The sequence below is a fragment of the Diospyros lotus genome, chromosome 15 (assembly GCF_014633365.1).
Source record: "Diospyros lotus cultivar Yz01 chromosome 15, ASM1463336v1, whole genome shotgun sequence".
Classification (NCBI taxonomy): Eukaryota; Viridiplantae; Streptophyta; class Magnoliopsida; order Ericales; family Ebenaceae; genus Diospyros; species Diospyros lotus.
In genome coordinates, this window is record NC_068352.1 from 7,150,839 (window position 1) to 7,295,017 (window position 144,179).

The following is a 144,179-nucleotide window of genomic DNA, read 5'->3' on the forward strand; positions in this document are numbered from 1 at the left end:
TACAATATTGCTTTGGTAGTTCGGATCAAAATTGAACCACAAAATTTACAAATCATAAACTGCATGGTTTGAAGTTTTCATAAACCATGCAAAATCACTCACCCAAAAAAACTGCGTGGTGCGATGTGATTCGGCTGATTTTCACGGTGAGCTGATTTTTTTAAACACCCCTACTCTAATAAGACAAAGCTGAGACCCGATAAGTGGCAGAAACGGTCGACAACATGGGGAACTCAATCGACTATTTTGAGGCGGTTAACTTTTCTTATGCACCAATTTACAAAAGGCAATGGGTTGACAGCTTGCGAACACCGATCGACCGTTCAACCTCTCTATGTACCTGTCGATTGATTCTATCTGCCAAGTTCCAACTTTTTCCAAATGCCACTAAGGCCCTGCTATCTGATAGCAGCCTCCCATAACCATAGATCCACGAGTCCCAGACATGCAAGCAACCAATATCACTAACTAATAACAACAAAGAAATTGCTAACAACAATGGATCACTAATCTGCTATATTACTCGATATGCATGTGACTTTCTATGCATACAACCATGTAGCAATCAAGACACGTCAACTCATTGACTTCGGTCGATCCCCATCAACCTACTAAGAAGATCTCTCAAAATCCCCTGAGCAACCTAAAAGATCCTGAGTATCCTCTAGCCAAGACTCAAGACGATCCTAATGGCAATGAAGTCAAACTTCATATGCACCTATTAAGGCTCCTTGATTACCATACAATATAGTCATTCCACTTAATAACATCCCGACCAAGTGAGAGTCATGGACTAATTAAACTCACAGGACTCAGTAATTATGACAGATCTAGCACGATGTGTGATATAGGTAGCATGTTAGATCTAATCTGACATTAGAACTCTTTCCAATCTCATGCTCACCCTGGCTAGGGGATTTCCAATCACAATCACCTACTTGGATTACATAGGATGTTCGCCCCCAACAAACGGAGATCAATGGATCCCATCGATGAATTTCTGCCTCCATACACCACTGCATAGAGAGTAATTCCACCTCTTACACCGGATGATTCAGCTCAACGACAAATCACTGACACTAGTGCATAAGACACTATGTCACCTCTAATTTAATGATTATATGCACAATTGAGAGCTAACGTCAGTTCATTAATCATCAAGCCATGTGATCTGTCGCAAACGTCATATTCAGTGGATGTTCTTCCAACACCCACCCACATGTCTACTATATGCATCTCATGCAATGTGGTGTGTGACTCACCAACCCATCTCATTAGCATCTCCATGCTAAATAATGGTAATAACCCATGTGGCAATCCACTAATCGACTAATCATAGTCTCCTTCTGATAAGTCTAAGGACTGAGAATACCTTTAAGAAATCTTGGACTAGAAATCCAAGTCACACAATCTCAACAACTTAAGAGTAGGAAGTTTACTAGGAAGTCTAGGGACTCATTCATAAAGTTGAGAGGGAGAGATATAGATGAAGATATGACCTTTTATTAATATCAAGAATAATCAATAGTGTCATTCACATACATCCCATGTAATGTAAATTTGACATCTAGGGCACTATCACTAATACTAGCACGACTTCGGTGAAGGGTTCTAAGGTGTCTTAGGTGTGGACCGAGTAGGTCCTCCACACTTGAGAAGGCAGGCTAGTCACTTGAAGTTATAGGTTTGTGGTAGCAGTTTTGATAGTGAAAAAAGATGAGGGTTTTAGATAACTAGCACCGAAATCCATTCGAGGATGTATATTGCTAATCCCTCTATTAGTGTAGATGCTTTAGACCCAATCAGATTGGACATGTTATACACTGACAATTGCAATCGTATTTATTATTGAATAGTGAGTTATTCAATTTTACAAGAAGTCATTCTATTAGTTTCTTGTTATTATTGTAATGACTGGATGAAATTAGATAGAAGTCTATATGATGTATACTGTGATTAATCTATAAAGATATGAGATGATGCATCATAGTTTGTAGACATCATTAAATGTCCCAAGTCGTAGCAATGTTAAGAATGGACATTGACAATTGCGGTAAGACTTGTATGTGCTATGTTTTTGCTATCTGATAGCATTAGGAGTCTCACACCCATAAGCATGGGGATGTCTAAACAAGTACATAGGTGACCAATGTTGGAGAACGTGTCACTGGACATGACTCGCCATGAGAATCTATTTTGCTTATATATTGATGGAATTCTCATATGAAATGGGTGTAACTAATAGGTTGTCACGGTCATCTCATAAGAAGACCGGTATACTTTAACATCGTTATGATGGGCTTAGAAAAAGGCTGCACATGGGCAATCGTTGGGCATACTGTGAGGCTTATGGAGATGAGTGCATAACCAAGATGGGACTCATTTATCTCTTAAAAAAGGATGACGTATCTAAGGTGTCTTCGATGGATATTCACTTTAAATCCATGGCTATGGTGAAAGAGATCAATAAGGAGATATTGATTCACTTTTTTTGAGTGAGGATATTCGAAGGACCAAAGAAAACTCATGTAATCATAATCAAGCAACACATCGTCAGACTTAAGATCAAATAAGATACATTGACGAGAGGATCGAATTACACAGTAATCATTCTCGTGAAAGGTTGTTTATAGATTATGAATCCTTCTGAATAATTGGGTAGGCATGATACCTTGTTAGAGGCCAATCTTGTCTTACGTGTTAGTATTGATACATTGCCAACATATTCGGAAGCCTAATGAGTCATACCTAAAAGGTACGGTCCCTGCTTAAACCAGAAAGGCGGATGTATGGTTAAGTGGGACACTTCAGCAAGAAGTTGTGTCGTCGTAGGTTCTCACAGGAAAAAAAAAAAATAGACGTAATAATGTCGATATGATAAGGGGTCGTCATAAAAGAAAGAGTTTCCTAAAATGACAAGTGATTAAATTAGGATAGAATTTCTAATTTAATAATTTCCTATATTTGTTAGAGTGACAAATAGAAAATAAAATAATATATATATATATATATTTAGGCTAAATAAAGTATTTGGGGTAAATATTAAATTAAATATTATATTTGGGCTAAATCGGATTTGGACAAAATATTTTATTTAAACTTATAATTGGATTTGGGTCATTTAATTAAGTTCCTAGTTGGACTAAGATAAATGGGCTAGCCCATATCCATTAGGGTTTAAAAAACCCTAAGAGGCCTTGGTTCTCTATAAATACCCTTTTAAGGGTTACCCAAATTAACAAATGTTTTTATGGTTTTTTAAGATTTGAAAAATTATCATTCACTCTCTCTCGTTTCCTTTCCGCATCAATTCGAAACGAAAAGGTTCTTTTGTCTATACACAAACCACGAAAAGGAGAGGGAACTAGCACTCCATTTCGTTCTCCCTGCCAATGGACACGTGTCACATATCACGAGTTAGAGGCCGAACACTTAGACAACTCAGATCCACAAACAACTCAAAAATCTAAAGGTTAAATTTATTTTATTATGTATGTGATTGTTTTGATTTCGACGTTGATCCAATCGCCAGGATAGGGGTAAGGTTCAAAATTTTTGAACTACGTTACCCCATAGCAATCTTGATTTACTTTCACCCCTTATGCTTGGTTTTCTACTTTATGCATATGGATGATTAATACCGTGTCTTACAAGGGTTGTTTTTGTTTCAATTGTGTATTGTGTGCTTTCGCTATTTAAATTTTGTTTTGAAAAATGCTTTGAAAATCTGAGAACCCTTGTATTAATTCATCAAGAATTGGTATTTTGGCCTCAGGTCCCCATCACCTTTCAAAGTATACTTGCAAAAACAAGTTATCTATAAGTTTTTGGTGCCCAAACCACTTTAGGTTCACCATTGTTAGCTTAGAAAGTTTCCTTTGGACCATGTTTGTTTATATCTTGTGGGATAATTTCTTATAAAGCATTTATTTATAGAATGCCCACATTGTCCACAATAATGACAAATGATTTTAGAATGTGATGTAAAAAATTATTTTCTTCTCACAAATCTATTTTGTCATTTTCTTCTTTTATGAAAATCTTTTCTTGGACTCTCATGAGCATTTTTTCAATTCTTCTTTTTCTTTTTTGACTCTTTCAAGAGATAATTTTAAACATTGATTCTTCTCTTGACGTTCATCATTTTGATCTTTCAAAATATTCTTCTCATTTTTGAAAGAATTTGCATCATTTTCTAAAGACAAAATTTTCTTTTTCAACAAATTATTTTCCAAACTTAATTTCTTAAAATCTTGTGCTAATTCATTAAAATCATTTTGTAATTCTTCAAAAGAGAAATCATCATTTAAACTATTTGAAAATTGAGATGTTACCTCATGATCTTCATGTTATGCCATCAAGCATAGGTTGTCATCACTTGATTCATTGCTTGATGTGGATTGATCTTCATCACCCTAAGTTGCAAGGGCCTTCTTCTCACTTTTCATGAATAATGGACATTCTAATTTGATATGTCCAAAATTTTTACGTCCAAAACATTTCATTTCTCTTATATGTTTCTCCCCCTCAAACTTATCCTTATTTTCCTTTAGGTTTCTTCTTTCTTCCAATTCTTCCTTTAACTTTTTCCCTCTAATAATGCTCTTGAACTTCCTACTGAGTATTACTAAATCATCATCATCATCCTCACTTTCTTCTTCATCACTTGAAGAATGTGAAATCTTGAAAAGAAGAGACTTATCTCTTTTCTCCCCATTTGAGTAAGTTTTTCCTAAAGTCTCTAAACTTGTGATAATATCATTAAACCTAGTAAACATATCCTTAATAAGCTCCCAAGATTTCATTGAAAAAAGTTCATACTCATGAATTAGTATATTTACCTTTGTTTCCCTAACTTGACTTGTACCTTCATGAGTAATCTTTAATTTATCCCAAATCTCCTTGGTTGTTTTGCATGTTGATACTATATTGAACTTTTCCAGCCCAAGTGCACAAAAAAGGATGTTTTAGCTTTGGCATTTATCTCCACAATCCATGTTTCTTCTCTTGTCCATTCTCTCATCTTCTCCATTAGGGGTAGAGTGGCCCCATACATGATGGTCTCATAAAATGTTGAGGTCTTGCATCACATAGAAAGAGATCATCTTCTTCGAATATGCGTAATTAGATCCATCAAAGTAGGATGGCTTTACAGTGCTTTAACCTCCAATGGTTTGTGCCATCTTTGGGATCCTCCTTAGGTGATTAAACTTGAAAAACAGAAATAAGAAGACCAAGCTCTGGTACCAATTGTTAGGTTTGCTAAAGTATGGCACCACACACCAAAAAAAGGGGGGTGAACTGGGTATTTTAAAAATTACTTAAAATTTAAAAAATTTTGCTTGAAAATAGGTTTTACTGAGTTAAAATATAAAATATGAAATGTCAAATGCAATGCTTGAAAAATATAAATTAAGAATGATAAATGACACAAGAGATTTGTAGTGGTTTGACTAAATCCAGCCTACTCCACTACCTTAGCACCCTACTAAGGATTTTCAATTTCATTAAAACCTCCTACTTAACCAAATAGGTCGTCTAGTATAAACCGCCAAGAATACAAACCTTCTATCAAACTCGGTAGGCCCTCTAACACACAAGCTATGAATTATAAGATAGAATTCAATCAAGAAGATCTGAGAGATAGCACTCTCAATTACAATATATCTCAAACAAAATACACAAAGACTAAAATAAGATAATACAATTTATATATGCAGCCTTTTTGAGAGAGAAAATGAAAGCCTAAGCACTAATGAGAAAAATTAATACAATGGTAAGCTCTCAACACTTTATTTTCATTCATTAGCCTTCTCTAGTGCTTCCTTAGGTTGTATTTATAGGCTTCTTTGAAGCTTGAAGAAAAACTAATTGTTATTAGCCATTAAAAGCCTACAAAAACTATCCATTAAAGAAATCTGCAATGAAAACTGTGGATAGGCTCATAGAAACGGTCGATAGGGATAAAAACAGTTGACAGTTTGACCTTCAAATTTAAAAACATGGCTTTGATGTTCACGGCTATATGGCTAAGCTTGATGGATCAAATAAAACCATTTTTTTTGATAATAAAAACTTAGTTTTCCAAATGCCATCAAGGATAATGAAAACTCATTTTGGCATTGGATAATTTTCAGTATAGTGCTTAATTATAAAGGTTAAAATAATTTAGTTGCACATACAGAAAATCATTTTATAAAAGATGGATGTATAATATTTGATTAATCAAATGAAGTTTTTCATCATCAAAATAGAATCAAAGAGCAAAACAACGACTTAAAAGTCAAAGCAAAGAGTGAGGTGCTATTGTTATGCCATAGATGTCAAGCATCCACCTTGGCGTACTTTTTTGAAAATTTTTCCACTAGAGTTGCAAGCTATAAAAATTATTTTGGGATAGCCCTAAGAGACCCCGTGCAAGGTAGGACACATGGGGTATCCTAGGAGCACTTGTGCAAGGCAAGCCACACAGTGTAACATGGGAACCCCCGCAGATGCACGACAACACACACATACCTAGAGGATGTGCAGCCGTGTGTGGGGCCTTGGGATCGTGCTACCACACATGTGGAGCCCCTGAGATGTACAGCACGACAACACACACATACCTAGAGGATGTGCAGCCGTGTGTGGGGCCTTGGGATCGTGCTACCACACATGTGGAGCCCCTGAGATGTACAGTCGTACGTGCCTTTCCTTAACCCCTAGGGTTCCTAATAACTGTCGAAGTTCCCGTTGACTCCCAAGATTCGCATTTCGCCACAAAATGACATATTTTCTCCAAAGACACTCAAATTAACCCAGAATTTCACCTGGATAAGTTGTGTAAAGGCTAAGAACTTGCTCCCGCAACTTGCCACAAGGCTCATCATCTCTTGGAGATCCCCTAGGTCACAAAGATCTCTAGGGGGGATTTCTACTAAACCTATTTGACTCATCAAGGGACAAGTGTCACCCTAGTCAATTGACATGTGTCTTCCCAATTACTATGATACCAACACTTATAAATACCTCTCATGCATTGGGAGAGGGACCCTTATGGGGCACCTCTATACCCAAACAATATTCACTACAATTTTTACTCTCTTTGGACTAACTTGACTGTAGGGGCATGCGTGGGTGAGGAATCCCCGCGTGCCTTCTAACTTGGTCTTTGGGTATAGATTTACTCAAAGAATAGGTTACATAGATCCTTCATAGTTCTAGCTCAAGATCCCCTGTGGTTCCAAGGAGTGGAACCCCTCAGTTCCAAGCCTAAAGAATCCCGTGCTATTCTAAGCCTTGTGAATCTCTTATAGTTCAAAGCCTTATGGATCCCCCGTAGCACCAAACTTGCGGGTGCAATTCCAAGCTTGTGGATTCTTCAAAGTTCTATCTCTACTACTGGCCTTCCCTCAGGCAACCACATCCGACTCAGATTACATCCTCCTAGATCGCCAAGACATCATTTTGAACTACCCTCGTCGGACAATCCGATGTCACCCACTACTTATTTCCATGAGCAAACACCTACTAGTTGTTCATCTTGCTTTGTTGTGATTGAATCGTTTCTGCACTATAAATTCAACACTAATGAATCTCTTGTGGTACTCACTTAATGTAAGCTCATCTTTCAATAGGCAAGTTACCAAACCATTATAAATATTGGTGCCATTTTCATTTGTTTTCTTCATTCCCTTTCATCTTCATTATACACTTTAATCTTGCAAAATTTGTGAAGCTTATTTCACCTCTTTCTTAAGTATGAATTTTTTTTATTGTTTATACTTAATATTATTACTTCTGTATTTTACTCACTATTTGAAATAAAAATAAATATTTTCGAAAACCCAATTTGATCATCTCTTGGGTTGCCTCATTACTTGGGCCAACAAAAAGAAATCATAGTACTAATCCAAAAGAAAATACCAATTGACTTAGTGTTTGTTCAAGATCTACCCGACAAACTAAAGTAACAAGAAAATAATTTATTGATTTGGAATTCTATGGTAGCTATACCTAGATCTAAGAAGGAATTTTATACGCCCCCAAGACATAGGTCAAGTGGTTGAGTCACGATAAGCTAGGATTCATACCAGTAGATTGTGAGTTCGATTTCTTGCCCTGCGTAGTGAAGCAAAGTCTTCACCTATGATTTACCTCATCTACCAGAATCGAGAGCACGAGAAGCCGGGGACCGCACAAGGGCAGTAATCCCAAGAAAGAATTTTATACATAACGCTGATGATGATGATTGTGATGATGAAGATGACAATGATAGTGAATGTGGTTATTGAAGAGAGATTGAGAGCTAGGCAAAGAGAGAAGAGATTGAAAGTAAGAATGGTTAGTTAATATATGGGTAAAATGTGCTATGCCATCACAACTTGCAAATTATTGGGGTTTTACCCCAAACCCACACATATACTTGTCTGCACATTTAAAGAGTTTAAATGGGTGTTTCATGCCCAAACACTACCCATTTGCTATCCCTACCTTTACCTTGTTTTACTTAAAGAAAAATTGTAAGTTTCACTTTAACCAAAGTCTTTTTCTCCTTAACCAAGTCTCTTTTTCCTTCTCATTCTCTCCCATCTAGTATTTTTCCTTCTCTTTCCTTCTCTTTTGTTCTCATACAAGGTCTTATGTTGATCTCAAGTTTAAGGATCACTGACACCATCATTATAAGAAATGTTCCATAGACACACAAGCTATGTTCCATATGAAAATTCGCTTAAGGGTCATCCAATGAACTTGTTTCTTAACAAGCATCCATATATTTGTCCAAATATCTCTACACTTTAACTTTTGAATACAGTTACTTCCTTTCATAAGAAAGGAACATAGCATGTACTAGTTTTTTCACACTATCATTGCCTTGTTTGATAGTACTATGACTAGAGATCTTTGGGAACATTGCTTTGTATAATAGAAAACTCACTATCATAAACACTTTTGATTTCTTCTATACTGCATTAGCTTTAGGGACTTTATCAAACAAGCATACAATTATGTATTAAAGAATACTCATTGATAAATAAAAGTCATATTAAAATTAAAATTACATAAACAAAATAGTATTTTACATATATTCCTTCGTGGCTCTAGGGCACACACACTAATATCTCTATTATATATTATGGGATGGGCAAAAGTGCACACGCTTGTAGTTTAGTCAAAAAATAACTTAAAAATTCATTTACTTATTTATTTTGGTCGTCTTACCTCAATTAAATTTTAATAACATTGTAGTTGGAGTTTACATGACAAAAATAATATTTTATTTATTATTTCACCAATTGTGCTCCTTTTTATTTAGTTTTGAAAATTTTAAATGACCACAAATTCATCAATCTTTACTAGGTGAGATAGTTTCTCTCTTTTATAACATGTTATTTACATAGTCCATGTTATGTGATATCAAATCTGAATAACACATATCAAAACTAAGCATCTAATCCACAAACAAAATAGATAAATTGTTAGCACATTTAGTTTGTGAATGGGACATTTATGTACGAAATAAGATGAAAAACATTTTGTTTTTGAAATTTTAAAAGGCAAAATAAATAAATGTACACTAAAACAAAGGAAGCTTGCGTTTATCAGAAGCAAACTGAACTCATTTGCTTTTAGCCGGCGTCAACGTCAACAGTCACTGAACTGTACCCAATAGTATGGGATGATAACCAGCCACTGGGCCGTGAGAAGAAAAAAGAATTAACACCTTTAAATATAAGAAGAGCTACTAAATCATCACCTGTCCTTCTGTTTACTCCTCTCTCTCTCTCTCTCTCTCTCTCTCTGTAGACAAACCCAAAATCCAAATGTTGAGGGCAAGGAATGGAATGTGAAGGACTCTCAATCTGAGCGGAGTGTACCGATCGCTGCGTCCTCAACACGGCCGGCGGCGGTAATCCTTACACTCCATCTTCGTGCTTTTATATATTTTAATTCTACTACAGTATGTGCACATATATATATATATCTTTCTTTCCCCTTTTTTTGGATGATTTTTATGTTTTTGTTTACAAATGCATATATATAGATGTGTGTGTGTGTGTTTGGGTTGAATCGATAAATGGTTCCTTCTTTGTAGTTGTTTGAGTTGTGATCATATCTATCAGATGGATGGATCGTCTTTATTTGTTTCACTTTTCTATTTTTTAATCTTCTTACCCAGTTTATTTGTAAGTTGGGTAGAACGGGAAAGGTGAAATGAAGTCCTACAATCGGTGGGAGGGTGGGTCCCACACAACGATGTGAAAATACAAATATGGGTAACATTTAGGGTTTATTATTTCTCATTGATCATGATTCAGGCTTTAATTTTAAACTAATATAGAAATTTACAAACTCTAATATTGCTAAAGTGTTGCTTAAAATAAAATTTATTTATTTATTTTTTTTTGGGGGGGTGGGGGATAAAATCGACTGATGGAGTTGAGAAGTCAATTGACTTACACAGGAAGTAATCAAAAGTATGAGAGTGGGGCCCACCGTTATTGAGCTAATTTAGGATCGATCCCACGTTTGGAATATAAAACAGAAGACTTCGAACTTGACGCATCGTACAGTTTTCTAATACCCTGTTTGGGAGGAAAAAGTTAGGAATGAAAATTAAAACTAGTACTGAGGGAAAATGAATATAATAATTATAGAACGCTAGAAGGAGGGCTTGAACCTCCGACCTTGTGGTTAACAGCCACACGCTCTAGCCAACTGAGCTATTCCAGCTTCTTACTGCTGAGGTGTCACTGGCTTTCTTTTCATACAATATTTTCTTAACAAATTTTGAGTGATCAAAACCTCGGGCACTGACTGGCATGCACTAACACTTTTAGCTAGCTATAGGTAATGGTTGGGCTTGATGAGCGACACTGGTATAACATACCCCCTATAGAATCATGACCACTAGTCTCCTAAGCCTCAACCCCAAGTGTAACCATGCTCTACTGGACTGATGACCTTCCATGACACTTTTTTTTTTTTTGATCAAAGGTAAATATGTATATTGATCAAAGGGAACAATACAAATACACTGGGCATACCCAAGCAAATAGAATCAACAAGCCAAACTATTGATCCATAACTAGATTCGAAAATTGGGATAAAACATCACGATACAAAGAAAAAATAACTCTGTATACATGAGTTTTAACCCTTTTAACAATACAATCTCTAGAAAAACTTTGATCATAAAAAATAAGACGATTTCTTGCTGTCCAAATGAAGTAAACAGCACAAGCAAATGCAATCTTTTTGGCTTTAGGCTGCCACGATGAACCATGAGCCTCCTTCTTAAGCCACTTGAGAGCACTAGAAATCGAATACATGGATCTCCTAATGCCAATCCACCCTTTAATATGACCCCAAATTCCTGAACTTACTGGACATTGAAAGAATAAGTGCTGCGTAGATTCCTCACAGGAACCACAGACTGCAAGTTCTGTCCAGAACCTTCTATGACACTTTATAGGCTTGAACTCCTCCTTTCTTGTAGTTCTTGCACCATCATAAGGAACCTCTAGATGCTGGGTCTTTGAGGATATTATGGATTATCCCAGCGATTGGTTTCTATTTCTCTAAGGCTTAACCGTCCTGGTTGCATATATATCTTAATCCCTATGACATTTTCATTTCAATATACACCAATTCTGAGACATATAATTTGTGGTATCTCTGATATGAAGCCTTCATTCTCCATTTTTAACTCTCACTAATTCTTGGTTATGTGATCGGCTTGCTAATGAAACACGAACTTGCTCCCATCTAGTCTGTGTTGCTTGGTCATTCAGGACTCATTGCTTCTATTAGCAAGAATCTATAATCATGGGGTATTTTGTGGCGTGTACACCATTGGATTTGATTTTTTGTCTCACGGCTTGTTTTGTAGAGATCTCATTGTCATCACTACATCTCCACTATGTAAAACTTCTCTTTCCCTCCTCCTCAAAGGTTCTCCTTTCTGGTTCGAGGTTAGCACCTCCTCAACATTAAAGTACTTTTGATTTTTCCAAAAAAGATCCACCAAGGTTGGTTCTCCTTTCTGGTTCGAGGTTAGCACCTCCTCAACATTAAAGTACTTTTGATTTTTCCAAAAAAGATCCACCAAGGTTAATGGGGGATTCTTCGAGAGCAACAAGTAGAATTCTTGATGTCTTACCTCATCGATGGTTGCACACCCACAACCATGCCATCGTCAAGCTAGTTGATCATAGCCATCTTCGATTGAAATTTGGTGGTATACTATCTTTGGGTTTCATCCATTTTTGCTTAACCTTGAACGAGCTGGTGCATGAATGGGTCAACTTGCGGTTGCTAATAAATTGTGTCAAGAACTAGTTGAAGTGTCAAGAACCAATTCCTGACTCCCTTTTTGAGGGTGAGGGGGAAGCCTTAGCACAACATCGCATCAATGGCTTCTTAAACTCCATGGTGTTCTTGTAATAGTTTAGGTGATCAAGATCTTGTAATCCATCATATTGATCTAGTTGTGATAACGTGAATTTGGAGGACACTGGCTCCTTTATGATCTCAAATGCAAGCAATGGCTTTATTGAGTAATTGACCTCACAGGAGTCATCCTTCCCTTCAACTTCAGCCTCCTTTTGCTTGACTTGGGCTTGCACATTTTCTTGTATCTTTTCATTTCTTTGAAGTCTGTTGAGTGTTTTGAGCTCATGTAAAGAGGGATTTCCACCTTGAATCGTTGCCAACAAGGGTTCATAATGCTCATCATCATAATTGTGTGTTCCTAGGTGAAGGAGCACAATCTCTTTGTTTGTCGCTGTTAAGAATCTAATGGCTCCATGGGGATTATTGTCATTGCCATAGTTACTCAGTCGGTGGGAGGCTCCTCATCTTCCTGACCACCTGTCTACTAGGGTCGTCACTCGTCAGTCTAGCTGCTAACAATTAGAACCATTTGGTGCATCTCATCCTGCTGCTGTCTAGTGGCATCTATCTCTTGTGTCCTTAACTGGACATCCCTCTCTAGCTGTTCATTCTTCTAGCAGGAAACGTCATTTGAGCAGAAGTGTGACCTCTTCTGATCCAGAAGTAAGAGTTTGTGATGTTTGCTCTTGATTCTTTGAACTCCCACTGGTAGCTCCTGAACCAAGACTGAAGACACTTCCATGAGTGCTTCTATCATCCAAACAACCTGCCCAATCACTATCAAAGTAACCAATTTAGCTTAACTTCAGCCACTTTAGAATACCAGATTCCGTAATGCTTAGTTCCTCCACTGTACTGTAGAATCCTTTTTGCTGCTCCAAGATGATGCTTTGTAGGTTTATGCACAAATCTGGAAACAACTCCAACTGAGTATGCGCCAAATAGATCAAGCCACCAGATAACCTTCTAAAGCAACTATCATAAGCCTCATCAGTTCCGTTCTCTAAACTCAACTTATCATTTACATTCATGGGGAGTAGCAACCACTTTGCAATTAAGCTTGTTAAACCCTTTATGTGGGTCTGTCGCATATTTCTTCTGAGAAATAAAAATTTCATTTACTTCTTGCTTACTTCTTGCTTCACTTCTAAACCAAGAAAATAATACTACACACCTAATTCTAACATCTCAAAAGTCTTTGTCACACAAATTTGAAAATTGGCTGGCAATGACTTAGATGACCTAAGTAAACCATCTTTACTTTGTTGCTGCAAGTAAAGAGGTCGGTTCATTCCTACTTTCAAAACCATTTTCTTGAAGATGTGAATCAATTTTGTTCTATCATGTCTATGGACATTGTTTTAGTCCGTAGAGTGCCTTTCTTACTTGTACACCTTATTTTCCTTGTCATTAATTGTAAAACCTTCAGGCTGAGTTACATAAACTTCTTCTTCCAAATCCCCATTTAGGAATGCAGACATAATATCAATTTGATAAACACACCAATTTAATTGAGCAGCTAAGGATAATATGGCTCTGATCATTTCAAAACGAGCTATTGGAGAAAATGTCTCTTCGAAGTCAAGTCCTTGTTCATGTGCATTCGCTACCAATTGAGCCTTGTGCTTTTGTATTCTTCCATTAACATGGTATTTTGTTTTGAACACCCATTTGAGCTCAATAGCATTTTCCCTCCAGGCAAGTTCACCAGTTCCTAAGTTTCATTCCTCTCGATTGCCATCAGTGTTTCTCTCATTGTAGTCTACTGCTCCTGCTTTATTGTTGATTCCTCAAAACTTTTTGAATCTAAAGCTAACGGGGCAAAATTACAAGATTCATGAGCTCCCTCATGGATCTGAAGTTTCATTTAGGACTTTCATCTGAAGAATATGAACTACTGATGCTACTTGATGGTGATACAATGGGAGAATCTGTTGGATTTGAAGTTGGTGTTGGTGCTGAGGCTTGAGTACAAGACCTTATACACATGTTGCTGTAATTTGTATTGCTTCTATCTTTATCTTGTTTCCAAACAACCTTCATCTTTATCAAATATTACATTTCGGCTAATAATCACTTTGCGACTAACAGGGTATTATGAGATACGCTTTGGATTGAGAGCAATAACCAATGAAAATACATTTTATAGATTTTTCATCAAATTTGTGAAGATTTTTTGAATTTATTAAAGAACATGCAATACAACAAAAACTTCTTAAGTGGCTTACCAAAGGTCTCATGCCTTTCCAAGCTTCATATGGAGTTCGATTCAAGATAGCCTTTGTAGATATATTTGGCAAGTTGATTGCTGCAGCTTCTGCCCAAAATTGATTTGGAATATCCTTGGCTTTTAGTAAGCACCTATCCATTTCATAACTGCCATGTTCTTTCATTTTGCTATGCCATTTTGCTCCGATGTGTATGGTGCTGTTAGTTCCTTGCAAGTACCATTTTCTTCCCAAAAAATGTTGAAATCATTTGACCCAAATTCTCCTCCCTTGTCTGTTGATGAAGAGCTTTAGTATATTGCCACTTTGCTTTTCTACCACTAGTTTGAACTTCTTGAAATTTTCTAGAATTTCCGACTTCAATTCTAAGAAATAAACCCAGCTGATATGACTTAAATCATTTATGAAGAGCAAACGGTATTTCCTTCCACCAATGGATTCAATGCACATAGGCCTGCACAAGTTAGCATGTATTAATTCAAGACATTCAGTTGCCCTCCAATCCTTATCAACAGGAAACGGCTTTCTAATTTCCTCCCCACATACACTTGCCTCATAACCGTATTTCAGACAGCCCCATAACCATTTTTTTTTTTTTTTTTTGCTTAAAAAGATCAAGCCACTGAGATTTAAATTCCCGTACCTCCATAAGCTAGACTCATCCTTTTTCTTAGCAACCCTAAACCCATACCCCCCAATGCCATAAGCTAGGCTCATCCTTTTGCTTAGTAACAGATTAATGCCTGGTTTTGAATGCATGAAACATCAAGAGGAAACATTTTGTTTCCTGTCCTGCTAACATTAGCAATTGTCTAGCTTATTTAATGTCTTCTATGACACAAGAATTATCAACAAACAAAATTGCTTGTCCACTTTTCATTACTTTCCCCACACTTAACAAATTGTGTTGTGTTAGGAACAAAAAAGACATTGTGTAGAAGTTTTACCTCATCATTGTTGGTTTTTAACTGTCACTATACATTTCCCATCCAACTGGCATCTGCTTAACATTTCCATGTCTTAAGTTTTTGTTCTTTGTAATTGTACTAATTATATATATGTTTTGATCTGTTGCCAGACATATGATTAGTACAATCACTATCTATAAATCAAGCAGTACTCTAAGACATCAAGAAAATAGGCTATAGATAACTTTCTTTTCTCTTGCTTTTCTTCTACATAATGTGCTCGTCTTTCCTTTTGCCAGCAATCTCCTTCTACATGACCATACTTGTTACAGTAGCAACATTGTACTTCATTTTTGAATGAATGCTTGTAACCATTTTGACAAGTGAATGGTCCTCCACCTAAACCACTGCCATGTCCTTTATCTGTTGGCTTGTCCTCCCTCTTCACTTCAAATGCCTTCTCCCCATTCTTTCCATTTGATTGGTTCATCCTAGCTTCATGAATTTGCAAAGAGCCTATTAGTTCATAAAATGAAAATATAGATAAATTGTTGGATTCCTTGACGGCAGCAACTACATGATCAAATTTGGAGTTAAAACTCCTCAAACCTTCTCAACTACAGTTTGATTGTTTAGTTGCTCAGCATAAGATCTCATTTGACGTGCAGTGACATTTACTCTATTGAGAAAATCTAGTACGGATTAACAGTAATTTGAAGATTCATAGTAATTAACTTTGATGTACCTTGAAATTCATCTTTTAGTATCAACTATACTTCTTTGCAAGTAGTTGCACCCTTGATTCTGGAGAAAATAGTTTCATGGACTGCTTGTTGAGTGAAGAACAGTCCCTTAGTATCCTTTTTTATTTTCTCTCAACCATAAATCCTGAGACTTGAATAGGGTCTTATTTTGATGCTTACAACTATCCTTTAAAAACTGGAATTAGGGACTGAGAAATGCTCACAGAATTTCCATTTGCAGCCATGACTTTTTTCTATGATTCACAAACTTGCTCAAAGTCTCAGCGTGATTTGAGCTTTCTCTGATGCCAAAAGTGTATCGAAAGTGGCTGCATTTCAATGTAGAAACAGTAGACAAACAGAAATTTGACAGAAAAGATGAGAAAAATAAAAATGGCTCTTTTATTATATAGTAGCTGAACTAAGCTTGCTCTGCAACAATATTAGTTTGAAGCAAACAAAATGCCTGTTTGCAGGCTTGGAACTCAGCTACCTAACAAAAATAATTTAACAAATTAAGAGAAAAATGTGCTACAACTCATCAGCAACTCTTAGAATTAACAAATCACTAGGAGCAGAAAATTCTTGGCGTGGTCAAAGATGAATGATCAAACTGTAAACAGTTTTGAATCATTCTCCAACAGTAACAAGGTTTTACTGCAGTCAAGGTGTGATGGTCTCACAAATCGCAATAATGTTCCATGGGGTTATTAGAACCACCTGAACATCCTTCCGGCTTGAAAAGGAAGAAGATATTTGGACCATTAATCTAATCTGAAATTCTGAATTGAACCTTCCATGCCTAAGAAGATTTTGACGATGATTCTACTGAGATTTTGATTTGTTTGTTTCTCCTTAAGCTCCTTGGCTATTAGGCTGCAAGTCTTGGATCTCAACTCCCTGTATTTCAATACTATTCATGCTTTCTTTTGATGATCCACGCTCTCTCTCTCAATATATATATAACATTTACCATTGCATTTGTTTTTTGAATATGTTTTATGCTTTCAGGTATCACAAGAATATAGAGGTATTAACATTATATATATATATATATTATAATCTACGTATAATCAATCTGTTTATTTTTGCAGTTTCTCAGAAGGTGTTGATTGAGAAGAAGAAATACGAAGGGTTGGTCAATGGGGCAAGTTCTTTCCATCGTCTTGAGATTTCTATCTGGTGGTAAAGTAGGGAATGGGTCAGCAGAAACACCAGGCGGAACATCAGAGCCTCTTATCTCTGCAACTGCCGGCTTATCCTCAACAATAGAAGAAGATCCACCACCCCCCACTGCAGCAGCTTTGCCCCACAAGCTTCTGACCACTCCGCATTTCTGCAGCATAGACGTAGAGCAGTACTACTGCTCTTACACAGGAGATGACACATCTCATCATCAGCTGCAAGAAGATATACTGGGGTCAGCAGAAACACCAGGCGGAACATCAGAGCCTCTTATCTCTGCAACTGCTGGCTTATCCTCAACAATAGAAGAAGATCCACCACCCCCAACTGCAGCAGCTTTGCCCCAAAAGCTTCTGACCACTCCGCATTTCTGCAGCATAGACGTAGAGCAGTACTACTGCTCTTACACAGGAGATGACACATCTCATCATCAGCTGCAAGAAGATATACTGGGGTCAGCAGAAACACCAGGCGGAACATCAGAGCCTCTTATCTCTGCAACTGCTGGCTTATCCTCAACAATAGAAGAAGATCCACCACCCACAACTGCAGCAGCTTTGCCCCAAAAGCTTCTCATCACGCCGCATTTCTGCAGCGTAGACGTAGAGCAGTACTACTGCTCTTACACAGGGGATGACACATCTCATCATCAGCTGCAAGAAGATATACTGGGGTCAGCAGAAACACCAGGCAGAACTTCAGAGCCTCTTATCTCTGCAACTGCTGGCTTATCCTCAACAATAGAAGAAGATCCACCACCCACAACTTCAGCAGCTTTGCCCCAAAAGCTTCTCTTCACTCCGCATTTCTGCAGCATAGACGTAGAGCAGTACTACTGCCCTTACACAGGAGATGACACATCTCGTCATCAGCTGCAAGAAGATATACTTGCTCTGTCGAGCTTAGAGTCATCACTAAGCGATGAAGACGACTCAATCTCATCAAAAACCGATGAAGTTGACCAAGACACGAGACTAGTTGAAGTTCTGTGTCAAGTTGTGAAGGATTTTGAATCAGAACCAGAGTTGTGGATGAAGCAGTACAGCAGCAAGCAAAAGATTCTACTAGTGGGTGAAGGAGACTTCTCGTTTTCTGCTTGTTTGGCGGCCGCTTTTGGTTCTGCTACTAACATTGTCTCCACTTCTCTCGATTCGGAAGGTACTAAGAAGCATATATATGCTAATTCTGTATGGTAAGCTTCTTTACTGTCGATGTTAATTATTTACGTAGTAATTTCTAATATATACATCAATCAACAGGATTCTTGACGAGAAACTATAGAAGTGCAATGGCCAACCTTGGTTGTTTAAGGGGAAGAGGAGCGAAGGTGTTTCACGGCGTGGATGCTACAGAAATGGCCAAAAATTTCATTTTCCAAGGCATTAAATTTGATCGGGTGGTTTATAACTTCCCACTTGCTGGATTTTTTCTTGATGAATCACGAGAATCTCAATTGCGGTAAGTAGAGTTCTGCCATGATCTACTCAATCCATGCATGGGATGAGAGAGTTGTTGATGAAATTCCATTTCCATAATATTAACTAAAAATGCTATGGATTGCATAAACTTCGTAATACTATCTATCATCATTATATTTTTAAGCATACAGTTGTCCTATCAGATGATATGATAATATCTTTATGGTTTGTTTGGTTAGAGTCGTTGGATCCTCTCATTTGGGTACCATGGATTTCCACACCCAAAAAAAAAAAAAAAAAAAACACAGAAAGATTTGGGAGTTGAAACCTACCTTTTCCAATGCTTTTCTCTTGCAGGAGAAACACAAATCTTATACGCCTGTTCTTGAGGAATGCCAAGAAGATGATTGTGGAAGCAAAGGGAGAAATACATATTACCCACAAATCAAATGGCTTCTTTGCAGAATGGAACCTGCAGCAGCTGGCATCAAGTGAAGGCCTTCAACTTAAGCAAGAGGTGCATTTCAATTTCAAAGACTATCCAGGCTACCGAACCAAATATGGGTTTGGTGGGGACAAAAATTTCAATTGCAACCCTAGTAAATCTTATATTTTTGGACTGATTAAGATCAATGCTTGATGGAGTTGTATTGTACAGTTTTCAAGGGCAATTTCTGTTTCTGGGCTAGCTAAAAGAATTTTAACACGGGGTTAGACCGACCCTTTCAGGGCCAAGCATGCCTAAAGAACCCCCGACAGAAACTAGTACGCTGGGTCTTGATTACTACCATGAATGGATGAAGGTTGAATTAAACATATGGAAAGTGGTTATGTTTGACATATTATGTATTATTGTCATCCTATTAACACCTGAGATTTTTAGATTCAAATGTGAAATAATACTCAAGAATTTTTTTTAGATTCAAATACTTTCAAAGGATGATGAAAGTCTTGTGATAAAAGCTTAATTTTGAATCAAGAGCAAATTCGTAAATATTAAAGTTGGGGCAAGGTGGTATTCTTGAAATTGTATAACCAAACCATTGGGGTAATGAACTAAATCAATTAAACCATTTGAGAGTCATGATTGTCGATCTCAAATAATAATTCATTTTAGTTTTAGATTTCAAATCTTATTAAATATAATTTTGGATTTAAAATGGATTTCAAATATAAATTTTGATCATTTTAAAGTCTAAGTCCAAGTCTTTTGCTTAGCCTTCAAGATTACTTACCCTACAAGGTTAAAATATGTGGCAAGCATTTTATTAGCCACACATGAAAAGAAATAATGAGATCTCATGATAATGGGACAAATGACGCAATTTAGTTGGATGCACATGGATAATAATAATGACACACAAGAATTAAGGCAACATGTGGCACAATGTGATTAGCCAAAGGAAAAGTTATGATGAAGCCTCATAAATGGCCCCATTGTGAAAAGAAACTATTGGCCGAACATGAGTAGAAATGATTATATGGGACACATGGCACCATTGGATAAGAACACATGGATACAAATGATTATATAGGACACATGACACCACTTGGATGGGAACACATGAAAATCATGATGAGTCCCAAATAATTAAGGTGACACATGGCAGCTTATGATTTGTCGGGTAATTCTATAAATAAGACATTTGGGTTGAGTTTTGGGCATTTTAAATCATTCAAAACCAAGTTTATGTCATATTGAGAGGTGTGAAGGTGAAGAATGTGTTCTTGAAAGAGAGACAGAGAGATTCTGCAAGAAAAACGAGGGAATCGATGAAGGAACGAAGGAGACCCGAGCCTCGCCTGAGAATAGAATGTCGTTGAAATTTAGGCTTGAATCACCAGAAAATAGTGAGATAAGTCCATTTTTTTTATATTCCTGTAGAGGGACGAAAAAAGAGCATGTAGGAAAAAATGGCGATCAAATCGGAGTTAAAACGCGGGAGATATGGCCGAAAAACCAAAAGGGTGCAAAGCTGTTACGAAAATTAAGGGCGGCGTGTGCAGTTCACGTGCCGGGAGGGGCATGAAGGAGCATGAGCCACCTTCCGTCGGCGCGTGAAGGAGCATGCGCCAGGGCCTTTTTCCCCCTTAAATTTCAAGGGTTTGGTTCGTGAAAATATGTATTTTATGCAGAAAAGCAGACTTGGTAAGGTGTGAAGCCTTAAACATTTAGATTTCATCCAACCAAGTTGAGGTAAGTACACTATGAACTATCTACGATGTTTAAGCATGCTCATGAATCATGTTTATGTGGTCCCTCATGTTATGTTTGAAGCAAGTTTCACGTTCTCAAGCAAGTTACGAGACTGGGATTTAGTAGCGTTACGCACGGAGGCTCTTACTCCTGCAAGTTGGTAGAACCTATCGTGTCCCCTTATGTTATACGTTCATATTTCAAGTTCATGTCATGACATGTTTAAATACGCCTGATGGTTCTGTTGTACTTACTGAGATTTGCGAAATCTCACCCCTTATTTCCCCCTCCCCTAGGTGATCATGAATGAGGAGATCGGGACATGGACGTGGAGTGTGGTGGCTCTTTAAAAAGAATTTTCAATAATTGAAATCTAGTTCCTCTCTTTTTGTTTTAGAAAAATTTTCAATATTAAACTCTTATGATATATGTACACTATTGCTACATCGTATGTCCTTAAAGCTTACATAAGTTCATGAAAAGGCCAAATCTCAATTTAAGTTTGAGTTTCTCGATATGGATGTTATTGTTACAGAGCATATTTGCTAAGTCTTTCTTTCTTCTATTGAAACCATGTTTTCAATATCAAACTTTATATTTACATGAAACATGTTCTAAATTTTATTATGTTTGAAACTTCACTCTTAGGTTTACAGAAGTTTTGTTTCTCAAGTTTTTTTGTCTACGCTAAACCTTGAAGTTCATATGAATATTATTATTATTAAGCATATTTTTAAGTTACGGGTGTCACATCCTATCTCTAGGTACGGCTAAGGTTGAATTACACACACATATAACTGCTTGCAGTTGAAGGTATTTTTATGGACATCCCTTGCTTAAATTTGGCATGATAAATTTTTAAGGTTTATTTGTTTTTTTTATCAACACCTTTTAGGATGAGTTATTTAGATAGTGTATTTATTTCAAATTATTTGTGTCGACATTTATATTAGATGTGTATATCATTTTAGAAAGTCCACAAAGGATAAACCTAAAAATTAAAAATAAAGTATAAGAGTTAAAGCTGCACAAAGGGGCCCAAGAGACCCTGTTGTCAAACTCCCACAAAGGGAGGACCAAGAGCCTTTGGTAGAGTCCACAAGGTCTATCAAAGACCCTCTTGTGGTGCATTCTCATGACAGATGTTCAAATAGTTATTTCTAAAATCTTCTCCAACAATTGTGTTTACATTCAAATTGTTATCTCCAAATTTTTTTCCAAAGCAATCATAATCTTGAGATACTAGGGATTGTTACCACTTTTCACCAATTTCATTTATAAATAAAGGAGGATTTATCCTCCTAAGTGAGTCAATTTTTACTTATTCAAGAGCTCAACAACTGTCTCTAATTTCGACGAATTTAACATAAGCATTGAAATGTTTGTAAAAGGAATGCCCTTATGCCATCTAACGATTTTCTTCCTTCAAAACATTGGAAGCTTTGAGACGGTTCTTCCCTAGCAAATAAATTAAATTGTTGTCTTTTGGCACCATCAACGAAAAAATTGATCAAAAAGTCAAATGTAGAAAATCATCTCAAAGCTTGACCTAGGGACACTCTTTGGAGGACCTCCAAAAGTCTCAAAAATTATTTCGCCTTCAATCAAAAATAACTTTATCAAACGTATAATGCTCAATATATTTTTTATGTATAGTCTAGTACTACAAAAACCTATTCGAGTAGATTAATCAAGTATAGTGTTTAAATAATTGAGTGTCTTTATTACTATTGAAATTTGAGCATCTTTTTTAATCAAGTATTGTTCCATGTATTTCTCAAAATAGTTGAATATATGCTTTAGTAAAATCTTTTTTCAATCGCGTAACACCCCAAAATAAAAGAAAATAATTTCATAATTTTTAAGAATTTTCCAAGTGAAAAGTCAGTGTAATAAGCCAAATTTACTGAAGGGAGTATCCGAGAACTCAGATATTTAGAAGAATGACATGATATTAACGAACGTCTTGAGATGAGATTTATAACTTTGAAAGAAATTAAAACGGAGATAGTTTTCGGTATAGCTAAAATACGGCCTGAAAAATCGAATAATCGTAAGAAACTTTTAGAAAGTTAACGGAACCTTGAGGGGCCTACGATTTTATGTAAGGAACAACTCTGAGCTGGTTTCGGGATGAAACAAAGGTCCTGTGAGGGCTCAGGGACGAAATCAACCTTATCGAGTAACCTTAGATTATTAATTTTGGATTTTTGATAGTTTAATCCAAATAAAATTTATATTTGAGGGTGTAATTGCAAAGTAGAAAGGTTAAAGTGAGATTAAGAATATAATTTATGAATTTATATGTAATTTTCGTAATTCCAATTATATAATAAATTATATATAAGTGCAAATATATATATATATACATATATATACATAAGTCTGTGGGCCTAAGCTATGGGTGAAAGATGGGAGCACATAGGAAGAATTAAATAATATATATATATATAGCTTGGTGCCCAAGCATTTGGTGTATATATAAGAGGTGCATCGTGGAATTAAAGAAGCAGGGAGGAGGAAGAGAAATGAAGAGAGAGAGTAGTGGCCAAATTCGGCCCTAGTAGCAGAAGCAAAGTTATTGTGCGACAGCCATGGCAACTGTTAGCGAATAGGGGGTCAGTGGTCGAGCTACGGTGGAACGTAGAGAAGACTGGTAATAAGTGAAAGTAAAGCAAGATCGTTACGAGGAAAATAGTGTAGTTCAAAAAATTTTGAATTTACCTCGATCCCGGTGATTGGATCAACGTCGAAATCAAATCATTCACATACAAATAAAATAAATCTAACCTTTATATTTTCAAGTCGTTCGCGGATTCGAGCCGCCTAAGCATCCGACCTCTAACTCGTGATACTTGGCACTCGTTCGTTGGCAAGGAGAGCGAAATAGGAGTGCTAACTTCTTCTCCTTTTCACGACTTGTGTATGGATGGAAAAAAACGCCCACGTTTCAAATCGATGCCAAAAAGAAATAGGGAAGAGTGAATGACAATATGTTTTTTAACTCTTGAAAAACCACACCAAAAACTCACTACCATTTTGGGCAACCCATAAAGGGATATTTATAGAGAAATATCCTAGGGTTTCTCAAACCCTAATGGATTAGGCTGGCCTATTAATTCTAATTCAATTAGAATCTTAAGTGGGTTTATCCTAGTCCAACTAGAAATATAATTAAGTGGCCCAAATCTAATTCAAGCCTAAATATATTTTATTTAATATTTGGCCCAAATCTAATTTGGTTCAAATATAATATTTAATATTTGGCCCAAATCCAATTTAGTCCAAATATAATATTTATTTTAATATTTGGCCTAAATCCAATTTAGTCCAAATATAATATTTAATTTAATATTTGGCCTAAATTCAATTTAGTCCAAATATTAACTTAAGCCCAAATATATTTTATTTCCTATTTGCCACTCCAACAAATAGAAAATTATTAAATTAGAAACTTTTTCCTAATTTAATCAATTGTCATTTTAGGAAACTCTTTCCATTATGACGATTTCTCGTCATATCGACGTCATTACGTCTATTTGTTCTTTTTCCGTGAGAACCTATGACGGCACAACTTCTCTTCGAAGTGTCTCACTTAACCATACGTCCACTCTCCTGGTTTAAGACAAGGACCGTGCATATTGCGTATGACTCATTAGGCTTCCGAATATATTGGCAATGTTTCGGTATGAACACATAAGACAAGATTGGCCTCTAGCAACGCGTCATGCCTACCCAATTATTCAGAAGGATTCATAATCTACAAATAACCTTTCATGAGCATGGTTACCATGTAATTCGATCCTCTCGTCAATGTATCCTATGTGATCTCAGGTATGGCGATGTGTTGCTTGATAATGATCACATGAGTTTTCTTCGGTCTTTCGGATATCTTCACTTAATAGAAAGTGAATCAATAACTCCTTATTGATCTCTTTCACCATGGCCATGGATTTAAAGTGAATATCCACCGAAGGCGCCTTAGATACATCATCCTCTATCAAGGGATAGACGAGTCCCATCTTGGTTATACACCCATCTCCATAAGCCTTACGATATGTCCAACGATCGCCCACGTGCAGCCTTTATCTAGGCCCATCGAAACGATGTCAAAGTATACCAGTCTTCTTATGAGATGACCGTGACAACCTCAGGTCCAAGGATTAGTTACACCTACCTCGTATGAGAATACCATCAACATATAACCAAAATGGATTCTCATGGCGAGTCATGTCTAGTGACACGTTCTCCAACATTGGTCACCTATGTACTTGTCTAGACATCCCCATGCTTATGGGTGTGAGACCCCCATTGCTATCACATAGCAAAAACATAGCACATACAAGTCTTACCGCAATTGTCAATGTCCATTCTTGACATTGCTATGACTTGGGACGTTTAATGATGTTTAGATACTGTGATGCATCATCTCACATCTTTATAGATTAATCACAATATATATCATATGGACTTCTATCTAGTTTCATTTGGTTATTACAATAATATCGAGAAACTAATAGAATGACTTCTTGTGAATTTAAACAACTCCTTATTCAAATAATAAACATGATTACAATTGTCAGTGTGCAATATGCCCAATCTGATTTGGTCTAGGGCACTTACACTAACAATAAGTGCCAAATGGTTGGCAGCTAGCCATGGCTTTGGGCGTGGCTGCTGGTGTGCAAGGTGGAAGGAGGAAGAAGAAGAAATAAAGGAAAAGGAAAAAAAGAAAAAGAAAATTTGGGAAATGAGAAGAAGTGGGAGAAAAATGAAGGGATTTTGAAGATATTCAGTGTTTAAAATATCCAGGTAAGTGGGTAAAATTCGTAGAAGGATTGTATGTCATATGTGCGGTTAGATTTAATTAATTTAAGCTACGACTTTATTAATCGCTGCAAAACGTTTTATTTTGCAGCAGGAGTGCGAGAAAGATAAGAAACAGTTGTTTGAAGGCAAATTCCCAACCATCTCCTTATGTTTTTTAGTCCCTATGCAAGTTTTCATGGTTTCTCATATTTTATACCCTCCCTTACCGTGACTTGATTTCAGGCATTAATAATGTAAATTCATGTGGCCTTGTGGCTCATATAAATCTCATGATCCCTTTATTTCAGTTATACTTGTTGGGCCCTATGGCTCATATTTGCTTGCATCATTCCAGGTTAAGGAAGGGAAAGTTCGAGATCAAGTTTAGTGGTATCAGATCCTTGTCGATATCGATATGTACGGGGATCTCCCAACTGAAAAGATCTTGAGGGTGTGTTAGAGATAGGGGTGCTGGTTTCATGTTTTATTATGGTTGTCGATATGTTTTAGTATAGTGCTACTCTGAGATATGTATTAACGGTTATTTGCACTTCCGTTGTTGTGAAAGAAGAGTGGTATCAAAATATTGTCTAGGAATAAAATAATTTATTTGGTATGGAAATTTTTTATCATTACAAATCAACTATTAAGATTTATTACTTGAGTAAGTTTTACAAGCTCTCTATATTTTCAAAATCAGTCTAGTAAGGAATGTTTTTAATTGAGCATTTTTCTAATATCAAAACTCTAAGTATCTTCTTAGTCGAGTATATCTTTCTCTAAATCAACTAATGTATTTTTATAATCGATTATCTATATGTTTTAATTGAGTAAAGATTGGATAGAATATAGCTAAGTCTCTGAGTTTATTTTAATCAAGTATCAATTATCTGTACTCGAGTATATACTTTCATTAGTTAAATGAGCCTAGCCAAGTAGTCGAGTGCTTAATGCAAAGTCTCTGTGGCTTGTAAGTCGGTCGAGTGATGACTTTGTTATACTCGAGTGAGGTTTCAATATAATCGATTACATAAATTATCCAATAGAGTGTGTTCCTCATTAGTCGAGTATGTCTAGGACTTAGTCGAGTAACTGGCGGTAGCTGAATTCAAATTTTATAAATGTTACTCAGTAAGTTAAAAGGGAACAATTTTGACTATTAGAACTTTATTTGTTTATTCCAAGGTGTCTAATTGTATTCTCTTATATATAAAAGAATGTTAGAATATATTTATACAAGTGTGCTTAATGCTTCCCATATATATTATGCATATGATTGTAACTAATTTAACCATTAATGGTCAAATCAAAGAAGCTATGAGTTGTGTAGGTTTCATTGTTAAATGCCACCATCAAGCTTCTATAAAAGACCAAGATGTGCGATCAATCAAGCTGTTGTTGAGCCATAGAAGAAAGCTTATGCTGTCAACATAGCCATGGTCACTGATGTTCGAACAACATAGAGCAAATCTAATCTCAACAAGCCTAATTTCTTTTCAGGCCATTCTTTTATGCTTGAGTGTGTGCTTATCTAGTTCATCTTCCATCACTCTTAAGCAATTATCTAGTGAGATTAATTGTATATCTTTTCCAAACTAGATTGTATAAGAGAGTTAAGTGCTTCATTCATTCATTCTTTCAAACGCTCTTTTGTCCAAGAGAAGAGTGATCTTATTGTATCATTTTATAATTTTCTCTTGAGCGATCCTTACACATGTCTTGCGTAAACTTGTAAAAGGTTATGTTTGCACCTTGAAAAGTAATGTCTGGTTATGGCTGAGCCTTTTATGAAAAAGCCTCATGTCAGGGTTCCTACTTAGCTCGTTAAAAGTAGAGGTTACTGCTTAGTTTGTGAAAAATAAAGGTTCCTACTTAGTGTATTAAAAATGGAGGTAACAGTTGCTCCTGTAAATGCTGGGGTTCCTACTTAGCGCATAAAGTGGAGGTGATATTTGAACCTGTAAAAACTACTATCCTTAGGGGATGTCTTCAAAATCCTTAATAAGGAGCTAAGGTAGTGGACTAAGCAATTGGTTGAACCACTCAAAAATGTTGTGTTCATTGTGCTTGCCTTTTATATCTATATCCTTAACAACATTATTCTCTATTCACCATTTGTTCATTCTTCATACATATTTTCAATTGTTTGCATAGCTATTCTAACTGTCATTAAAACGTTTGTATGGTTGGAATCATCTTAAAAACAATATTTTTATTATATCTTGAAAATTATTTTACAACCTATTCATTTATCTATAGTCTATCATAAAACTCTCTTTAAATGATTCCTTCATGCTTTTAGTTTTTCATAAAATGTTTTTTATTAGACTATACACTATATTCATATAACATTTCTTAACCAAGTATTTTTATCTCAACATTCATAGTATACATAGAATGCTATTCAAATATTAGTTTTTATAAAAACATATAAAATTCTTTTCTTATACTATTCATGATGCATACATCTATTCTATATCTTTAAACTTAAGTTTTCATACAAAACATTTCTCATATCATTTCTCTAGCTGCATATATTTTCATGAGTTTCATGTTCTATCTCACTTGTTTTTAGTTTATGAAAAGTGTTTTTATCAAATAACTTTACTCAATCATAAATTTCTAAAGATATTTTCAGTATTTGTAAAATTATTCAAAACACCCAATTCACCCCCCTTCTTGGGTAATCTTTCATTAACAAACCTAAAGGATTACTTGTCAAAGGGTGTGAAATGAGAATAAGTGGGACTTAGACTGAGCAAGGGGCACCACGCACTAGCTCCCTAGTGCGGCTCAAACTCGGTCCTTGGTTTATTTTCTCTGCAAATTTGCATTCTTGTGAGTAGAACATGAAAGCAAGAGTTAGCAGTAAGCATCGTGCATACACACGTCAATGCCCACTGTAATTTTTAGTGCATATGTTTTTGTTTATGCAGTTCGATGTATTTCACTTACGTTTGAGATCAGAATACTAATATTTTATTAAGGCAGTTTAGCACCATACTTACATCCACAACTAGAATACCAATATTTTTTTAGTGGTTCGATAGAATCCCTACGTTCGCAACTCCCTGAATGAATATTTTTGTTTTAGCGGTTCAGCAAAATGCCTACATCCATAGCTTGAAGATGGTGTGAGACATACTCTTCTTAAGGGACACATTTGCTCTTTTGTTGTGTCTTCGAAGGACCTACCAACCATGGGGGTTAGTATAAAAAATATGAGTGCCCTCGGGCACATGTTACCTCAAGTTGGCGAGAAAGTAGACACTAGCTCCCCAGTTTCGAGTATGTGGGGATGCCAGAATATGTATGCCAAAAGGCCAGAATATAAAGATGTTGAAGAATTGAGGCGTTTTTCTTAGAAAATCCACAAGATGGAATCCAACTCCCCAAGTGTCTCTATGAGTTATAGTAGTTCTCCGATGTGTATGATGACCTTGCTTTCTTACCATGGAGGTTGACTTTTTCTTTGTTTCCCACAGATGGCGCCAAATTATTGTTGCCTAACTATAATAATTAAATTTATTTTTCTTGGGATCAAATAGAATAGAGTCCTTCACCACGACAGAGGGTCCAAGATGCCACAGGAGAGGCTAAACAGATTTAGAATGGGTTGGAGCTGGAACTCGACGAGGCAGAAACTCAGATGGGTCATTGAGGGCTTCCGGATGTGCTACTCAGATGGGCCTTCAGCGAGTAAAGAGAAAGGGATCCCAATAATTCTTCGGGAGGTAGAGATTCAAATCCTTTGGGTGAGCTAAGCTTGGACTTAGCCTGCGGTCACAAATAAAAATCAGAAAGGCATGTGGGAGACTCCCCCACTCGAGCCCTCCGATGCTAAAGTCAGATAGTAGTCCGAAGTATGTCCAAAGTTTGATGTATGATGCACGTGTATGTCTATTCTATGTCTCGAAAGGATGTTTGTGTTCCTAGATGGGTTTTAGAGAGAGATTTGAGTTTCGGGACAGAGGTATGAAATGAGTCTAGGGGATTAGTGTAGCCAAAAGATAAAAAAGAATATGTTTTCCTTTGAAGAGGTGAGTATTTATAGACGAAGTGGTGGGACCCACAGTTAAGCTGGAAGACTATTTCAAGGAGTATTTTAGGGAGGCCGAAGGGCTTGGAGAAGTCTCCGGGTGGCCCCGAGGAGGGCTTCAAGCCACCAGATGGCTTAGGTCCGAGAGACCCTAAAGGGTGTCCTTGGACTGGGACAAAAATAATGCATGCTAGGGCAATCCCGAGGATTATGGGCACACTTCCCAAGGACTTATCTAGGGAAAACTATACCGGAGGCTAGGCTACAATACTCTCCAAGCTATGATAGAGACCATGTTACCTTTGGGCCTCTTGGTCCTATTGCTTTCTCTCCTTTCACTAGCCCTCGATCTCTTTCTGTGTGCGTTGATAGAAAGCCTAGCTTTGGGCATTGGTGACGACCATCCTTTACACACCTAAATAAAATCCAAAAGAGAAAATGTTAGGAAAAGGGAATACCTACCAAAAAAAGATGGTAAAAAGAAGAACATTTATGAACTCTTTACCCTAATGATCTTGTGCTTGAGCTTGTCCAACACCTAGGGGAAATTTCCAAAAACTCTATGCTCATCCTGTGGAAGGATGGTTGAATGGAGCACTAATTCTCGGGTCTTCCATAGAGTCTAGATCAATCATCTCAAGATAGACTTGAAGTGATCCCCTCTAGTTTTTGTCTATCAAAGAGTGTAATCGGGCGAGAGATAGGAAGATTAACCTTAGGGAGGATAAAAGCAATATGAAGATGACTTTCCTCCCCTTTTTATGGTAGGGAGATCAATGATTGTGACACTCGTAACTTACTTACATGCTTAATGATAATAATATTCATATAAAAATATCCGAAGCTTAAAACCAAAATCATACTTCCTTTAAATTAAATAAAATTCCAAGACATGCTTTATGGCATACATATAGGAAAAGATCAGAGTTCAACCCTAAAAACATTGCTTCAAAAGGAAACTTGTGACAACCCGCTCCCACTTACGGGGGCCACCGGTAAATAATCGACCGAATTACTCACCCGACAAACCACAACTGAAGGGTTGGACTATGTTTCAACAGGAAACGCCCTAGGTGGGAACTAGACTTTATCCTTCCCTTCGCTCCACTCAGGAATCGGTCCCAACTCAAACAAGAAAAATCCAGCGGACCAAGACCCGAAACCCGAGTGAGCTTCACCTCTCTTCAGCTCGCCCCTTAGCAAGCCAGAGGTGACCCAGGCACAAAGCTAGCATACAAACACTTCGCTGAGTATTGGGGATTTGTGAGAACATACCTTGCTGATCTTAACTCGGTCCGAAACTTGGCTTTACCGACTATGCCACATTCAACAAGCAATCTCACAATCATCTATCACACTATAATTATTACAACAATTAAATACATATAGTGCTCAATTTTGATTACATTTAATTACATGAATATATATAAAAATTACAAGAGATTAAACAACAACACATCTCAGGCAACAAGCTAATTGCCACAACAGCCTCCCAGTACCATCCCTGCTTGCATTAGGACTTGCATCATCTACACATGAGGTAAAACCTCATGAGTCATAAAGACTCAGTAAGGGTGAAATGCATGTAAATATGAATATAATCATGTTTATGTATGTCAACTGCATGCAAATGAGGCTAGGTCCACTCATCTTCACAACCCGCTAAGGTTTGAGGCATCAACCTATCAGCCCCCACCACACTAGTCCTCCATATGGCCATAGGTCCACTAGGTCTTGCATCACACAAGATATAATCACTACATGCGAATGCAACATAAATATATTATCAAACACATTTACATACTTGCAAGGCCACCTCCACATGGGGCCGTCCCTTACTTGGCTCGAAGCCTACTTTCTGCCTCGGCGAGAATGCCAGCCCGAACTCTAAGCTCTTCTAGAATTACCGCCTTCCCGGTCGAACCTAGAGGCAAACACACAAAAACCCAATTTCATTAACATCCGGCATTAACCCAATGCCCTCAATTTCGCCACACATCGCAAAATCACCATCAACACTATCTCCAAACAACCAACCACGGCATAAACCAGACATCAACAACTTTCCAAACAACCCCGACATAGGGTTTAATCCAACAATTAACTATTCTACATTAACTCGCTTAATGTAAAAAATTTGGGAAGGAAATATTAATTTACCTCGACTCATTTGGAGAGAAATTCGAAAATGCCCATACCGGCGTTGCCTCACGAGCTGCCATTTGTGCCCAAAATCCCATTTTCAAGCTTCCGACTCGCTCCTCAAGCCCCAATTTAATTTCCAGAACTTTCCCCCATTTTCTGGATTTTTTCGGATTTTTTTTTCCCATTTTCCAGATTTTTCCATTATTTTCTTTTTTTTTTCTTTTTCTTTTTCTCTTATTTTTCTCTTCTCCTCCGCACCTCCCCTGCGCGCGCACTGTTCATCATCTTCTCCATTTCTCCTCTCTGCGACTGCTTCTTCCCCGTGCACATACAAGGCCGCGCCAGCTGCTGCGCACGGCTGCCCACCAGCCACCGCCGCTGGCCTTCGCTGCCATTACCTCCGGCCAATGGCTGGCCGCCTCTGACCGCCGCATCGCTCACTACCAGCGTCCTTCTCCCCTGCGCGTTGCAGCCATGGCCGATCGACGAAGCTTCTGGCCGCCTAGCGGCGGTCACCCGCTGGTTCTCCGGTCACCTTCGCCCACCCCATTGCTTAGCCATCGCTGCCTCCAACCTTGCCTCGAGCTCCAGCAACAGCGGCCATGGCCACGGTTTCTTCAAGCCGCCGCTGCTCGGATCGTTAGAATGGCCAGCCCAGGCCGACCACCATCTCTCCCGATCTCTCTCTCTCTCGAAATCTCTCGACCCAACTCCCTCTCTTTCTCGGTAAAGCTCTCTCCCGAGCTCTCACAATCTCTCAATCTCCTCTATTCTCTATGCTCTCTCGGCCATTTTACAGAGACAACACGTGAGGAAGCTTCAAGGAAGCTTTCTCCTCACACACGGTCCTACATATATAAATATATATATTACATATTAGCCCTCATTAATCACATAAATTCCACTTAGGAATTTTAATTACACTTGAGGGTTTTTATAAATAGCACTTGAACCCTCGAATGCTTTATTTAATTATCATCAAAGCCACACAATAACTTGATTTCTCAAAAATTAATTGTCGACATTTACTCGGGAATACCGATTTCATCCCTGCGCCTACATGAGACATTTATTCGATCCGAAAACACCTAAGGGTTGCCTTACTCAGGAAACTGAACCACTTCTAGGGTCCCCTCAGCTTCCAGGAGGTCCCCTCCGTCTATTCGGTATTGGCACCCACTCGAATTTATATAGAATTTATTCAGAAAATTATTCCCAGTCGGACCGCTTCCAGCGTCATTATCCTCATCTCGAGACGCTCACCAATCTCTTGCCCAAGACCCTGGACATCTAAGTCCCGGGGCACTCCCTGCCGCTAATTAGGCCAATTTCATTAATTACTTTCCTGAAACCGACTCTTGGGCTTCCCGGACCACCCGAGATCCTTTCAAAATAATCAAAATTTATTTATTTCAATACCATGTAATACTGAGTATTACAAAACTAAACTTAAATTCTTGAAAATCCTTTTTAAACAAGCCACCACGCTCCACGTCCATGTCCCGATCTCCTCATTCATACTCACCTGGGGGGGGGAAACATAAGAGGGGTGAGATTATGCAAATCTCAGTAAGTACAAGAGAACCATCATATGTATTTAAACAAGTCATGACATAACATAACATATCATATACAGACACGAGAGGTTCCACCAACTTGCAGGGGTAAGAACCCTCGTACGTAGTGCTACCGAGCTCCGGTCTTGGAACTTGCGTGAACATAACATAACATGAGGGACCACATAACATAGTTCATGGTTATGCTTAAACATCATAAATAGTTCATAATGTACTTACCTTAAGTTGGTTTGATGAGATTTGAATGTTGAAGGCTTCACCTTTACAAAAAGCTCGAAGCACTCCCGTCTATCATGAATTTATCCCAACTTAGAATGAGGAAACCCTTGGCCATGAGCCCTATTTATAGGCTTGGAAACTTGGCCACCAAGTAAGTCACAATCATTTCAAATCTTTTCTAAATCTTTCAAGATATTCCAATCATTTCAAATCTTCTAAAATATTCTCTAATCATTCCAAATCTTCTAAGATATTTTCTAATCATTCCAAATCTTCTTAGATTTTTTGCAATCATTCTTATCTGAATCAAATCTTATCTAAATAAGATCTTATCAAATCTTATCCAAATCAAGTCAAATCTTATCCTTTAAGTCATCATGAGGCTTAATCTTTATCTCTAAAGTCATCATGAACCTTTATCTTATCTCTAAAGTCATCATGAGCCTTCATCTTATTTCTAACGTCATCATGAAGCTTCATCCTTATCTCTAAAATCATTTATGAGGCTTTTCTTGAATCTCCCAAATGCCCTTAGTAAAAAGGTTTCAAGAATTACACTTTGGCCCAAACTCTTCCGGTAATTGCACTTAGACTCTTTCCAACTTAGTCCCTAGGCCAATTTTTAATTGCATTTTAGTCCTCGAAGAAATGACTAATTATGCTAATACCCCTAGTTTTTAGGTAAATTATACTTTTACCCGAACCTCAATATTTACGATTTTGCCACTGGCTCAAAAACTGAACCTTTGTCTCAAGACTTCTATAATCCCTTGAAAGGACATATTTCCTCAAGTATTAGAAGCTAAAAATTTCAAGTATTACATTATATTTCAGTTTAAAAATCTTGGGCGTTACAATCTACCCTCCTAAAAACATTTTCGTCCTCGAAAATTTACCTTACTTCTCGTCATCAAACAACTGGGATATTTGGATCGCATATCGTCCTCGCGCTCCCATGTTGCTTCTTCAACTGAATGATGTTGCCATAACACCTTGACCAACGGTATACCTTTATTGCGAAGCCTTCGTACCTCCCGAGTAACAATGCTTATTGGTGCCTCCTCATATTTCAGGTCTTGTTATATCTCTAATGGTTGATGCTTTAATACATGGGTTGGGTCGGGGACATACTTTCTGAGCATTGATATGTGGAAAACGTCATGTACTACTGAGAGATCTGGTGGTAAGGCTAGCTGATAAGCAACGTTCCCAACTCGCTTTAAGATCTCAAACGGGCCTATAAATCGAGGTCTAAGCTTTCCTTTCTTCCCAAACTGTAAAACTCCTTTTATGGGTGTAACTTTTAAGAATACCTTATCACCAATGGAAAACTCCAAATCCCTTCTTCTTTTATCTACATAGTTTTTCTGTCTATCTTGGGCCTTCTTCACACTATCTTGGATCTTTTCAATGGCTTGTACAGTTTGTTCCACAATCTCTGGACCCAAAATCTTCCGCTCGCCAACTTCATTCCAATGAACAGGTGATCTGCATTTCCTTCCATATAGCGCCTCATAGGGTGCCATGCCAATAGATGCATGGTGACTATTGTTGTATGCGAATTCAATTAATGGTAGATGTTTCTCCCAATGTCCACCAAATTCTAGGGTACAAATACGAAGCATATCCTCTAAAGTTTGTATTGTCCTTTCAGATTGTCCATCTGTCTGAGGATGAAAAGCTGTACTAAAACTCAATTTGGTTCCCATGGCTCTGTGTAAGCTCTTCCAAAAGTTGGATGTGAACCTCGGGTCCCTATCCGATACAATGGAAACTGGAACACTATGTAGTCCTACTATTTCCTTAACATATAGTTGTGCAAGCTGATCCATTGTAAATGTCATCCGAACAGGTAAGAAGTGAGCTGATTTGGTAAGTCAATCCACGATCACCCAAATAACCTTATGTCCTGCTATTGATTTTGGAAATCCTACAACAAAGTCCATCGTCACATGTTCCCATTTCCACTCTGGAACCTCTAATGGTTGCAGTAACCCTGTTGGTCGTTAGTGCTCAGCTTTCACCTGCTAACATATCAAACACTTCTCGACAAATTTAGCTATGTCTTCTTTCATATTCCTCCACCAAAACACTACCTTTAGGTCACGATACATCTTTGTACTTCTAGGATGTACAGAATAAGGAGTGGAGTGGGCTTCTTCTAGAATTTCTTGCCTTAGTTCCTCAAAGTTTGGCACACACAGTCTCCCTTGGTAGTAGAGTGTGTCATCACTAGCTAGTGTGAAGTCCTTCCGCTTCTCAGTGTTAACCTTAGCTTTGATGTATTTAAAGAATTGGTCTCCCTTCTGATGGCTCTTAATCCGATCACGGTGAGTCGATCGAATAGAGAGCGCTGGCATACAAGCATTAGAATTAGATGGCCTAGCAACAAACTCGAGGCTTAACCTCTCAAACTCCCTACACAAAGGCTTTTGTGCTGTCAAAGCTGCTACTTAGCTCATTTTCTTTCTACTCAAGGCGTCAGCCACCACGTTTGCTTTGCCGGGGTGGTAGTGGATTTCACAATCATAATCCTTTGCCTCATATTTAACTCTTTTTGTGTGAAGATGTACTTAAGACTCTTATGATCGGTATAGATATCGCATTTACCTCCGTATAAATAGTGTCTCCAGATTTTCAAGGCATGCACTACTACAGCAAGTTCTGGGTCATGTGTAGGATAGTTTTGCTCATAAGGCTTCAACTGCCTTGATGCATACGCAACTACCTTACCTTTTTGCATCAATACGCATCCAATTCCTTGTTTGGACGCATCACTATAAATAACAAAACCTTCTGACCCTTCAGGAATAATTAATACTGGCGAGTTGACTAGCCTCTTCTTTAATTCTTTAAAACTAGTTTCACATTTCTCTGTCCATTCAAACTTAGCACCTTTGCGAGTTAGCTACGTCAAAGGCCCTGCCAATTTGGAGAACCCTTCGAAGAACCTCCTGTAGTATCCAGCTAAACCCAAAAAGCTGCGAACCTCATTTACATTGGTTGGTCTTAACTAATTTAATATCGCTTCTACCTTGCTGGGGTCCATTTCTATTCCTTGAGCTGTGACAACATGTCCAAGGAATACCACCCGCTCCAACCAAAACTAGCACTTCTTGAACTTTGCAAATAGCTTATTTTCCTTCAAGATCCCTAAAACAACCCTCAAATGTTTTTCATGCTCTTCTTCACTCCGAGAATACACCAATATATCATTAATAAAGACAATGACAAATTTATCCAAGTACTCATAAAAAACTCGATTCATTAGGTTCATAAAAACTCCAGGCGCATTCGTTAAGCCAAATGGCATGACTAAAAACTCATAATGACCATACCGAGTTCTGAAAGTTGTCTTCGAGATGTCACTAGATTTGATCCTCAAATGGTGATATCCTGACCTTAGATCAATCTTTGAGAATACTCGTGCACCTTGTAACTGATAAAACAAGTCCTCGATCCTGGGAAGAGGATACTTGTTCTTAATAGTAATCTTATTCAATTCCCGATAATCGATGCACATCCTCATTGATCCGTCTTTCTTCTTCACGAATAATACCGGTGCTCCCTAGGGGGATACACTTGGTTGAATAAATCCTTTCCCCAAAAGTTTCTCTAATTGGGTTTTCAACTCGTGTAGCTCCTTTGGTGCCATCCTATAAGGAGCTTTAGAAATAGGTGCGGAATCGGGCACTAGATCAATAGTGAACTCTACTTCCCGTTCTGGTGGCATTTCAGTCAAGTCATCAGGGAAAATCTCCGAAAAGTCCTTTACTACTTTAACGTCATTCACTGTTAATTCTTTTCCTCCCTTAACCATCACTGACATTAAGAATCCAATACATCATTTCGACTGTAATAGTTTCTTGGCTTTTAATGCTGAAATGACACGGGGAAGGTATTTTGTCTCAGCCACTAAAAGGCAAAGTTCTATCCCTTCAGGATACTTACAAACTATTTCCTTTTCGAAGCATAGAATGGTCGCATGGTGCTTGGAAAGCCAGTCCATTCCCAAAATCACATCGAATTCTTGCATATCTAAGACATATAAGGTTGTTTCTAAAAACATTCCCTCGTCCTCCACCTTAGCTGCTCTTACTACATGATTCGTGCTTATTATATCTCCTGAGGGTATTGCTACTCCTAAGGGAGTACTTACATGTTCCACATGTGCATTGCATTTGCTTGCAAACTTAGGGGATATAAAAGAATGGGTGGAACTAGAATTAAACAAAGTATAAGCAGGTATTCTAGAGATGAGGATGTTACCTGCCAACACATTACGGTCCTGATCCTCCTCCTGTCCTATGAGTGCATACACCCTAGCTTGCCCCTTAGGGGGATTTCCTGGCTTCTGTTGATATGGTTGTTGCTGCTGTTTCTTTACCTGACCCTTGGGACAGAATTCGGTAACATGACCCATTTCACCACAATTGTAACAGGCGCCGGTTCCCATGAGACAGTCCAGTATGACGCTTCTGACATTTGCCACACACTGGGTTCAGTTGATAATACCCTGATGTTGGACCGCCTTCTTTATTCTTCTTCGAATAATCCTACTTTCTTTTACCTTTATCCTCCTACTTACATTTTTCTAGTGGTCCAGACTGCGATAGCTTGCTATGGCTGCTGGAGCTTTCTCTAAAGTTCGCCAGTTGGGCCTTAGCTAGCACCTCATGATAAGTGCCTAACTCAAAAGTTACGACTGTCTGCCGTAAATCATCTCTCAACCCTTGTTCAAAGCGCCTTGCCCGCTTTTGTTCTGTATCCACTAAGGCTGGGGCAAAACGTGATAGCTCATCAAACTTCCTTTTGTATTCAATCAAGGTCAAGCTACTTTGTTTTAACATGAGGAAGTCTGCTTCCTTCTGGTTACGGATGTTAGCGGGGTAGTACTTCTTAAGAAAAAGTTCCTTGAACTGATCCCAGGTCCACACATGTCCTTGGGGTCAGGATCTGGCAGTAGAATCCCACCAATGCCTTGCTCCATGTTGTAACATATATGTAGTGCAAGTTACCTTCCTAGGGTCTGGACAATCTATGAGGTTAAAGATCCGTTCAATTGCTGCTATCCAATCTCCAGCTACTAGAGGGTCCAACCCACCCTCAAAAGTTGGAGGTTGAAGCTTCCAAAACTGCTCAACCAGGGTAGCATTGTTTCTTAGGTTTTCTTGGGGAGGTACAACTGGTGGTGTGGCAAGTGGCGTCATGTTGCGAATGGCATCAATGAACTGCATGAACTGCCCGTTGAGGTTGTTGGTTTCGCTAGCCTCATTTTGCGGCTGCCTGCCCCTACTATTGGCACTTCTTGCACAGGTTTCCATAACCTTATGTGAAAAAGAATAATTAATTCCTGAATGTAGGGTCCTTAAGGATAAAGAGTACTATTGTGGAACTTCGTATTAACTATGATTTGTTAATCCATCATTTCATATACCAATATGTATAACACGCAACAAAGGAGCTTCCAGGTAAGGAGGGGGGGTCATGTGGACCACTTAAGTCCCAAGCTCGCCTTAAACAGTTTAGGTCTTTGTGACAAAGCCCTTAGCGCGGTCACACATATCAATAAACTCAACAATAGATCCGTGTTTAATTACGATTCATTTCGTAAGCTCTTCTTGATGGACTTGATTCCTAATTGCTTTCATTCTAATAAGCCCTTAGTAAACAAGTATTTCCGCTATAATCATGCACTCTTGAGTTTGGAACAATATCACTAGCGAAAAATGAATACTAATTAATGACAAATAAGAATCATATCTCTCACATACTTATTCCAACATGAGTTTCATACATGTGCATACATATAACAACATATGCTCATAAATATAGCTTGAGAGAATAACTGCATAGTTAAGGGGGATATGGCTTGCATGAGCATAGTATCCGTAAAGAATAAGCATAGCAATTCTTATAACTTACCCGGAGATCAGAAGCTTGAACGGGACGTGGTGGATTTTCATGTTTCCTTAAAAGCATTTCCTTAAAAATTTTACTAAAAGCAAAAAAAAAATAAAATTTTCTTTAAAAACAATTTGAGTCTATAGGAAAGTAAACTTTACTCTGATACCACTATGTGACACCCGTAACTTACTTACATGCTTAATGATAATAATATTCATATAAAAATATCTGGAGCTTAAAACCAAAATCATACTTCCTTTAAATCAAATAAAATTCCAAGACATGCTTTATGGCATACATATAGGAAAAGATCAGAGTTCAACCCTAAAAACATTGCTTCAAAAGGAAACTAAACTTAAATTCTTGAAAATCCTTTTTAAACAAGCCACCACGCTCCACATCCATGTCCTGATCTCCTCATTCATACTCACCTGGGGGGGGGGGAAACATAAGGGGGGTGAGATTATGCAAATCTCAGTAAGTACAAGAAAACCATCATATGTATTTAAACAAGTCATGACATAACATAACATATCATATGGAGACACGAGAGGTTCCACCAACTTGCAGGGGTAAGAACCCTCGTGCGTAGTGCTACCGAGCTCCGGTCCCGGAACTTGCGTGAACATAACATAACATGAGGGACCACATAACATAGTTCATGGTCATGCTTAAACATCATAAATAGTTCATAATGTACTTACCTTAAGTTGGTTTGATGAGATTTGAATGTTAAAGGCTTCACCTTTACAAAAAGCTCGAAGCACTCCCGTCTAGCACGAATTTATCCCAACTTAGAATGAGGAAACCCTTGGTCATGAGCCCTATTTATAGGCTTGGAAACTTGACCACCAAGTAAGTCACAATCATTTCAAATCTTTTCTAAATCTTTCAAGATATTCCAATTATTTCAAATCTTCTAAAATATTCTCTAATCATTCCAAATCTTCTAAGATATTTTCTAATCATTCCAAATCTTCTTAGATTTTTTGCAATTATTCTTATCTGAATCAAATCTTATCTAAATAAGATCTTATCAAATCTTATCCAAATCAAATCAAATCTTATCCTTTAAGTCATCATGAGGCTTAATCTTTATCTCTAAAGTCATCATGAACCTTTATCTTATCTCTAAAGTCATCATGAGCCTTCATCTTATTTCTAACGTCATCATGAAGCTTCATCCTTATCTCTAAAATCATTTATGAGGCTTTTCTTGAATCTCCCAAATGCCCTTAGTAAAAAGGTTTCAAGAATTACACTTTGGCCTAAACTCTTTCGGTAATTGCACTTAGACCCTTTCCAACTTAGTCCCTAGGCCAATTTTTAATTGCATTTTAGTCCCCGAAGAAATGACTAATTACGCTAATACCGCTGGTTTTTAGGTAAATTACACTTTTACCCGAACCTCAATATTTACGATTTTGCCATTGACTCAAAAACTGAACCTTTGTTTCAAGGCTTCTATAATCCCTTGAAATGACATATTTCCTCAAGTATTAGAAGCTAAAAATCCCAAGTATTACATTATATTTCAGTTTAAAAATCTTGGGCGTTACAATGATGGTTGTATTCCACCCGACTATGCTAGTAATGCTCCTCCAAATCAAGGACAAATTGTTGGGAATAGTTGTGTATCAACATGCATAAAACACTAAGGAAAAATAGAAATTTAAAACAACTATTCCCATTCATAGGATCATCATCGTTATATTCATTATGTAATTAAAACAACTAAGAACTCGAATAATGAAGTTACCTCTTTTGTAATTTTCGTAGATCTCATATCTCATTAAATCGAACTACACAAATGCCTAACCTCTAACGGTGATCCACACAAAAACCAATAGTAGATCTCCAAGCTTGAACTATTCAATCTTCGAGTAGATCTTTAATCTCAAAGAATTCTAGTTCTTCGTTTGAGATTAAAAGCCTAGGAATTTATTTTAGTATTCACCACTTTAATCTAATATTTATTTTTCACAAATGTGGGAAGATTTTCAGTCTTTATTAAGGTCTCACTTAGTACATGCATTAAGTTTTCACTATGTATCTCATACATCATAAAACATAATGCATGTATAAATAAATGGATGATCATGGACTTTTAGCTATTAATTAAACCTGAGCCTCAGGATTTAATTAAGGAAGCTATCAGAGACATTCAACCATACATCAAATGTTGGAAATAAAATTTCGGTTGACTTGCTCCCTCGAGTCACCAACTCTTGATGCCTCGTGCTCTATCTCATCAACTCTTGACTCTCCTTCTTCATTTTAAAAGAACTATTTGTACATTACAACTAATTCTAAAATGAACTATTTTAAGAGTTAATGGTGGGCCTAGATGCAATTTTTGAGAACTTAGAAAAAAGGACCATAACCGGTCGACTGACCTTGGAGGTTGTTGATCGGATCAAGGCCAAATCAATCGATCAGTTGAGAACCAGTTGACTGGTCTGTGCTAAACAGTCAACAGTTCTTTTAGAATGGTTGACTGTTCTGTCATAAAGGGTTGCAATTCGACATGATCTTTTGTTATTTCTACAACAGCTTTTGGGGGCACGTGGAAGAGGAGGACAGTGTGCGTCTAGCATGCCTCTCATTTGTCCCATTTTAGGACGTTTAGGGTTTGTGAAGTATGATATATAAGGGAATGAAATGAAAATCAACTAGAGAGCTTTTGCCTTAAGAAAATATTGCATTCTTTTATATTGTTTTCTTTATTCCCAAAGCCCAAAAACTCTACTTCTATTGCTCCCATTTTGCTCCATGATTTTGATTGCTATTGAAGCAACCCATTCCAACAAAGAGTCTATTGGATTTGGGGATTTCTGTTTGAACCCAACAGCCTTCATCTCCTACACCTAATCTGGCTAACACATAGGTTAAGCTATAGGATTCATTCCTTGCCTAAAGGATGGACTAACTAGGCCCCTTGTGTTTTCAGGGATCAGTTTAGTCAACCGGTAAGTTGGAAAGAATAGTTTGATTGTTCAGAGAAGTGGTTTGAAAGCTATCAATGGGCAAGGGTTGCTGGCCAGGAGGATTTCTAGCCTCTACATCAGACTTCAAACCATTTGTGAGGTATATTTCTTATCCCTCTATGGTTTGGAATGCATATGGTTTTTAGAAATCGAGTCTTGCAAGATGATTCTTGTTTTATTTCCGTTGTGCTTTTATGAGTTTTCTGAAAAAAGTATTTGAAAACCATAAAACCCTTGCATTGATACACCAAATATTGGCGTTCCTCTTCATGATTTACCCACACTATAACCTTTGTCAAAAAAATGACTAGTACTTAACAAGTTATGTTTAATGCCATTAACATAACAAACATCAGAAATAAAGGTTTGAGAAGTAGTACATGTTGAACCAATACATTCTATTTTACCTTTCGAGTTGTCACCAAAGCTGACATAGCTTCCTTGATGGACATCCAGCTAGTTGAACAAGCTTCTATCTCCTATCGTGTGTCTTGAGTAGCAATTGTCTATAAACCATTTGACCTTCAAGTTGTGTGCTTTTTGACAAATGGACTGCAAACATAAAGAACTAAAATTGTACCCAAAAAACTTTGGGTCCATTGGAATAGAATCTTATCCTCCTACCAATTCAATTTTATTTACTACCCAAATCTTCTTTGTGATAGACTTCAATTCATTTTTTGGAACCCATACTTTCTTGATTTTATATGGTATTCCCATTGTAACAGGACAAAATAAATCCCTATGTCCATAGTTGTTACATTTGCTACATTTTGAACCTAATCCCTTTTTGGTTTTTGTTGTGACTATCTTTCCAAGGGTCTTATTACTATTTTCCTTACTATATCCTAGGCAAGCTATGTAACACCCCAAAACTTTCCTCAAATTTTATTTACAACATCAATAACAAATTAGTTTCAAATACATAATTCAAGTGCCATCTCATGCACAACAGAGCTTTAGACAATCAAATCTAATCAGTCACAACATCTGACTCCTTGCTCACAACTCACTCCTAGAGATATTTTCAGTCGGGATTGCCCTGTACACGTAGCTGCCTAAAACAAGGTGAGCCACAAGACTCAGCAAGTATATCTGAAACAAAAGGCATAGTAGGGAATCGAAGCAAGACCAAAATTACTTGACCATGGCCCATTACATGAGAAATGACCGTGCTATGACTTACAACACCCTAGGCTCAAGTTATACCTTCTGACATCATGCAAACAAGTACATCATTCAAAATCATGCCATGCTATATCACATCATACATAATGCTATGATTTTCCACCTTCGACACACATGCTATGATATAAACTCTCACAAATGCACCAATACTCATACTACACACACAAGTCAAATGTATCTATATACAAATATGCCATGACATATTCACTTGCTCATACACCACATGCCATGTATATATAAAGAGGCCAGGGCATAATCCAATTACTTGCTCACACAATATGCATCAATGTGCACTCCATATCCCATATATATATATATAAGGGTACCATGTCTGTGGATCATTATCCACCCTTATCCTAGCTTCAACCCAAGTGATCTAGCGAGCCATAACTCCCTCGGTTAGCTACCTAGTTTACCAAAGTTGGATATCCCCGTCTTACAGTCACACCGCCGTGCAAAACAATAGGCGCTCCAATGTAAGCATCAAAATATCATGCACACACAACAGATATGTGGTCACATCATATTATCTCAACTAAACACATTTCTTATTCACTTTTCCTTCCATGTGGTTTATCCCACATTATGATTTGTTTCATGTATGACACGTGCTCATGCTCATGGAATGAAAATGGCTCTTCGGCTCACGTATGTCAACATGTTCAACAATGTCATATGCAACACCCAAACCCACAATATTTCTCAACCATACGTTATCCTCTTTTCCATGATAGCACACACATATCCTATCTAGACATCACCGGCACAACGATAGTAGCGTCCTCTCTTAGAGGCCGAGGGGACATATACCGTCATGTACAAGCAACTTACTTAATACACACACAAGCTCATAAATATCATGTCATGCATGAACAAATGATTCCACATATATTACGCAAACCAACCATATCATTTGACCCACATAGTTGATGCTATACATCACGAAACCCATACTTGTAAGATACCAACACACTTATGGCATTAAGCTCCAGCCTAATATTTACAAATGACATGTTAATATCTCATGTAACTCTGAGGTCAGGTTATGAACCCTTGTATGGCGTGAGTATTTGTACCATTACTTTTTTAGGATTAAGGGCAATGCTCGTCATTAATCTCATTACTGACTGGTCTAGAAGATTCGGTAGTTGTTGCCCAATTAAATACCCAAGAAGGGGGTGAATTGGGTTTTTATAAAAATATTTAGCTATTGCTCTTTGTTAAAAGAAAATTTTAGTGCGATCTTTTAGCTTGAGATTGAAATAAATATGAAGATAAATAAAGAAGCATGCAATCACAAGACACAGGAAAATTTATAGAGGTTTAGCTCTATAAAAAGCCTAATCCTCTCTCTCAAGACTAAGCTTGAGGTTCCACTAGGGAATTGATAACTCTAGCTTTTAAATGGAGCTAGAACCAACAGAAAATCCCTTGTCTAAGAAAGAATAAACATTAGGTTACCACTAGCATATACAATCCCCTCACTTATAAGTGAGTAAATAACAAACTTACAACCAAGAGTTTCAATAAAACAAGTAATCAGTAACAGCCACAAATAGTTCACCAGCACTTAAACTCTCTTGTTTGAATGCTCTCCAAGTTTGCTTCTACATGTATGTATTTATTCTTCTTCCTTTCCTCTATTTAAGCTGGGAACTTCAACTCAAGTGGATGTTGCAAAGAGGAGACACATGGCATTTTGAAATTCAAAATGCCTTCAACTTTTCTAGCAAAAAGACACTAGAAATAATCAGCATTTTGTTGGGATCTCAATTTACAACAAAATCAAAAAAATTATTTGAGCAATAAGAGAAAAATCATTTGCACAAAAGTAATTCTAGAAAAGTTGGGGACAACCTGAAGTCAAGATTAGCCTATGCTTTTTGGAGACAAAAGATATGTAAAAGTTAGAGAAAATCAATAACCTGCAAAAGTAGTTTAAAAAAAAAGGTACCTTTTTCTTCTAAAAGAAATTCTACCTTTATGCATGTGTAAACCAGGCCATCAGTGATGTACAGGGATCACTTAAGGCATTAAGAGGTACTCCTTGTGTGCAACCAAAAATAGGTATAAAAAATAGGGATATTGCTACGTCTGTTGGACTTTGGTTAACTAAAGCAACATCTTCGGTTGACTGAAGATGTCCAGTAAGCTTTATTTTTCATCACTAGGACATTAGGTCGACTGAAGATTATTCTTTAGTCGACCTAAGTGGGCCAATGCTTATGGATGTGAGTTCGATCGACATATCAGTTGACTAACGATGAAGTCCAATCTTTCTGACTGAATTCAGTTGATTGAAGATTCATTTTCATTCGACCAGAGTTACACATGATCAATCATGAGTTTTTTGTTACACTTCGGTCAACTGGCACATAGCTTCAGTCCACCGAAGTTACTCAAACACAAGAAAGATGTGTAACTCTTTTTGAAAGCGAATTTTATAGGCATATAAATTGTTTTTATAATTTATGGGGAAATAAATTTTGTAAGCATAAAAATCAATTTATTTTAACACTCTTGAGCATAACAATAGTATTAAGGATTAAACGGAGGTTGGTCAGTTGACTGCCACCACCATGTAAGACAATCATGTGGACACACCAACATTTCCCCAGCCCCACTGAGTCTCCCCGACCTTCTAAGAACCTAGCTCCACAACGATTCGGCATGATTCCCAAGGAAACAGGGCAATACAAAGGCCTGTGACAATTAGAACTAAATATCACAAAGAGTCCTTTATTCAACTTAAAACCACTGTCAACAAACTCACAAGTTATAAAATGGCTACCATGTGTATTCATAAATTTAATACCGAGAACCGAATCAGGGTAGGGGAGGAAACAAGATACGCAAAACGACGAGGACTTGCACAAAGATTAACAAGCAGTCAAAGAGGGTTTAGAACTTGCCTTTAAATAGCCGATTCTCATATTTCCTGCACTCTCGCTACCAAGTATTATATTTACAGAAAATAATGAGATCATGGTCCTAAATAGTTAATTCCAACCGTGTAAAATTTATAATCTAACTGTATAAGAACTTCTAATGATTTTTCCCACTTACTTGATATTTGTAACCTCCAATTACACTGAATTTCCCCTAAATTTCTCTGATTTCCTCCCACTTTCCCTCCTCATTTGCTGTTGATCGACCGCTTTTCTTCTGCTCAAGTTACTGCCCGAATCGGGCTTAAAAAGGTAAATAATGGGTGGTTGAGACAAGGCCACATGGCAGCTATGGAGCTGCCACGACCTTGGGTTGAAACAATGTCATTTCAGCCCTCTCTTGGTCGAATAAAACAACAATTTTTCCTTACGCACGCAATCTCCCTCGACCTTGAAGCCATAACCTCGCCCCAGCCTCCTCACGCACGTACGGCCTGAGTTACCACCATCTTCACTTAATATACACCCCTAATTAATTTTAAGGGAATCCTTCACCCATTTCTAGTATTTACACCTAACACCCACAATTTCCAATAATTAGCATACACACCTTGCCTTGCTAATACCACTTATACCCCATATTTCCACAACCTTCCAGTTACATCCCTTACTAAAATTATAATAAATTCATAAATAGAATACCACATACTGGTAATTCCATAAGTACCCTCAAATAAAATAATTAATTATCTTAATTTCTCAATTCATTACTTGGCATTCAATTTCACAAAATTACAATTTGACATGTCATGTTGTCATTTTCAAGTAAATCCACTAGGCCTAAAAATCACCTTGACGACCACCAAAAATCCCTTAATAAATTATTTTCATCACTCAAAATTACATATCATTATTTTCCCAAAATGCTAGGATGTTACAAGCTTTGTTATAAAAACCTTTTTGAGATTCTAAGATTTTGTCTAATATGTGACTTCCTACAGTGAATTTTGATAAAACGAGCATAGAATCCTTTAGGAGATTTTCTAAACTTACGATTTTTTCTTTATGAGCAATGTTTTCCTTTTTTAGACCTTCATATTTTTCTATTAATTTTTGTAATTGTTGTTACCGGGTAACAACAATAAATTTGTAAAAAGGGAAACTGCAGATGGATGACCCTCTGATGGACGATTCGAGCGATGGATGAGTCTTCCGGGGTGAAGATGGAGATGGGTGAGCCCTTTTTGTTAGGTTGAGAATGATGGGTGACCTGTTGGAAAAAGAATCGGTTAGGGACGCAGGCAAAGGTCCCCGCGTGAACCCTCCAATGCTTAAATTAGATCACCGTAGGAGTAGAGTATTTGAGAGTAAAAGTGTAAATATGAGATTGCGTACCAAATGAGGGAAAGTGACCTCCTATTTATAGCAACAGGAGGGGCATCCATGTGTCGCGTGCCCCAAGCTTTACGGCAAGAATCTCAGAGAGGCTTTGATCGAGTCTCGCAGGAGTTGGTTTAAGCCGATTATTTCGGAGGCGTCGGCGCAAGAGTAAGGGGCATGTGGATGTCAGTGTGGCACCTTGGGTGACCCTCACTCGAGGGTACGTACAAGCGCGAGTAAGGAAAGCATGAGGGTCGTGCACGAGGGTGCACTGGGCCGAGTGCGAAGGGGCCATGCGCGGGGGCGCGCATGGGAGGCCGTGCGGGTGGATGGCCGCGCTCACGGGCGGCTACATGCGTAGATGGCTGCGCGCCCGGGCGGCCACAAGCGGGGGTGTGCGCGGGTGGCCGCGCAAATGGGCACCCGTGCATGATGGCACGCGCACTAAGGTGCGGCTCTCTCGAGTGACCCTTACTCGGGGGGAGGGACGCATGCAGGGGCGTGCGCGCGGCCGCCCGTGCGCAGGCACGAGCGGGCGGCTGCCCGCGCGTAGCGGCGCACGCGTAGCTGAGCCCCCCCGAGGGGAGTCACTGGGGGTGGTGCCCTACGGGCCAGGGGCGCGGCCTCCGCTAAGCATCCGCATGCTGCTTGGCAGCGCACACGGGGCCCCATGCGCACGGAGGGCCGTACTAGGCACGCCCGCACCCCTGGGTAGCCTCCTTTGGTCACCCATAGGGGGGCTACCACGTGGCGCTCTCTCGGGATGCCATGTGGCGCTTCCTCGGGCTACCACGTGGCGCTTTCCATGTTATTCTCCTTTCAGTATTCTTATGTATAACAATTGCTCCGTACTCTTTCTGTCGAGAATCTCAGGAGAAAGAGTATTTTGTTTATGCTGCAATTCTATTTCCAAGAGACCACTTTCATTTTGAGGAGAAGGTTTTCTTCCGTATCTGTCTCTTCCAACTTCAAGTCTCTCAGGGTTATTCTTTCCACATGCCTCTCAGGACCACTATAAAAGGATGACTTGGTTTTTCATTTTTTCATTGCTCAACTACTCTCTCGTAAGAATTCTCTCAGCATCCCAGGCTTCTACACGGTATACTTCTTCATCCATGACCCTCATCCATAGGGATGTTTAGATTTCTCCCCCGAGTGACCCTCATCCATGGGTCCAATTGCTGGCCTTTGGTTCTTGTGACCCTCATCCATGGGTCTTGCCATTAGCCTCATCCATGCGTGAGCCCTTTCATGGGTCTCCTTGCTATCTAGGCATGATCCTCATCCATGTGTGAGCCCTTTCATGGGTCTCCTTGCTATTTAGGCCTTACACTCACCCATGGGTCTTGCCCTTAGTTTTACATGACCCTCATCCATAGGTCTTGCCCTTAGTCTTACGTGACCCTCGTCCATAGGAGTCATAGTTCACTTGAATCATACGTGTTTGTGGCCGCGCCTTAGGATTTAAGCATTCAATATGGGCCGTTTTAAGAATGCTTTACCACCTCCACCTCCTGCTCCCAATGTATATATATCTCTGGGACGACGATCTTCGGTGAAGGGGAGAGAATTAGCCGGGATATAGTCTCGTTTCCATATTCCAATCGATCATCATATTAGACTTCCTACACCTGAAGAGACAAGTATTGCCATGGTAGGAGGATATGGCTTCGGGGTATATTTAGCTTCTTTAAGAGCAGGTCTTCGTTTCCCCTTGTCTAGCTTTGGCATGGAGTGGCTTGATTATCATTGCATTGTCCCAACTCAACTTCATCCTAACATTGGGTCAGTTAGTTGGCTTCACCATTCTTTGCCATATGATCCAAGTACCTCCTTCCATAGAGTTGTTTGGTTGCTTCTATAGGTTGAGGAGATTCGAACGGAGGGGCGTCTTTTTCACACTTCAAAGGATTGTGGGTCTATCTCCCCTCTTTTAAAAACTCCAAAATAAGGTGGACTTCTAGTCCCGATGGATTATGGTCGAGCCTCTTCCCAGCTGGAAAGCACCGCTTCGTTGGTGCTAGAGTAATGAGCGGGACTTTTGGTCGGAGGAGCTCAATGACATTGGGATTTCTCGGGCTGTCTATCGCGGAGTAATTGAGAGATTATGTGCCCTTGGCACTTGTAATCTACCCAACCTGCTTACCTCAGAAAACATTGTTGCCGCAGGGTGGGGCATTTGGCTTGAAGACATGCCCGGGACCTCCACTCTCGCTTTTGTGCCACCATCGGCTATACCTGAGGACACCTTACAAGTTGAGGAGGAAGAGGGCAGTGAGGAAGAGAACGAGGGCCCCGAGGAAGAAGAGGGGAAAACTCTAAGGAGTATGGTCTTTCTTGGTTATTCTTCCTCTGAGGGTAGACCCCCAGAATCGTAGAGATTGCCTTTTAAATTATCCATGTAAGTGGTTGACTTTTACTTTTATCTCTTATTTTGCAGACGACATGAATATATTCAAGGAACAAACGCTTAGACGACGTGGTAGGAATTCACGACAGGCTGGCGAGCAAGATCGATAACCTCCTCCTCAAGCATCCCATGGCTTGTCACAAAAGCCTCCGTCTGACACTCCAGACCCCAGCCTTCTTCCTCCGCCAGTTCCTAGCTCGTCTCGAAGGGGCCTAAAATGAAGAGGTCTGAGACGGGTGCCTTGCCCAACCTTTCTTATCCTGAACCCTCGATTCCCACCTCGGACGTTTCCATGTTAGACCCTCCTGCCCTCGAAGTTTCCATTGGGGAACAAAATCCAACTGATGCATCTGGCTCATGAAGGAATGGGACTGACACCTCTCGTTCTTCTTTTGGCAGTGAGCTCGATTGAATCAGGGAGAAGAGTCGTCAACCTTTTGTTCCCTTTCGTAGGGATCGACAAAAGCTAAAAGCTGAGCTCCCGGACTTTCAGCCTATTCTTCCTCCCATTGCTGAGCCCAGATGAAATCCCGTGACAATTCCTAACAGCACTCGAGTGAGGGGTGACCACTTCCATGTGCAGCCATGGCTGATTGATTCAGACTCTGTAAGAGACCCAAGGGTTGGTGCTAGGATGATATATGCTACCGTGCTCCCTCACGATGAGCAGAATTTTTTTTGGCAACTGGCCTAGCGTTGCCAACTCTCCCGAGCAAAAGATTATTGAGGTAGGATGCCTTTATTGTGCCTATATGTCATATTTTCCGTCTGACTTGGTTGTTGGTCTTCTAATGCACTGTTTGCACCCAGGGGGTTCAAGGGTTGGTGATATCCAACGCTATCGGGAGAGCTTATCATCATCGGGAAGAACAAGAGAAAGCAGAGGCAAGAGAGAACATGATAAAGTGGAGGGATCACAAGCGTTGCTACCAAGAAGATATTAGAAAGCTGAATCGAGAGGTAGAAGACATGCGCTCTAAGCTGGCGGAAGCTGATAGTGAATCATCAATCATAAAGGGGGAGATAGAGGAGCTCCGAAATAGCAAAGAATTACTGACGAGAGAGCTTTTAGGAGTTAAGGAAACCCATGAAAACCTTTTGCAAGAGCATTCCTTGAGGGTAGATGAGCTTGCCCATTAGAAGAAGCAATATAGGTCGCTCAAGGATCGAAGAAAGGAGGAGATTTCGGCAGCACAGGAGAAGGCTGTGAGGGATTATCACCTTTCAACGGACTGCCAAGAGAGAAAGATCAGCTATGGGGGTTACTTTACGAAGTATGGATTCTATCTCGCACGCTGGCACCTAGAATCAAAACGTCTAGGAGAACAGTTCCCTGAGTTGGTCTATACTGATGAGGTTGAGGAGTCTAATGTTCCTGATTGGCGAAGATATAATGATCCTGACCCCACGAGTTCCAAGGCTTATTTGAATGTTCATTTAGTTGATAATCTAGAGAACTTGTCGGGCCCGTGGGAGCCGTACGCCTTTGCCTCAGAGGAAGTGGAGATGACAGATGCCCTACCTACAGTTGATGACACAATTATTGCATCTCGGGCTAAGGAGAAGGAGAGGCCCCATCTTCTCCGAGTAGTGGTGCTCCCAACTCTGGCAGGAGAAAGCGAACTTAGAGTAGATCCTCTCCTTTTCTTTTCTTTTTTTTTTTTAAGTGTAGTAACTCTTTCTCCGTTGAGTGTAGTATCTTTTATTTGCATAAATAAGATTTGTCTCTTAACAATGGCTGCATCTCGCTGGTTTTCTTTATTATGGCTGCCCATAGAGGGTCGGGGATTTTAGGTTTTTGCTGCCACAAGGTGGACTATGGGCGTTCAAGCCCTTAGCGTCCTTTGGCAATTTCTTGACCTCTCGCTATCAAGCCAGGTCAATTAAATAGACTGGCGGGATAGCCCGTGATTTCAATATTGGCGAGTTGTGATAGACGTATTTGTTACTTCACTAGGCCGGGCCACTTGGCTTTAAGGCAGGGCAATATTTACCGGGCCAATTGAGCCGTGCTTTTCTCATGGTGCATTGCGTGGCAGGGCCTTATGTATTGCTATCGGGCTTAGTAAAGAAACCTACTAGCGGGATATTAGTTACTTGCCAATTTTGATTTTTTCACTTCCAGGCAAGACTTGTCATACTGCTTTTCTCATGATTTTTTCACCTTTACCAGACATTGACTTTCATTATTTTTTCTTGCATAGTTGAAAATCTCTGGGAGATAACCTATTACCCCATCACCGAAGGGATGATCCTAGATTTTCTCGAAAGCAAAGGACCTTCTATCTGAGCCAAATCGAAGAAGATGGCTAAGAAGGCCCCCAGGACCCCCCAGAGTAAAGGACCCCCCGCAGCCTCCATATCAAAGAAAATGGTGATGGAAGACCCTAGGACTTTCTAGGAGGCCCCAATGGGCCATGCCAAAGCTCGCCTAAAGAGTCCTTCCAAGTCCCGGGCTTCGAAGAATAGGAGGGACTCCCAACCTACTCAGCAACCAACCGCAACACCTACCTCATCTCAAGACCCATCTGAAAGTGATAATGAAACCATCACCCAGGCACTTGAAGTAGCTAGAGTGGAGGCTCCGAGGAGTCAGCCTTCTGCAAGTATGGGGCTAACCTTAGTACACCGCACTGTTCTGATTCCCTCTATCTTTAGGTGCATACTAACGTCCCTATCACCAGAGGACCACCCAAAATTAACAGGGAGAGCTTCACTAGAGGAGACCACAATGCTATCTCTCAAGGAAATTTTGGCCCGAAGAGCGAAGCACCGAAAAGTTGAAAGTGCCTCCACCCCCTCTCTAGCTAAGATAAGTAGAGACACCAAGGTGATTGAAGCTTCCCCTAACATTTTGGCGACTTCAACTATCTCTCCACCTTCTTCTATCGAGCTTGGCGTAGACCTTTCACACCTAGCTATCTCCAACCTTCCGCTCGCCCCCAGCGATGCAGACTACTATGCCAAGGCCTTGAAGTAATATTAATCGTCTGATTTTTCTCTTCGGGATTTTTCTTAGCAAGCTCAATAATAATACCTTTCATGTCTTTTCTAGCAGTGTCTCTTGGCCTTCAGGAATTCTGTAACCCAATGAGAGTCTGACCATCTAGCTCACTTTGCGATTTTGGATTCTGAAGTCCGGAGGCTTCGGGAGTCCGAGGCCTTATCTTCTAAGGTAGTAGACCTCGAGCATCACATGTGCATTCTCGATAAATCCATTGAGTTGGCTTGAGAGGAGGCGAAGCTTTCCAACGAGGCCGAGGCCCAGGCTCGCCAAGAGCTGGAGCTAGCGCATAATGGGATGTTAGAAGCTCATCAAGCCAACTCCAAGCTCGGGGAGGAGCTGGATGCCGTGAAGGCCACTAATGAGAAACTCAGGGAAAATGCAAAGAAGCTATCCACGGAGCTGAAGGAGAGCAAAAAGAGCCAAGCCAAAACCATGGAGTCCTATGCTCGGTGTAAGGAAGCTCTCCAAGCAGCTAACGCAAAGCTCTGATCTACCCTTGAAGATACCCGCGTGGCCTTTTAGAAGGGTTGCGAGGAATTTCAAAATTTTGAGGCTTATGCTGCAGAGCTAGAAGGGGTCCTTCGCAGTGGATTCGAGTATATGATGAAACTCGCGAATGAGCGCTTTCTGAACCTGGACGTGGACTCCATTATTTTTATGTTTCAACTGCCTTGTCTTCTTTAGAATAGGTGCCTTTGTATTTGTAAACGTAATATCTTAATGAAATTCAATGCCGGCATTTTCTTCTTTCTGTGCTTATTTGTTTTTTCAAACTTACAAAATTTTTGCATTTCTTTGTAAAGATCCGGCGCTAACTAACCATTCTTTGGGGGAAGCTAAGTGTCCCCCCCCCCCCCCCTTTTTTGGCCGCGCTTAAATGTGTTGGAATTTGATTCGATAGGTAGGGGGCCCCGATGATCAGATCTGGTCCTCTCTCTTTTCTTTTATCGAGGTTCGAGGCCCCTGAGGATCACATCTTATCCTTCTTCTTTTTATCGGGGTTTAAGGCCCCCAAGGATCACATCTGATCCTTTTTCCTTTTATCAAGGTTTGAGGCCCTCGAGGATCATATCTGATCCTTCTTCTTTTTATAAGGGTTCGAGGCCCCCAAGGATCACATCTGATCCTTCGTCTTTTTATCGGGGTTTGAGGCCCCTGAGGATCACATATGATCCTTCTTCTTTACTTGGGGTTTTAATACTCTAAGGTTAACCTCATTTTTTGGTCAAGGATGGTCCCCTAGAATTTTCTGCTGTGAGGAACTGAACTGTTGGGAGAAAAATATGAATTTATTTCAAGAGTCATAACAATAAGAAACATTACTGATAAAATTTTCTCAAATTTTGCACATGCCAAGTATTCTTGATGGATGTGCCTTCCAAGGTTTTGAGTCTATAAGCACCCAGACTGAGGGCTTCCACTATTCTGTATGGGCCTTCCCAATTAGGTGTCAACTTGTTCACCTCCCAAGTGCTTCTGATGTCTACTCGCCGCAGCACCCATTCTCCAGGCAGAAAACTCCTTGCCTTAACCTTTCAGTTGTAGTACCTCTCAATACGTCGATTGTAAGCTGCATCTCAAACCCTCACTTGGTCACGGAGTTCATCCAGGAGATCCAAGTTGTTTCTTAGATTTTGTTCATTCGACTCTGAATCAAAAAGCTCCACTTTGAAGGTTGGTATCCCTATTTCCACAGGGATCAGAGCTTCCGAACCATAACATAAATTGAATGGAGTCTCGCCTATAGATACCTTCGCCATGATTCGGTAAGACCATAAGATACTTGGTAATTCATCTACCCAACTTCCATCTGCTTTATCCACATGAGCTTTTAATCCATGTAATAAGATTTAGTTAACGAGCTTAATCTGGCCATTAGCTTGCAAATGTGCCACCGAAGTGAAATGCTGCCTTATCCCTAACTTTTGGCACCACTCCTGCATTGATCGGTCAGTAAACTGAGTGCGTTGTCCGAAATTAAGACTCGAGGGATTCCAAACCGGCAGACCACATTCTTCCACAAAAATTGCTTTACAGGTCGAGTAAGGACACAACCGGCCATATGGTAAAGACATCTCAACCAACTGGCTAAACCTATTGTTCAACAAAGATTCTCCAGATTCCTCGGCATCAATCATCGCTCCGAGGATCATGGAGATAAGGACTATCCCGAACCCCTCGAAAACGATTACCATATCCATATCTTCAAGATCATGGCTCCGCAAGGGAAGGGATCAAGATCCCGACGATTCGAAAAGGGAATCCTTATCTTAACAAGAGGATAAAAAGAAGGGAACCAAGACGAGTAAGGGGACCTTTTTTCCTCTATTTTTCCTAAGTTTTCTACTATATACTGAAAAATGGGGGATAAACCGGTATACTAACTTGATCGTCTGAGTGATCATGGGGGAGCAAGTCCCCGACTTCATCTTTTATAGGTACATGGACTGAGCAAAAGGGCAAGGAGTAACTAGATGTGTTAATGTAACAGTTGGTGAATGAACTAGGTTGGAGGTTCGTTGGCATCTATTGCTGGCTTTGACCAACTGGTTTGAATCCCTCGTTATCATTGGCCAATAATACCTCTACCAAAGAGCCTTTTGGCTAAGGGTTCAGGTCCAATATGACTCCCACATATCTCCTCGTGGATCTCCCTCAAAATGTAGTTAGCTTCCCGAGGCCGAATACACTTCAATAAGGGTTGCGAAAATGACCTCTTATAGAGCTCCCCATCGACTATCACAAAGTTTCGAGCCTTCCTCTTGACTTCTCGAGCTTCTGAATTGTCTTCAGGAATTTTTCCCTTATTCAAGTATAAGAGCAAGGGATCCACCCAACTGGGTTCGACATCCACACACATCTATTCGACTAACTGCTCAATGCTCTTCTACGATAAAGACTCAATTCAGATCTCTCGAGAGGTTATGGGAAGAGAGGACTAAGCGATCTGGGATAAAAGATTTGCTTCCATATTCATTACCTGAGGAACATACTCCACTTTCATTGACTGAAAACGTGCCATCAGCTCCTTGACCATAGCCAAATACATCGCCATGTGCCCTTCACGAGCTTCGTATTCTCCATTCACCTATTGTACCACCAGATTGAAATCCAAACTCACTTCGATTCGTTGTGCTCCCAACTGCTCAGCCAATCTCAACCCTGCTAACAGGCCTTGTATTTAGCTTCATTGTTGGATGCTCAGAACTCGAAATGTAAGGCATAGGGCCAGGTCTGCCCCTTAGGACTTCTGATCATCAATCATGCTCCACTGCCACCCAAGGTCGAGCTTCCATCCATAGTTAACACCCATGGATTTTGGTCGTGTTCCAAAAACTCCCAAAGTTTGACTCTTTTGGTGATAAAATCTGCCAGTGCTTATGCCTTGATAGCCGGCTAAGGCCTATACTCAATATCGAACGTTGTGAGCTCTACCACCCACTTCAACATTCTTCTTGAGAGTCCACCTCCTAAGCACCTGCCTCAAATGTTGGTTAGTGAGCACAATAATAGTGTGAGCATGAAAGTAGGGTCGAAGTTTCCTTGTCGAGATTATCAAGGCGAAAGCTAACTTCTCCATGGGGGAATATTGAACCTCAGCTCTGGTTAACCACTTACTAGCGTAATAGATAAGCCTCTGCCTTTTGTCCTCTTCTCGAACCAGCACCAAACTTACAGCCTCTTCAGCTACCACCAAATAAAGATATAGTGGTTCCCTCTACTGAGGCTTGGTGAAGATCGGAGGCGAAGCCAGATGCTCCTTTAGCTTTCTAAAAGCTTCTTGACATTCATCATCCCAAATAAATTTCTTTTCCTTCGACAGAGCTTTGTAAAAAGGAAGACCCTTCTCCGTTGATCGAGAGGGGAATCTTCTTAAGGCCATCATTCTTCCTATTAGGCTCTGAATTTTCTTGATGTTCTACAGGGCTGACATGTTTAAAATGGCTTTAACCTTCACTGGGTTCACCTCAATCCCCCGGTGATGGACTATATAACCCAAGAATTTTCCTACAGAAACTCCAAAAGCATATTTGATAGGATTAAGCTTTACATGAAACTTACGAAGAGTTTTGAAGCATTCTTCCAAGTTAGTCGGATGATACTCAACAACTAAGCATTTCACTAACATGTCGTCTACATAAGCCTCCATGTTTCTGCCCAGTTGATGCTGGAAAAGCTTATTCACCAGACGCTGGTAGGTGGCCCCAGCATTTTTCAACCCGAATGGTATTACTGTGTAACAGTAGGTTGCTTTATTAGTGATGAACGTCATTTTTTCCTGGTCCTCGGGGTGCAGCAGAATCTGGTGATATCCTTGAAAGGTGTCTAGAAAACTCATCAGTAAACAACCTCCTGTTCCATCGATCAAGGCATCTATCCGAGGAAGGGAGTAACTATCCTTCAGGCAAGCCTTATTAAGGTCAGTGAAGTCCATGCAAAGCTTCCACTTGCCTTTTCCTTTAGGCACCAACACAACATTTGCTAACCAATCAGGATAATCAACCTCCTGAATGTATTGCACCTTTATCAGTTTCTCTACTTCCTCCTCAATCACTTTAGCCCTTTCTGGGCCAAAACTTCACTTCTTCTATTTGATAGGTTGGAAACCTGAGCGTATTCCCAACCTATGCGTCATGACGTTCAGGTCCACCCCCGGCATGTCTTGAGTTGTCCATGAGAAGATATCCGCATACTGTCATAGGAGGGCTACAATTTGACTCCTCAGGGGGTCTTTCAGCTCAACACTTATCTTTATACATCAATCAGGATTATCTTCCCTCAAAGGTACCTTCTGGAGCTTATCGATTGGCTCTACTACCTTCAGATCTCCCAACCCTTCCAATAAGAAACTCACGGCTGGCAGGGGTCCCCCCATTTTTCCTCCTTCTAAATCCCTTTTATGACTAGAAGATTCTCCTCCATCTTCCCTCATGGGGTCTCTGCATCCCTCGCCACACCTATGGATGCCATGTAACATTCCCGAGCTAAACGTAAATCTCCTCGCACTTCCCCTACCCCATTAGTTGTGGGGAATTTCATCATCATATGATAAGTGCTAGGGATAGCCTGAAGAGCATCGAGGTTAACCTTCCAAGAATTATGTTATAAGCTGCAGGCACATCTACCACCAAGATATCCGGCATGACCCAAGAGGTTCGGGAACCCTTTCCCAAAATCAACAGAAGCTGAATAACTCCATCATAGTACATTGCTTCTCCATCAAATCCGACCAAGGGGACACGAGCCAGTCTCAGCTACTCCATTCGGTATCCCATGCCTAAGAAGGCTTGCCTGTACAAGATCTTTGAAGAACTGCCCAAACTACTAGGATTCGTCGAAGCTCCCACTTTCCAAGTTCGGTTATTATCATCAATGGATCGTTTTGGTTCGGATACCCTAGGAGGTCGTTATTTGAAAAGGAGATCGTCTCCCCTCTTCTTAACCTCTTCACCCCCGAGACCCGGTTCACTCTCGAGTCCTTCTCACCCCTCATTCCTAGGACTTTCCCTATCGCAAGGGTATGGAACACCAGAGGTTAGGGATGATCTTCTCCCGCTTGCGGTGGCCTCTCCCTCTGATGCAAATTTCGAATGCGATCCCATTCCTCAACTCAGTCTCACCTAGGAGGAGGAGTTCACGAATGCCACTCTCGCCCCTTCAGCGGATCCGCTTCCCTGGCCACAAAACTCTTGAGAAAACCTTGATTGATGAGCTCTTGGATCTCCTCCTTTAACTGGTGGCATTCCTCTGTATCATGGCCATGATCTCAGTGGAAGCGATAGTATTTATTCTGATTCCTCTTATTGGACGATGCCCGTATAGGTAGTGGCTTCTTCAAATAGTCATTTCCTTCAATAGTGGCAAGGATCTCCGCCCTAGGAGCATTCAGGTGAGTGAAAAAGCTCAATTCCCACCAAGGACGGTGCTTCTCTTTGCGATCCTCCCTTCTAACTTCACTCTTATTCTCTTCGGAATGTTTCTTTTTCTCCTTCTTCTCAGTATATTTGGCTCTCTTCTCCTATATGACTTCCTTAGCATTAATGTACTTCATTTCCCACTAAGAATATCTGTGAATGTGAGTTAGAGTGTTTTGTCCAATGACTGAGCGAATGGGCCAGGCCTTAGGGCATTTTGGAATGCCACCATAGCGACGCTATGATCGAAGTTCTTGATACTCAAAGCCTCCATATTAAACCTCAAGACAAAATCCTTCAAGGATTCACCTTGGTTCTGCTTTAGGCTAACGAGAGCCATAGTAGATCTCCAATGCCTCTGAAAAGGCGCAAAATAAGCTATAAAACTACTCCAAAGCTACATGAAATTGGCTATTGAGTGATGGGCCAGATTTGAGTACCAGGCTTGCGTATGCCCCTCCAGTGTAGCCAAGAAGACTCTACACCACATTGCATTGGATGCGTCTTGCACCATCATATGAGAAGTAAAAAGATCCAGGTGATCCATTGGGTCGATAGTCCCTGTATAGGGCTTGATAGCCAGAATGCGAAGATGCTCAGGCAGTACCGCAACCATAATCTCCAAACTAAGGGGATGATTCACAATCGTCCCACGGGACTCCCCCTGCTTTGGTTTTAAATCCACAATCTCCTTCTCAAGCTGACGCAGCCTCCTTTCCTGCTGTTGTGTATGTGACATGCGAGAAAACTCTTCGGCTTCCCCATGTCCATCTTCCTATCCCCATACTCGTCCTCATGGGTCCGCCTTGCGTGGGCAAGATCCTTCCTCTAGTAGGGGCTCTTGCCTTCCTTCTGTTTGAGAATGATGGGCTTGTTGGTGCTGGTGGTCTAGAAAGTCGGTGAACAACTCTGTTAGACGTTGGACCTAATTCTCCAAAAGCACAATTCGATTTGGCGCGGGAGGAGGATTGTCCGGGCTACACTCCCTCCCCTACTGGCTCCTTGGGGGATTATTCTAACTCGGCTCTAGGGTAGGGTTCCCACTAGCAGCTAAAGATTGGTGCTTTCTATTTTCCATTAAGACAGGGAGAAAACTTGAACGTCAAGGTAAAGCATACTGGAGAGATAGAAAGAAAAATACCTCGACCCCACGGTGGGTGCCAAATGATAATGCGGAAGCCGATCACCTTCTCCTATCTCAGTCCATGTACCTACAAAAGATGAAGTCAGGGACTTGCTCCCCCGTGATCACTCCGACAATTAAGTCAGTATACCGATCTATCCCCTATTTTTCAGTATATAGTATAAAACTTAGGAAAAAAAGAGGAAAAAAAGGTCCCCTTACTTGTCTTGGTTCCTTTCTTTTTATCCTCTTGTTAAGGTAAGGATTCCCTTTTCGAATCATTGGGATCTCGATCCCTTCCCTTGCAGAGCCATGATCTTGAATATATGGATATGGTAATCGTTTCCGAGGGGTTTGGGATAGTCCTTATCTCCATGATCCTCGGAGCGATTATTGATGCCGAGGAATCCAAAGAATCTTTGTTGAACAATAGGTTTAGCCAGTTGGTTGAGATGTCCTTGCCATGTGTCCTTCCCAAACTCGAGCTGGATGGCGACTTTAGATTGGTCCCCCATCAAACACTCGTCCTTGCCATTACTAGTTGTATAGGAGTAATTATGAACTCGAAGGGTTCTCCCTCATTAGTTTCTCATAAAGCATTTATTTATAGAATGTCCATATTGTCCACAATAATAACAAATGATTTTAGAATGTGAGACACAAAATTATTTTCTTCTCACAAAGCTATTTTGCCATTTTATTCTTTTATGAAAATATTTTCTGACTCTCGAGGACATTTTTTAATTCTTCTTTTTCTTTGCTAACTTTTTCAAGAGATAATTTTAAATATTAGTTTTTCTCTTGAAGTTCATCATTTTGAGCTTTCAAAATATTCTTCTCATTTTTCAAAGAATTTGCTTCATTTTCTAAAGACAAAATTTTCTTTTTTAATAAATTATTTTTCAAACTCAATTTTTTAAAATCTTGTGTTAATTCATCAAAACTTTTTTTTTTTTGTAATTCTTCAAAAGAGAAATCATCATTTAAACTATTTGAAGATTGAGATGTTACTTCATGATCTTCATGTTGTGCCATCAAGCATAGGTTGTCATCACTTAATTCATTGCTTGATGCGGATTGGTCTTCATCACTCCAAGTTGCAAGGGCCTTCTTGAATTTCTTCTCACTTTTCATAAATAATGGATATTCTAATTTGACATGTGTTGAGAAATTTGTGTTTTGATTTATGGAGAAAATAATTTTAAAAAATCTACTTTTAAGGAAATATGGTTTATTGATGATTTTCAAAATATTCTTTTATAAATAATTTTGAATTGGAAAATTCATGCTTATATACCTATATATTTCCAAATGGTAAAATATGTTCATATATCAATCGAGCATGACAAGCTTTTAAGAAAAGATTTTTTAATCGGCTAAGTATAAAATCCCTCTTAAAAATATTGCTCAATGTTGTCTTCATCGAGTGTTGAAGTGATTAAAGCAATAATGGCAAAAGTTCCAACTCAAGTGTGTGCTATACAAATATATTCTTCTAAAGATTTTAATCGAGTTTGGCACTTCGTATTATCATGAGAAAATCCTTCTTACACTCAAAGTATGCCTTGAGATTATCCATGTATCTTCAAGAGCCATCAAGATTTGAGCATTTATTGAACAAAGTAAAGCGTATATTAAAAATTGACTACCGTACTTGAGTTAATTGAGTATCTCTTAATGTAAGCTTTACACATTTGTTTTTCTTATATATAAAATTATTCTAATATATATCTTAGTTTTTTTTTTAAGATAATCGAAATATGTGCTTTATGAGGCTAAATTTCAATCGATTATTAAGGATCTATCAGTCGAGTGAGTTATGCATGCTCTCTGTATCTTTTAAACTCAGTTGAGTATATTTTAAGTTAGTCGAGTAATGCTCAGACTAATTATGGATATGCTTCTGTGCTTCAAGATTCATTGAGTCTAGAGTATTTATACTCAAGTACTATATGTTTTCATTAGTCCAGGAAGTCTAGCCTATTAGTCAAGTTTGTTATATGCTCTTTATATGGCTTATATGTTAATAGATTGTTGCTTGGTCATACTCGAGTAGACTTTACATAATCAATTACATGTTTTATACAATCAATTGGTGTGCATTTCATTAGTTGAGTATCTCTATCACCCAATCAAGTAAGTGTCATATGGATTTTGAAATTTATAGCTGTTAGACGCATTCAATGCTTAACAGTTTCTACTTTTCAAATCATTAAATGCTTCTCAGACAACATGGGTTTTTTTGTATGAATTATTAATTGTTGTTAAATGCTATTAGAAACAAAAAGTGGCAATTGTGAGACAAAATGAAACATTCATTTTGAAATTTGCCACGTCAACTAACTTTAACTACAAGAAATCTATAAATAGAGGAATGATCCACTTGAAGAACACATAGAGCTACACACGCATTCTAATACTTCAAGCAAACTTCATGATCTCTATTATATTATCCATTACTGCTTCTCACAAGCTATTCATTCTAATATCTTTCTATGAGAAATTGTTTGAGAGTGAACTTCATTTAAAATCTCGTAACTCTCTCATTCAAGAGAAGAGTTTTTGTGCGTACTATTTCATTCATCCTTCTCTTGAACTGTTTGTCACAAATATATTGTAAATCTATTAAAGGTTACGCCTTATCCTTTAAAAGGTAGTGGTTCTGGATTAGCCTATTTGAAAAGCCACTATGTAAAGGTTAAACTTGAAAAAAAGAAGCAAGAAAAACTAGGTTTGTGCCATCTTTGACCTCAGATCCATCAAACTACTCAAATCCATCAAAGTAGGGTGGCCTTATGATGCTTTGACCTTCAAAGGTTTGTGCCATCTTTGGGATCCTTCTTAGGTGATTAAACCTGAAAAACAAAAACAAGGAGACCAAGCTCTAATATCAATTGTTAGGTTTGCTAAAGTATGGCACCACACACCCAAGCGAGAGGTGAATTTGGTGTTTTATAAATTACTTAAAATTTGAAAATCTTTGCTGAAAATAACGTTTTAGTGAGTTAAAATAGAAAATGTGAAATGTCAAATATAATGCTTGAAAAATATAAAGCAAGAATGATAAATGACACAAGAGATTTATAGTGGTTTGGCTTAACCCAGTCTACTCCATTACCTTAGCTCCCTACTAAGGATTTCCAAATCCATTAAAAACTCTTACTTAACCAAGTAAGCCCTCTAACATAAACTGTTAGCAATATAAATCTCCTACTAAACCTAGTAGACCCTTTAGCACACAAGCTAGGAATTACTAGAGGGAATACAATCAAGAAGATCTGAGAGTTGACACTCTCAATCACAATATCTCTCAAACAAAATACACATAGGCTAAAACAAGATAATACAATTGATATATGTAACCTTTTGAGAGAGAAAATGAAAATTTAAGCACTAATGAGAAGAATGACTACAATGGTAAGCTCTTGACACTTTATTTTCATTCACTAATATTCTCTAGTGCTTCATTGGACTATATTTATAAGCTTCTCCAAAGCTTCAAGAAAAACTAGTTGTTATTAGTCGTTTGAGCCTACAAAAACTACTCATTAAAGAAATCTGTGATGAAAAAAGTCAATAGGCTCATAGAAACGGCTGACAGGGATAAAAAGCAGTCAACTCTTTAGCCTTTAAATTTAAAAACATGGTTTTGATCTTCAAGGCTATATGAGCAACTTTGATGGATCATATACAACAATTTCTTTTGACAATAACAACTTGGTTTTCCAAATGCCATCAAGGATAATGAAAACTTATTTTGGCATTTTCAGTATGGTGCTTAATTATAGAGGTTAAAATAATTTAGCTGCACTTATAGAAAATCATTTTATAAAAGATGGATGCATAATATTTGATTAATCAAATGAAGTTTTTCATCATCAAAACAAAATCGAAGAGAAAAACACCAACATAAAAGTCAAAGCAAAGAGTGGGGGGCTAGCTAGTGTTGTGCCATAGATGTCAAGCGTCCACCTTAGCACATTTTTCAAAAAAATTTCTACAAGAGTCGCAAGCTAGAAAAATTGCTTTGGGATAGCCCTAAGAGACACATGCAAGGTAGGACGTGTGGGGTAACCTATGTTAGGTTTGAATAGCAATGGCACTAATACTCAAGAGGGGGGTGAATTGGGTTGTTTTAAAAAATTGATTGAACTTAAAAATCTTTTTGATGAAAAACAAGATTTTAGTGAAAGTGAGGATTATTGAAATATTTGGAACAATAAATGAAAGGAAAAGTACAAGTAAAGAAGATACACAACGATATATAATTGTTCGGCTTAAACCAAGTCTAATCCACTACCTTAGCTCCTTACTAAGGATTTTTCCACCAATCCACTAAAAAACCTCATATCTTTTTGGATAGGCCCTCTAGCAACAAGCTAAGAATTTACACCCTCTTGCTTATCCAAGCAAGCCCTCTAGCAACAAGCTAGGTATCAAAATCCTCTTGCTTAAACAAGCAAGCGCTTTAGCAATCTTGCTAGGAAAATCAAGAATAATAAAAAATGAGAGCATCTAAGAGTAGACACTCTTAGTTACAAGATCTCTCAATATAAACGAAAGGCTTGAACAAGATAATACAAATGATAAACAAAGCCTTTAGAGAGAAAATGAAGAAAAAATGAAATAATGAAGCACTTGAAAAATAAACACTTGTAAGCTGGTAATAATCTCTCTTAGTTATCTTGAATCATCCCTTTGGTCTCTATTTATAGAGCATCTCGAGATCTTTGAAGAATATGGTTGTTGGTAGTGGAAAAACCACTTTGGACGAGTGGGCGAACTAGCCGTTACATTCTGTCTGTGATGAACCGGTCGACAGCTTCATTCAACCAGTCGACAGGTTAGTTCAAATATTTTAACACCAGTCGAGAGGTGGATCAAGGCGGCCGACAACTACTTCAGATCGGTCAACATGTCGTGATACAGAGGCGGTCGACAGCAAACAACAGAAAGCATGTCGAGCAACCGGTCGACAGGTTGGAACAAACAGTCGACAGATTAGAATATATATTAGAATTGCTTGATGATAGCATGTATACATTAGAACATATTCTAATTTTTATTTTACCTTCCATTAAAATGTCCTCATTTTCTTTAATTTATATTTTACCTTCCATTTACTTTAATACATAAATGTAAATAAGAAAGTACCCCCCATTTGAATTCAATAAAATTATCTAAAAAATAAAAAATCATAACAATAAGAAAATAGAATTTTAGTTTTAGTACAAATTCGAGATTTAATAAGTTTACCACCTCCAAAATACATGCTTTCTATTTCTTGAAAAATTCATTAAAAATAATTTTAACACCAATGAATGTTAGTTATTAAAATACCGGGAAATGATTTTTCAAAAAGAAAATATTTTTTTATATGTCTCCTTATAATGCACTAACCTTCTAGACTTAAAAAAATAGGGTTTTGCAAATCTTGATTCTTGGAATTCATTTGGTTTTCATTTTCACAAAGTAATACATGATATTGAAATTGATTTAGATTGAAAACTATAAGCTTGACTCGTGACTTAGGGATAAAATAAAGTATTATTTTTCATCATCAAAACTAAGTATAAGGGTAAAACATCAGCGCGCATAAGGCAGTTTGGACGGTATATCTTGGGAACCCTCGCAAATGTACAACTACATGGGTATACCTAGCAGATGTGCGGCCGTGCACGTGGAACCCCAATGATTCCATATGTCATGGCTTGTAACCACGCATGCGGAGCCCTTGAGATGCATTGGCACGGACGTTTTTCCTTAACCCCCAGGGTTTCCTAATAACCCCCAGAGTTCCCATTAACTCCCGAGATTCACATTTTACCCTAGAATGACATATTTTTCTTTGAAAACACTCAAATTAACACAAGAATTTCACCAAGATAAGTTGTGTAGAGGCTAAGAACTTACTCCTGCAACTTGTCGTAAGGCTTACCATCTCTTGGAGATCCCCTAGGTCACAAGGATCTCTGGGAGGGGATTCCTCCTAAGCCCATTTAACTCAACATGGGAGGAGTGTCACCCTAGTCAATTGGCACGTGTCCTTCTAGTTACTGTGCCACCAATACCTAGCAATACCTTTCATGCATTGGGAAAAGGACCCTTCTAGGGCACCTCCATGCCCAAGCAATATTCACTGCATTTTCTACTCTTTTTTTAGACTAACTTGAGCGTCTGGGGGGATGCATGGGTGAGCAATTCTCGCGTGCCTTCTAACTTGGTCTTTATTGTTTTCTTAAGCATGAATTTTTTATTGTTTGTACAATAAATTATTACTTTTGTAGTTTACTCACTATTTGAAATAAAAACAAATATTTTCCAAAACCCAATTCGATCCTCTCTTGGGTTGCCTCATTACTTGGGCCAACAAAAAGAAATCATAGTACTGATCCAAAAGAAAATACCAATAGACTTAGTGTTTGTTCAAGATCTACTCGACGAACTAAAGTATCAAGAAAATAATTTATTGATTTGGCTTTCTATGGTAGCTATACCTAGATATAAGAAGGAATTTTATACATAACATTGATGATGGTGATTGTGATGATGAAGATGATAGTGAGTGTGAATGTGGTTATTGAAGAGAGATTGAGAGCTAGGCAGAGAGAGAAGAGATTGAAAGTAGGAATGGTTAGGTATTATATGGGTAAAATGTGTTATGCTATTACAACTTGCAAATTATTGGGGTTTTACTCCAAACCCACACATATACGCGTCGGCACATTTAAAGAGTTTAAATGGGTGTTTCATGCCCAAACACTACCCATTTGCCATCCCTACCTCTACCTTGTTTTATTTAAAAAGAAAAATTGTGAGTTTCACTTTAACCAAAGTCTTTTTCTCCTTAACCAAGTCTCTTCTCCCTCCTTATTCTCTCTCTTCTAGTATCTTTTGCCTTCTCCTTTATTCTCATACAAGGTACTATGTTGATCTCAAATCTAAAAATCACTTAGACCATCGTTATAAAAGACGTTTCATAGACACCCAATCCATGCTCCATGTGAAAATTTGCTTAGGAGTCATCCAATGAACTTGTTTCTTAAATTTTAATAACATTTGTAGTTGAAATCTATTTATTCATTTTCGTCATCTTGCCTCAATTAAATTTTAAGAACATCTGTACTTGAGTTTGCATGAAAAAATAATATTTTATTTATTATTTCACCAATTGTGTTCCTTTTTACTTACTTTTAAAAATTTTAAATGACCACAAATTCATCAATCTTGACTAGATGAGAAGATGTTATTTATATGGTCCATTTTATTTACACTAAATATGTGTCTTGTTTTGATCTAGTGATGACTTATTACATAATTCATTTTTGCGTTTGAATACGTATTATGTGATATCAAATCTGAAAAACACATATCAAAACTAAGCATCCAATCCACAGACAGAAAAGATAAATTGTTAGCACATTTAGTTTCTAAATAGGACATTTATGTACGAAATAAGATGAAAAACATCTTGTTTTTGAAATTTTAAAATGCAAAATGAACAAATGTACACTAAAACAAAGGAAGCTTGCCTTTATCAAAAGCAAACTGGACTTATTTGTTCATTAGCCAGCGTCAACGTCAACAGTCGCAGAGCTGCACCCAATAGAATGGGATGATAACCAGCCCCTGGGCCGTGAGAATATAAAAGAATTAACACCTTTAACTAGTATATTAAATCACCTGTCCTTCTGTTTACTCCTCTGCCTCTCTCTCTCTCTCTAGACAAACCCAAAATCCAAATGTTGAGGCCAAGGAATGGAATGTGAAGGACTCTCAATCTGAGTGGAGTGTACCGATCGCTGCGTCCTCAACACGGCCGGCGGCGGTAATCCTTACACTCCATCTTCATGCCTTTATGTGTTATAATTCTACTACAGTATGTGCATATATATATATATATATCTTTCTTTCTCCTCTTTTTGGATGGTTTTTATGTTTTTGCTTACAAATGCATATATATATATATGTGTGTGTGTGTGTGTGTGTGTGTGTGTCTTTGGGTTGAATCGATAAATGTTTCTTTCTTTGTAGTTGTTTTGAGTTGTGATCTCATCTATCAGATGGATGGATCGTCTTTATTTGTTTTACTTTTTTATTGTTTAATCTTGTTACCCAGTTTATTCGTAAGTTGGGTAAAACGGGAAAGGTGAAATGAAGTCCTACGATCGGTGTGGGAGGGTGGGTCCCACATGACGATGTGAAAATACAAATATGGGTAACGTTTAGGGTTTATTATTATTTCTTATTGATCATGATGCCAGGCTTTAATTTTAAAGTAGTATAGAAATTTACGAACTCTAATTGCCAAAGTGTTGCTTACTGCATGTTAAAATAAAATTTATTTATTTTTTTGGGGGGATAAAATCGAGTGATGGAGTTGAGAAGCCAATTGGCTTACACAGAAAGCAATCAAAAGCCGGAGAGTGGGGCCCACCATTGTTGAGCTGATTTATGATCGGTCCGACGTTTGGAATATGAAACAGAAAGACTTCAAAGTTGACGCCGCATCGTACCCTTTTCCAATACCCTGTTTGGGAGCAAAAAGTCAGTGATGGAAAATGAATATAATTTATAGACGCTAGAAGGAGGGCTTGAACCTCCGACCTTGTGGTTAACAGCCACACGCTCTAGCCAACTGAGCTATTCCAGCTTCTTACTGCTAAGTGTCACTGTCTTTGTTTTGTAAAATAAATAATGTATTTGATATCTGTTTAGGTTTTTAGAGGTGGAAATTAGAAACTAAAAATTGTTGGAAAATAATTTAAATTAAGTATATTAGTTTAAATTAATGAGTTGGAAACCCAATAGGATTTGCCACCCAAAAGAGGCATGCATTCACAAGGAATTCCAAAAGGCATTCGTGATTTGCAAGTTTTGGAACTCAAAGGATTTAGCTTTCAAATATTAGAACATTCCTAATCAAAATACATGTATACATATTGTGGATAACAGTATTTTGATGAAATATTATAACATTGTTACATAAAGTAATATTATATTATTAACAATATAATATAATATAAGCCGACGTGTGAAGCCAAGGTCCCTCGACATTCCCCACTATTTACTAATGAAAGGTTCCACTCACACATGAAAATTTAGCCATGCAGGCCATACCATCGCTTGGATACATAGAAGAAACAACAAGATATCTAGATTATATTTACTTGTAGGTTTCTTTTAACAACCAATTTCTGACTGTTCGTCTAGGTTGACCCAAAAGCCAATAGCTTCTAAGTGCAGAGGTGGATCTGGGGGAGGGTTGGATTGGATCTTAGTTCGTGCTAGCCTTAGCCCAGATCTATGTAAATTAATTTTTTTTTTTTTAGTTTTTGATTTGTCAACCCGTACTCCTTTTAACTAACCTGTGTTTCTCAAGCCCCAATTCAAATATGGTACCCCAAACAAAGCCCATAATTTGGCCCAAGTCAAATTTTTTTGAATTGACCCAATACCCAGACCCATCAGATCCTTCCCATTCTCTCTCTTTTCCTTCACGTTCATAGACACCATTCCTGACTTTTTTCACACTTCACAATTCACGCCTTCACTGTCTCTATTTCTTCTTAATTTATCTTTCTTAATTTCCAGCCCTTGCGTTCTAAATTCCTTGATCTGCCCCTGCCTAAGTAATAAGGAGCAATAGTGGCCTTAGATCATCCTATAGATAACAATCATGGAAACAACAATAGAAAGCCTTTCTCAACTAGAATCCATCCCCAAATGATGGGAGGAGAGACAATCTTGATGTGAAGATGGGTTGAATCATGAGTCAAAAGACAGTGCCAAAAGCACTACCAATAGGAGAATTCATGCCTTGAGAATTTTCATAATGCTTCCCATGGAAGTAACAAAGTTAATCCATTTAATAATAGTGAAAAGACACATTTAGAGCAGCAAGGCAAATGACTGGCTCGCGTCATTGTTGACGTATAACGGCCTGCCTCCTGAAGCCCCCGCTAACATAGAAGATCCGTGAGAGGGTCATTATTTGAATGATACAGAACAGTAATGCAAGCTATAAACACACACCAAACACAATACATTAGAAATCATAGCATTCTGATCACACAACATTTCAAAACCATCCTTACATAACCACTCACATCATGTACACATCTCGAGGCTACATAACATGCTTCAATTTCCAAAAACAAAACACATTAACTTGACAAAACCAAAATGACACCTAAACCCTAGTTTCAGGAGAACTCTGCACTTGAGACCATGACTCAGCGATTTGGACCCAACCCCATTGAACGTACCTGCCAACTCAAGCGGTTCCTTTACCTGGAATGATGGAAAGTAAGGATGAGTCACAAGACTCAGCAAGCTTAAGAAAGAAAGGTAATAGGTTAAGGATATAACTCTTCCCCAACATCCAATGCAATTCATGTCAATGCAACAACATATCATGCCATGTTCAACATGTGCATTAGCTCTAAATGCATAACATAAAGTAAACTGCACATAGAAGGTTATTGGGGCCCACATAAGATACACACATTGGCACCCAAGTCCCGCATGCAAACCTATTAGCAGCCCAATATAGGCTATCATATCATTATTTCTAACATGCCTTTTGTCACCTCATTTGGCTTTTCTTGTCATTTATAACATGCATTTTCCTGTCATCATAACATGTTTTTCCTGTCATTAATATACTTTTCCTATCATTAACATAATACATCATCATAACATGTTGCTGCCATGGGTTTGTTCCATGGTCTTACGCGCTTCTCTCATGTTAATCACTCTTCCTCACCATACAATGCAACACGTACAAAATGCAATGGCTTCTACAGCATAAACGTGATGTCAAGGCCCCCATAAACCAAGCATTAGGCCATGCTACGCCCACATAGGAACACACACATGCGAAATGCTCTAAATGCATATGCTCGTCTAGTATACCCAAGTTGGCTCTTACACCAGCCGGGTCATGCTAATGCGCACACTTCCCTACACACACAAAGCATGCCCCCCTAATGAATGCAACCCAATCCCCATGCGTCACATAATATCATGATATGCACAAAGTTAAGGTGAGAATCTAGTTGTACCAGCTTGCCTGACCTGTTTATCATTTATAGTAACAGTCGATAACTGATGCCTATACATCCAGCCATCGATTGCCACGACCCACGGTCGACAGTCAATAGCTTTGTACCCTATACCCTGAGACACACATAGCTAACATTAGACTTATATACTTTAGTCTTAACATCTCATAGGCTTTCCCATGACTCTTCATGCACTCAAGAACATAATCATCAAATACCATTCATGTCTTCGTCTCTTTTCATATATAGGGAACTGCCTCAACATACATATTATCGAACATTGAACTTTTCTCATTAAGACACTAAACATGACTTAATAAATTCGACCGTAGCCGACTCTCTAAGAACCTAGCCCCAACGGGTTCGGCATCATTTCCAAAGGAAGCGGAACGATACAAAGCCCCGTGACGAACGTAGTCAACAACACCAAGAAACCATTTACTTAACTTATTCCATTGACAATAGACCCATCATTAACGCATAAGTCATAGAATGGTTGCTACACGGATTTACATTATTAATGTGTGGAACCGAGTCACGATAAGAGAGGGAATAAAATATGGAAAATAACGAAGACTTTCTTAGGGATTAAAGAACGTAAGAAGAGGGTTAGGAGCTTGCTTTTAAATGGTTGATTCTCTTCCTTTTTGTACTCCCGCTGCGAAGTAAAACATTTCATCGGAAGATAGTAAGATTACGTCTCATAATAATCAAATCTGACCGCCTAAAATATATAATTTAATCATGAAAAACCCATAAACTATACATATAACACTTCCAATAATTTTACATACTTGCCTGGGTATTTTAAACACCGAATAACTCCAAAATCCCTTATTTTTCTCTTACTTTTTCCCTTCTTCTTCTTCTTCTTCTTCTTCTTCCTTTCAGCTGTTGGTGCTCTGAGTCCCCTTCTTCTCCCCCAATTTCTCTCTATTTTGGCACCAAAATGGCCAAATTTGGCCTTAAATATGAAGAAGAAGGAGGCAACTTGGCTACCAAGGCGAATGGATGGCCCACAGCATGCCACGTGGTGCGCCTAGTGGCTGCCGCGCGTCCCCACCACCTTAAGCAAAACAACGTTGTTTTGGCGCCTGGAGGCTGATTAAATTCAGCCAAAGATCCCCCATGTGCTTGCTCCCTCTCAACCTCGAACGCACCCCCACGGCCGGGATCCCTTGCTTGCACGCCACCCGCGCTGGCTGCCTCCTTACCCTATATATGCGCGAAATTAAATTTAAGGAGAGCCTCAGCCCTTTTCCTGAAATTGCACCAGCGCCCCAAAACTTCCAAAAACCAGCACCTACACCCCTTACTTCATTTTTCCCTTATTTCAATTGCACCCCATAATTTCCAAAAATCCACTAACTTAATTTATTTTATTCTTTTGTTATTTCCATTATTATTATTATTATTATTATTATTATTATTATTATTATTCCCTTAAGTCCCCAAATATTCCAATAATCACCTCAAGCACCAGAACTATCATTTACTATTTATCTCCAAAATTCCAGAATGTTACACGATGACATCAACATGAGTAGAAAAATGAATGTTAATGCCACCTCCAACTTGAGTTGCCAACCCTAACATAACCACTCAAATATGGATATATGTACTTGGTTAGAAGAAATTGAAGAATCGTTGAAGAGGAACACTAATCCAGATGCTTCAAGAGAGACCATGATAGAGAATGGTCTAGGATCATGAACCTAGTGGATATAGCTCAATAAGTACAATGATCTCAAGAGAGAGATTGAAAACCTAATTAGGCAAGGATTTACAAGAGATATATTAATGAGCGACACTTGTATAACATACCTTATAGAATCATGACCACTAGTCTCCTAAACCTCAACCCCATGCTCTACTGGACTTATGACCTTCTTTGACACTTAGGCTTGAACTCCTCTTTTCTTGTAGTTCTTGCACCATCCTAAGGAACCTCTAGATGCTGGGTCTTTGAGGATGTTATGGATTATCCTAGCAATTGGTTTCTATTTCTCAAAGGCTTAATCATCCTGGTTGCATATATCTTAATCCATATGACCTTTTCATTTCAATATACACCAATTCTGAGACATAATTATTTGTAGTATTTCTGATAAGAATCTTTCATTCTCCATTTTCAACTCTCACTAATTCTTGGTTATGTGATTGGCTTGCTAATAAAACACGGACTTGCTCCCATCTAGTCTGTCTTGCTTGGTCATTTAGGAGTCATTGGTTCTCTTAGCAGGAATCTATAATCATGGGGTATTTTGTGGCATGTACACCATCGGATTTGAATTTTTGTCTCACAGCTTGTTTTGTAGAGATCTCATTATCATCACTACATCTCCACTATGTACAACTTCTCTTTCCCTCCTCCTCAAAGGTTCTCCTTTATGGTTCGAGGTTAGCACCTCCTCAACATTAAAGTACTTCTGATTTTTCCAAAAAAGATCCACCAAGGTTAATGGGGGATTCTTTGAGAGCAAGAAGTAGAATTATTGATGTCTTACCTCATCAATTGTTGCACACCCACAACCATGCCATCGTCAAGCTAGTTGATCATAGCCTTCTTTGATTGAAATTTGGTGGTATACTATCTTTGGGTTTCATCCATTTTTACTTAACCTTGAATGAGCTGGTGCATGAATGAGTCAACTTTCGGTTGCTAATAAATTGTGTCAAGAACTAGTTGAAGTGTCAAGAACCAATTCCTGACTCCCTTTTTGAGGGTGAGAGGGAAGCCTTTGCACAACATCGCACCAATGGCTCCTTAAACTCCATGGTGTTCTTATAATAGTTTAGGTGGTCAAGATCTTGTAATCCATCATATTAATCTAGTTGTGATAACTTGAATTTTGAGGAAACTGGATCCTTTATGATCTCAAATGCAAGCAAGGGCTTTATTGAGTAACTGACCTCACAGGAGTCATCCTTCCCTTCAACTTCAGTCTCCTTTTACTTGACTTGGGCTTGCACATTTTCTTGTATCTTTTCATTTCTTTGAAGTCTGTTGAGTGTTTTGTGCTCATGTAAAGAGGGATTTCCACCTTGAATCGTTGTCAACAAGGGTTCATAATGCTCATCATCATAATTGTGTGTTCCTGGGTGAAGGAGCACAATCTCTTTGTTTGTTGCTGTTAGGAATCTAATTGCTCCATGGGGATTATTGTCATTGCCATAGTTACTCAGTCTGTGGGAGGCTTCTTGATACAACCTAGAGGAAAATTAATAAAAGGTTGGATGTGTGGGAGGAGTCCACCTCCTTGGACAGAAACTTGATTAATTTAGATAACTGATCTGATAGAATATAAGTTAATATCAAAAGATATTAGACTGAAATATTCTTCAAAGCTGCTCCAAAATACAGGGAAACCCCTATTTATAGACCCTCTCTAGGTTCTAGGACATATTGGACTATTAACAGACTAAACAAATGACATTTGACTGACTTTTGGACTGCTCTTAATTACTCAGACCCTTAATTACGAAAATCAACTTTCCAAGACTCCTTAACTGACTTATTTTCCCCAGAACCCTCCATGGACTCCATTAAAGTCTAGGCTGGAAGACTAACTTGCTACAAACATCTAGATTCCTCAATTAAAAAAAATACTAATCATTATTATCCATCAATTCCCTCCTGCCCAGCGGAACTCGTCTCTGACGAGTGAAAAGCTTGATATGTTCTATAGAGCTCTGGATTGTGGTGTTGAAGGTCTGCAGCAGTGATCCAAGTGCTTTCTGAAATTGGTTTTCCCTTCCACTTGACAAGAAATTTCTTATGACTCCCATGCCTTGTACGGACATCTTGTTCATCAATGTTGATTTGTATGCTGGAAACCTCGGATAGAACTCTTGAACGTACACTTGCACACACAAAAATTACAGAATATAGAAAATAGAACAATAGGGAAATTAAGAACAAAACAAGAACTCACAAGACACAAGGCATTATCCTAGTTCACATCACCATAAGAATGATGACCCTATGTCCAGCCTTTCAACAGAGAGCAATTCTTTCACTATTCTTGAGTGAATCAGTACACAAGAGCTTCACACGAGCACACTTTACAAAGATTACAAAGGCTATCAGAAACTAGACTTTCCTCTCCTATTTCACTCGTTTTTCTTATCCCCTAATTGCGCAATCCAACCCTCTATTTATAAAACATAGGGGCGGATCTTAAAATATTAGAACACCGGTAGTTATTGTTATAGCTTTGCCTAACTGACTCACTAACTGAAGCTTGACTGATTCTGAAATGCGTCTTTGGGCTTACTCAATGCAAACTCATAACAATCAAGAATGTCTTCAATATCTTCTCTTGCATGTTGTACCTTAGGAAGTCTAGGAGTAGGTTGCCTTGAATTTTTGTCTTCATCAGTTCCATAGTATTTGCTGAGATCCTCCACATTAAATATAGGATTGATGTTCAACTCTTTTGATAGCTCCAACAAGTAAGTATTGTTGCCCAAACGTTTGAGCACCTTGTATGGTCCTTCCTTTCTTGAATGAAGCTTTTGGTAGCCACCTTTTGGGAAATGTTCAGGCCTTAGCCTTATCATTACTTGATCTCGCTCTTAGAATTCAACATTTCTCCTGTGCACATCCACATTAAATTTGTATTGCTGGTTGTTTGTCATAATTTTCTTTTTGACTTTTTCATGGAGATCGTGAATGTGTGTAGCGCACTCTTCAGCTTCTAGGCTAGTTCTGGTTTCCATAGGTAGATGTACAAGATCAATAGGCTGTCTGGGTTTCAAACCTGTCACTATTTCAAATGGGGAATGAACTGTGCTTCTATTCATAGAATTGTTATAAGCAAATTCGGCTGTAGGTAGAATGAGATCCCATGATTGAGCATTGTCCTTTACTGGACATCTTAACAGATCACCGAAACTTCGATTAGTAACCTCCATTTGCCAGTCAATTTGAGGGTGGTAGGTGTTGGAAAACTTGAGTTTTGTTCCCATGAGTCTCCACAATGTCTTCCAAAAGTAAGATACAAATTTAGCATCTCGGCTAGAAACTATGGTTTTTGGAAGACCATGCAGCCTCATTACTTCACGAAAAAAGAGTCGAGCAATTTTAGAGGCATCTGATGTTTTCTTACAAGGAATGAAGTGGACCATTTTGGAGAACCTATCCATGACGACAAAAATTGAATCAACCCCCCTTGGTGTCTTAGGGAGTCCTAGAACAAAGTCCATGGACAATTCCTCCCATGGTGCATTTGGAACTGGAAGTGGCGTATACAATCCAGAATTTTGTTTTCTTCCTTTAGAAATTTGACAAATATGACATTGGCATATAATCTTTTCAACATCACGCCTTAAACGAGGCCAGTAAAAATGATCTTCTATCAAAATGGCAGTCTTGTCTCTTCCAAAATGTCCAGCGAGTCCTTCAGAATATAGTTCTCATACAACAAAATCTCAAATTGAGGTATTTGGTAAGCACAACCGATTTCCATAAAAGAGATAACCTTCTTTAATGCTGAAATCAGGATACTTTCCACCTTGGTCAGCTTGCAAATCTGTGTAGGTTGGTCCAAAATATTTATCACTTGAATATTCATTCTTTAATTCTTCAAAACCAACCACCTTTACTGACATGACAGTGAGCAGTGTTGCCTTTCTGCTGAGAGCATCAACTGCTTTATTCTCCACACCCAAACACTGCTTAATGACAAAGTTAAATTGCTGTAAATATGCATTCCATTTGGCATGTCTAGCATTTAGGTGATTTTGAGAATTGAGATACTTTAAAGCCTCATGGTCTGAATAGAGAACAAATTCCTTGTAGGAAAGATAGCATCTCCAATGTTTGATAGCTTGAAAAACAGCATAAAACGACAAGGTGTAGAGTGCCTTTTCTTTGCTTCATTTAACTTCTCACTGAAGAAAGTAATAGGATGCCCTTCTTGACTAAGAATTGCACCGATTCCTGTATGGGATGCATCACAAGACAATTCAAATACTTTGTCAAAGTCTGGAAATCTGAGAATTGGTGCTTCAGCCAGCAATTTCTTGATTTCTTTAAAAGCTCTGTCTGCTGCATGTGACCATGCAAAGTTTCCCCTTTTGAGGCACTCAGTAATTGGCGCCATAATGGAGCTGAAATTGAGAATGAACAGCCTATAAAAGCTAGCCAGTCCATGGAAACTTCTAACTTCACTTAGGCTGCTTGGAGTGGGCCAATCAAGTACAGATTTCACCTTTTCTGGATCAGTTTCAATGCCTTTAGAAGAAATCCCAGAAAGTTTACTCTGTCACTTAAGAACTCACACTTCTTCAAATTGATGTAGAGCTCTTCCCTTAGAGTCATCAAGACCTGCCCTTAGATGAGATAAATGTTGCTCAATGTTGCGGCTGTAAATCAGTATGTCATCAAAATAAACAGCAACAAATTTTCCAGTATATGCCTGTAGAACATGATTCATCACTCTCATAAAGGTACTTGGGGCATTAGTAAGTCTGAATGGCATTACCAACCACTCATACAGCCCCTCCTGTTTTTTTCCACTCATCTCCTGGTCGAATGCGGATCTGATGATAACTGCTTCTGAGGTCAATCCTGGAAAACACTTTTGCTGCTGTCATCAGGTCGAGCATATCATCAAGTCTTGATATAGGGAACCAATAGTTGATGGTTATTTTATTAATTGCTTGACTATCAATGCACATCTTCCAGGTGCCATCCTTTTTGGGTGTTAATAGCACTAGAACAGCACATGGACTGAGACTTTCTCTAATGTGACCTTTGGATGGGAAATCTTGTACCTGTCTCCAAAGCTCTTCATGTTCAGTTGGGCTTATTCGATAATCTGGCAGGTTTGGAGGTGATGCTCCTGGTATGAGATCAATTGCATGCTGAATATCTGTCATAGGGGGAAGACCAGTTGGTAATTCTTCTGGAATCAGATCCTGAAATTCTGATAATATACTGCACTTTAGGTTTTAATTGTTGGGGCTGGGAATGTTCCTTGTTCTGCTTGACAACCAATGCATAAATAATACCACTTTCTCTTTTACTTTCTCCTTCAAACTGTTGGTTTAAATGTAAAAAAGATTTGAAGAAACTTAAGTAGACACAAGTTGCTGGAAACACACAACACAAACTGTGTTTTCTTCTTATTTAAAACAACTAGCATATGACCTATATATAGGATTTACATGCTGATTATTTGCATTGCATAACAAACTAAATCGCAAACTAACTAAGTTCCTGAAAATAAGCATAAATAGTAGCTCCATCACTGAAGACCAGTTCTCTACTGAAGACCAGCTCATCCCTTAGTGGCTCCTGATGACTCGGTCTCTTGCTGACCTGGTTTGATATCCACAATACTCTCCTCCAAACTAAGTCTGCTTGAACTGTCCCTGTCTCCCTTTTGAATTTGCTTCTTGCCCAGCATGTCTCTTATCCTCATGAAGTCCTTGAAGGCTAATGGTTTAGTGAATATGTCAGCCACTTGCTCAAGTGTATGACAATATTCTACCTTAATTGTTCCCTGTTTGACACGATCCCTGATGAAATGGAACCTTGTATCAATGTGCTTGCTCCTTCATTGTTGAACTGGGTTTTTGGCCAACTTAATTGTAGACATGTTATCCACATAGACTGTAGTTGACTCCTGTAAATGCTTCAGTGAATCAAGCAAATTCTTAAGGCAAATTGCTTCACACACTGTGGATGCCAGTGCTACATATTCTGCTTCACATGAAGATAAAGCTACAATACTTTGCTTCTTTGATGTCCAAGAAAATGCTGTTGATGCTCCAAAAAAGACATATCCAGTGGTGCTTTTCCTCTCAATTGGATCTCTACCCCAGTCACTGTCTGAATACCCAATCAACTCAAACACTTCACCATAGCCATAATGCAGCCCAAGATTCATACTTCCTTTGACATATCTTAGAATTCTTTTGGCTTCCTGCCAATGACTTTCTCTAGGTGTCTCCATGTAACGACTTAGCAAGCTCACACCATATACTATATCTAGTCTTGTTATAGTGAGATATCTCAAGCTTCCAATCAGACTTTTATATTGTAAAACATTAACTTTTTCTCCCTCCCCTTCTCTGGGAAGCTTGTAATTTGTCACTATTGGAGTGTTGACAGTGCCACAATTACTCATTCTAAATTTCTCTAGCAACTCCTTTATGTACTTCTCTTGAGACAAGTAAATTCCATCTCTTCTTTGTTGAACTTGAATGCCCAAAAAATATGACATAAGTCCATTATCTGTCATTTCAAATTCTTGAAACATGTCTTTCTTAAACTGTGCAAACAGTTTTTCACTATTTCCCGTGTAAAGAAGATCATCAACGTAAACACATACTATCATTAACTCTCCATTACCTCCTTCTTTGGTGTAAACTGAATGCTCATATGTGCACTTCACAAATCCTTTTCTAGTTAAGTAGCTGTCAAGCTGTGAGTTCCAAGCCCTTGGTGCTTGCTTAAGCCCGTATAATGCTTTCTTCAATTGATAAACTTGCTCTTCTTTTCCTGAAATAAAAAATCCTTCAAGTTGTTGTACATATACCTCCTCTTCAAGAATTCCATTTAAGAATGCTGATTTTACGTCAAGTTGAAACAACCTCCAATTTTGTGCAGCTGCCAGAGAGATAATCAGCCTTATTGTGTCAAACCTGACCACTGGTGCAAAGACTTCCTCATAGTCAATCCCATATTTCTACCCATACCCCTTTGCTACTAGTCTCGGTTTGTAACGATCAATGTTTCCATCTGCTGCTCTTTTAATTTTGAAAACCCACTTGACTCCAATGGCCTTTTGCTGTGGTGGAAGTGAAGTCAGAACCCATGTATCATTTTTCTCTAGTGCTCTTATTTCTTCCTTCATGGCTGTCCTCCAACATTCACTCTTATTTGCCTCCTTAAAACTCAGTGGTTCATGATCAGCATACAAACACAAAAGATTCACCTCTAATTCATCATCATACTCTACTGGTGTAGTTTCTGCATATATATCATTCAAGCTTCTCATATGTGGAGTTGGTGATGGAAAAGAAGAAACATGACTTACAATATTTGGAGACAAATCCGTCTCGCCTTCTTGTTGTTGCACTATTGGAGTAGGAGTCAGCTGTTGTGTTATATCTACCTCTTCTTCTTGCACTTTTCCTCCACGTAAATTCCAATCCCACGCAGTGTCCTCATCGAATACCACATCTCTACTGATCACAACTTTCTTCTCAAGTGGATTATACAACTTATATGCTTTGGACTCTTTACTGTATCCCACAAATACACATCTTAGTCCACGATCATCAAGCTTTTTCCTTTTAGCTTCAGGGACTTGTGCATATGCCACATAGCCAAAAACTCTCAAATGCCTCACACTTGGCTCGATTCCACTCCAAGCTTCTTGAGGTGTCTTATGTTGAACACTCTTGGTGGGACTCTTGTTCAACAGATAAACTGAGCATACTACTGCTTCGGCCCAAAATTCTTTTGGCATGCATCTTTCTTTGAGAAGTACCCTAGTCATGTCCAGAATGGTGCAATTTTTTCTTTCTGTTGTCCCGTTTTGCTGTGGAGTGTAGGTAGTAGTGAGCTGATGCTGAATTCCATGTGCTCTGCAAAAACTTTGAAATTCATTGGAGGTATACTCTCCTCGACGGTCAGACCTTATAACAACAAGTTTATATCCACTCTCAGTTTCAGTTAGGACCTTGAACCTTTTGAAAGCTTCAAATGCAGCAGACTTTATTTTGAGAAGATATACCCATATTTTTCTACTAAAATCATCAATGAATGTGATAAAATACTTGTTACCTCCAATTGATTCTGGCTCAAGTGGTCCACAAATATCTGTGTGAACCAATTGCAATGGCATAGTTGCTCTCCTTGTGGCTGTAGTAGGAAATGGTTGTCTAACTTGCTTTCCAAGCACACGTGGCACATAGGCGGTTAGTTCATGCATAATGGGCAATCCCTTCACCAGTTCATCCTTGGACAACAATTTAAGACCATGAACATGAAGATGTCCATAACGAAGATGCCACTTTTCTGTTTCATTCTCAGTATGACTACTCAAGCATTGCTCAAATGGTGTGTTGAGTGTCAAAGGAAACATTCTATTTTTTGCCTTCTAAACTCGTGCAATTAACAACCCCTTGGAATTTCTTAATTCAAGAATATTACCTTACATCTGTGAGAAATGCAATGCCTCCATCCTTTTGTGTAACAGCAACCTTCCCTTTTCCAGTGACAAATAGCTTGGTCCCATCTCCTAAACTGACAGTACCATAGGAAGCTTCATGAAGTTCCACGAAAAATTCCTTCATTCCACTCATATGATTACTAGCCCCTGTATCTAAATTCCAAACCATTCCACTTTCTAATGGTTCACTTCCAGGCAACAATAGGGTTGGTTCTTCTTCCTCCAAGCAAGCTGAACTTTCAGCAAAATTTGCCATTTTACCAATTTTGTTTGGACAATCGTAAGAGAGATGTCCAAACTGGTTACAATTCCAGCATTGTACCTGTGTTCTCCTCTCACCATACTGTGAGTTTCTTCCACGATTCCCACGCCCTCGTGGACTTGAACCTGCACGCCCTCTTCCTTGACCACCACTCCAATTATCAATCACAAGCTTCGTCTGTAAAGCCTGCTCCACAACCGTTGCATCAATATTTTTCCGAAAACGAGCTTCATGTACTCGGAGTGAGCCCAGAAGCTCTTCAATACTCATGATAACCAGATTTTTTGACTCTTCAATTGATGTAACCACATGCTCAAAACTGGAAGATAATGACCATAACATCTTTTCAATCACGCGAACATCTTCAAGTTTTTCGCCATTTCTGCGCATCTGATGCACAATTCCAATTAATCTGGAATGATAATCAGTCACTGTCTCACTTTCATTCATGCTTCAAATTCAGCCCTTAATGTCTGCAACCGCACTTTCTTGACACGATCTACTTCCTTGTAGATAACTCCCAGCTTGTCCCATACTTCTTTGCTTGTGGCGGCTTCAGATATTTTCTCAAACGTGTCATCTTGCTCCAGTCCTTGGTAGAGGAAAAAGAGAGCCTTCTTGTCTTTCTTTCGTTGCTCTTTGAGATTGTTCTTCTGCTCAGCTGTGTATGCTGCCTCTTGCTCATCAGTAGGTTCTGTGTAACCCATGGTGACAATGTCCCACAAGTCCTGTGATCCAAACAGTGCCTTGAACTGAATACACCATTTTTCATAGTTGTCCTTCTTCAACACCGGAATATGGAGTTGCACAAGATTGGATGCCATCGACCTCTGCTCTGATACTAGTTTGTTGGTTTAAATGTAAACAAGATTTGAAGAAACTTAAGTAGACACAAGTTGCTTGAAACACACAAGACAAACTGTGTTTTCTTCTTATTTAAAACAACTATCATATGACCTATATATAGGATTTACATGCTGATTATTTGCATTGCATAACAAACTAAATCACAAACTAACTAAGTTCCTGAAAATAAGCATAAATAGTAGCTCCATCACTGAAGACCAGTTCTCTACTGAAGACCAGCTCATCCCTTAGCGGCTCCTGATGACTCGGTCTCTTGCTGACCTGGTTTGATATCCACAACACAAACTGCTTCAGTGATAATATGCTGACAGTCTTTGCTGTTGACTGCTTTGTTTGGGAATTTTCTCTTTTCATGGGCAATAACTTAATCTTATTCCCATTATAACTAAAAATATAAGTATTGGTCTTACCATTGCGGAGGACCTTTCTGTCATACTGCCATGGTCGGCCAAGCAAGGTGTGCCACCTTCATTGGAACCACGTCACACCACAGGGTCTCTCTGTAACGATCACCTATGGAGAATGTAACTAAACTCTGTTTAATGACTGGAAGTGAAGTATCATTGATCCAAGCAACCCTATAAGGTTTTGGATGTTCCCTACATTTCAGCTTCACCTTTTCTACTAGGGCTCGAGAGACAACATTGGCACAGCTTCCTCTATCAATAACTAACTTGACCACCTGATCTCCACATTTTACATTGGTGCAAAAAATGCTGATTTGAGGCCAATTGTTTTCAGTATCATCCTTAGGGGCTGCAAGAATACGTTGCATCACCATTGTCACTTGTTTAGCTCCTTCAACTTCTTCCACATCATCTTGGTCTGCAGCTCGATAGCATTTTCCCTCCAGGCAAGTTCACCAGTTCCTAAGTTTCATTCCTCTTGATTGCCATCAGTTTTTCTCTCATTGAAGTCTACCACTCCTGCTTTATTGTTGATTCCTCAAAACTTTTTGAATCTAAAGAAAACAGGTCAAAATTACAAGATTCATAAGCTCCCTCATGGATCTGAAGTTTCATGGAGGACTTTCATCTGAAGAAGATGAACTACTGATGCTACTTGATGGTGATACAACAGGAGAATTTGTTGGATTTGAAGTTGGTGTTGGTGCTGAGGGTTGAGTTCAAGATCTTATACACTTGTTGCTGTAATTTGTTTTGCTTCTATCTTTATCTTGTTTCCAATCCCAGCTTTCATCTTTATCAAATATTACGTTTCTGCTAATAATCACTTTGCGACTAACAGGGTGTTATAAGATATGCTTTGGATTGAGAGCAATAACCAATGAAAATACATTTTATAGATTTTTCATCAAGTTTGTGAAGATTTTTTTAATTTATTAAAGAATATGCAATACAGAAAAAACTTCTTAAGTGGCTTACCATAGGTCTCATGCCTCTCCAAGCTTCATATGTAGTTTGATTCAAGATAGCCTTTGTAAGAGATACATTGGGCAAGTAGATTGCTGCGACAATTACTTCTGCCCAAAATTGATTTGGAATATCCTTGGCTTTAGTAAGCACCTATCCATTTCAGTAACTGCCCTATTCTTTCATTTTGCCATGCCATTTTTCTCCAATGTGTATGGTGCTGTTAGTTCCTTGCAAGTACCATTTTCTTCCCAAAAAATGTTGAAATCATTTGACACAAATTCTCATCCCTTGTCTGTTGACGAAGAGCTTTAGTATATTGCCACTTTACTTTTCTGCCACTAGTTTGAACTTCTTGAAATTTTCTAGAATTTCAGACTTCAATTCTAAGAAATAAACCCAGCTGTTAATTGTGAAGCTCCAAACGGTGTCGTCTCTCTTTGCTGACTGGATAGCCACGTGCAGCAACCGCGTGCTGCCATTTGGCAGCCGTTGGATGGCTGCACGTGGCAACCATCAGCTGACCCTCAGCTGGCGCCTGATCATGCTCCCTCATCCTTTGCCCGATCATCTCCTGCTCTCCTGCTCCTCTGCCGTTTTCTATTGGGATTATAATCGTGCTTGCATGATTTGATCTGGTCCATTAATCCTCACTTTTTGAGGCGCAATCCCAGCCGCTCTTGATCGCTTTTAATTGCTGCCTCGAGATGTGAACTGTGTGAGAGGCAAAGGAAAAAGACGGAAGGTAAATCAGAAAGGGTTTTTTCTATCGTGTTGGTTCTTGCGGGTTGAAGGCTCTCGCCTTCTGGCTAGGGTTCTTTCTGGTTTGTTCCCGAATTCCTTTTCCCTGTACATGTCTGTATAGTTTTAGTGGTTCGATAGGTTTGCCTTTAATCTGTATTAAGTGATTGATCGGCAGTTTTGTGTTCTCGAACCATTGATTGTTTGAGGGTTTTGTTTGAGGGCTTATGAGAGTGTAATCCGATTTTCATCTCATAGTGCAGTGAGCTCTTCTCTCTCGAGCTCAACGTGGATGTAGCCTCAGTTTGAGGTGAACCACGGTAAAAACTCTTGTGTCTCTGTTCTTATTTTTGTTTCTCTGCGTTTATATTTTTTGATTCCAGCTCTGTGAATGTTTGTTTCATTTAGACCATCAAATAGTTTGTGATTGCTTAAGAAAAAACCGTAAGTTTTTCTGTCGAGTCTCAACAGTGGTATCAGAGCCACTTTAACTTCGGCTCCTAAGGTTTTTTCTTGGAAGGTCAATCGTTCTTCAATATTTAGGGTTCTCTGATAGAGTCCGTGTCAGCAGGTGTTTGCTGTATTGATTCATTTCAGTGAATAGAGCCCTTTTAGGTTACCTTCGTGCAATACGAAGATGAACTCTACCCGATTTGAGATCGGTATATTTGATGGAAAAGGAGACTTTGGAAGCTGGAAGAAAAAGATGAGAGTATTACTCTCTCATCATAAAGTGCTTATAGCACTTGAGACAGACGATCGCAAATGGTCAGCAGACCAGCTTGCAAGAACAGAGGAAATCAGGGAGGAAGCTTTTAATTTGATCTTCCTCCATCTAGGTGACAGTGTGATCCGCAAAGTGGATGGTATGACTACTCCCTTAGAGCTATGGAATAAATTAGATGCTTTATTTTCTGTCATTACTGCACCTAACTTAGTATATCTGAAAGGCATGTTATTTAATTATAAAATGAGTACATCTAAGACAATGGATGAGAATATAGATGAATTCACTAAACTTGCATTGCTACTTAGGGGTACTAATCAAGCTTTAGGAGACTCGAGTGAAGCTATGATTTTATTAAATGCATTGCCTGATGATTATGATGTTGTTAAACATGCATTAAGATATACTGGCATAGTACCTACATTAGACCTTGTTATTTCAGGCATTAAGGCTAGAGAACTAGAATTGGGAACATCTAAGAAATCTGGAAATAACCTATTTGTAAAGAGTAAGAATGAGAAAAAACACTTTGCAAATAACAATGATCAAACCATTGGGTCAGGGCAAAAGGGTAAGAAGAAAGATAAAAAGGGTAAGCAGAAATGGAAATGCTATCACTGTGGGAAAGAAGGACACATCAAAAAATACTGTTATGACTTTATCAAGAAACAAAAGCAAGGGGGAAATATAAATGCTAATCCAAATAATTCAAATTGCTTAGCTGAGGTACTTACTGTTTCAAATGTTTCTATTGATAATGAATAGATCATGGATTCCGGTTGTTCTTTTCATATGTGTCCTAACATTGATTGGTTTCACAAATTTGATAAAAGAGAATCAGGAACAGTGTTTATGGGTAATAACCAATCCTGTAGGATTAGAGGTATAGGAAACATATCACTCAGATTGCATGACAACAAAATTAGAACATTAACTGATGTTAGATATGTTCTTGATCTAAAAAGGAATCTAATATCTCTTGGCACATTAGATGAACTAGGGTTCTCCTATAAGGCAGAAAATGGATCCATGCATGTGTTTAAGGGAGATAATCTAATTCTAACTGGAGTTAAGAAAAATGGATTATATGTGTTGGATGGCTGTTATTTTCCTTCTGATATTATTAATTCTGCATGCATAGTAAAATCTGATAAGACAAAATTATGGCACTTGAGACTTGGCCATATGAGCCTAAAAGGTCTTAAGGCACTGTCCAACCAAGGCTACCTTGGTTCAGTGCCAGTGGGGTCCCTCGACTTTTGTGAGCCATGTGTCCTAGGCAAGCAACACAGGCTGGGTTTCCATAAGGGAACCCACCTGGCGAAGGTATGCCTAGAGTATATACATGCTGACTTATGGGAGCCTTCTCAGGTCCCTACTCATGGTGGTAACAGATACTTTCTCTCTATTATTGATGATTTCACTAGGAAGGTTTGGGTTTTTCTTTTAAAATCTAAAGACCAGACCCTAGAGAAGTTTAAGACTTGGAAGAACTTAATTGAAAATCAAATAGATAGAAAGATTAAAACCTTAAGGACAGACAATGGTCTAGAATTCTGTAACAAAGAGTTTGATGAATTCTGTAATACCCAAGGTATTCTTAGGCATAGGACTGTGAGGTATACACCCCAACAAAATGGGGTAGCTGAGAGGATGAACCGAACTCTTCTTGAAAAAGTTAGATGCCTCTTGTTCACCTCTAATATGCCAAAGTCTTTTTGGGGGGAGGCCTTGTCTACAGCAGCCTATTTGGTAAATAAAAGCCCTTCCACTGCCTTAAATCTAAAATGCCCTGAAGAAAAATGGACCAATAGAAAAATAAATCTAGATTACCTAAGGGTGTTTGGTTGTGAAGCATATGCTCACAAATCAGATGGTAAGTTAGATGCTAGGTCCATTAAGTGTGTGTTCATTGGTTACCAAGAGGGGACCAAAGGTTTTAGATTATGGGAAAGACAATCTGGTGGGATAAAAATTATTATTAGCAGAGATGTCATTTTTAATGAAGCCATTTTCCCTTGTAAAATCATAAATCCTGAAGAAACTAATAATAATAATTGTAACCCAGATGATTTCATTATTCTAGGAGGGTCTCAAATTGAGGTGGAGCAAGCAGAAGGTTCTCTTCCAGCTGCTCCAACAGAATCCAACCTAGAAGATGTTCCAAACCCTTATGAAAACCAAACCTCTGATCATGATGATGATCAAGAGGAACAAGAAAGAGAATCTGAGATTGAGGTGGAGCATTTCAGCCCCACCCAAGATCTCAGTGATTATCACCTAGCCCGAGATAGAAGCAGGAGGGTTTCTAGACCCCCTGCCAGGTATGCCTATTCGGATCTAGTGTTTTGTGCCCTTGTGGCAGGTCTGGAATTAAGGAGCAGTGAGCCTTCTACATATGAGGAGGCTGTCAGCTCTAAGGAAAGTGTTAAGTGGCAGCAGGCCATGGATGAGGAAATGGCCTCACTTAAAATTAATGGCACCTGGGAGTTGGTGCCTAGACCTCAAAAACAGAAGTTAATCCAGTGTAAATGGTTGTATAAGTTAAAGGAAGGCATAACTCTCACTGACCCTATTAGGTATAAAGCAAGATTAGTGGCAAAGGGGTTTACTCAGAGAGAAGGAATAGACTACACTGAAATTTTCTCCCCTGTAGTAAAATTCAAAACCATTCGCATGATGTTGTCTGTGGTTGTTCAATTTGATCTTGAATTAGAACAATTAGATGTTAAAACAGCTTTTTTACATGGAGATTTAGAGGAGAAAATTTACATGATACAACCTGCTGGATATATTGACTCAAACAAACCTGAGCATGTCTGTTTACTAAAGAAATCCCTTTATGGCTTAAAACAATCCCCAAGACAATGGTATAAAAAGTTTGATAATTTTGTCTTAGGAATTGGGTTTGTAAGGAGTAAATATGATAACTGTTTCTATTTTATTCTCTCAAATGATCCCATTTATCTATTGTTATATGTTGATGACATTCTGTTAATTAGCAAGTCTAAGTCAAAGATAAATAAATTAAAACAGATGCTCAACACAAGTTTTGACATGAAAGACTTAGGTTCAGCTAAGAAAATTCTAGGAATGACAATAGAAAGGGATAGAAAAAATTTCATCTTAAAGGTTCATCAAAATGACTACTTGATGAAATCTGTGAAAAGGTTTGGCATGCAAAATTGCAAGCCAGTGAATGTCCCATTAGCTGGACATTTTGTCTTAACTAAATCTCAATGCCCTTCGTCCAACTCTGAAATCATCAAAATGGAAAGTGTACCATATGCTAATGCTATTGGAACCATCATGTATGCTATGATTAGCACAAGGCCTGATTTAGCCTATGCCATTTCAACCCTCAGCAGATTCATGTCCAACCCAGGTAAACCTCACTGGGATGCTCTTAAATATTTATTGAGATATATACATGGATCAGTTAATGTTGGATTAAGTTACAAGAAAAGATTTAATTCTCTTGATCTTGTTGGGTATGTAGATTCTGACTTTGCAGGGGATAGAGACTCTCATAAGTCCACTACTGCTTTATATTTCACCTTAGGTGGAAATTGCATCAGCTGGAAATCACAGCTGCAGCCTCTGGTTGCTCTGTCTTCCACTGAGGCTGAATATGTAGCAGTAACTGATGCTGTTAAAGAGGCAGTGTGGCTTCAAGGTATCCTCAAGGAAATCCAACTGCTCCAAGGTAAGGTTGTGGTATAGTCAGACAGTCAAAGTGCGATTCACTTGACCAAAAATCCAGTCTATCATGAACGCACCAAGCACGTGGATGTCAGGTATCATTATATTAGAGATTTGGTTGCTAATGGCACTATATCTATACTTAAAGTGCCTACAGAAAATAACCCTGCTGATATGGCTACAAAGTTGCTAAATGCAACAAAGTTCAAGCATTGCTTGGACCTGTTGCATGTGGGTGTTGGTTGATCTTATCAACCAGAGCCATGAAAGAGAGAATTGTAGCATGCTGCATTTTTGTTATGATGTTTGGATTTCACTTTTTCTATTTGGTGCTTCAAGGTGGAGATTGTTAATTGTGAAGCTCCAAACAGTGTCGTCTCTCTTTGCTGACTGGATGGCCACGTGCAGCAACCGCGTGCTGCCATTTGGCAGCCGCTGGATGGCTACACGTGGCAACCATCAGCTGACCCTCAGCTGGCGCCTAATCATGCTCCCTCATCCTTTACCCGATCATCTCCTGCTCTCCTGCTCCTCTGTCGTTTTCTGTTGGGATTATAATCGTGCTTGCACGATTTGATCTGGTCCATTAATCCTCACTTTTTGAGGCGCAATCCCTGCCGCTCTTGATCGCTTTTAATTGCTGCCTCGAGATGTGAACTGTGTGAGAGGCAAAGGAAAAAGATGGAAGGTAAATCAGAAAGGGTTTTTTCTATCGTGTTGGTTCTTGCGGGTTGAAGGCTCTCGCCTTCTGGCTAGGGTTCTTTCTGGTTTGTTCCCGAATTCCTTTTCCCTGTACATGTCTGTATAGTTTTAGTGGTTCGATAGGTTTGCCTTTAATCTGTATTAAGTGATTGATCGGCAGTTTTGTGTTCTCGAACCATTGATTGTTTGAGGGTTTTGTTTGAGGGCTTATGAGAGTGTAATCCGATTTTCATCTCATAGTGCAGTGAGCTCTTCTCTCTCGAGCTCAACGTGGATGTAGCCTCAGTTTGAGGTGAACCACGGTAAAAATCTTGTGTCTCTGTTCTTATTTTTTGTTTCTCTGCGTTTATATTTTTTGATTCCAGCTCTGTGAATGTTTGTTTCATTTAGACCATCAAATAGTTTGTGATTGCTTAAGAAAAAACCCTAAGTTTTTCTGTCGAGTCTCAACACCAGCTGATATGACTAAAATCATTTATGAAGAGTAAACAGTATTTCCTTTCACCAATGGATTCAATGCACGTAGTCCTGCACAAGTTAGCACGTATTAATTAAAGACATTCAGTTGCCCTCCAATCCCTATCAACAGGAAATGGCTTTCTAATTTCCTCCCCACATGCACTTGCCTCATAACCGTATTTCAGACAGCCCCATAACCATTTTATTTTTTTTGCTTAAAAACTTCAAGCCACTGAGATTTAAATGCCCATACCTCCATAAGCTAGACTTATTCTTTTTCTTAGCAACCCTAAACCCATACCCCCAATGCCATAAGCTAGGCTCATCCTTTTGTGTAGTAACAGATTAATGCCTGGTTTTGAATGCATGAAACATCAAGAGGAAACATTTTGTTTCCTGTCCTGTTAACATTAGCCATTGCCTAGCCTAATTTAATGTCTTCTATGACACAAGAATTATCAACAAACAAATTCCTTATCCACTTTTCATTACTTGCCCCACAATTAATAAATTGTGTTGTGTTAGGAACAAAGAAGACATTGTGTAGAAGTTTTACCTCATCATTGTTGGTTTTTACCTGTCACTATACCCCATCCAACTGGCATCTGCTTAACATTTCCATGCCTTAAGTTTTTGTTCTTTGTAATTGTACTAATCATATGTTTCAATCTCTTTCCAAACATATGATTAGTACAATCACTATCTATAAATCAAGCAGTACTCTAAAACATCAAGAAAATAGGCTATAGATAAATTTCTTTCCTCTAGCTTTTCTTCTACATAATGTGCTCGACTTTCCTTTTACCAGCAATCTCCTTCTACATGACCATACTTGTTACAGTAGTAACAGTGTACTTCATTTTTGAATGAATGCTTGTAACCATGTTGACAAGTGAATGGTCCTCCACCTAAACCATTGCCATGTCCTTTATCTGTTGGCTTGTCCTCCCTCTTCACTTCAAATGCCTTCTCCCCATTCTTTCCATTTGATTGGTTCATCCTAGCTTCATGAATTTGCAAAGAGCCTATTAGTTCATAAAATGAAAATATAGATAAATTGTTGGATTCCTTGATGGCAGCAACTACATGATCAAATTTGGAGTTAAACTCCTCAAACCTTCTCAACTATAGTTTGATTATTTAGTTGCTCGCCATAAGATCTCATTTGACGTGCAGTGACATTTACTCTATTGAGAAAATCTTGTACGGATTAACAGTAATTTGAAGATTCATAGTAATTAACATTGATGTACCTTGAAATTAATCTTTTAGTATCAACTATACTTCCTTGCAAGTAGTTGCATCCATGATTCTGGAGAAAATAGTTTCATGGACTGCTTGTTGAGTGAAGAACAGTGACCTATCATCTAGCATGTGATAGGAGCAGGAGGGGGTCTATGCTTATTCAGACCTAGTGTATTGTGCACTAGTAGCAGAGTTAGAATTAAGGAGTAGTGAGCCATCCACTTATGAGGAGGTTGTCAGCTCCAAGGAATGTGTAATGTGGCAACAGGCCATGGATGAGGAAATGTCCTCTCTTAAAGTTAATGGTACTTGGGAATTGGTCCCTCGACCACAGAAACAAAAACTGATCCAGTATATTGTGCACTAGTAGCAGAGTTAGAATTAAGTAGTGAGCCATCCACTTATGAGGAGGTTGTCAGCTCCAAGGAATGTGTAATGTGGCAACAGGCCATGGATGAGGAAATGTCCTCTCTTAAAGTTAATGGTACTTGGGAATTGGTCCCTCAACCACAGAAACAAAAACTGATCCAGTATAAATGGTTGTACAAATTAAAAGAAGGAATGTCTCCCACTGACCCAATTAGCTATAAAGCAAGATTAGTGGCAAAGGGGTTCACTTAGAGGGAGGGCATAGACTACATTGAAATTTTCTCCCCTGTAGTTAAATTCAAAACCATTCGCATGATGCTAGCAGTTGTTGTTCAATTTGATCTTGAATTAGAACAGTTAGATGTCAAAACAGCATTCTTGCATGGAGACTTAGAGGAGAAAATTTTCATGGTTCAATCTTCTGGATATATTGACTCAGATAAGCCTGAACACGTCTATTTACTGAAAAAGTCTCTGTATGGCTTAAAACAATCCCCAAGACAATGGTATAAAAAGTTTGATAATTTTGTCCTAGGGATTGGGTTTATTAAGAGTCAATATGATAACTGTTTCTATTTTATTCTCTCTAATGTCCCTGTTTACCTACTGTTATATGTGAATGATATCTTGTTAATTAGCAAGTCTAAGTCTAAGATAAATGAATTAAAACAAATGCTTAACACAAATTTCGATATGAAAGACTTAGAGTGAGCTAAGAAAATTTTAGGAATGACAATAGAGAGGGATAGAGGTAAATTCAAATTAAAGGTTCATCAAAATGACTATTTAATGAAAGCTGTGAGAAAATTTGGCATGCATAATAGCAAGCCAGCGAGTTTTCCATTAGCTGGACATTTTATCCTAACCAAATCTCAAAGCCCATCGTCCAACTTAGATCTTATTAAAATGGAAAATGTTCCATATGCTAATGCAATTGGAACCATTATGTATGCCATGATTAGTACCAGGCCTGATCTAGCTTATGCTATTTCTTCCCTTAGTAGATTCATGTCAAATCCTGGTAAACCACATTGGGATGCTTTGAAATATTTATTAAGATACATTCATGGCTCTGTAAATGTTAGACTAAGCTACAAGAAAAGATTTAACACACTTGATCTTGTTGGGTATATAGATTTTGACTTTGTAGGTGAAAGAGACACTCGAAAGTCCACTACTGCTCTGTTTTTCACCTAGGGTGGAAACTGCATCAGCTGGAAATCATAGCTGCAGCCTCTGGTTGCGCTGTCTTCCACTGAGGCTGAGTATGTAGTAGTGACTGATGCTATCAAAGTGGTTGTTTGGCTTCAAGGTATTCTTCAGGAAATCCACCTGCTTCAGAGCAAGGTGGTGGTGTATTCAAATAGTCAAAGTGCAATTCATTTGACCAAGAATCCGATCTACCATGAACGCACAAAGCACATGGATGTTAGGTATCATTATGTTAGATATTTGGTGGCTAATGGCACTGTTATTATACTAAAAGTGCCTACAGAAAACAACCCAGCAGACATGGGCACAAAGGTGCTAACTACAACAAAGTTCAAGCATTGCTTGGACCTGTTGCATGTGGGTATTGGTTGATCAAATCAACCAGAGCTATGAAGGTGAGCATTGTAGCATGCTGCACTTGAGAGGATCTGGATTCACCTATGGTTTGTTGCTTTAAGGTAGAGATTGTTGGTTGTGAAGCACCAAACGACGTCGTTGGAATTAGCTGGATGGAGGGCCACGTGTAGTAACCATAGGCTGCCAAGTGCCGCCTGCTGGATGGCAACACGTGGCAACCATCAGCTACTCCCTGATGGGGCCCGATTGCTTTTCTCGCCCAATTGTATTCCCTGCCTGTTTGCCATTTCTGTTGGAATAATCATCGTACTTGCATGATTTGATCTCAGCCCTTCTTCCATGCTTTATGACGCCTGATCCCAGCCATCCATCATCGCTTTTAATCTCGCCCTTCGGTATGTGAACAGGTCAAACGAAAGAAAAGAAAAGGGGAAAGAAAGATCGGGCAGAGAGGGCCTTCGTCTTTGGGCTAGGGTTTTTGGTTTGTTTCTCTATTTCATTCTCTGTAAATGCTCTGTATAGCTTCTTTAGTTCTATGGTTCGATAGATTTTGCCTTTAATCTATATTGTGTGATTATTGGGCATTTTTGTTTCACGAACCATTGTTTGTACAGAGAATTTGTGAGGGTTTATGAGGGTATAATCTCTATTTCTTATCTTAGTGCAATGAGCTCTTCTCACTAGAGATCAACGTGGACGTAACTTCATTTTGAGGTGAACCACGGTAAAAATCCTCGCCTCCCTTTACTGTGTTTCATTTTTGTTCTTCGTCTCAGTTTGTGTATGTTTTGATATCGAGCTTTCTGTTGTTGCTATCTTTAATCTGCGATTGAATTGTATTCAGTGAATACCCTAAGGTCTTGTTGTCTAATCTCAACATCCAACAATAACAAGGTTTTACTGCAGTCAAGGTGATGGTCTCACAAATCGCAATAATGTTCCATGGGGTTATTAGAACCACCTGAACATCCTTCCGGCTTGAAAAGGAAGAAAATATTTGGACCATTAATCTAATCTGAAATTCTGAATTGAACCTTCCATGCCTAAGAAGATTTTGACGAAGATTCTAATGAGATTTTGATTTGTTTGTTTCTCCTTAAGCACCTTGGCTATTAGGCTGCAAGTCTTGGATCTCAACTCCCTGTATTTCAATACTATTCATGCTTTCTTTCAATGATCCACATACTCTCTCTCTTTATATATATAACATTTACTGTGGCATTTGTTTTTTGAATATGTTTTATGCATTCAGGTATCACAAGAATAAAGAGGTATTAACATACTATATATATATATATATCATCAATCAGAAATGTGTTGATGATTCTAGTAGATATACACACACACATATATATATATATATTGATGATTCTAGTAGATACACACACACATATACACACACACACACACACACACATATATATGTTATAATCTACACATAATCAATCTGTTTATTTTTGAAGTTTCTCATTATATGCCTTGGCAAGTAAACTTCTATTATTTTGAGAGACCTATTTCTCCTTGTAACCCTGATACCTCAAGTTAACATTGTGTCTTGGAATCAGAAGGTGTTGATTGATAAGAAGAAATACCAAGGTTTGGTCAATGGGGCAAGTTTTTTCCATCATCTTGAGATTTCTATTTGGTGGTAAAGAAGGGAATGGGTCAGCGGAAACACCAGATCCACCACCCACAACTGCAGCGGCTTTGCCCCCAAAGCTTCTCGTCACTCCGCATTTCTGCAGCATAGACGTGGAGCAGTACTGCTCTTACACAGGAGATGACACATCTCATCACCAGCTGCAAGAAGATATACTGGGGTCAGCAGAAGCACCAGGCGGAACATCAGAGCCTCTTATCTCTGCAACTGCTGGCTTATCCTCAACAATAGAAGAAGATCCACCACCCACAACTGCAGCGGCTTTGCCCCAAAAGCTTCTCGTCACTCCGCATTTCTGCAGCATAGACGTGGAGCAGTACTGCTCTTACACAGGAGATGACACATCTCATCATCAGCTGCAAGAAGATATACTGGGGTCAGCAGAAGCACCAGGCGGAACATCAGAGCCTCTTATCTCTGCAACTGCTGGCTTATCCTCAACAATAGAAGAAGATCCACCACCCACAACTGCAGCGGCTTTGCCCCAAAAGCTTCTCGTCACTCCACATTTCTGCAGCATAGACGTAGAGCAGTACTACTGCTCTTACACAGGAGATGACACATCTCATCATCAGCTGCAAGAAGATATACTTGCTCTATCGAGCTTAGAGTCATCACTGAGCGATGAAGACGACTCAATCTCATCAAAAACCGATGAAGTTGACCAAGACACGAGACTAGTTGAATTTCCGTGTCAAGTTGTGGAGGATTTTGAATCAGAACCAGAGTTGTGGATGAAGCAGTACAGCAGCAGGCAAAAGATTCTACTAGTGGGTGAAGGAGACTTCTCGTTTTCCGCTTCTTTGGCGGCCGCTTTTGGTTCTGCAACTAACATTGTGGCCACTTCTCTCGATTCGGAAGGTACTAAGAAGAATATATATACTAATTCTGTACAGTAAGCTTCTTTACTGTCGATGTTATTTACTAAGTAATTTCTAATATATATCAATCAACAGGATTCTTGATGACAAACTATGGAAGTGCAATGGCCAACATTGGTTTTTTAAGGGGAAAAGGAGCCAAGGTGTTTCACGGCGTGGATGCTACAGAAATGACTGAAAATTTCATGGTCCAAGGCATGAAATTTGATCGGGTGGTTTTCAACTTCCCACTTGCTGGATTTTTTCCTGATGAATCACGAGAATTTGGACTGCAGTAAGTAGAGTTCTGCCATGATCTATTAAATCCATGCATGGGATGAGAGAGTTGTTGATGAAATTCCATTTCCATAATAACAACTAAAAATCCTATGGATTGCATACACTTCGTAATACTATCTATCATCATTATATTTTTAAGCATACAGATCTCTTATCAGATGATATGATAATTTCTTTATGGTTTTGTTTGGCTAGAGTCGTTGGACCCTATCATGTGTATTTGGGTACCATGGATTTCCACGCAAAAAAAAATAAAAAAAGAAAGATTTAAGTGTTGAAACCGACCTTTTCCAATGCTTTTCTCTTGCAGGAGAAACAAAAATCTAATACGCCTGTTCATGAGGAATGCCAAGAAGATGATTGTGGAAGCAAAGGGAGAAATACATATTACCCACAAATCAAATGGCTTCTTTGCAGAATGGAACCTGCAGCAGCTGGCATCAAGTGAAGGCCTTCAACTTAAGCAAGAGGTGCATTTCAATTTCACAGACTACCCAGGGTACCGAACCAAATATGGGTTTGGTGGGGACAAAAATTTCAATTGCAACCCTAGTAAATCTTATATTTTTGGACTGATTAAGATCAATGCTTGATGGAGTTGTATTGTACAGTTTCAAGTGCAATTTCTGTTTTTGGGCTAGCTGAAAGAAGGTTAACAGGGGGTTAGACTGACCCTAACAGGGCCAAGCATACCTAAAGAACCCCGACAGAAACTAGTATGTTGGGTCTTCATTACTACCTTGAATGGATGGGGGTTGAATTAATAATAAATGTATGGAAAGTGGTTATGCTTGACATATTATGTATTATTGTCAATCCTATCTCTATGTATGATGAATTACACACACACACACACACAGAAACTGCTTGCAGTTGAAGGCTTTTTTATGGACATCCCTTGCTTAAATTTGGCATGATAAATTTTTATGGTTTATTTGTTTTTTTTATCAACACCTTTTAGGATGAGTTATTTAGATGGTGTACTTATTTCAAATTATTTGTGTTGACATTTATATTTGATGTATAAATCATTTTCGAAAGTCCACAAAAGATAAACCCAAAAGTTAAAAATAAAGCATAAGGGTTAAATCTGCTCAAAGGCGCTCGGGAGACCCTCTTGGCAAACTCCCACAAAGGGAGGACCAAGAGTCGGTAGAGTCCACAAGGACGACCAAAGACCTTCTTGTGGGGTATTTTCATGACAGGTGTGCAAACAGTTCTCTAAAATCTTCTCTGAAAATTGTGTAGACGTGCAAATAGTTATCTCCAAAAATTGTGCAGTGGAAAAGGATTATCTAAAGCAATCCTATTATCACTTTTCACCAATTTCATTTATAAATAAAAGATAATTTATTCTCCCAAGTAAGTCATTTTTTACTCATTTAAGTGCTTAACAATTGCCTCTAATTAATTTCAACGAATTTAACTTGAGCATTGGAATGTTCGCAAAGGGAATGTCCTATTCCATTTGATGATTTTCTTCCTTCAAAATATTGGAAGCTTTGAGACCGTTCTTCCTTATCAAATAAATTATATTGTTGTGTTTTGACACCATATATGAAAAATTGATCAAAAAGTCGAACATATAAAATCTTTAGAATTGTTCGCATGAGATCTCAAGCAATTGGAAGTACGGTCACAAAGAGTCGAGCTGTTCATGAGTGACTCAGTGTTCAACTGAATAAAAAATTGTTCGAGTTCATTCATTAAGGTAAACGAATTGAGTTTGGGTCTAACTTTAAAATTCAATTTATAAACGAGTTAAGTTTGAATTCAGTGAAATTTAACTAATTAGCTTATGAGCTGGTTTGATTAGAGGCTCGCGATTAGGCCCAATTAGAAATTTGTGATTAGCTCATGAAAATAGTCTCGTTTATAAATACATTAAGAAATTTATTCATAATTTTATAAATAAATTATTTTATGGTCAGATAATATATGTATATATTAGATATGTATTTTATAAATATATTATTCATTATATATACATAAATATTATCATGATGTTATATAATTTATTAAGTGGGTCTCTCTCTCCAAGAAACCCATTTTTTCTTGTTCCTCTCTCTTTTCTCTCTCATCTTCCCTTGGCTGCATGTTCCTCTTATTCTCCAACAATCTACATTTGCTCATTCCTCTTCCTTTCCTGGCCTTCCTTTTGCCACTGCTGACTCTCTTACTGCCTCACCTCTTGTTGCTATCTCACCTCTTTATGCCTCGCCTCTCGCCACTACATCCTTTTCCACCTCATCTTGTCATTGTTGCACACCCTTTCATCTGTTGTTGTCACTGCACAAGCTCATCTTTTAGTGGTGGTGAGCCAAGCTCAAGCTCAAGCTCATCTGCTGTCGTTGAGCTTTGGTTTGCCAAACCGAGCTAAGCTTAGCGAAGACCCTAGCTAGAAACAGGAAAAACGAGGAGGGACACAATGTCAACAGTCCCCAGAATCCTTTGAGAACCTGCTAGACACTCTTTGAAGGACCTCTGAAAGCCTCTAGGACTATTTTGCAAACAATTTCTCTTAAAAAATATAAGTAATTTGAAAACAACATGAGGAAAGCATCAAGGCTTTGTGAAAGATGGTAGTTTTCTTACAAAATATCATCACTTATGCACCTCGACTACCTACTCTACAAAACTTTGCAAAAAGTAAGCAAAATGATTGGCTCTCCAGACCTTGCGAGAGTCCCTGAGAGAAAGCCTCTAATGAGAAAATCTACCCCTTTTGGAAACCCACTGGGAGAAGGGAAATCAAGAGACTCTCCCTAACCTAGTTCAACCCAAGGTTGCTATTGAAGGATAACGTCAACTCTTGGTGTATCAATGCAATGGTTTTACCTTTTTTAAAACTTTTTCGAAAACATACAATATATGCAATGGAAATAAAAGCAAAATCATCTTGCAAGACTCAGTATTGGTGACCATATGCGATATAAATTGAAACCAAACCATAAGGGGGTGTACAAGGTATACCTCACTAGAGAGTTTCTTTCCGATGTAAAGTATGAAAATCCTCCCAGGTAGCAACTGTTGCTTGCTAGACAACTCCCGAATAGCTCCCTGAACAGTCCAATTGTTCCAATTGAATCTTGGATGACTAGCCCAAGCCTTGAAAGCACAAAGGCCCTAGTCAGTCCATGCTCCGAATAATGGCTGAGACCTATAAGAGAGTTTATGTGCTAGCCAAGCCTTTTGTAGGTGATTAAGTTAGAAATGGGTTCAAACAGAAATTTCAAATCCAATAGACTATCTATTAGATTGGTTTTGCTACTCTAGTAATCAAGATAACAATGGAGCAAATGGGAGCAAGAACAAAAAGGGTTAGAATGGTTCTGGAAGGAAAAGAGTAGCCTTGGCCGAGAGAATGCTTAGGCATTAATAGCTCTGTCCATTCTCTTGATTCTTCCATTATATATCCCATCCCAAAAACCCTACACGCTCAAATCATCTCAACCCCCCAAAAAATAGCTAGGAGAAAGAGAGAGGGGATAAGATTGGGGAGGGAGATGCATGCCCTAGGCACGCTATCTTCCATTCGTCCTTCCATTCCACGCGTCCCATGAAAACAATTGAAGAAAGGACAAAACGATCATGCCAAACGCAACCCTCACTGCTAGAAAAGGTCGATCAAATTGCAAGGCTCGGTCAACCGGTTATCAACATGTTGATTCAGTTCAGCCACGAGTCGGTCGATTACCTCCAAGGCCAATCGACCAGTTCTATTCCCTTATTTGAAGTTTCTGCAAATTGCATCTAGGCTTGCCATTAACTCTTAATGGCCCTTTCACTATCTCATAATGAAACCAAGGCCCCCGTTAACTCTTAACGACATGCCCGTCAACTCTTAACAATTGCTCTAATTAATTTAAACATGATCCGTTAACTCTTAACGGTGTCATCATTAACTATTAATGATGATTACAACTTTCATCCCTTAGTCAACCACTACACTCGGATATGCGTACGACCTTTTAGGTTCACCACTAAGTAGCAATCAGGACATGTCAGACACTTTGACGCCAACAAAACACTTTGGTCTACAACGAGGATCTCTCCATCCTCCCGATATACCCCGAAAGACCATGAGTGACAACTAGCATTATGTTAAGATGATTTTTCCAGTAATGAAGTCATACTTTAAAGAGAACTTATTTGGGCTTTCAATTCTCGTGTACTATAATCCCTTCAACGACTAACATCTCGATTGAGTTAAAGTCATGGACTGATCAAACTCACTAACTTGATAGCTATGCTAAGATCTAGCGTGGTGTAATCAAGATGACACATCAGAACTCTTTTTGACATTGAAAACACCTTTCCAATCATGTGCACCCTAGCTAGGGGTTTATACATCACAACCACCACTAATAGCATAGGATGTTCACCTCACATTGGAGATTAATGGATCTCATAAGCAATCACCTGTCTCCATACGTTACTGCACAACGACCACACTATAATGACTAAAAATTCTCCTTAATTTTTCCTTTATACAATGGAAGCTTGACATATATATTCCCAAATCTTTTACACGTCACTCGGGCCCATCTGCCCATAAGATACAAAACAAGATAATTTAACTAAATATGACAGTGCCCTTATTGGACACAAACACACAAAATCACCCAGATATCTTTTAGTTAGGGGATCTGTACACACCATCTACCCATGAAGGATCAGACTCAACTGGACCCACCCGCAACGATCACTTTACCCTTACCTAGAATGATGTAAAGTAAGGGTGAGTCACAAGACTCAACAATCATAAAGAATGAAAGGGTCATAGAGTTGAGGGAATAATCCAAAACCACCCGCATGACATGTGCACATTCATATACACATCCATACCATGAACCACAAACCATGCAGTATAGGCATAAAAAAACATGCATGTAATGATCTTTGGGGCCCACATATGACACACCGACACCCAAGTCCCTAAATCCAAACTTGTCTGCTGCCATAAATTGGAAAACAAATCAATACGAGCTGCTGCTCCAAAATCCTCACCATGTGCTCCAGTCCTCATACCAACATATCGAGTTAAAGCTCCTATAACAACAACAACTGGGCTGAAGCTCCCACACCAAAATACCTAGCAGAAGCTCTCTCGGGATGGTCCTCTTGTCACCCAATAAATCAAGCTGAAGTTCTCACACTAATATACCTAGCCCAAAGCTTCCTTGGGACGGTCCTCTCGCTACCCGAACCTATGAATGTACATCCCACGGATAAAACCGCCACGCGCATCAGTAGCCATGCAATGTGTAACATCCTTGACTTTGGAAATAATTAATTTATGGGTGTTAAGGTGATTTGTTGTGCTATGTGCAATTTTGAGGAAATTAATAAATTGTCGAATCGACAGTAGGAATGTCTTGGGACTTGGATGTCCAAGAAAGAGGGCATGTGGTTGACGAGCGTTTCGAGGTGAGACTAATGACACTGAAAGTGGTCAGATCGGGAATAGTTTTCAGAATAATTTTTGTATAAGCCCGAATTGTTGACAGTACCGAATAGTCGTAAGGGACATCCAAGAAGTCAAGTGGGCACTGAGGGTGGTCCAGTTTTGTGAATGAGGCAACCCTAAAGCATTTTCAGGTTAAAAAAAGATCTTGTGAAGGTAGAGGGACAAAATTGGTCTTTACGAGTAAATGCCGATTATTAATTTTGGAGAAATCAAGATGTTGGGAGGCTTGATGATAATTATTTAAGGCCTTAAAGGGTCCAAGGGCAATTAATATTTCTTCAAGTGCAATTATCAGAATTTCTAAGTGGAATTATGGATTCTTGGAGGTTAAAATGTGTAATATATATATATATATTTATATAGGTGTGTGCGCATAGTAGATTAGGGCCAAGTCTTCTGGAATTTAAATCAGAGAGTGGGAGAGAGAGGGCCTGAGGGAATATTACAGAAGATAGAAGAGGGATTGAGAGAGAGTGAGGACTAGCGGAAAGTGGTGGTCGAAGGCCGATCAATAGTGGCAGAGGTTGAAGTAGCAGAGACGGCCATGACGAGCAACGCGATGGAGGCAGCAGCAGTTGCGGTGGCTCGCGTGGAGGCACGCGACGGTGGCTGGTTGAGCGTCCAAGGGCGACAACGACGGCCGGAGATGGATGAAGTAGGGGCCAGGCACCATGGCGGTGCTGCTGTGCAGGCTGAAGATGCGCGCGAGGAGCCATGGCTGCTCACGGCGGAGGTGGTGTTGTCAACCGGTGGCATCGATCATGCGGTGGTCGGGGGCAGTAGAAGCCAGGTAGTGGCGTGCAGCGATGCTGGTGCATAGAGGCGACCGCGCGGGAGGAAGAAGAAAGAAGAAGGAAGAAAAAAAAAAAAGAAAAATGAAAGAAATAAGAAAATTTGGAAAAAAAAAAAAAAAAAGAGAAAAAATAGCTGGAAATTTGAGAAAAATTGGGAAAATTTTGAAAATTAGTTTAGGGCTCGAGGAACGTGCCAGAGGCTCAGAAATGGGAATTCGGGCACTAGGTGGCAGCTTAAGAGCCAACATCAGGTGGACGTTTTCCCAATTTCTCCTCCAGATTGATCAAGATGTCTCGGGGTCACGGAAAAGAAAAGCGGTGTTGGGGGAAGAGTCGCCAGTTAATAGTAAAGGCGGATAGTGAGAATGTAGGTTGTGTTTCTGTATTGTTTATGTAATATATATGTGCTCTGTATTTCAAGGTTCCCACATTGAGTAACTAAGTGTGTGTGCTTGAACTAGTTAGTTGTGGTAGGGATATAAAACCTGTTAAATTATGCTTGACTGTTGAAGTATTACGTTGAAAATGCAGGAACTTAGTTTGACTTGTTTACGAAAATTGGATTTATATTTCAATAGCCTAATCGGGTACGAGAATCGGGTGAATTTTCGTTGCTTATGCATTTTACACCCGAGTTCTCGACACTCGAAGGCGGTGAAGCCTGGACCCCACCCAGGGCACTCATATTATTTTAATATTTTATGTCGACAGGGCATCACCGTCCTTCAAGATAGGTCGGGGTTGTACCGTAGGTTATGGTGGCACCCGGTAATAGGGTCGGGACGTCACACAATGCAATAGATAAGAAATGTAATGGAGTAATAAGCCTAAACGTGATACAAGCCCCCTATAAAACTAGGCATCAAGCCATGGTTCACCCACATAGAAATACACACGCAATGCAATGCACATGCACAACCCTAATCATTCTAACATGCTTATTCCCAAACATTCTTAGCATGTGACCCCCTAGATGCAACTCGACCCCCAACATCACAATAACATGCTGTAAAATAAAAACAAGGCAGGATTAGTATAGACTTCTGAGCATCAGTCAATAGTTTGTGTTTAAGGGGCAATCGGTCAACAATTTGCTCCCACAAAGCCAAACGGTCGACAACCATGCCCAATTGATTGATAACCCCTGCATCTCGCAATCTGAACAACAACATAAAGGATTCAAATCGCATAAGCCAGCATGTATGCACCCATCTAGAACCTACCCCAACAAGGTTAGGCATTAGTCCATGAAAAAACATAGGGAGAACCAAGCCCTATTCAAGCTCTTGGAAGAAATACAACAAGATTGCCCCTTAAAGGAGCTCACAACTCAAGAGACCCAAAGGAGACTAGAAAATAGAGAATTCAAATTGTAAAGACGACAGGAAAGAAAAGGAACTTGCATCCGAAGGAAAAGAGATATAAAATAAAACTTGCTTCTTAAAAGGAAAAGACAAAGAAGAACTTGCCTTAAATATTTTCCTTTTACTCTTGCAATGACCAGGGTTGCTGATGTCACAGCTCACACATTTTCTTAACAAAATTAAGCTTGCCCACGCTGCCAAGATTTCCCCAATTTCACTCCTTTAGTTTATCTCTTAAATTCACTTTTACTCTCAAAATTCTCCTTTGTGCCTTCAAATCTACACAACCCATTTATAGGCAATGGAAAAATTAAAGAAGTAAGGCTGTAAAAGCACGTGGTAGTTTAATTCAGGGAGCAAGGTAACTTACAACACGTGGTAGCAACATCACTAGGTGGCAACTGTAATACCCAGTATTACATGGTGTTGGAAAATATAAGATTTATATTTATTTTAAAGGACCTTGAGTGGTCCAAAGAGCCTAAAAAGTGAGTTTCGAGAAATTAATTAATAAAATTGTCAAATTGACGACAGGGAATGCTCCTAGACTTCAATGTCCAGGAAGAGGGCATGAGATTAGCGAGCGTCTGGAGGTGAGGCTAATGACGCTAAAAGAAATCAGATCAGGAACAGTTTCGGAATAATTTTTGTATAAGCTCAAATTATTGACGGTACCAAATGGATGTAAAGTGTTAGGCTAATTCGTAAGCATACGAATCGCACAAGTAATATAATGAATGAGTAGAGTGTCGATCTCACGAGGATTGGATTAAGTACCAAAATTAAATTAACTTTAATATTATTTAGACTATAAAAAAATGAATTTGAATAAATTAAACTAATGAGAACTAAAATTAAATGTAAATTTAAAAGCAACTTAACTTGGGAAAAATGGAGGCAACTAGGGTGTTTCGAATCCACTTATTAATCCATCTTAATTTTCAATCAATTGTGTTTCTATCAATTCAATGGAGTGAATATCTAAATTGGTTAGTTTCTTTCCCAAGATTTATTAACCTAATTAAATCTCAATTTGTTAACAATCAACCTATTTTCCAATAGTTATAATAAATCGAAATTCATTGTTAAGTTCCAATCCATTATCCCTCATAACATTCAAGTATCAAATCCCTTATCAACTCTCTATCTTATGAAATTTATTACTTTAACCTATTATGAAAATTACTCTCTCGGTCTCAAATCATAATACAAAATCAATTAAATGATGGTGAAATCACTCAACGGCATTAAAAACAAGTAATAAATAATTAAAATCACGATAGAAAACCCAATCAATAAAAATCAATAATTCATAACAAGTTTCATCTCAAACCCTAGTTAAATAAAATTAATTCATGATAGAATTAAATAAAATCTGAAATAACAGTGGGAGCATAAAAAAAAAAATAATTAAACAATGAAGAAAAAGAAAAAGATGAAGCTCCCTGCCCAGATCTGTTCCAGATCTGGGTGCTTGCTGCTCCAACGGATCCTCAGCCAATTTAGCCCACTGTCTTGCGTCCGTCTTCTTCTATTCAAGCGCCTGCCTTCTCAATTTATCCTTTTCAATGCCTTAATCCCCAGTAAAACTTACAAGTAAACCAGATTCTGCCTTGCGTCCTCTGGCACCCCAAGTCTCCTCCTCTGCCATCTCCAATTAATATATATATATATATATATATAATTGTGTGTGTGTGTGTTGCACGACGGCTGCGTTCATTCCTTCCTCCTCCACACTTTATATATTATAATATATATATATATATATATATGGAGCCCTAGCCCAAATCTCACATTCACGCCATTCACTTTATAACATATATAAATAATATAATACATAATATATAATATATAATATGTATAATGATGTAATTAATATAAATAATATAATATAATATATAATATAAAATATAATATTTATAGTACTATTAGTTATATTAACTTTAATTATATTATAATATTATTTATTTTTATATTTATATTATAATATTAATTTTGAAATTAACTTTATAATATCTTTTTTTCTTTTCTTTTTACCTCCAAATCTTCAAAATAACATCATTTGCTGAGTTCCTACAAAAAAAGAAGAAGATTAAAATGATATAAAATCTATATAAACACACATTTTATGTAGAAAAAATTACACAAGATTAAGATGAAAAATGGATAAAAATATGCATATAATTAAACTCTATTTTGATCATACTTGATAGATTAATATATATATATATATATCTTACTTGATTATTTATAAACTCATTTACTAAGCCTAACACACTGTTTTGGCCATCATCACTTAACATAATTTTCCTATTTCCTCACTAAATCAAAACTTTAACAACCTAATAGATTACTCAACACATTACACAACATAAAGCCATAAAATTCTCAAAAAATTGTTTTATCCTCCAAAACCAGGTCCAAAGATTATATACTCTTCCCTTTTAACTTATGAAATGTCAAATAGAAAATAGAAAATATGAAATGTGAAATGCTTAACCAAGTCCAAGGCTAAATATTTAGATATTTAATGAGTTAAAATAGAAAATATGAAATGTCAAATGCAATGCTTAAAAAATATAAAGCAAGAATGATAAATGAGTCATGAGAGATCCAATTAGATTATCAAATGATAAAATATCTAAATATTTAGCCTTTTGAATGACTGTCACTTTAGGATCCCATTCCTTGGGTAGACTCCTAAGAATTATTCTAACTTTCTCCCCATTTGAGTAAGTTTTTCCTAGAGCCTTTAAACTTGTGATAATATCATTAAACCTAGTAAACACATCCTTAATAGGATCTCAAGATTTCATCAAAAAAAGTTCATTCTCTTAAATTAGTAAATTTACCTTTGTTTCCCTAATCTCCTCGATAGTTTTGCATGTGGAAACTCTATTAAACTCCTTCGACCCAAGTGCATAGAAAAAAGATGTTTTGGCTTTGGAATTTATCTCCACGATCCCTTTTTCTTCTCTTATCCATTCTCTTATATTCTCCATTGGGGTAGAGTGACTCCATACATGATGCTCTCATAAACGTTGAGGTCTGACATCACATAGCAAGAGATCATCTTCTTCCAAAATGCATAATTGGATCCATCAAAGTAGGATGCCATATGGTGCTTTGACCTCCAATGGTTTGTGTCTTCTTTGGGATTATCTTTAGGTGATTAAATCTAAAAAATAGAAACAAGGAGACCAAGATCTAATACCAATTGTTAGGTTAGCTAAAGTATGGCACCACACACTCAAGGGGGGGGGGGTGAATTGGGTGTTTTAAAAATTACTTAAAATTTGAAAATCTCTATTTGAAATAAGGTTTTAATGAGTTAAAACATAAAATATGAAATGTAAAATGCAATGCTTGAAAAATATAAAGTAAGAATGATAAACGACACAAGGGATTTATAGTGGTTTGGCTAAAGCTAGCCTACTCCACTACCTTAGCTTCCTACTAAGGATTTCCAAATCCACTAAAAGCTCCTACTTAACCAAGTGGGCCCTCTAGCATAAATTGTTAGGAATATAAACCTTCTACGAAACCCGGTAGGCCCTCTAGCACACAAGCTCTGAATTATAAGAGAGAATACAATCAAGAAGATTTGAGAGTTGACACTCTTAGTTACAATATCTCTCAAACAATATATACAAAGGTTAAAACAAGATAATATAATTGATATATGTAGCCTTTTGAGAGAGAAAATGAAAGCTTAAGCATTAATGAGAAGAATGAATACAATGGTAAGCTCTTGACACTTTATTTTCATTCATTAGGCTTTTCCAATGCTTTCTTAGGCTGTATTTATAGGCTTCTCCAAAGGTTGAAGAAAAATTAGTCATTATTAGCTATTAAAGCATGAAAAATAGCTTTGGGATAGCCCCAAGAGCCCCCGCGCAAGGCAGGATGTGTGGGGTAACTCGGGAGCACCTGCATAACGCAGGTTGCAAGGATCATCTTAGGAACCCTTGCAAATGCATGACATCACGTGCATACCCAGTGGATGTGCGATTGTGTGACTATGCACGCGAAGCCTTGGAGATGTACCACCACGTGTGCATTTCCTTAACCCCTGAGGTTTCCTATTAATTCCTGGAGTTTGTGTTCACTTGCGAGATTCGCATTTTGCTCCAAAATGACATATTTTTTATGGAAACACTCAAATTAACCCATGAATTTCACTTGGATAAGTTGTGTAGAGGCTAAGAACCTACTCTCACAACTCGCCACAAGGCTCATCATCTCTTGGAGATCCCCTAGGTCACAAGGATCTCTAGGGGGGATTCCTCTTAAGCCCATTTGACTAAGCATAAGATAAGTGTCACCCTAGTTAATTGACATGTGTCCCTTCCCAGTTGTTGTGCCACCAAAACCTATAAATACCCTTCATGCATTGGGAAATGGACCCTTCTGGGGCACCTACACACCCAAGCAATATTCACTGCATCTTCTACTCTCTCCTTGTACTAACTTAATCATCAGGGGGCATGCGTGGGTGAGGAATTGACTGCACCACTCATTTAACAATTAGTAATGCTATTTATCAAAAACAAGAGTGAGGTGTTTATACTCGCCAGTATGCGAGTGAACGTGTAGCACAAATTTAATTTTTGGATGAGTCTAGGTCGATTCACTGGGAGATTATCTATGGAAGAAAATAATTATACCCGAATTTTTGGGATTTTGGGGTTTGAAAAGAATGTGTTGGAATAAGCTGAGAGTTGTGAAATGAAGTAAACTGTAACTAACTGTAGAAAATCTAGAGTCAAAGCAATTTGAGTGCTAATCCCATGACTTCCTAATAGATAGATAACCTGAAAACATAAATCTAGACAAATTTTGAGGTTCTGCTATTAAAATGCATCCCAAGATGATGATAGTTCTAGATCTAGCAATTTCCATACATGATATGTGAGATTCTAAGTTAAGCAACTACCATAAATTAAGATACAATTAATATGCAGAATCAATAAACAGATAACTCATTTGGATTTGGGTATGATAGCATTTCCAGTTCTAGCAACCTCCATACATGATATGGAGACTCTAAGTTAGGCTTATGCTCCAATCCAAATCCAAAGATTCGATGTACCACAATACACAAATTAATTAGACTTCTGTTAATGCATTTGAAGTTCAGCTATCTTGGGAAATCTATGGCACTGGACACTGTCCTCGCCTTAGCCCAAGTATGGGTTTAGCCACACTTCAAATGTTAATGCATTTCAAGTTAGTCTATCTTGGGAAATATATGGCAATGGACACTGTTCTCGCCTTGGCCCAAGTATGGGTTTAGCCACACATCTTCATTATTAAATGCAGGAAATTAAAGGACAAGAAAATGCGAATACAGAATAGTAATTTAAGGTATCTAAATGATCGAAATTAAATGACAAGAAAATAAAGTTGTTGGAAATTAAATGTAAGAATGAAATTACATAATTTAAAGTGCATGAAATGAAGTTGCTGGAGCAAAAGATAAGATCACTTTGTTTTATTGAAAATGGAAAGATACAATGCAAATGAAAAGATACAACAACTTACGTAGAATATAGATTGCAATAAGCAATAAACAAGTATTCTCCTTAACAAAAAAATAAGAACATTAATACGAACAGGAAATAACAGAACAAGGTATTTTCAACAGAGATCTCTAAACAACATGAAAAGAATAAAACAAGGAAATGATGATAATTGGGTCACTTCTTGGAAGTAACAAATAAAAATGATAGCAACAAAAAAAAAAAAAAAAGCGTCGTTCTCTATCTGGAAGAGCATAGAATATATAGAACTGTGAATATGGGTCTCTGAAAATTCTCTGACAACGATCCCTTGCCCATTCCTCTGGAAAATTCCTTTAGCCCATCATCTCTTCTCAAGTACGCAACATCTATTAATTTATTCAGGCCCATCACTTGGTACATAAATTATAATCGGGAATCACCGCGTGTTGCTGCGAAATAAAGGACATCCGAATGCATGAAGTGATATCTGGATGTGCAATTCAGGTAACTCTTTCTTGTATTTGGATGTATTGTGTGACATCCGGATGTAACTTTTGAATATTCTCTCTAGTATCCGGATGAGTGGTACGATATCCAGATGAGTCTCGCGAGTCTTGTGTCTTGTATCAAAATGTTATAGTGATGTATTCGAGTGAGGCTTCTTTATTTTTCTCTCTAACATTCGGATGAGTGGAAATGCATCCAGATGTGCTTAATTAATATCTGGATATGCTATATGACATCTTGATGTGGCTTCTTTGGACTTCACTCTTCTATCTGGATGTGTTGAGAGACATCCGGATATGGCTTCTTTTCATCTGGATGTCGTGAGAGACGTCCAGATATGGCTTTAGTCTTCTATCAGAATCTACTGAGAGACATCCAGATATGTCTTCATGCATTCGGATGCCTTTCCCAGATATGTTAATGTCCTTTATTTTTTTGCCTCAATTTGAATGCAACACGTTCAATCCAAATAATTCCTTGGAACACAAATATAAATGCCAATTTATCACATTTATTTGATAGGAAAGGGATGAAAATATGATAGTATTTGACATGTTTAACCATTAATCAGGAATCCTCGCATGCCTTCTAACTTGGTTTTTAGGCACAGATTCACTCGAAGAACAGGCTACATAGATCCTGCATAGTTCTATCTCAAGAACCCATGTGGTTCCATGGAATGGAACCCTTGTAGTTCCAAGGTTCTGGAACCCCTACAGTTCCAAGGCATGGATCCGCCAAGTTCCAAGCCTTGTGAATCTCCTATGATTCCAAGCCTTGTGAATCCCTCGTAGTTCCAAGCCTTGTGGATCCCTTGTAGTTCCAAGCTTGTGGCTCCCCCGTAGTTCCAAGAGACCTTTACGACTCCAAAGATACCACATACCTATGTCTATTACTAACCTTACCTCAGGAAACCATATTTGACTCATATTACATCCTCCCATATCGCCAAGACATCATTTTAATCTACCTTCGTCAGACAATCTGATGTCACCCGTGACATATTTCCATGAGAAAACACTTTCTAGTTGTTCATCTTGCTCTGCCGTGATTGAATCATTCTCGTACTATAAATTCAATACTAATGAATCTCTTACGGTACTCACTTAATGTAAGCACATCTTTCAATAGGCAAGTTGCCTAACCACTATAAATATTGGTGCCATTTTCATTTATTTTCTTCATTCTCATTCATCTTCATTATATATTTTAATCTTGCAAAATTTGTGAAGCTTATTTCACCTCTTTCTTAAGCATGAATATTTTATTATTTGTACTTGATATTATTACTTATGTATTTAACTCACTATTTGAAATAAAAAAACTATTTTCAAAAACACAATTCACCCCCTCTCTTAGGTTGCCTCATTACTAGGGTTAACAAAAAGAAATCATAGTATTGATCCAAAAGAAAATACTAAATGACTTAAAGTTTGTTCAAGATCTACCCGATGAACTAAAGTAGCAAGAAAATAATTTAGGGTTAATAGCCTGGTTTATCCTGAATTTAGGGTCATTTTTCAATTTTATCTTATTTGGAGCTTTGCTTCAATTTGGTCATTGAACTTTAACATTGGCTTCAATTTTATCCTCAATTGCCTGGGCATGTGCCCTAACATATAAGGTGGCGTATTGATGTGTTCAATCTTAGAGCAAAGAGACAAAAATGGTTGACAGACCTTGGAGGCTGTCAACCATCTAGTGGCCGAAACTTGTTGATAGATTGAGGAATCTGTCGACCGGTCATGAGAATCAGTGAATGGTTTGTTTCGAATTGTTGACCATTTCCAACAGTGAGGGTTGAAATTTGACACGATTTCTTTTTCATTTCTACAATGAAATTAAAGACGTGTGGCTTAAGGACAATGATAACAGGATGGCCTACATCCTATGATGCTTTGTCTGGTCTCCCCCTTATGCCCTCTCTCCCTCTCCTCGTTGTTTGTCTCTTCTGTGGATGATTAGGGTTTTTGGCATTTGACATTTAAGGGAAAAAGATGAGAAGAACTGTGAGCAATATATTATTAGTTGTAGCAAGCATTGCTATTATTTTCTCTAGGCTATCTCCTCTTCTCTTCTCTAATTCCAACGACAAAAGCCCTTCTCCCTAGCCCCTCTCTCCTTTGTTTATTCCATTGCTATTGTAGCAACACCAATCGAATAATGGGACTGCTTGGATATGGTATTCTTTCTTTAAACCCAAAACTAGCTTAATCACCCACAAGAGACTTGGCTAACACATGGGTCTCTCTGTGGGGGTTCATCCACATTAGGAGCATGAATTGACTAGCTTTCCTGTATTTTCAGGAGATGCATTGGTCATCTGATTTTCTATTTAAGACAGTAAGAGACTAGTTGGTGGAGTTGTTCAGGAGCTACTGGAGGCAAGAGTTGTTGCCACTGAAGGAGATTCCAGCCTCTTCATCAGTTGCAGGTATTTGATGGTCTATAATATTAATTTCATTTTGTTTTTAGTATTGTAATGAGACATTAGTCTCGTTGAACTTTTCATTTTTTGAAGAAAACTTGTATAGTACAAATTCTATGTAAAATGAAGATGAAGCAATCAAGAGTTGGTAACTCCCAGGAGTAAGAAGGCCAAGAGAGATATCTTCGCCCATGAAATGGGTGTTGGTGGTGTGTCCCAAAATAATACTATTGATTAAATCCAGAGGCTCAAATTTAATCAATAAGCATAAAAGTTGATGTTCACCCCATATGAATTCATGAGTTTATTTATGTATGAGATACATGATGAAAAACTTAATGCATGTGCAAAGTGAAACCTTCAAATTAAATTTGATTTATTTTAAATCATGAGTTGGTTCTGTATGAGATACATAATGGGAAAATTTAATGCATATGCAAAGTGAAACCTTCAAATTAAATTTGATTTATTTTGAATGCATGAGTTGGTTATGTATGATATACATAATGGAAAAACTTAATGCATGTGAAAAGTTAGACCTCTAAATAAAGACCAAAATCTTCCCAAATTGTGCAATCTAATATTAGATTATAACGATAAATAAGATTTATCGTTGTCCTCTATTGTTGTAGGTGATCATCAACTCGATTGGGTGCACTCTGACTGCCATAGATGGGAGGGTGCATTTCATGAGAGATCGGTGCCTATCTAAGCATGAGATGTTGTTGGTTACCCCACACGGATATGGCCTAGAAACCACCGTAGTATTCTAGTCATAGACGTTTAAGTGGATCGCCGACAAAGACGATGGGTAAAATCTAAACATGTTATCATCCTAGAAACCACCATAGTGTTGTGGATGGGTGGTATGGGGGAAGAAGGTCAAATCTCACATGAGATGTGATAGGCAAGAGTTGACCACTCGAATATGTGGGTATCCTTAGAAACCACCATAGCTTTGTAGGGTATTCATGTAGGAGAGAACTCGATCACCCTCCCCGAGTCCCTCTCGGGATTCACATTTTCCACCTTGGGAAATGTGGGATTCAAAAAATTGAGTGGGAGGCACCATTTTGTTTGAGACTGAAACTAAGTGGTTATGCATGATTAAATCAAACTAACAATCATTTAGTTTTTTTCTTGCAGCATTTTAAATTACAAATTTTATAAACCCTATCTCGCACTCATTGGGAAAAATCTTTATAATTGGACCTAACTATTAGGATTGGATAAGAAACTTAAAATATGTTTTAAATAAGGACAATAATGGTGGGTTTATGGAAATTGTTGTCCCTATTTCGATATGTAAGGGCTCTAGTGAGGGAGAATGTGCCACATGAGAGTGAATGAGGGAGCTGTATGGAGAGGATAGTAGAACAACTAGATATGTGATATCTAGATAGTTGTTCGGGTGGCCAGCAGCTGTCGAACCACTCCAGAATTAGATATCTATGTATCTCTTCTCTAGTTTGCAGCAAAGTGCACCCTAGGTCATCTCTCACAAGGAGCCTCACTTTCGTCTACTAACAAGGAGAACCAATATAAACAACAGTTTGTTTGGGGGGGGTTTTGACAGAAAACTAAGTAACAAAACAGAAAGACAAGGATAGATGAAAATCAGTAAATGAAATGCAACCAGCTGTGTATTTGTCCCCTCTGTGAAATCTTCCTCGTCCAACCTATAAATCTTGGCTTGTTAGGTGTTTTAATCTCCGGATAACAAGCTTAAAGCATCCCCAACAACCGTCCAAGGATTAGAATGATTGGAACAACAAAATGAATACAAAAATCTCTTATAAACAAAATGCAACCATTCACTCTCTATTCAACACATCCGGAGCTATGCAAGAACAACCATTCAAACACATTATATTCATTTCCGAGATGTTATACCAACCGGCTACAACACTCTGTTCTCTTAAGCATTTAACAGAAAATGAATCCATGCAAATTCACACAAACCTGCCATGAACTCCATGCATTCGAAAATCTGCTCAAACTAAACCAAATGGAAATGAATAAGATTAAAACAAACAAACCAGGTTTTTGCAGCTCATCCGGGACTCAGATTCCACACGGGTTCAAGATACACAACCAGTTACAATAGCTCTAGCCTTTCATTACAGCAAGAAAGACAAAATGGAGAAAACAGAAAAATGCTAACAACAAGAAAAACGGCCAGAATCTCCTCTCTCTTTTTTTTCTCTTCTGGAAATAAGTGCTAAGAGGCCTTAAATACATGGCTAATAAAGGAAGAGCTAGGAAGGCTAGGGTTGGGCCTAGTCCAACAGAAAAGAAAAGAAACAGAAGAGAGATAAGTGAGCCCAAAACAGCAAAATCGAGCAGCCCAAATCTGCTCCTTGAAAGTGAGCCCAAGCTCCTTTAGATGAGTCCCACAATTGCCCAAGGCCGGCCTACCCTCATGAAGTCCGAAATGAGCCACTTCAAGTCTTTTCCAGCTGCTTCTCTAGCGCATCCAATATTCCCTAAAGCTAAGCAAGCTTGGATCCATAGAAGTAAGATAGAAAATAGTGTAAGGACGATTTGAAGTATAATAAAATAGAAACAATGAAAGATCAGCAAAAATTACTTCAAATGGCGTAATAAGACTGAGGTGAAATGCCAAAATATAGCATAAATATGCATGCTATCATCGGGTCTATGATAACAGAGGTCTTAGATGTAGGAGACCACATCCTTAAAAGGATTAATATTATTGATTAGTTAGACGCTTTGGGATTCTACATGAATGTTGACCTGCAAATGGACCTCATCCTCCAATCACTTCCAAATTCATTCACCATGTTCACTTTGAACAAGGAATATGCACACACTTCTCGAGTTATTAAAGAATTTAATGACAACCCAGGCCCATCTCAGGGAGAAGAAGCAAGAAAGAGTTCTTGCTGGTGCTTCCTCTTTTAGAACCTCTAATAGAAGGAAAAGTTCTTTCAAAATAAAGAAGTTGGGCCCGAAGAGGGAAATCTCCAAGTTGAAGGAGAAGGGATTAAATAGAAAGTGTTTCCATTGCCAAAGGGATGAACATCAAAAGAGGGATTGCCCGGTGCTTCTTCACAACTTGAGAGTTAAGCAGGGTGAGAATCAAGGCTTCTTGTAATAAAGATGATAAATTCGATTGGTCATTCTCCCATCTCATGGATACTTGATTAAGTTGCAACCTCGCATATATGTGTTCGCATGCAAGATCTAGAGAGGAGTAGGCCACTTGAGAAGCGGGAAGTTATCCTTAGAGTGGGAAATGGTGCCACTGTAGAACCATTAGCTATAGGGACAACTTTGGTCACTCTACACTCCGGGCATGCATTAACACTAAAAAATTGCTTATATTTACCAAATGCATTTCGAAATGTAGTGTCCATTTCGAGGCTTGTAAAAGATGTTTATAAACATTCTTTCTCAAGCAACGAATGACATATCCATTATTGTAATGAGATTGTTGGCAAGGGAATTATGCTAAATGGTCTTCAGATTTTAGAGTTCCACAAAAGTATCAAGCAGAGGGATGTAAATGTTGCATCCAGTAGCAACGGGAAGTGTTCTCGTGGTGACGACGTTGTCCTTAAACATTTATGATATCATAGACTAAGCCATATAAATGAGAAAAGGATAAGAGAATTGGCCAAAAGAGGATTGATTGATCCAGTCGGTTCTGAACTGGGGCTAACTTGTGAATCCTACCTTCTCGGGAAAATGGCCAAGTTACGTCGGACAAAGTGGGAGAGCCAATGAATTTATAGGGTTAATCCACACAGATGTATGTGGGTCATTCTCTATAATGGTAAGAGGTGGTTATAACTACTTTACAACCTTTTTCGATGACTTGTCTGAAAGGAAACACCAACTATTGGAGTATCAATGCAAGGGTTTAACTGAATTTTCAAAACTTTTTTGAAAAACCAATAAAATGGCAACAGAAACATAAACCAAAAACACCCTTGCAAGACTCGTTTCAATGTCCATATGCTATCTGAAAACTAAACCATGCCATAAGGGGTTTAGTAGGTATACCTTTCAATACTTGAAGGCTGATGCAGAGGTTGAATCTTTCTGTTGGCAGCAACTCCTTGCTCCAAAATCAGCTCCTGAACTTGTTTCGATTAGATCAAACCGTCCCTGAAAATACGAAGGGCCTATCAAGTTCACGCTCTAGAGAGATGGTGAATCCCACTACTCTCTCTTTGTGTTAGACAAAGAGAGTAAGCAGCGACTAGTTGCAACACTAGTAGTAGAGGCGGCCTTGCAACAACTAAGGGCAGCTGGTGGTGGTCGTGGAGAGCGACGAAGGCGACTAGCTGAAGTAATGGTGAGGGACGATGGCTGGTTGCACACAAGCAGCATGCGTGGGGAGGCTGGCCGCGATAGTAGCACGCGGATGGCGACCGACCGATGGTTGTGCGGGGTCAAGGATAGCCAGCGGTGGTGCTCGCGCTAGTAGGTGGCGGCGACCAGTAGAGGCCAAGCGGTGGGTGGCGAGTAGGTTGTGCATGCAGGTATGGTTGTTTGGGTGCATAAAGGAGAAGCAGGAAGAAGAAAAAGAAGAAGGGAAGAAGAAAAAAAGAAAAAAGGAAGAAAAAAAAAAGAAAAGGAAAGGAAAGGAAAATAGAAAAAAAAAAGTGAAAAAATAAGAAAAAGTCTCCGAAAAATCCTAAAAAATTCTAGGAATTTATTTGGGGCTAAAGGAGTATGCTGAAGCTAGGAAATTATTCAAGCACGCGTTTTGAGGTTAACGCATGCATACCGAGAAAGCCTGAGAGGCTAAGTCAAGGTGAGTAATTTCTCTCAAAATTATTTTATGAATTGTAGTGGTGGGAAAATGTTTGAGAAATTATTTAGTATAGAATTATTAAGGAAAAATGAGAAGAAATAGAGGAAAAGTATAAGAAATTAGGAAAAATATAACATTGATATCCTTGAATAAATATAATGGCCAGGATACGTTGAGGTTTCGAATTAAGTATGCTAGAAGCTTGGCACGAGAATCAAGATATTTTGAGATACATTTAAGGTAAGTGGTCTAACCCTAAACCCGATTTTATGTAAATGGTTTTATCATATTGTCATGCCTTGATGTGAATATGTCATGTAGATTGCACTTACATGTTATGATGAAATGTACATATGTTCATGATGATATTGTTGATCATGCATCGCATCTGTTTGAGAGTACGGGCTGGCACCGCTACTCTACCAAGGGTGCACCCATACACCTTGGCATGGTAAGGAAGCCGTAAAAATGGGGAGTAACATTAAGGTGTGGTCGGCTCAAACGAAAGGAAAAGGAAAAGGACATTTTGCATATTGCATCTATGCACGATATATGATTTTGTACCCTTACTTAGATGATTCATCATCTAACTTGGATTTTGTCCTTGAAATATTCGAACGTTCTAGATGGAGATTATAGTAGAAACAAGGATAAAAGAGGCATGTAATGGAACTTAGCAAAAGTGCATGATGTAATGGTTATATGTGTTATGTTGCCTATATATTTAAGTTCTGCTACTTTGAATTCTGAACGTTTTGAAGAATGACAATATATAACCTTATATTATGGTTAATGTTAAAGATTAAGGTTCGATTCTTAGCTTCTGCATTTGATGTTTATGATGATTTTCATTCAAGATAGATGAATGGAAATTTTGGGATAGATACGAGGAAAGATATGGTTAGCATTAGTTTTGAATAGAAAAAAAAGATTACTATCCAAAATTGTCCCAAGTTATAACACGCACGAGAAAGTAGGGTGTTACACTTGCCCCCAATAATGGCTTTGCCTCTACCTAGAATGGCATAAGAAGATCAAGTGAGCCACAAGGCTCAGCAAGTTCAAGTAAAAGGAATAATTTATAGAATTTGCAAAATCATGGTGACAACGAAATAGAGTGAAAACAAATCAAATATTAATATAGATATATATATTAGGGGATCACATCTCATGAATTTTTCAATCAAAATTGTCATTCATGCCACCATGTATAATTATGCAAGTATGCATATCCATCTCTTGTGCATACATTATAAGTGAAGATCTCACAAATCCCATAAGCTCATAAGCCACTATGCAAGGTATGCAAAACGCATCATGTTAACAATTCAACACATATAATAGTGAGCACTACCTGCCGAGTTATGGCCATCTCGACCCGTACTAGGAGCTCCTAGGGTACCCTCTTTCCTAGCTCAAAATAGTAGGTGCACTAGATTTATAATAATATGATGCATCAAAACACAGTCATGTAACTTATGCAAAAAATGCAAGGTTTCCAAAACTAATACCTTGCACACACTGCACATATATATAGATCCACATGTTGATAACAAACCATTGCTAGCAAGCACAATCTTTATAATTATGTCTCCATTTACGTTAATGCTCATATTACTCATGTTAGCCCATTAACAAAATTGTTTTGATTTGATCATAGAGGATCGACAAATGTGGCACAAGGTACTTGAATACGAGATTTGGTTGTAATATATATATATATATTTGCAGGTGTTACATTCGAATGGATTAATAACATTTGGATATGGCATATGGATTTCTATGAGTGGCACTCGGATATGGCATATATGTTTCTGAGAGATGCATTCGGATGGCTCATGGCACATTCGGATGTGACATATAGGTTTGTGAGAGATGCATTCAAATAGCTCATGGCTCATGGCACATTCAGATGTGACATATAGGTTTGTGAAAGATGTATTTGGATGGCTCATGGCACATTCGGATGTGACATATAGGTTTGTGAGAGATGCATTTGAATGGCTCATGGCACATTTGGATGTAACATATTGGTTTGTGAGAGATTCATTCAGATGGCTCATGGCACATTCGAATGTGGGCTATTAGCTTTGAGTCTTATATTCAGATGATACAATGCCTATTCGGATGGACCCTGGTGTGTTTTATGTCTTACATTCGGATATGTCTTGGGTGTATTTGGATGTTTATGCTAAACATTTGACCATGGATACACGACTAAGCTCAATCATGTACATAAGTGGATAAGGCTTCGTATCTACATCTATGCCAACAAAATGCCACTCACTGAAGGAAGCTTGGGGTGAAAACAAACCCCATTTGATACCGCAATGAGACCCTGATAGCATGCATATTTATGCTATATTTTGGCATTTCACCTCAGTCTTATTACGCCATTTGAAGTAATTTTTGCTGATCTTTCATGATTTCTATTTTATTATACTTCAAATCCTCCTTACACTATTTTCTATCTTACTTCTATGGATCCAAGCTTGCTTAGCTTTAGCGAATATTGGATGGTCTAGAGAAGCAGCTGGAAAAGACTTGAAGTGGCTCATTTCGGACTTCATGAGGGTAGGCCGGCCTTGGGCAATTGTGGGACTCATCTAAAAAAGCTTGGGCCCACTTTCAAGGAGCAGATTTGGGCTGCTCGATTTTGCTGTTTTGGGCTCACTTATCTCTTTTCTGTTTCTTCTCTTTTCTGTTGGACTAGGCCCAACCCTAGCCTTCCTAGCTCTTCCTTTCTTAGCCGTGTATTTAAGGCCTCTTAGCACTTATTTCCAGAAGGGGGAGAGGAGAAAAGAGAGGAGATTCTAGTCGTTTTTCTTGTTGTTAGCATTTTTCTGTTTTCTTCATTTTGTCTCCATTTTGTCTCCATTTTGTCTTCCTTGCTGTAATGAAAGGCTAGAGCTATTGTAACTGGTTGTGTATCTTGAACCCGCGTGGAATCTGAGTCCCGGATGAGCTGCAAAAACCTGGTTTGTTTGTTTTAATCTTATTCATTTCCATTTGGTTTAGTTTGAGCAGATTTTTGAATGCATGGAGTTCATGGCAGGTTTGTGTGAATTTGCATAGATTCATTTTCTGTTAAATGCTTAAGAGAATAGAGTGTTGTAGCCGGTTGGTATAACATCTCGGAAATGAATATAATGTGCTTGAATGGTTGTTCTTGCATAGCTCCGGATGGGTTGAATAGAGAGTGAATGGTTGCATTTTGTTTATAGGAGATTTCTGTATTCATTTTGTTTTTCCAATCATTCTAATCCTTGGACGGTTGTTGGGGATGCTTTAAGTTTGATATCCAGAGATTAAAACATCTAACAAGCCAAGATTTATAGGTTGGACGAGGAAGATTTCATAGAGGGGCAAATACACAGCGGTTGCATTTCATTTACTGATTTTCATCTATCCTTGTCTTTCTGTTTTGTTACTTAGTTTTCTGTCAACCCCCCCCCTAAACAAACTGTTGTTTATATTGGTTCTCCTTGTTGGTAGAAGAAAGTGAAGCTCCTTGTGAGAGACGACCTAGGGTGCACTTTGCTGCAAACTAGAGAAGAGATACATAGATATCTAATCTGGGGTGGTTCGACAGCCGTCGGCCAGACCCACAAAGAGATACAAAACAGTTCACAGAATGACTCAACTAATGGAAGTCACAGATAATGCCATCAAAGGGCAGTAAGCCAAAATAATAAGAACAACAACAGACTCGTATCAGTAGAACAAAAATATAGGATAACTTGCATTAAGATAAAAGATGGTGCAAGAGAACTTACTTGATGACTTCACGATGCATAAGAATCACCTCTCTTCCTAAAGCTCCTATCAGCCAAGAAGAAATACAGATACGAGAAGCCAGAAGGAAGGAGAAATATAGGAGAAGAAGTTGAACAAGGCGGAGATCAAAATGTAAAAGAGGGTGAACGAGAAGAGAGAAATAGTGGTCGTCATTGTAGATGGAGCACGAAGGGGGAAATGCAATAAGGATGCAGGTCTACACCTGTAAATTGGTCAAAATGACCTGATTGCCCCTCTCCTCTAACGATGGTCAAAGAAAGACCAAGGGTAGTATTGACATTTGCTGGACATTTTAATTTTTTATTATTTTCTTTAAAATTAAAATATCATTCCTCAATTGGGCTTAGCCCATGCCGTGGCCCATTCCATGGCCTAACACACGGACCCAATAAATATCAATTGCATCTAGGCCCATTCATAATATAAGCCTATGAACTCATTCTCACTCTTAAAATTTATGCTATTGAAATTTTATCATGCCCAAGATTCAAAGAGAAATACAACTTGAAATATCACATGCCCTAGACCCATTAATGGGTCGTTACAATATTCCTCTCAAAGTAAGGTCTATAGAGTGTTTAACAAGAGAACTCCAATTGTAGAGGAATCAATCCATGTGGTAGTTGATGATTCAAACTATTATTGTCCAAATTCTTGTGAGGAAGCAAATTATAACTTGAATCAAAATTTTGAAAAACTGTCTTTAGATAACAAGGAAGAAATGCCCTCTAGTGAAAACATAATTAATGAAGGAAATATAAATCAAGTGGAAAAAGAACCGTCATTTCCTAGAGAAATAAAATATGTGGAAAACAATGAAATTATTGGAGATCCATCTAAAGTCATAAGAACTAGGTCTTCCATTGGAAATGAATATAGGTTCACTGCTTTCTTATCTTAAATCGAACCTAAAAACATAAAAGAAGCCCCAGAAGATAAAAATTGGATCATTGCCATACAAGATGAGCTAAATCAATTTGAAAGAAATTAAGCATTGATATTGGTTCCAAGACCTAAAGATCACCCAACAATAGGAACCAAGTGGGTGTTTAGAAACAAAATGGATAAAAGTGGAGTTGTAATTAGAAACAAAGCAAGATTAATAGCTCAAGGATATAGTTAAGAAGAATGAATAGATTATGATGAAACTTATGCCCCCATAGCTAGGTTAGAAGCAATTAGGATGCTTTTAGCATTTACATGTCATAAGAATTTCAAATAATAAAATGGATGTGAAAACTACTTTCCTAAATGGATATATAAATGAAGAGGTATATGTGGAACAACTTCTCGATTTTGAAAATCCTTACCATGAAGATTATGTTTTCAAACTTACCAATGCTTTGTATGGTTTAAAACAAGCCCCTAGGACTTGGTATGAAAGACTTAGCAAATTCTTATTAGACAAATACTTTAAAAGTGGAAACATAAACACAACACTTTTCATTAAAACACATAACAAGGATATCCTGTTGATTAAAATCTATGTAGATGACATATGTTTAGGAGCCTCAAATGAAACCCTATGTGATGAATTTTCAAAACTAATGCAAGGAGAATTTGAGATGAGTATGATGGGATAATTGAAGTATTTTCTTGGATTACAAATTAGACAAGGAAATGAGGGAATTTTTTTATCTCAACAAAAATACATAAAGGATCTTCTTAAGAGATTTAACATGCATGATAGCAAGTCTATTGCTACTCCCATGAGTAGCTCATCATACCTAGATAAGTATGAAGTAGGTAAGATAGTTGACATAAAGTTATGTAGAAGTATGATTGGATCTTTGCTTTATTTGACTGCAAGTAGGTTGGGCATTATGTTTAGTGTTTGCCTGTATGCTAGATTTCAATCCAATACAAAAGAGTCTCATTTAAAGGCTGTAAAATGGATTTTTGTATACTTAAAATGATCATCAAATCTTGAATTATTCTATCCTAAGTCAAATGAATTTGATTTAATTGCCTACACTGATTCCGATTATGATGGATGTAAGATTGATAGAAAAAGCACTAGTGGTTCATGTTAATTTTTAGGTAATTCATTAGTATCTTAGTTAAGTAGAAAACAAAATACCATTGCACTCTCTTCTACTGAGGTAGAATATGTAGTAGGAGGAAGTTGTTGTGCACAAATTATTTTGATAAAATATCAATTGGAATATTTTGGTATAAAACTTAACAATATTCCAATCAAATGTGACAATACAAGTGCAACAGCTTTAACAAAAAATCCTGTATTCCATGCAAGAACAAAACATGTTGAGGTAAAAAACCATTTTATTAGAGATCACGTCCATAAAGGAGATATCAAACTTGAATTTATAGACACAAATCACCAAATAGCGGATATTTTCACAAAATCGTTAGATAAGAACAAATTTGAATTTTTTAGAAGTAGGAATGTTTGAATCATAATGTGTTAACCATGTGATGTTTTATGAGAAATTTATTTGTGTGCAAAATTTTATATGTTGTTTATGTCATAAATGTGGTTGATATTTTTAAATTGGGTGCAAAATGTTTAATTTTTTTGAAAAAGCAAAGTGGAAAATGTCGACCCGTAAAGCCTATACTATCGATTGTTTCTACCCAAACTGTTGACCGATTACATAAGGCTATCGACTATTTGGATTTCGCTTATATTCATTTTGTGAACTAAGTGAAAATGGTCGACCCATTATCCCATGTTGTTGACCGTTTCTTTCAAGAATTTAAGAGGGTGTGTGATTGATGGCTTACTCATTTTGCTCAAAACCCCTCTTTCTCTTTCTGTCAGTCGAATCCCTCTTGCTTTCCCTCATCTCATTTGACCAATCTCTTGCTTTTTTCAACCATTTTCCCCATTGGTTTAACACCCTAACCATCCAATGGCATAAACCAAACACCCATTGGTTGTGGGAAACCCTCATTCCAATGAATCGTTTGACATTCAATGTCTCGTGGACAACCTGCACCACATGGAGTGGTTCTCGTCTCTTTTTGGGTCTTAAGACTTCTTCCTAGGTAGGTTCCTCAACATTCCCTTTCTTAAGTATATTCGATTTTTGTATATAGAAAATTTTAGAAACTTTGGTTGGATGGATTCATTACTTTGCCTTGGGACATCTATGTAGATGTCGTTAAGGTATGTTACTCAAATGCCTCAAACATTTTTCATGGTTATGCTTTAGAAATTCATTTCAAAACAAAAGTTTTTGGCAAATCATTTGAAGTAAACACCTCCCTCTTTCACAATCTTTTTGGAATTCCCGAGGGTGGTCTAGGCTATCAATCATTACATTGATTATGTGTCTCAATTGTCAATGCGTAACCGTCTTTGTTCCATCTTTACACACCAACGTGTCAATCTTTGTTCCATCATTCTCAATCAAATGATAGGCACTTTCACTAGCATGACTAGATGTCTCCCTTATGGTATGGCTTTGAGTACTATCTTAAACACTAAGGTAGAAAATCTCGAGAACGTTAAGCGAGTATCCATCAACACCTCTCAATACCTAAATTGAGCCTTAGTGGTACATATGGGTTACAAAGAGGATAGCAGGGGTAGATGGGTTAAATCAAAGAAGAGGAAGGAAGTTCATATGTTTGAGGACAAGAAAGATCGGCCTTTGCCTTCTCCTCCTCTTCCTTCATCCAATGTACCTCACTCACCACTGCTTATTCCTTTACCTTAGCTCGTGGGAGATTCATCGTATCATCAAGATGATATCTAGCTCCTTTTACATGGTATGGCTGACCTCAAGTTTGAGGTCAACAATCTTAGAGGAGAGATTTAGGACATCCACCGTCAGCAAGAGGAGATGGCATAGCTCATAGAGATCATCCTCTCTCATTTTCCACCACTGCCTAAGTCTTAGTTTTTTTTTTCTTAATCTTATGTCCACACATTCTATACTCTTGTATATTTTTGCTCTTTGATGGATGTGTTTCCTATTTGTTGATCTTCTAGCTCATGTATTGAACACTTGTTTTGCATAGTATGTTGAATGAATGTCATGACTAACATTTGTTTGTTTGAATGTTTAAGGAAAAGTCATCTTAAGAGGGAGTTTATCTTAAGAGGAAGTGTTTTTGATACAATTCATTTTTTTTAAATCCTTTTTGAATCATGACAAAAAAGAGGAGAAATTGATACATTGGTAAGTTTTGACATCATCAAAAAGGGGAAGATTGTTGTTTTTCTCTTTGTTATTGTTTTGATAATGAAAAATATTGTCTAAATAGTTCTTTACTTGGTGCATCCAAATCATTTTATAAGCATCAAAATGAAAATCAATTTCATCCAATGCCAAAATCTCGTTCTTAAAATTCTTGATAGTATTCGAAAAAACAAGTTTTTATTGTCAAAAGAATCGTTTATTTTTGTTATATTAAATTTGGTCTTGAAATACTTGAAAAACAAAACCAATTTTAAAAGATGAAGCCCAAGTTGTTGACCATATTGCATATCTCGGTTGACCACTTGTGCTTATGCTGTCGACCGACTACCCAAGTCAGTTGATTGGCCTGATGCATGCTCTTGGCCAAGCACGGTCGACCGCTACTGCATCAAATTTGATCGACCATCTTCTAACCAGTTGATCGATTTCGTTCTTCCTATCAACCATTTTCATCATAGATGTTTTTAATGGCTAATTTTGCAAATCATTTATGGCAACCAACGACTCCATCAACAATTAATAAATTCAAAGGCCATGAGAAACTTATAAATATCAGCTTGATGGTGCATTTGAAAGGTAAGAGAAACCATTGCAAGCTTCAAGTTTACTATTCTATTCAATTGCTCAAACCAATTTTAAATTTTCTCAAAAAAAAAGCTTTGTATATCATTTGTATCATTTGCTCAAGCCCATATGTTTAATTTTTTAGAAACATTATAACTGAGAGATTTATCTTTTAGATCATCGTTTGTGTAAAAATTCCTTGTACATTGACTAACAATATTGTTAGAAAGCCTACTTTGTTAAGCAGGAGGTTAAAATCCTAGTGATATTAGAGAGCATACTTTGGATCGAGTAGGAGATTTTAGTGATTATTTAAAAATTTTAGTGAGAAGTTAAGATAGTGTATTAAGCCGTTTGACCTAAACCACTATAAATTGATTGTCATTTTCGCACTTATCTTTCATATTCTTTTAAGCATCACTCTCAATCACCATTATTTTATACTAAAACCTCATTAATAGACTAAAATTATTTAAACTTATTCAAAATTTTAAAAATATCAAATTCACCCATCAGAGTGTGTGGTGCCATTACTTAAGAATCTAACACTTTGTGGCTCTAAGACACACAACACTAATATCCCAACCATATATTATGGGATGGATCAAAAGAGCATACGCTTGCCATTTGGCTCAAAAAATAAATTAAAAATTCATTCATTTATTTATTTCGATCATCTTACCTCAATTAAATTTTAATAGCATCTGCAGTTGGAGTTTGCATGAAAAAAAAATATTTTATTTATTATTTCACCAATTGTGCTCCTTTTTATTTACTTCTAAAAATTTTAAATGACCACAAATTCTCCAGTCTTTACTAGGCGAGATAGTCTCTCTCTTTTATAACATGTTATTTACATAGTCCATTTTATTTACACTAAATATGTGTCTTATTTTGATCTAGTTTTGACTTATTACATAATTTATTTTTGCGTTTGATTATTCCATATTAAGTGATATAAAATAATATCAAATCTGAACAACACTGATATCAAAACTAATCACCTATTTCACAAACAATATAGATAAATTGTTGTTAGCACATTTAGTTTCTAAATAGGACATTTATGTACGAAATAAGATGAAAAACATTTTGTTCTTGAAATTTTAAAAGACAAAATAAATAAATGTACACTAAAACAGAGGAAGCTTGCGTTTATCAGAAGCAAACTGAACTCATTTGCTTATAGCCGGCGTCAACGTCAACAGTCACTGAACTGTACCCAATAGTATGGGATGATAGCCAGCCATTGGGCCGTGAGAAGAAAAAAGAATTAACACCTTTAAATATAAGATGAGCTACTAAATCATCACCTGTCCTTCTGTTTACTCCTCCCTCTCTCTTTCTCTCTCTCTGTGTCTCCGTAGAAAAACCCAAAATCCAAATGTTGAGGGCAAGGAGTGGAATGTGAAGGACTCTCAATCTGAGTGGAGTGTACCGATCGCTGAGTCCTCAACACGGCCGGCGGCGGTAATCCTTACACTCCATCTTCATGCTTTTATATGTTATAATTCTACTACAGTATGTGCATATTATATATATATATATCTTTCTTTCTCCTTTTTTTGGATGGTTTTTATGTTTTTGTTTTCAAATGCATATATATATGTCTTTGGGTTGAATCGATAAATGGTTCCTTCTTTGTAGTTGTTTGAGTTGTGATCTTATCTATCAGATGGGTGGATCGTCTCTATTTGTTTTAATTTTGTTACCCATTTTATTTGTAAGTTGGGTGGAACGGGAAAGGTAAAATGAAGTCCTACAATCGGGGGGAGGGTGGGTCCCACACACGAAGATGTGAAAATACAGATATGGGTAACATTTAGGGTTTATTATTTGTCATTGATCATGATGTCAGGCTTTAATTTTAAACTAATATAGAAATTTACAAACTCTTATATTGCTAAAGTGTTGCTTATTACATATTAAAATACAATTGATTTAATTTTTTTTTTTTTTTTTTGATAAAATCGAGTGATGGAGTTGAGAAGTCAATTGGCTTACACAGAAAGCAATCAAAAGCCGGAGAGTGGGGCCCACCATTGTTGAGCTAATTTATGATCGGTCCGACGTTTGGAATATGAAACAGAAGACTTCAAAGTTGACGCCGCATCGTACCCTTTTCCAATACCCTGTTTGGGAGGAAAAAGTCAGTGATGGAAAATGAATATAATAATTATAGAACGCTAGAAGGAGGGCTTGAACCTCCGACCTTGTGGTTAACAGCCACACGCTCTAGCCAACTGAGCTATTCCAGCTTCTTACTGCTGAAGTGTCACTGGCTTATTTTTCGTACAATATTTTCTTTACAAATTTTGAATGATCAAAACCTTGGGCACTGGCTAGCATGCACAACACTTTTAACTGTCACTATACATTTCCCGTCCAACTGGCATCTGATTAACATTTCCATGTCTTAAGTTTTTGTTCTTTGTAATTGTACTAATCATATGTTTCGATCTGTTGCCAGACATATGATTAGTACAATCACTATCTATAAATCAAGCAGTACTCTTAAGACATCAAGAAAATAGGCTATAGATAAATTTCTTTCCTCTTGCTTTTCTTCTACATAAAGTGCTCGTCTTTCCTTTTACCAGCAATCTCCTTCTACATGACCATACTTGTTACAGTAGCAACATTGTACTTCATTTTTGAATGAATGCTTGTAACCATTTTGATAAGTGAATGGTCCTCCGCCTAACCATTGCCAGGTCCTTTATCTGTTGGCTTGTCCTCCCTCTTCACTTCAAATGCCTTCTCCCCATTCTACATGATCAAATTTGGACTGCTTGATGGCAGCAACTACATGATCAAATTTGGAGTTAAACTCCTCAAACCTTCTCAACTACAGTTTGATTGTTTAGTTGCTCACCATAAGATCTCATTTGACGTGCAGTGACATTTACTCTATTGAGAAAATCTAGTACAGATTAACAGTAATTTGAAGATTCATAGTAATTAACTTTGATGTAGCTTGAAATTCATCTTTTAGTATCAACTATACTTCCTTGCAAGTAGTTGCATCCATGATTCTGGAGAAAATAGTTTCATGGACTGCTTGTTGGGTGAAGAACAGTCCCTTAGTATCCTTTCCTATTTTCTCTCAACCATTGCTCCTTATTTGGATCTACATACCCATTTTCTACAAAGTCCCATAAATCCCGAGACTTGAATAGGGTCTTATTTTGTTGCTTACAACTATCCTTTAAAAACTGGAATTAGGGACTGAGAAATGCTCACAGAATTTCCATTTGCAGACATGACTTTTTTTGTCCATGATTCACAAACTTGCTCAAAGTCTCATCGTGATTTGAACTTTCTCTGATGCCAAAAGTGTATCGAAAGTGGCTGCATTTCAATGTAGAAACAGTAGACAAACAGAAATTTGACAGAAAAGATGAGAAAAATAAAAAATGGCTCTTTTATTACATAGTAGCTGAACTAAGCTTGCTCTGCAACAATATTAGTTTGAAGCAGACAAAATGCCTGTTTTTAGGCTTGGTACTCAACTCATCAGCAACTCTTAGAATTCACAAATGACTAGGAGCAGAAAATTCTTGGCGTGGTCAAAGATGAATCAGCAAACTGTAAACAGTTTTGAATCATTCTCCAACAGTAACAAGGTTTTACAGCAGTCAAGGTGATGGTCTCACAAATCGCAATAATGTTCCATGGGGTTATTAGAACCACCTGAACATCCTTCCCGCTTGAAAAGGAAGAAAATATTTGGACCATTAATCTAATCTGAAATTCTGAATTGAACCTTCCATTCCTAAGAAGATTTTGACGAAGATTCTAATGAGATTTTGATTTGTTTGTTTCTCCTTAAGCACCTTGTCTATTAGGCTGCAAGTCTTGGATCTCAACTCCTGTATTTCAATACTGTTCATGCTTTCTTTTGATGATCCACTTACTCTCTATATATATAACATTTACTATTGCATTTTTTTTTTTTGAATTTGTTTTATGCATTCAGGTATCACAAGAATAAAGAGGTATTAACATACTATAATCTACATATAAGCAATCTGAATTCTCTGTTACTCTGGAACTCTTCGTAAAACCTTTTGTAGATTGATTATAATCTACATATAATCAATCTGTTTATTTTTGAAGTTTCCCATTATATGCCTTGGCAAGTAAACTTCTATTATTTTGAGAGACCTATTTCACCTTGTAACCATGGTACCTCAAGTTAACATTGTGTCTTGGAATCAGAAGGTGCTGATTGAGAAGAAGAAATACGAAGGGTTGGTCAATGGGGCAAGTTCTTTCCATCATCTGGGGAATTCTATCTGGTGGTAAAGTAGGGAATGGGTCAGCAGAAACACCAGGCGGAACATCAGAGCCTCGAACCTCTGCAACTGCTGGCTTATCCTCTACAATAGAAGAAGATCCACCACCCACAACTGCAGCAGCTTTGCCCCAAAAGCTTCTCATCACTCCGCATTTCTGCAGCATAGATATAGAGCAGTACTACTGCTCTTACACAGGAGATGACACATCTCGTCATCAGCTGCAAGAAGATATATTTGCTCTATCGAGCTTAGAGTCATCACTGAGCGATGAAGACGACTCAATCTCATCAAACACCAATGAAGTTGACCAAGACACGAGACTAGTTGAAGTTGTGTGTCAAGTTGTGAGGGATTTTGAATCAGAACCAGAGTTGTGGATGAAGCAGTACAGCAGCAGGCAAAAGATTCTACTAGTGGGTGAAGGAGACTTCTCGTTTTCTGCTTCTTTGGCGGCCGCTTTTGGTTCTGCAACTAACATTGTCTCCACTTCTCTCGATTCTGAAGGTACTAAGAAGCATATATATACTAATTCTGTGCATTAAGCTTCTTTGCTGTCGATGTTATTTACTTAGTAATTTCTAACATATATATCAATCAACAGGATTCTTAACGAGAAACTATGGAAGTGCAATGGCCAACATTGGTTGTTTAAGGGGAAGAGGAGCCAAGGTGTTTCACGGCGTGGATGCTACAGAAATGGCTGAAAATTTCATGTTCCGAGGCATGAAATTTGATCGGGTGGTTTTCAACTTCCCACATGCTGGATTTTTTCGCGATGAATCACGAGAATCTCAACTGCGGTAAGTAGAGTTCTGCCATGATCTACTAAATCCATGCATGGGATGAGAGAGTTGATGAAATTCCATTTTCATAATAATAACTAAAAATCCTATGGATTGCATACACTTAGAAAAATATAAGCCTATGAATCATGTCCATGCCATGCTTACAAGAACCCATAAGTAGATACATATATATTCAGGAAACAACACCCGGGCACTCCATGCCCTACACCCACCACCACAACTAACACTTGGGGCCAGAAAGCTCACTGCTAGGGCTGGGCTCTTTTGCTATACAATCCTTAAGGACAATTAATTCCCACCTAAGGTCTTAACCATAACACAAACCACGAGGTCATTGGAGCTAGAAAGCTCACTCCTAGGGTTATGCTCATGAGCACATACACTCTTAAAGACAATCCACTCCCACCCAATGCCTAGGTCCACCCATGTAACATCCACAAGAAAACCCATGGATAAGAACATGCTCACAAAATGCCCTTCCAAACTAAACCTCACATGCATGCAAAACTAGCTCAATGCCATGCCAATGAATGCATAATCATTCCCCAAGAACACCTAAACATGCTTTAGAACTGATGAGGAATCATCCAAGTTAGGACTTAAACCCTCTTTAAAAGAACCAGCAAAAGCGGTTGACAGTTGCCCCCGAAACGATCGACAACCTTGGGCCTCCTGTCGACAAGCTCTGTAAACGGTTGATAGTTTCCTCTCAAATGGTCGACAGGTAGCATAACAGAACCCCTTTCGATTCATACCAAATGCAAGCCAAATTCAAAAAGACTCATATAATCACCCCCTAACCCAAAAGCATCATTCCTTTTAGGATGGTAGGGTGAAACTAACCCTATTTTGAAACTCAAGAGAGACCAACTAGATTAAACAAGAAGCTCAGGAGATTTACAAAGGTTTTTGCATAACCCTCAACAAGAGCAACCCTTTTGAAAAACATGGGATTCTATGCTTGAATCCCCAACCATCATGATCAAAAGCTTTAAAGAGAGATAAGAGGGATTAGAACTTGCCTTAAAAACTCTCTTGTTGACTTACTTGAGGAAGTATGCTCCCAAGATCCCTTACTCTCACTCTCAACAAAAGAAACTAGCAAGAAGAGAAAGAGAAGAAGAAGATATATCTAGCTTCCACAACCGTTTTGGATCATAAGCAAACAATAAAGAAAGAAAGAGAAGGAAACCCTACCTTCTTGCTCTGTCCCGATCTGCCATCCCTTCTCTCCTCTTCCTTTGTCTTTCAATTCCTTTCTCTCATGCAAGAATAATCCATCCACATATATATACACTCACATATCTCCCTTTTTACTTAAATGCCCCTATTGCATAATCCCTTAAATGAAAATTATTCTAATGCTAGATTGGACACCAATTAAGCACCACCAACACCAAATAATATTATCTATCATAATAATAACTAAAAATCCTATGGATTGCATACACTTCGTAATACTATCTATCATCATTATATTTTTAAGCATACAGTTGCCCTATCAGATGATATGATAATATCTTTATGGTTTTGTTTGGTTAGAGTGGTTGGACCCCATCATGTGTAATTGGGTACCATGGGTTTCCACAAAAGGAAAAAAAAAAACCAGAAAGATTTAAGAGTTGAAACCTACCTTTTCCAATGCTTATCTCTTGCAGGAGAAACAAAAATCTAATACGCCTGTTCATGAGGAATGCCAAGAAGATGATTGTGGAAGCAAAGGGAGAAATACATATTACCCACAAATCAAATGGCTTCTTTGCAGAATGGAACCTGCAGCAGCTGGCATCAAGTGAAGGCCTTCAACTTAAGCAAGAGGAGCATTTCAATTTCAAAGACTATCCAGGCTATCGAACCAAATATGGGTTTGGTGGGGACAAAAATTTCAATTGCAACCCTAGTAAATCTTATACTTTTGGACTGATTAAGATTAATGCTTGATGGAGTTGTATTGTACAGTTTTCAAGTGTAATTTCTGTTTTGGGCTAGCTAAAAGAAGGTTAACACAGGGTTAGACCAACCCTATCCGGGCCAAGCATACCTAAAGAACCCCGAGAAAAACTAGTATGTTGGGTCTTCATTCCTACCATGAATGGATGGAGGTTGAATAAAATGTGTGGAAAGTGGTTATGCTTGACATATTATGTATTATTGTCTATCTTATCTCTATGCATGGTTAAGGTTGAATTACACACACACATATAAACTGCTTGCAGTTAAAGGCATTTTTATGGACATCCCTTGCTTAAAGTTGGCATGATCAATTTTTATGTTTTATTTGTTTTTCTTAATCAACACCCTGTAGGATGAGTTATTTAGGTAGTGTACTTATTTCAAACTATTTGTGTTTACATTTATATTTGATGTGTATAAGAATTAAGGCTCATTTTCAAAAGTCCACACGATAAATCCAAAAGTCAAAAATAAAGTATAAAGGTTAAAGTGCACACAGGGACTTGGGAGATCCTCTTGGCAAACTCCTGCAAAGGGAGGACCAAGAGCCTTCAGTAAAGTTTACAAGGTTTATAAAAGACCCTCTCGTGGGGGTATTCTCATGACAGACATGTAAACAGTTATTTCCAAAATCTTCTTTGAAAATTATGTAAACGTGTGAATAGTCATCTCCAAAATCTTCTCCGAAAATTGTGTAGTGAAAAAGGATTATCTAAAACAATTCTAATCTCAAAATATTTTGAATTGTTATCACTTTCTACCAATTTCATCCATAAATAAAGGAGGACTTATCCTCCCAAGTGAGTCATTCTTTACTTATTTAAGAGCTTAGCAACCGCTTTTAATTTCAACAAATTTAATTTAAGTATTGGAATGTTTGCAAAGGGAATGCCATATGCCATCTAACAGTTTTTTTCCTTGAAAATATTGGAAGTTTTGAGACGATTCTTCTCCAACAAATAAATTATATTGTTATGTTTTGGTATCATCTATGAAAAATTGATCAAAAAGTCGAACATATAAAATCTTTAGAATGGTTTGCAAGAGATCTCAAGTAGCTCGAACACAGGCAAAGCATGGAGGGATCCGATGTCAACAATCCCCAAAATCCTCCAAGACACTCTTTGGAGGACCTTCGAAAGCCTTTGTGACTGTTATGCAGACAGTTTCTCTAAGAAAAAACAAGCAATTTGAAAAGAACATGAGAAAAGCATCAAGGCTCTCTAAAAGATGGCAGTTCTCTTACAAAACCCACTAAGAGAAGGAAATCAAGACTACAAAACTTTGCAAAAAGTAGGCAAAATGATTTGGCTCTCCAAACCTTGCGAGAGTCCCTGAGGAAGAGTCTCCAATGGGAGAATCCACCCCTTTTGGAAACCCATCGAGAGAAGGGAAATCGAGACTCTCCCTGACCTCGTTCAACCCAGCAAGGTTACTATACCCATGGGCAGAGATTTGGTAGGGGTAGTACGACCCCAGAGGGAAAAATATTAAGAAATTGTGAAGAATTCAATTGTGGGTAAAAACCTATCACTTCTTAGGAATCAACCTAAGAGAGAACATAAGGCCAATAATCAGTTTATATTTAGTGCTCAGGAATCAGTAGACATGAAAAAATGATTGAACAAGTACTAGAATAGGACTTGGTGCTAATGAAAGAAGATCAACAAATGAGGAAGATCCCTTTCGCTTATGAAATTATGGAGAAGCCTCTTCCATCAAAATTTAAAATGCCCCAACTAGCCACTTACTCTAGAAAAGGACTTCCCCATGATCACATTCAAAACTGAGCCAATAATGTTGTTACATGGTTGAGAGGATGTTGTTATGTGCTAAGCCTTTTGTTTGATTTTGAGTGACCATGCCTGCACATGGTTCAATGGTTTGGTAGAATGGTCAATCTCATCTTTGATTAATTAAGAAAAGAATTTAACAAGCCATTCATAATCAAGAGTCAAAGTAAGAAATATGCAACTTACTTACTCAACATCCGACAAAACAACAATGCCTTACATACAATGTGCATGAATTGCCTTACAGAAAATAAAGTCCGATCGAACTCTTCCATATCAGGAATCAATCCGATCGAATTATTCAATGTTAACATGAGAGGTGTTGTGGGGTCAATAATCCGATCAAACTGATTCATTATGTGATCGGACTCTTCATGTAAGGCAGGAATTAGTCCTATTGAACTCGAATTATTCATGTTCATACATGAGATGTGTTGGGTCAATAGTCTGATAAGACTGATTCATTATGTGATCAGACTCTTCATGCAAGACAGGAATCAGTCTGATCGGACTCAGACTATTTAATGTTCATACATGAGATGTGTTGTGGGTCAGTCAATAGTCCAATCAAACTGATTCATTATGTGATCAGACTCTTCACCCGATCAAACTATACAATACTAATGTTATCGAACTCTTTCATGAAGGCCATTGGTCCGATCAGACTATAAAATAAGGAATTAGTCTGATCCACAACATCATAAAAAAATGCCTAATCCTATGAACGAACCAATTGAAACAATCCTATGATCGGACTCTTGATATGAATTAGTACATGAAGAGTCCAATCACATAATGAATCAGTCTGATCGGACTATACAATAATAATGTTATCGGACTCTTCATATGTCTAATCAGACACAATAAGGAATCAGTCTGATCCACAACGTCATCAAAAATGCCTAATCCTATTAGACCAATCAATGAATCGAACTGAATTAGTCCGATTTCCATTCATTGTTCCTCAATAGTCTGATCGGATTGATTCTTTCTGTGATCAGACTATTCATATAAGGAATCAGTCCGATCCACAATGTCATAAAAAATGCCTAAAAAATTCCTATGAATAGACCAATCAATGAATCAGATCGATCAGACAATTCACTGTTCCTATATGAGAGCGGTAGGTCAATAAATAGTTCGATGGGATTCCTACATGAATGCGATGGGTGAATTATCCTATCAGATATACAATAATAATGTTATCGGACTCTTCACAGTCTAATCCACAACGTAATAAAAAAATAATCTGATCATATATGGAAATCAATTCGATCAGACTATTCACCGTTTGGACTGATGCCACCACATTATAGAAATTGCATATAAGTCAATACTGATGTAAATGATCATACAAGTCAATGATGAATCTAAATGATTGGAGTATACAATAATGTGAAATCCTTCTTGAATGAATTACACAACACAAGCAATTACACCCACAAATGATACGTCAAACTTACATAAATCATCCAAATCTCCAACACGTTCAAATCTCCATACTGTCTCAAATAACACATGCCAAAGTCCAAATTTCTAGGCACGCCAACTTGTGGTGCAGTTTATGTCTGTTGGGATTGCCTTATTGGTGGTGGTGTAAATGGCTCAGATTCTTCTTGAGACACCATAGGTTGTGATCCACTGGTTACATGACTTTTCTGTCGTTAGGAGTTCAATAGATTCCTTGCCGCTGCAGATGTTGATGCAGGTCCATATACATATCTAACTCATTTTTCCCCGGGCATCTAAATGGGAAAAGAAAATTAGATGGCCATTATAATAAAGAAACAAATTCAACAAACAAATTCAAGCAAAGTATGTACCCTTACATAAAAATTTCATGATTCTGATGAGAACATCACTCCGTAGCCTTGTCTTGCCTATATACGTTATGGTGAATAAGAAACATCATGTATAAAACGTGCATTGCAAATATTAAAGATAATGGTAACTACCAAATAAACCAAAAAAAAACACAAACTTTCCTTTTATCTCTTGCCATTTGCCTTACTGAGGCAATTGTTAGGGCTATTGTTGAGGCAGTTGCTATGACATTTGTGTTGTTTTACTTTTGTCTACTTAGTTTTGATGATGAAAAATAATATTTTATTTAATCCCTAAGTCATGAATCAAGGTTGTGGTTTTAACATAAATCAATTTCAATATAAAGTATTTCTTTGTGAGAATGAAAACTAAATGAATTTCAGGTATCGAGATTTCAAAGTCATATTTTTCTAAGTCTGGAAGGTTAGCATTTTATAAGGAGATATATATGAAAAAGTTTTCTTTTTGGAGAATTATCTCCCGATATTTTGATATCTAATATCCATTGGTAACAAAATGATTTTTATTGAATTTTTCAATAAATAGAAGGTATGTATTTTGAGAGGTAAATTTCTTAAATCTTGAGTTTATACTAAAAGTAAAATTTTATTTTCTTATGGTTATGGATTTTGGATTTTTTGAATATTTTTATTGAATCCAAATAGGGGGTATTTTTTTATTTACATTTATGTATTAAAGTAAATGGAAGATAAAATATAAATTAAATAAAATGAGAACATTTACTTAAACTAAAGAAATGTAAATATGTGGTAAAGTTTTGTATCATCAAGCTTCATCTGTCGACTGCATATTTCATTATGTCGACTATCTCTATTGCTTTTGTCGACTATCTCTTCTCATCTGTCAAATATGTGCTTCATCTGTCGACTATGTACCTTGCAACTGTCAACTATGCATAGGCTTTTGTTGACTATCTTGTGTTCTGTCGACTATCTTGTTTATCCCGTCAACTGCTATAATTGTTATGTCGACTATCCTTGAGTATGATGGTGGAAATTTTCTTCACATTTTTTATTCTGTTGACAGTTTGTGTCTTTGACAATCTCCAACAGCTAGTTTCTCATTCTCCAACGGCTCAATAACGACTAGTTTCGAGCAAAGCTTTTGGGAAGCCTATAAATACATATCAAGAAGATCAAGTAGAGACTAATGGATGGGAATGAAGTGATATAAGCTTACATTTATATTGATTTGTATTTACATCGACTATGCTTCATTTTTCTCTCTTTAAGGCTTTGATCTTCACTTGTAATTATTTATTTCAAGCCTTGTTTGTATTTTTGATAGACATTGTAACTAATATATTAATCTCTTAGATTTTCTCCTATTCTACATTTCTTATTTTTCCTAGCTTGTGTAATTAGAGGGCCTATTTGTATCAGTATGAGGTTGTAAATTCCTAGTCTTAGACTAGAGGACCTACTTGGTTTAAGTAGGGGGTTTTAGTGGATTGTTTGGAAAATTCTTAGTGAAGAGATAAGGTAGTGGATTAGGCTTGGGTTAAGCCGAACCGCTATAAATCCTTGTGTTCATTTCTTGCTTGTGCTTTTATTTCATTTATTATTTCAAGAATTTCAATAATCCTCACTTGCATCAAATTTTCATCAAAAGGATTTCAAGTTCTATCAAGCTTTTAAATTAACCAATTGACGCCCCTCTTGGTGTGTGCCATAGCACCTCCCAGTCCAACAATTTGTTGATGCACTTGCTGTAGCACTTAATGGGGCACTTGTTATGGTTGTTGCTGAGGCATTTGCTGTGGCACCCCGACCCCCACTATCGAGTGTCACCATAACCCACGGTTACAACCCTGGCCTATCTCAAAGGACAGTTATGCCCCTACCAACAAAAAGTATTAAAATAATATGGGTGCCCTGGGTGGGGTCCAGGCTTCGTCGCTTTCAATTATTGAGAACTCGGGTTTAAAATACATAGGTAATGGAAATTCACCTAATTCTTGTGCTCAATTAGGCCCTTAAAATATAAATTCAATTTCTCGTAAATAAAAGTAAATACCAACACGCTCAATAAAATATCCCAACAATCAAGCATATTTAAATAGATTTTGATGTTCTACCCTTATGCTTAGTTTTGATGATGAAAAACATATGTTATTAAATCCCTAAGTCATGAATCAAGGTGGTGGTTTTCAGCAAAAATCAATTTCAAGTGCATTGTTAAAATGAAAACCAAAAAGATTTATGATTTTCTATTTTAGTTAGAGATTTGCAAAGTCAAGTTTTTTAGTCTTAAAAGAATCTCCTAAAATGATTTTCAAATTAGCTTTGAAGTCATTGGTCAACATAGAGCTAAAATTGTTCTAAGGCAAAAGACCAACTTGAACATAAATGTGTTTGATGAAAATCCAATCTTAAGTATGAAAAATCATTTATGTTAATCTCATTCTTCAGAATAAGCTTTCATATTTTGAAGCATGCATGAAAGGTTTTGGTTTGAATCTTAATCATATGAAAAAATCCTTTAGTTCATGCATCATGTCTTGAAACTCGTTTTGATAATGTTTCAATATTTTTCTAAGTCTGGAAGACTAACACCTTATAAGGAGACATATATGAAAATGTTTTAGTTTTAGAAAACTAACTCCCGATAATTCAATAGCTAACATTCATTAGTGATAAAATGATTTTTAATGAATTTTTCAAGAAATGAAAAGTGTATATCATGGAGGTGGTAAAATCGCAAAATCCTAAATTCCTACTAAAACCCAAATTCTACTTTTTTATTCTTATGGATTTTGATTTTTTTAATATTTTTATTGAATCCAAATAGGGGATACTTTCTTATTTACATTTATGTATTAAAGTAAATGGAAGGTAAATATGTTGTAATGTTTTCAAGCTTCATTTTTGTTGAAAATCTTCCTCATCTGTCGACTATGCATAAGGATAGTCGACTATGCTTATTCAGTCTGTCGACTATATCTTGTATCTGTCGACTATTTTTGGATCTGTCGACTATCATGTAAGGATAGTCGACTATGGCTTTTCATCTGTCGACTATTTTTGTTCATAAAATTCAAAATTTTCTTCACAATTTTACAATAGTCGACTGTGTATATGTATCTGTCGGCTATGAAATTTTTGTGTTATAAGATAGTCGACTATGCTTTTCTGTCTGTCGACTATGGCTAGTTTTATTTGATAAAATAGTCGACTAACTTATTTTCTCTATTGACTATGTATTTCGCAGAAAGCTTCCAACGGCTATTTTTTCAAATCCCAACCGCTCCAAACGGCTATATTTCTCTTCAACTTTGTGGGACACTTATATATACATGTCATGGATGATCAAGAAAAGGCTAATGGATGGGAATGAATTGATTTGAGCTTACGGTTTATATTCGTTTGTATTTACAGTGTTTTGGGCTTTCATTGTTATACTTTTCTCTCCAAGGCTTTATTCTATTATTGTTAATACATTCATTTAAGCCTTGTTTAATCTTGAGAAACATTGTAACTAAGAGATTCATCTCTTAGATCCTCTCATATTCTATATTTCTTATTCTTCCTAGCTTGTATAGCTAGAGGGCCCAATTCAGTGGGAGGTTTTGTAATTCCTAGTCTTGGACTAGAGGACCTACTTGGTTTAAGTAGGGGGTTTTAGTGGATGGTTTGAAAAATCCTTAGTGAGGAGCTAAGGTAGTGGATTAGGTTTGGGTTAAGCCGAACCACTATAAATCCTTTGTGTTCTTCTCTTGTGCTTGTGGTTTTATTTCATTTATTATTTTAAGCAATTCAATAATCCTCACTTGCATCGAATTTTCCATCAAAAAGATTTCAAAGTTCTATCAAAGATTTTTAAAATAACCAATTCACCCCCCCTCTTGGTGTGTGCCATAGAACCTACTATTCTAACAGATTTTACATCTCAACCAGTTCAAACACATACTTTAAGGTACTTATAGTGGGAACCTTAAGTTGATCTTAATCAAATTTTATTTAAATCATAGTCGTCTCCCGTAGTCAAATACAAAGCATACTTATATCACATAAATGACATAGAAACATGACCCATATTCTCACTGTCCACAATCATTGTTAGCCGGCGACTCTTCCACCAACACCGCTTTCCCTTTCTTAGACCCCGAGCCATCTATTGGGTTATTGGAGGTAAAGGGGTGAGTCAAGAGACTCCGTAAAGACAATGTGCAATGTAGAAAATTAATGAGCATGACATCATAGATAAAAATGAAGTGCAGCGTGTATGCAAGTCCGTCCACCGCACCTATCTCAGGCTCTAGGTGGTCCCTAGTGGTTTTCTCTATGACCCTATTTCAAGACCCCCATGATCAGAAATCTATTGCCCCATGCCTAGGCCTCCCTTAACATCTTATGCAATCCATGACAAAAGTAATTTATATACAAAGCATATTAAACCCTTACCTTAAATTGTTTGGCGCTCGGTAAATAACTCTATTTCGTTGAGCAAACCGGTAATGCACCCGTAATTCCCTTATCACAATTATATATATTCATAAGGCTAGGTAGTCAATTAGATAACCACAGATTGAATTTACTAATTTAACTAATTTCAAACATTATCTACCAAATTAATTTATTAATTAAACTAACTACTTAATAAATTAACTAATTAAGCTAACTATTCATCCATTCAAGTAAACTACATTTTGAAACTAATTTTTTGTTACCTCAGTGTTGAGTTCCCTTCTTCAATTAATGTTGAGCTTATGCTTCTGCATTTAATTTCACTCACCAGAGCCACTTCTCCTCACTTTATGCCTTCAATGAAGGATCATGAACGAGGAAACATAGCATGCAACGAAAGCGGTTTAAAATCAAAACCGTTCCTCGTATTGATTAGAATCTAGGAGACTTACTTTTACGACGGATTACCGGTCGGAATGGAGCGGTAGGAGCAAGATGAGCGGGAGCTACGGCGCGTGGTGGAGACGACGGCTGTCCTACGATCCTTCGGCTCCTTCGCATCAGAACTTGGAGGCTCTCTTTGGATCTTCCGAAATATGACTCAAACTCGTGGCCTCCCTTCGGTGAAGAAGAGCAAAAACGACCTTGGATGAAAAAAAAACCAAAGAGAGATATATATAGGGAGAACCCTAGGGTTAAAACCCTAGTGGGCCAAACCCTAATGGGCCAAGTCCATTTAATTAATTTTCTAATTGGGTTAGCCCAATTTAATTAATTAAACTAATGAACTATTATTTTATTCTAGCTCAATTAATTATGGACCATCCTGAATAAAATAATTATCTCTTAATGTAATTCACCCAACAAGCCAAATGTATTAAAAAATACATGAGTTACATCGAGCTACCCCGGGGACCAAAAGACAAATTATTCACGGCTACTAAAATGACCAAAATATCCCTGCTACCTAGTAGCTATATTTTGTCATTCTAAGTGTTCTAACTATCACCATATGGTAACACTGACCCCACGAATAATTTTGCATACGCCATGTCTTTGACCTACTAGTGTAATGACGAAAATACCCCTCTGCATAACACCCATCATTTAGAAAGGAATAATGTACTAACACCTCTCTAAATGATTTCTACCATCCTTAGATCACTAGTCCAATAATCCGTGACTACTCGAATGTACTTGCTTATCATTAGGAGCTACCCAGAAGCACACACTCTTAAGTCACGTTCCCAGGGCCCTGGATTATTTGATTATTCTTGGACAATCACAAGGGGGTGAATCACAGAAACTATCTTGTATTAGTCTGTCTTAGCTAATTAGAAACCATACTCCCAACTCAAAAGGATATTGATCTTTGATAGACCTCACCTACAATGAATCTAAGAATATAGCTCTAGGTTCACTAGACCACCAACTAATACTCAAGTATTAGAGTACTCGTCCACGTAGTAGCAGTGATAGACTAGCTCCATGATAATTAGTACTTTGTCATTAGCTTCTATCACAGGTCCACTCTACGCATTCCAAATGCGCTTGTACAATTAGAGTAAACGGACTGTTTACTGGCTAAGGCAAGCCATCCTCCATTAGGATCTATTGCACAATGATCTTATCATGATAGAATGCCCAGTTCTATCAAAAGATCAAGAGTAATGTTTTTCTTGCTTATTAAGTACCCATGATTCATGCCTAACTGTGAAGAACGACCCATCACATGAATCACTTACTTAATAGCATGGACACTTTTTCCAACAATTAAATGCAAATAATGTATGTGCCATGAACTGAATAAAAGAAACATCATTAGCATAAATTAAACAAAACATGTCTTTAGGGCATACATTTCCAACATTCAACCCCATGGCCATGCTTTCCTATTTATAAGCTCGGCCACCCCCTTGATTTCTCCTTCAATCCATGGTTTTATCTCCAACTCCGAAGCTAATAATAGCCTTGGCCACTATTCCCTTATGTGGCTGTAAATTGGTAACAGGAAAGAGATAAAATGCAGGTAAAATGGATGGTGGCGAAGGAAGCACCAGCATGCGCCACGTGGTGTGGCTGGGCCGCTCAAGGCTAGCACCTGGCTTCGCCGAAATGACACCATTTTGGGTGCTAAAGGCTGATTAAAATCAGCCAAAATTCCCCCAACCTCGCACGCGCCCACGCGGGATTGAACCCGCGACCTCGCTTTCCCCTCCCTCATGCACGACTGCCTGCGCTAGTACTCACCTTCACCATTTATGCACATGCATTTGTATTTAAGGGGATCCTTGGCCCATTTTTGGAAATCGCACCACAACCTTCAAATCTTTTGATATTCATACACACACCCCTACACCTCATTTCTCCTTATTTCACTTATACCCTAAAATTTTCAGAAATTCACTAATTTAATTTATTCTATTCTTTTATTTTTTTCATAAATATTCTCAAATAAAATAATTAATTATCCTAATTACCCATTTCCTCAAAACAATATAATTTATTATTTTCCCTTAAATCTTCAAATATTCCATTATTACTTCAAATATTGAAATCAATAATTATTATTTATTCTCAAAATTTTGGGATGTTACACTTGTTGTGGCTATTGCTGGGGCACCTCTTGAGGCACTTACGCACTTGCTGAGGCACTTATTGTGGCTGTTACTGGGGCATTTGATATAGTTGTTGCTAGAACACTTGATATGGCAGTTGTTTTGGATCATGCTGAGGCAAGTGATCTGGTAGTTGTTAAGGTTGTTGCTGAGGCAGTAGATGTGGCACGTGGTCTGACTCTCTTGTCCTATAATGGGGATAATATTAGTGTAAACAAAACAAACAAATCAAATATGCAAAAAATGAACGTGTAATTAGACTATCATACCTTAAGAGGTCTTGGTGCTATTGCCTTGTCCTTATTTAGACAACCTCTCTTTTTGTGGCCA

The 144,179-nt window shown here is 38.1% G+C and overlaps 2 protein-coding genes and 3 non-coding genes across 11 annotated transcripts; 2 read left to right on the plus strand and 3 right to left on the minus strand.

Annotated features, from left to right (window-relative positions):
- Nucleotides 1-9,642: 9,642 nt before the first annotated feature.
- LOC127792057 (uncharacterized) lies at nucleotides 9,643-97,631 on the plus strand. Of its 6 annotated transcripts, none has more exons than XM_052322373.1 (4): nucleotides 9,643-9,892; nucleotides 95,492-96,444; nucleotides 96,540-96,738; nucleotides 97,054-97,631. In XM_052322373.1, exons 2-4 carry the CDS (start codon nucleotides 95,529-95,531, stop codon nucleotides 97,334-97,336), a joined length of 1,398 nt encoding a protein of 465 aa, XP_052178333.1. In that variant the 5' UTR covers nucleotides 9,643-9,892; nucleotides 95,492-95,528; the 3' UTR covers nucleotides 97,337-97,631. The 6 variants fall into 6 exon arrangements, with proteins under 6 accessions (XP_052178333.1, XP_052178331.1, XP_052178329.1 ...); XM_052322371.1 differs by having other exon boundaries at nucleotides 9,644-9,892; nucleotides 95,489-96,444; XM_052322369.1 differs by lacking the exons at nucleotides 95,492-96,444; nucleotides 96,540-96,738; nucleotides 97,054-97,631 and adding exons at nucleotides 17,352-18,600; nucleotides 18,702-18,900; nucleotides 19,218-19,776 and having other exon boundaries at nucleotides 9,650-9,892.
- On the minus strand, nucleotides 10,643-10,716 carry TRNAN-GUU (transfer RNA asparagine (anticodon GUU)). Its single transcript has one exon. It is a non-coding gene; the product is annotated as a tRNA-Asn (tRNA).
- Nucleotides 69,231-69,304, minus strand: TRNAN-GUU (transfer RNA asparagine (anticodon GUU)). Its single transcript has one exon. It is a non-coding gene; the product is annotated as a tRNA-Asn (tRNA).
- Nucleotides 97,632-127,331: 29,700 nt separating the features above from the next.
- LOC127792058 (uncharacterized protein At4g26485-like) lies at nucleotides 127,332-133,411 on the plus strand. 2 transcript variants are annotated; one of them, XM_052322376.1, is made up of 4 exons: nucleotides 127,332-127,597; nucleotides 130,352-130,932; nucleotides 131,030-131,228; nucleotides 132,893-133,411. In XM_052322376.1, exons 2-4 carry the CDS (start codon nucleotides 130,389-130,391, stop codon nucleotides 133,173-133,175), a joined length of 1,026 nt encoding a protein of 341 aa, XP_052178336.1. In that variant the 5' UTR covers nucleotides 127,332-127,597; nucleotides 130,352-130,388; the 3' UTR covers nucleotides 133,176-133,411. The 2 variants fall into 2 exon arrangements, with proteins under 2 accessions (XP_052178336.1, XP_052178335.1); XM_052322375.1 differs by having other exon boundaries at nucleotides 127,335-127,597; nucleotides 130,349-130,932; nucleotides 132,893-133,407.
- Nucleotides 128,312-128,385, minus strand: TRNAN-GUU (transfer RNA asparagine (anticodon GUU)). Its single transcript has one exon. It is a non-coding gene; the product is annotated as a tRNA-Asn (tRNA).
- Nucleotides 133,412-144,179: the final 10,768 nt, after the last annotated feature.

What these genes read in the sequence shown, in the direction of transcription:
- LOC127792057 (XM_052322369.1), top strand. Translation starts at nt 17,400, where the DNA reads ATGGGGCAAGTTCTTTCCATCGTCTTGAGATTTCTATCTGGTGGTAAA. An exon ending in CACTTCTCTCGATTCGGAAG is followed by an intron (nt 18,601 to 18,701) that starts GTACTAAGAAGC and finishes ATCAATCAACAG; the next exon opens with GATTCTTGACGAGAAACTAT. An exon ending in TCACGAGAATCTCAATTGCG is followed by an intron (nt 18,901 to 19,217) that starts GTAAGTAGAGTT and finishes TTTCTCTTGCAG; the next exon opens with GAGAAACACAAATCTTATAC.
- LOC127792058 (XM_052322376.1), top strand. Translation starts at nt 130,389, where the DNA reads ATGGGGCAAGTTCTTTCCATCATCTGGGGAATTCTATCTGGTGGTAAA. An exon ending in CACTTCTCTCGATTCTGAAG is followed by an intron (nt 130,933 to 131,029) that starts GTACTAAGAAGC and finishes ATCAATCAACAG; the next exon opens with GATTCTTAACGAGAAACTAT. An exon ending in TCACGAGAATCTCAACTGCG is followed by an intron (nt 131,229 to 132,892) that starts GTAAGTAGAGTT and finishes TATCTCTTGCAG; the next exon opens with GAGAAACAAAAATCTAATAC.